The following is a 144179-nucleotide window of genomic DNA, read 5'->3' as shown; positions in this document are numbered from 1 at the left end:
CCAAGATGACCATTATTATTCCAAAAAATCTAGGGTCAAGGTCCTTTTTGGACCTTGAACACTAAACATAAGTGAAAGTGTCCTTGGAACAGTTTTGTAATTAGATCTAATTAGCATAAATGATGGAGAATAGCCCATTGATGAAAAGCTTGGGAAAAGACATATTTGAGCACAAATGTTTACTTTTATTTTCATGAAATCAATTGACCTAGGCTTTTTAAACAAATATTTTGGGATCAAATTGTGGATGGTTATAGCAAACAATTTTCAGAAGTTCCTTTGTACATCTTGTTAAACCATTAAACTAAGGAATAATTCAGAATTATTTGAATGCTAGTGTGTTTTACATTGGTCAGAGATTGCTAAGAGCTTATTTGTCAGAATACATTTTTGGCAACCTTGAATTTACTATTGGAAAGAAAGAAGAAGAAAAGAAAATAAATTATCAGGTCTGTTATATCTCATTTTACTGAACATAGAAACATGTTTGTTCTACAAAACAGAGAAAAAGCATAGGATGGTCAAGCTTAGATGGGCTGAATTTGCTGTGTATTTATGAATACAACATACAGGAGTATACACACATAGAGATAATATACATAAATATACATATATGTGTGTGTGTTTGTGTGTATCTATATGGACATAGACACACATTTCTGTATATATAAATACAACCATATATATGCATATCTCTAATTATACATCGATCTTTCATTTATCTGTATCTCCTAACCATCAGTCTCCCTTTTTATGTCTTTCCTTCCATGAAAAATCATAAAGATCATTATAATATGCTGAGAGTTCCCAAAAGTGGCTGTATAGTTGGATTTAGAAGAATCAAATTTCTGAGAAACCATGACATATAATTTCAAAGAGTTTACTAAATTCATGGTATACCAGTTGCCCTTTCCGAGTACAGGGATGAAATTCAATTGAAAATGAAGTATGTCATTTTTACGGATGAATAGTTCCTTTCCAGTTCATAGTATATGCTAACAAGTGTATGTGTGTGTGTGTGTGTGTGTGTTTGTTGTGTGTGTCTGTAAGGAGGTGAGCTTCAGTTCAAACTGTCTGAACCACATGACTAAATTCTAGTCTTCACAGTTCTATGAGATGAAGCTGTGATTTTGCAGTATTTCTAAGCCATTTATCATTCTCATGTTCCCTCTTAAAAATTCTTGATACAAAAGTACAAAAATATCAAATGCTAATTCCACATAGGTCCTTTTCTAATCTCCCCCAACTGCTAGTGCCTCCCCTCAGCCTGTAACAAATTATATTTATTCTATATAATTTTTATATATTTTATACATATTATTTCTCCTGATAGAAAGTAAACACCTTGAGGGCAAACAATATTTTACTTTTTTTGTATCTTCAGAGAGAGCATGGGAAAATTTGATTGAGGGAGATAGAAAAGAGACCTGAATAATATTTCCAGAAAACATTGAAATGCTATGTAAATGTGAGAGTTGTTATGACTCTTTTCTGCCTCCTTTTTCTTTTCCTCCTATTCTATTTTTTCTTCTCTCCATCACCATCTACAATCCATCTCTTTCTTCATGATTCAATTTCTTCAAAAAGCACTTTGAAGCCTCCATGTTTCTGTTTATTTGGGTTTTTACCAATCATTTTCTCTTTCCTCTCTTGGCAAATCTGGTTTCCCTTCCCAACATTCAAATGAAACTGTTCTCTCTAATATAGAGCTCCTCATGGACAACCTATTAGTGTTTGCCCTTCTTCACCTCTTTGAAGCATTTAAACAGTATGAATCACCTTTTCCTGGATGCTGTCTATTCTCTTAGCTTTAGTGAAGTATTTTACTTGTTTCTTCCTTTTCTCTTTCATCACCTCTGTCTTCTTCACTAATTCTCCATCCTCTTTCTTACTTCTTCAGTTGGTGGTCCTGAAGGCTCTCTCTTTACTTCTTTTTTCCATTTTCTTTAGCATTTCCTTGACAATCTAATTCTTTCTTATAATCAATTATCTCTCCTTCCCTCTTTAAAATGTTGTTTTTAACTGTGACTATTATCTTTTTTTATTGTAGTAAGTTTATTTTTAATATACATTGCTTTATGAAACATGTTGGGAGAGAAAAATCAAAGCAAAAGGAAAAAAACATGGGAGTGATAAAAAAAAAAAAAAAAACAGAAAAAAATGAACACAGCTTGCATTGACTTACATTCAGTCTCCTTAGTTCTTTTTCTGGGAGCAGATGGCATTTTCTGTCCAAATCCTATTAGGATTGCTTTAGATCACTGAACTGCTTAGAAGAACCAAGCCTTTCATAGTTGATCATCACATAATCTTGCTGTCACTGTGTACGATGTATTCTTAATTCTGTGTGTGTTTCATTCAGCATCAGTTGATGTAAATATTTCCTGGCCTTTCTATAATCAGCTCGTTCTTCATTTTTATAGGAAAAAAACAATATTCTATTATCTTCATATACCACAAATTATTCAGTCATTTCCCAACTGATAGATATCTACTCCTTTTCCAATTATTTGCTACCACAAAAAGAGCTGCTACGAACATTTTCACATGTGGATTGTTTTCCCTCCTTTATGATTTCCTATCTATGACTATTGTCATGTCTAATTACTTCCTGCTTTCTGTTCTGTTGATTCTACTTCTTAATTTCCCAGAGTTTGAAAGGTTATGGTGCTTTTCAGAGTGAATCTTACTCTTCCCTCTTGACTTACCCCATTTTCCCAGTTTTAGCTCTAAGAGACAGATTGCATTGTTTAGTCTGTTGGATATCTCAGTCCTTTAAATTTTACCTTCCCCAACACAGCCCTATGATAGAAACTAAGAATTCCTAATAGATCCTTTCCTATTAGTAAGTATTTTCACTTGGGTTTGAGAAACTCACCACTAACCTAATGCCTATATTCCCTTTCTAAATTTGATTATCATAGTCCTAGGGAAGCATTGTCTAACTTACCAATATGAATGCACAGGGAGCTCTTTGACCAACTTATATTTTAAAATGTCATGCATTGAAAACGATAAGGGTAGTTAAGTGACACACTGGATAGCTTGCTAGATCTGGAATTCAGATTTTCCCTCACATATTTATTATCTTTATAACTCTAAGCAAATCACTTAACCCTATTTATCTCAGTTTCCTCATTTGTAAAATAAGCTGGAGAAAGAAATGACAAACTACTCTAGTTGCCAAGAAAACCCCAAATGGGGTCTCAAGAAGTCTGACATAACTGGAAAAAATAACTGAACAACAGAAACATAGAAGATGAAAGTAAGGACATGGAACAAAAAAATAATAAACTGCTAGAGTAGCACATTGAGGGATTTTATAGCTCTGGTTTGTTATTTTATCGGAGCATTGGACTGGGTTGTGGTATTCTTCTGGACAAGTTGAAGAAACGTGGACAAGAAAATAATCAGTTAGGCCTGAATGAGTGGATATAAAGAAGAATCACTGATATTTCATTATCAACTTGTAAGGAGGCTTCTAGTAGAGACTAGTACTTGATCCTTTGATCTTTTAATGTATTTATCAGTGTCTTAGATAGATAGGCTGCTACAAATAGCAACTGGAGAGCTGATCTTGGAACTAGGGTAATCTGGGTTCCTGGTCTATTTCTGACAAATACTGGCTCTGACCATGAGCAGGTGACTTAACCTCTTGGTGATTCAAAAAAAGCAACTATACAGTACTTGAGGAAGATTTTATTTTTACAAGTTGGTGGCTTGACTGTAACCAAACATGATTTAGAAAATTACTTCCATGTCCATATGTCATTTTATATCTTAAAATAAAACCCATTGAAGTATAAAACTAGTTTAAAAATCTTTACAGCCAGTGTTTCTGATAGACATCACTTCTAAAATAAGTAAAGAATTGTATCAAACTTATAAGAATACAAGTCATTCTCTAATTGATAAACGGTGAAAGGATATAAACAGACAATTTTCAGATGACAAAACTAAAGCCATCTATAGTTTTATGAAAAAAAGCTCTAAATTACTACTTATTAGAGAAATGCAAATTGAAACAACTGAATTACCACCTCACACCTTTCATATTGACTAAAATGACAGGAAAAGATGATAAATGTTGGAGGGAATGTGGGAAAATTGGGACACATACATTATCGGTAGAATTGGGAAATGATCCAACCATTCTGGAGAGCAATCTGGAACTATGCCCAAAGGGCTATCAAACTGTGCATACCCAACGTCATTACTAGGTCTGTATACCAAGGAAATTTTAAAGGAGCAAAAAGGACCCACATGTGCAAAATGTTTGTTTGTAGATGCCCATCAGTTGGGTAATAGCTGAAGAAGTTATGGCATGTGAAGGTAATGGACTATTGTTGTTCTATTAAAAATAATGAACAAGCTGGTTTTAGAAAGTCCTGTAAAGACTTACATCAACTGATGCTGAGCAAGACAAACTGAACCAGAAATACATTGCACAAATAACAGCAAGAATGTGTGATGATCAACTATGAAAGGCATGGTTCTTCTCAGGAGTTCAGTGATCCAAAGCAATTCCTATAGACTTTGTACAGAAAATGACATCTGCATTCAGAAAAAGAATTAAGGAGACAATGTAAGTCAACACAGACTATTTTCACTTCTTTTTTCTGTTTTTTCTTTATACCTCTCCTACAGTTTTTCACTTTTGCTCTGATTTTTTCTCTCCTAACATGATTCATAAAGTAATATGTGTTAAAACTAAATAAATTTACTAGGAAGAAATATCCACAATTATATTTGATGCTTTCCATGTCTAATGACTATCAAATTCTTAATAATTTCTGTTTGAAAAAATTATTAGTGATATATATATATATATATATATATATATATATATATATATATATATTAGACTTTTGTAGTCTATAATCCTTTGGTCTCTCATTTCTAACTGTTGAATAGTATGTTTCAAAATAAAATATATTAATTTTCCTCTCCCTATATTTGCCTTTGATTTGAAGTCAATAGTCATCAGGACATATGATTATTGTATTTAGAGACTTCAATCGGTTTTTCAGCAGAATTTCTCTTCTTTCTCATTTTCTGCAATAAATGTTGGCACATAAGCGGCAATTATTTCCCTTATAATCTTCTTGTAGAGTTTTATTATGAATTCTTCAATATAAGATCATCAGATATTGCATACACAAATACATACACACACATGCACACACACACAATTGTGCTTCTTGTTGCTTTTTCATTTGTGACACAACCAATTCTGCCATCTTCTTTGCTTCTTCAGTGAGAGCCGATGAGCAAACCTTTTATTTATCTTCAACTTTTGTCTTTTTGTTTCATTCATGGTTAAGTTGTTATTCAAGATTGGCAGGATTTAGTTCATCAGAAAGTATGTCCACTTGGTCTTAGACAAGAATGTTGCATTTAAACTGCCAACAATTAAGTTAACATTAATATACCCAAAATGTCTTTGATTTTTAGCATTTTCCTATTTTATTTTATTCTGCCCCTATCTCTCTTATTTCCATCAGCAGTTTTAATTAATTTTGATTCTCCTACCACTATCATCATCACCTACTCTTCCTTTCCCATCCCAAAAGTAAAAGGATTAGCAAAAATTCATTCTAGCTGAGATTAATCATTTTTGGTACTGACTCATCAGTTTCTTCTGGTTCTGGATTGGAGAGTAAAGCAAAAACTCCTCTGATGCCCTCCCTTTTTTTAAAGGTTGTCAATATCCCAGATATCATTTCATTTGCCAATAGTTCCTATGCTTGGTTCCAACTCTATCATCATCTTCATTGCACCAGTTACCATTTGGTGATATGAACCCTATCCTTTTAATTTTTCTTATGTATATTTTTCTCCCATTGGACTGTAAGTTATTGAAGACAGGGAATGTTTTCTTTTACATTTTTATATCTTCAGCACTTATCACAATGCCTGGCACATAGCTTAATAAATGTTTATTATATGTGATTGAAAGTGAAGTTGTACTAGGATGAGAACAAAGAAAAATTATTTTATTTTGCTGAGTGTGTTGTCATGGTGAGAGAATTCATCCCTAAAAAGCTAGCCTTCATAGCTATACTTGTCCTTAGGGAAAAAAAAATTGTCACAGTTTAAGGAGTCTTTGATCAGAGCCTTTTTAAAATGGTAGGACTTAATTACAACTTGTGTTTCAATGGCATAACCCTCAAGAACATTGGGTCATTCACATTCCACTCAATGATGAGACATCATAGAAAGAGTTTGAAATATGAAATATTTTAATGTAAAAGTCATTTTTCTTGATATATACACATATATGCACATAGATTGCATACATATAAGAGAAAGATTATTTGACTTACATAGAAATTTACTCTTAAAGAAAGAATTTATTGAGAATTAAAAGTAAGATAAGTGAGATTATTTGACATTGTTTTACAATTTAAAAATCCCTTAAAATTTATTTCTATTTTGTCTCTTTTCATAATGTTATTATTATTCTAAAAATATTTCCTGGTTTTGCTCATTTCATTTTTTATCCGATTTTTGTCTTTAAACTTCATTGTTTTTATTTGACATATTAGTTTATTATCTTCTCTCATGAAGTGAGTATTATCATTTCCTGTTTTGTAATGAGCTTAGGCAATTTCTCCCCAAGGGTCTAGCATCTCTACTAGGCATGTCATTCTGATGGTCTCCCTGGATCTTTTACTCTCCACAACCCCACTCCACAGCCAGGGTGAATGCTCTCTTGAATGACAAAGCTAAATACTGGTCCTTTCATCAATTAGTTTACTCTCTTAGCAAACACCTTAGCTAGTGGAAGGTGTATTGCTTCATATAGAAATAGCAAAGTGTGGATTTATTTTTCATTTATTTTAAGACCTCCTTTAATTACTGACTTGTTACTTGAACATTACTTTCTGTACTTTTATGAACTAAATAGGGAGAGAAAATCAATTGATCAGAGGAGTGCTGCTCATTTCTCTTTCTCCAAAATTCCAGTACTAGAAAATGATTTAAAAAATACAAACAATGCATAATTTAATATTTCCACTAATTCAGATCATTTTCCTTGTTATTTTGAATTACTGTGTGTGATAGAATGTGAAAAATGAACGATTTAATAATATGTGAATCATTCTTAGAATTCAGTTACTTTGCTCTATAGTAATGCTTCATCTTATAGTATATCTTCCTATGAATGTTTCTATTACTAGTACATAACCTGCAGTCTCATAATATTTAAAAGCATCAATCCACAGCAACCTATTAGGACATAGTGCCTTTTAAAAATGGCCTGTGGCATCCCAACTCATTTATATTGTATTAGCTACTTATTCAATAATATGCTTTTTTAGGTTGTAATACTAATTTGAGCAGTGGCTTTAAAGTAACCTGATAATATCACCTAAGTATCAGATGTAGTTTAACTCCTCATTGCTCTCCCTCCTTCCAGCCCACTTCCTTCAGACTGTCTAAATGATACCATTGTTATATTAACTTTATTAAAGCATAATTTTGATCATAATATTCAAAAGTAAAAAACATCCAATGGTTTCCCATTACATATTTAACATATGTAAAATATAACCCAAACTTCTTTACCAGGCAATAAACACACTTTGTTCCATCATACATGATCAAAAAAGGAATAGTCACAGGGATGATGTCATCAGCCCAAAGCTTAGGGAAAACTGGTTCTAACAAGGGACTAGGTCCTTTCTTACCTGGATATCATGGACTAGATCTTAGGCTAAAACCTGCTTCTCCTTGAGTACAGATAGATCAAAATCTGCTGAGGAGAAAACAAAATCCTCCCCAAAAAGCACAATCCCCCCCCAAAAAAACCCAACAATTTAAGAATAAGTCCCACTACTGAGAAGGAGATTAAATTGGATACAAGATTCAGGCAGATAAGAACAACAAAATCACAACTATCAAGATGGGAATTGGATTGATTCACATTCAATCCAGCAACAGTGGCTTTTTTTAAATGGCTATATTTTAAATTTGTGTTATTAAAAGTGGTTCTTTTCTCTTACTGTTTAATGGTCTTTAGCTCTGCTAATAAACCAGCATAAGTGTCCTTCCTGACTTGATCTCAATCAACTCTCCTAGCTTTATTGCCTACTGATATTGTATAAAAGCAATTCAATTCAATTGCTCGGTGACTATATGGCTGGATGACAGAGGATAATACAAGAGTATTAGACTTGGAGTCAAGTTCAAATCTTGTATTATAAACTTAGCCATATGATTCTGGGCAAGTCACTTTACATTTATCTTTGTCTCAATTTCCTCATTTGTCAAATAGAGATGACAAAAGCATTATTTTACAGAGTTTTTTTTAAAGTTCAAATGGGATTTAGATGTAGCACTTTGTAAATCTTGAAGTACTGTATAAATGTTGACTATTATGGTCACAGAAAGATATCCTTAAAGTGATTACAATGTGTTTTAATAGATCCAATGTAATCCATATAAGATCCAAAAGATTTTATATAATTGAATACAGAATAAATTGTGAGTCATAATTTTGAATAGTAGCATTGCTTTTCTCTGCATATTCTATAATCCTGGCACACTAAACTACTCACTGTTTTTCAGATGTGGTTCTTGATTATCCAGCTGCTGGGAACTATGTGTTATTCCTTGAAAACAACACTCTTTCTCCCATCTTCATGTCCACTCCTCGATTCCTGAATCTCTATCTCCCTTAGTGCCATTTCTTACTTTTTGTGACTTCCTTCAAGATTTCTGTAGGATGTCTTTCCTTGTCTCCTACAGTAGCTTATGCCTTATGTTACCTTCCATCTCTATTAATTGTGTATGTACTTAGTCATTTACATGTTGTCTCCTCCATTATGTTAGCTTCTTGCTGGCGAGGACTGTTTTTGCCTCTCTTTTTATCCCCATCTCATAGCACAGGGCCTGACAAACGGGTATTTAATAAATACTTGTTAATTGATTAGCTTTCCCATCTCCAAACCAGTATTTATGCTTTTCTTTTTTATTTGATGTTTTCCCTAGTTTTCCTTTGCCTTTCAAAATAATTACTGCATAATTTTCAAGTTTCAATTCAAATACCACTTTCTTCATTAAGAATTGACTAATCCTATCCAGTAGCATGCATTTTTTAACCTTCTCCAAACTTGTCTTGTAAATTGGGTGTACTCTCTTCTAAATAGCATAAATATACTATTTACCAATTCAAAGAACTATGAAAAGCAGGCAGCCCTGGAAAAAACCAGGAATCTCCGGGTGCTCATTATCTATAAGTTAATGAGTTCTTGATAGACTAGCAAGAACAGAACTTGATGATTTGTTTTGTAACCCTTGCCTCCTGTCAACTAGATTGCTTCATTTCAGCTAGGTTCTGAATCTTTTCTCCTTAATTCTGCTTGAGGTAAGCCAGAGTTTCAATTCACTCTGATTCTTGGGTTCACTATCTTATTTCTAATGCTTTATACTGACTTCCTACCATTGGATTTTTACCATTTACCTTTCTGCTTTCTCCCTCTGTCCTCCACTATTTAAGTTGAATCTAGAAGGAAGGCAGAGAAAATGAGGTGCAGTAGGAAGTGGAAGTAGGAAGGACAATAAGTGTCTAGAACTTTGTATTATTCTCCTTCCTTCTTGTTGAGAAATTGAGGTCCTGATTTTTCTATTATGCTGGGCATATAGTAAGTAGTAAACAAATGTTTTCTGATTCTCTTTCATTTAGTTTGTATTTTTTACTATTCCTGAACAATGACTTACCTTCCTTATAAAACTGGAAGTTTCTTGAAAGAAAATCCTTGTCCTTTTAATCTTTGTGTTCTCCATTGTGCCTGATATATAATTTTTAATTTTTAATAAATATATGCTGAATAAATGAACAAAGGAATCACAGAAATTTAGACAAGTCCAAATGTTAGTGTTGCAGGGGTGAAAGTTCAATATTATACTGGGACTTTCTGTCTATAAATTGGAGTGCTGTTAGCTTTGGAAGAATAGCTGATGTACTGAATTTGGAGACAGAGATGCTGATTTTGAATCTCCGCTTTGCCACTTATAACCTGTGTGACCTCAGGCAATTCACCTCTTGGAACATGAATTTTTTTTTCTTTTACAAAATGAGGGAATTTAATTGGAATACCTCATGGGTCTCTTTTAGTTTTAAATCTATAATCTAGGATGTGGTTGTCTAGCAAAGGAGTCAGTCTAAAGTTGCTGAGAGAGAGCAGACCAAAGTTCTGGAGTCTAGAAAGCATGGGGAGACTTGGTAACAGGTCATGAGAGAATAATTTAAGAGCCTGAAACAGCTGTGGGACTGTTAGCTCAGCATCTTTCTACAAACTATCTATTTTTAAGATCACCCAACTCTACAGGATTGTTGTACTCTATTAACAGTGCCTGGTTTGGACAGAGGTATTGAAAAGACCAACTTTCAAATATCTGTAATGCACCTTGATAAAAGGTATATTAGATACTATTATCTTACAGTTAAACTCATATGGAAGCTGTAACTAATACTTTGACAGTAGTGGAATGAATTCAATCTGTAGATGATTTTACTGTGATTCTTAATCAATATATAAATCACTCTTTAATAACAAATAGCGAATGGGTGTTGACCAACTTACCAGACTACATGGAGACTTTGTATTGATAACAAAGTCTCAGGGGTAAATAAATGGACGTGTACTTTGAAGCCAGTTCAAAAAGCAATTTTTCCTAATACGCAAAGAGAAATGTGGGTTGAAATTGTAATGGAAGAGCCTTTAGAAAATCAGGGTCATCCATTGTCATAATTTGTTTTTTACTTTCCACTACAAAAGGTAACCAACCCATCTTAACAGCTCATCATATTTTTAGCCTTCCTTCAGATTTGTGCAGGTCTGCACGATGTGAGTTCCCTTACCAAGAAAAGCATTTATTGATTTTAACCTGAATAGCCAATTACTTGGAGGCTCTTGGCTCTATCAACAAGACTGAAATATATACGGAAAAGATTAACCCTCAATGAATTTGTGGTGGCTTCTAGCATAGTACTCTTATTAAAGATAGAAGGTAAATAGACTCAAATATTTGAAGGATCTTTGATTCCATCAGCTATGGAAATTTTCAGGGTAGGACCTGCCTCTCTCAACTCTCAACACAAATGGGAGCTAATGTGTGAGATAGTAACTGTTTTAAGTTGCCAATTTACAGAGATTTAGTGATCAATTAATAGTTGTCTATTTAGTAATTTTCTGAGATGAGAAATGAACCCAATTGAGATCTTTCTGATTCAAAGAACAACAGTCTATTCATTATTTTAAAATCATAATTATGAAGACATGGGAGTGATTGCACAACTTTTCTGAGATGTAATTGCTGATACTAGGAATTATATCATGTGCACATGGACTTTAAAAATGTATATTTCCTCTTTTGATTAGCTCTACATACCTACTACTTCATTAACTAAATTTCTAAATCTATTCTTGATTCCTAATTATGTTTTCTATCATTTATAATATAAAAGTTTCTATGACTATATATTCTTGTTATTTACTCTTTAATGTTTTCTTTATTGTGAATAATATATGTAGATAAATATGCATGTATACACATATATGTTTGAACATGTATGTGTACACACACACACACACACACACATATATATATATATATATATATATATATATATATATAATTTTTATTTTTTCCTAACATGGAAGATGATCTAGAAAGACCAGAATTCAAGTCATTGCCTCCGAAAAATATTAATTGTGTAACCCTGAGTGCCCAGAAAACTCTCAAAGAATATAGATTTCAGAGCAGGAATCAGTCTGCACTGGTAGATTTCCTCTCAGAAATCTCTCTTCAATAATGAAACCAGAAATATAATAAATAAAAAAATCGTGTCCTGTTCAGGTAATTTTAAACTCAAAATATTTTTGGTAAAGATATTTTGAAAGATTCTGCTGGCACAACCATTCAGAAATACAATTTTTTTTTTACTAGTCAAGGAAATATGTATGTATGTGAATGTGTGTGTGAAGATTTAAGAGAGGTCTCCTCCTAGTTAACTATGTTGACTGTACATGAATTTAAATGCTTATTTCAAGAAATACTGGACTAATACCAAATAAAAAGATAATGAACAATTTTGGTTGGACTTTATCTCAAAAGACTTTGGAAAATGGATTCTTTGATTAATATATTTTATGCACGCAAATATTCAGGTAGGTTCACAAAAACTTTCTTGAAAACATTCATTTGAAGTCTTCTCTCCTTTCTCCCTTGAACATGAACATTTTTCTTTTTCTTTTTTTTTTTCTTTTGTTGTTGAGTGTTTTAAGAAAGGCACAGCAGATAAAGAACTAACCTTAAAGTCAATAAGATTTAAATTTAAGTCCTATCCCCACAGGAGTTGGTTGAATGACCCAGAGCAAATCAGTTAACTTCTTATAGCTCTAGACATCTTTAAGTCTGAAAAAGGCATAGGAGGTACTAACTGAATTGGTAAAGCTATTTCTTATCTGGAAGTTCCTACTATTGAAATCTTAGGTCTAAACTTCCTTTGAGTATTTCCTGTTGTTTTCATCTCTAGGGTAGTTGGGCAATGGTGGCTATTGTGAGAAATCTCCAGTGGTTTTGCCGATTATTTATTTATTTATGGTTTTCTTTTCTGGAGAAAAAGCTGGTTTTAATAACCTTCCAATGTAGTTATCTCCTCCTCCCTACTATTCCCCTCCATACACCCCCTCCTCCCTTTCCCTGCTCCTCTGATTCTGGCATTTTCAAGGCTAGGTCAAAATGCATAAAATCAGGTACTTTACATTAAACTAGAAAAGCTTCCAGTACAAATCCCATGGAAGGAATGTCTTATGTCTGTTTCCTATGGAGCATATTAGTGAGGCTTAGAACCAGAGAATTGATCTTCAAATGACTTTTTTTTTTTCCTTTGCTACTACAGCTCACAAAGTTTATCTACCAAAATGCCTTGTACTTTAGGAAAAACTAAAAAGAAGTATCCAGAATATTTCTGCAATGAAAAAGTTGTGCCTTAAGTGATTTTTTTTAATTTTTAAAGCTTTTTTTTATTTCAAAACATATGCACAGATAATTTGACAACATGACCCTTGCATAGCCTTGTGCTTCAGATTTTCTCCTTCTTCCTTCCATCCCCTCCCCTAGATGGCAAGCAATCTGATATATGTTAAACATGTTAAAATATATGTAAAGTCCAATATGTGTAAATATATTCATACTATTTTCTTACTGCACAAGAGAAATCAGATAAAAAGGAAAGTAAATGAGTAAGAAAACAAAATGCAAGTGAACAACAAGAAGAGTGAGAATGCTATGTTGTGAACCACACTCAGTTCCCACAGTCCTCTCTCTGGGTGTAGATGGCTCTTTTCATCACAAGATCACTGAAACTACCCTGAATCATCTCATTGTTGAAAAGAGCCACATCTATCAGAATTAATCATCACATAATCTTCTTGTTGCCATGTACAGTGACCTCCTGGTTCTGCTCATTTCACTTAGCATCAGTTCATATAAGTGTCTACAGGCCTCTCTAAAATCATCCCCCTGATCATTTCTTATAGAACAATAATAGTCTATAACATTCATATATCATAATTAAGCAATTTTAGGTGCACCAATAACAATACATTTTAAAGTAAAGCATTTTGAATTTTGTGTTGGTATATGAGGCAGCTAAATGACACAATGAATAGAGCACCAATTCTGGAATAAGAAGGAACTGAATTCAAATTCAACACGATATTCACTAGCTATATGACCATAGCAAGTTATTTAACCCCAATTACCTCACAAAATTAATAATAAAAATAACAATAATGATAATTATTATAATTAAACACACAAAACTTTGTGTTTTCAGATATTTTGATATCTTGAACTTTAAAAAATAAAAACAAAAACTCTTAGTATCTATTGTAGAATATCCCCTTTTCAGTATTTGATGGCAAAATGAACAGGACAATAACTTCTTTCACTTTTCTTTATAACACAGTAGTGAAATAATCAGGAACAGGCCACCTGTTTCCAGCCAACTGCCACCAGCTAAGAGTAAACTTACTTTTCACTTTCAGACAGGTTATACAGCTCTATGTCTAGCTTATATTCTATGATCAATAAGAATTTGAGTACATATACAAAAAAGAAATTGACAACAACAATCATAACTATTACAGATTTGTATGATACCTCAAGGGCTTAGATGTTTTAATAATGTTTCTATTCTCAGTATATAATTTTGTTTGCCATTTCTTGTGTATTTAAAGCCAGAAATCAGGAATAGGAATAATAAAGTGCTGCTCCATTTTGACACCATAGCATAGTGATATGCTATGCATTTTAAAGTATTGTGTAGAAAGGGGAATCATACAGCCCAGTTCCAATAATCTTGTGGTGATGAGAACTGCCAACACCCAGAGAGAGAGAGATCTGTGAGAACTGATTGTGGATCACAACATAGCATTTACAATTCTTTTGTTATTGTTTACTTGAATTTTATTTTCTTTCTCATTTTTTCCTTTTTGATCTTTTTCTTGTGCAGTAAGATAATTGTATAAGTATGTTTGCCTATATTGGATTTACATATATTTTTTACTGTGTTTAACATATATTGGATCACTTGTCATCTAGGGAAAGGGATGGGGAAAAGGGGAGAATTGGAGCACAAGGTTTTGCAAGGAGCAAGGGTAAAAAATTATCCTTGCATATGTTTTGAAAATAAAAAAGCTTCAATTTAAAAAAAGGAAAAAAAAAGGAAATCATAGAGCAATGGAACCAATTGCCTGATGGTTTCATAGAAATTATAATTTCCTTCCATTTTATAGAATTGAAGACCTGAAAGATTAAGCAACTTTTCAATTCCATGCATATTTATTTATTTTTCCTGCTTGGTCCTAGATTTGTGATCTTTTAATTTTTTTTAAATTATAACTTTTTATTGACAGTACATATGCATGGGTAACTTTTTACAACTTTATCCCTTGTACTCACTTCTGTTCCAACTTTTCCCTTCCCTTCCTCCATCCCCTCCCCTAGGTGGCAGGCAGTTTTATATTTGTTAAATATGTTATAGTATATCCTAGATACAATACATGTGTGCAGAACCGAACAGTTCTCTTGTTGCACAGGAAGAATTGGATTCAGAAGGTAAAAATAACCTGAGAAGAAAAACAAAAAATGCTAACAGTTTACACTCATTTCCCAGTGTTCCTTCTCTGGGTGTAGCTGATTCTGTCCATCATTGATCAATTGGAACTGAATTAGATCTTCTCTTTGTTGAAAATATCCACTTCCATCAGCATACATCCTCATACAGTATTGTTGTTGAAGTCTATAATGATCCCCTAGTTCTGCTCATTTCACTCAGCATCGCCTCATATAAGTCTCTCCAAGCCTCTCTGAATTCATCCTGCTGGTCATTTCTTACAGAACAGTAATATTCCATAACCTTCGTATACCATAATTTACCCAATCATTCTCCAATTGATGGGCATCCATTCATCTTCCAGTTTCTAGCCACTACAAAAAGGGCTGCCACAAACATTTTGGCACATACAGGTCTTTTTCCCTTCTTTAGTATCTCTTTGGGATATAAGGACAGCAGTAACACTTCCATGTATATTTATTTATTAAAGTTTGATAATTAATTTTTGTTAATGGCTGGATAATTTTAACACTGAATATTAATAATCTTTTAATCTCTAATTATATTGAACTCTATTACAAACATACTGTACACATAAATTTTATGTAGCTATGTAGTTTTCTCTCAGAGCTAGCAGGGTGGCTCAGTGGATAGAACACTATCTGGAGTGATGACCTGAATTCAAATGTGCCCTACACACTTACTAACTGTGTGAACTCTGGGCAAGTCATTTGAATTATTTCTGCCTTACTTTTATCCATTGTAAAAGGGGGATAATAATTCACCTACTTCCTAGAGATATGAGGATTGAATGAAATAATATTTGTAAAGCACTTCACACAGGCTTGAGACAAAATAGGTGCTTAATAAATCTCCCCCCCCATCTCCTCTCTAGAGAATAGAAAGAATAATCATATCAATTGTATTTATTAAACTTGATATAACATTAATGAATGCACTTCTAAGGTTTTACCTCTCTGTGTTCATATTCCATCTCTATATATTTTACATGTTTATCCAGGCATATGAATAATGCTAATCACTGACCCCTAAAGGTGTTTATTCCCTCCCATTCCCTTCCCTCTTAGCCAGCAGTACTTTGGGAATGTTTATCTTAATCTATTGGATGTTTTTATTTTGTTCTGTTTTTCTTTCAAAGTCAAATATCTTTACAGTATCAGGTACTAACATCCCCACAAAACTAGTTTGGAGAGAAGAAATGAAATTAAACTTTAATGCAACCATTTTATCACACTGGCCTCTATTCCTTAGTTGTTTTTCTTGTTTGTTAGTTTGCTATTTTCCCTCTTTCACTCCCATTTTCTTACATTTTCTAGATCATAAGGAAGATGCTTGCTTGGTTCATTGATTATGATTCCCCCAGGGAAGGGGCGTGAGCCTTCTTGCCCTGAATCTGGGGTCCAGAATTCTTCATGAGGTACTGCAATTTAACAGAAAGAATATAGGGTTAGAAGTAATTAAACCTGAATGTTAGATTCTATTACTGAGTACCTGTAGGACTTAAGTCAATTTAGTTTATCTTTCCTTTTCCTATCCATGAAGAGAGGGTGTAGGACTGATTAGGTGATGGGATGTTAAGCATCCCTTCCTATTGTGATTTGGCTCCTATTAGGATATATAAATGGTCTGGAATTGACAAAAGTCTATGCCAGGTTTGACAAGAGAGGAGAAAAGAAGTCATTTCTAAGTCAAAGACACAGTTGGAAAGAACCACAGCTGCTATCTACAAAAAAAGAAAGAAAAAACCCCAGAAATCCCTTACTGTAACTTACCTAATAAGCAATTTTCTAGCTTCTGAACAATCTCTAGAAAGGGAAAACATACATATTTAGAGATAAAGTATCTTACTTTTGGACTATTTTAATTGGTAGGGAGGTTTTTGTTTTTGTTTTTCCTTCCTGACATCAAGCTTAAATTTGTCTCCTTGCAACATGACCTTTTTCTGTTGATTCTGCCTTCTGGGGCCAAAATAGTTAGTCAAAACTGTCTTTCAAATAATTGGATGCACTTATTATCCCCTAGCTCTTCCATGAGACATCCTTTCTCCAAGCATGGTTTCTTACCTGAATTGTTTCTTAGAGTCCATATCATGACTTCATGGCTTTACATTGGGCATTTTTTTTTAATGTTTTTCCTCTTTATCTATACTTCTTGCAATCTCTGGCTTCAACATAAACTCAAATCCTACCTTTTGCAAAAGTTCTTTCTCAGTCTACCAGTTCATCCTGCCTCAGTAAGCACCATCAGTGACTTCCATCTGAGATAAAAATCTTCCTTTTATAATATATAAATATAAATATATATATATATATATATGTATATATATATATCTTTTATGTAGGCAGTTATTTGTATATTATCTTATTTATTTCATTTGAATGAGACTTCAAAAGCAGGTGTCAAGTATGATATAAAATTTAGAATGAGGAGAACTTTTTCAAGGAAAATTTCATTGGAGAGAATGGGACATGTAGAAAATGGCTTTAAGTAAAAATGATGTGGATCACTGATCCATCGACTCAGGCCAAAACAGAAATACAGAAGTGGAAATTTTACCAAGGATCAAATATTGAAGATTCTGGTTCGTTACTAATATACATCGTAATTAATGATTTTGTCTCTCCCTGACTAACTCTCTGTTATCATACTAGTTTAACTTTCATTAGTCATTACAGAATTGGGATTATAACCTGAAGATTTCAAATGGTAGGAAACTCAGAAATTCTTAAAGTTTTGAATAACTTGAATTTAAATGAATTAATTTAATTAAATTAAGATTTGGATAACTTTAATTATTAAGTAGTTTTTGCTCATAGCAAGTTAAACTTTTTCTTCTTTTTTGGAAAATCCCGCCATCTGCTTAACTTTTTGCCCTCTTTAGCCAAATTGTTATTTTAATATTCCTTAAACATAATAGCCCTTTACAAACTTAGAGATGGCAAGCTTATCTACTCTGAAATTTTTCTTGCTAAGGCTATATGTTTTATATATACACATACATATATATATATATGTATATAGCTATGTATGTACCACATATACACATATATACTATGTGTGTATAATATACACACACATATATTCTTAAGGGTATATATATATCTATATATATAGATAGATATATATATATGGTATGCATATATACATACGTACATAAGGCTATACAACTCTTCAGTGTGGCAGTGCCACTTGGTTTTTTCCTTACTTAAAACTAATAATTTTAAATTTAAATTAATTTTAAACTTTTTATTACTTATTTACATTTTATGGATGTTGCTCATAGTTTTTATAGTTTGTGAAAATCCACATTTAAAAAAAGAAGAATAAGAATTAGATTGAGTTGTTGCCTGGGGGTTCACAGTAGGATATATAATTTCAAGTTGTTTCTTGGAAATTAATATTAACATTCATTTTAAAAAATATAGCAAATTCACTCCAAGCATCCTAGAAAAATATGTTCTCTTTTAGATATCAGTTATAAGGGAAAGTAATTATAGATATGTAAATACACATATATGTATACATATATGTTAAGAACCATGCCTAAGTGAAGGGGCAGGTCAATTTGAGAGCCTCCACTGCTGTGAATCATAAACTTGAAGGAGTTGTGAAGCAGCCTTTGCAGATATTACTTGTGGATTGGGAATGCAATAAATTGGAGGCAAGAGAGAAGAGGAGAGAGGTCAAAGAACAGCAACTGCCTCTCAGTTTCTTTGTATCATCATCTTCTTCTCATATGAAGAGATGCATTCTACAGGCTGCCAGCAGCCACAGGCAGGTGGCTCCTGTATCATGATATATATACAAACATACATATCTTATAGCCTGAGAATTTAAAATTTTGGATTATATTTCCTCTTAATTGAGAAAATCATTTCAGTTCTTTCTAATCTCATAATGGTGTTGTCAGGATGGATGAAAAAGTAGAAAGAAAATTATTTTAATTCCTAAGAAAAATGGTAATAAAATAAAGATATTATTTAACTTGTTTCTTTCAACCTCAAGTGAGAAGGAAATCCTTACTGTGTTTTTATGCATTTTTTCTGCAAAAATTTTTGAGTGCCTATTGTTATTTGCCCATTGCATTATTTTTAATTGTGATCAAGAGTTACAAATAGAAGCAGAGATTCTTGGAAGGAATCTTAAAGGTCACCTATTCTAATTTCCCACCTATGTAGGCATCTCTATTACAATCTCCTTGACAGATGGCTATCCCATCCCCACTTCAGATTTTAGGTAAAACTTTTACTACCTGAAATGTGAATGAAATGATAGATCCAAGATTCTGTCAATGGAGACTAATATGTGAGAGGGAGAAGGCTTAAGGTAAAATTACTCTTGTGGTGAGAACACTGATGATTTGTAGATATCCCTGCAGTAGGTGAAGTAGTTGAACAGAAACACAGTCCATATGATGAGTAGGGTCTTCTGACTTGACTAAGTTTAAGACTACAGACATACTAGGAAACAAAAAAAATTCTAAGATTCCTTTCTTCTCTTAAGACTTTTCTGAAATTCTTCAGGAGTTTGTTTTCAAAATCCAAGTTGCCCAAATGATATTGTTGCTGCTAATGTTTTAAGTTGTTTTTTTGTTTGTTTGCAGAAACTGATTGTGATTCACATTTGTTAATACATGCAGAATTTTTTATTAGAAACATCTGCAGCCACTCAGGCATTGCTATAAATTGTTAATAATTTCCTTTATATACTTGGAGCAAGTGACCATCCTTGATTGCTTTAATCAGTTAAATTGTTTAAAGTCTTAATCTTATATATGTTATACTACTTCTATTTATACTGAATTATTTATTTATATATTCATATATTTATTTATATTATATTATTTATTTAGTTACAGTGTTCATGACTTATTACTTATACCTCAATATTTTGGTGGATTTATTAACTCATTGCTATTATTATCTCCCCTCCCATTGATACAGATTATAACCTCTCCATATCTTCTTATCCTGTGCTATTCTTTTGTCTATTTCTTTCTGTAAATCTTCTAAAAAGGATCTTGGCTGTATAGGTCATTTAAAGTCTATTTACCTTATATCTTAGTGTCTGGCTATATTATTTCCTATATTGCTTCAAAGGAGAACTTTCAAGCCTTTGTTATAGGGAAATCCATAAGTAAATTTTCACTTTTCAAAGATGCTCTTTATCTTTCATCTTTTCATTATTCATGCATTGTACATATTGATCATAGGTTCTGCCAATTAAGTTGATGATTTTTCTTTTGTTACTCTTGTTCTTAAATAAAGTATTTCAATAATACAATTAAATTTTATTGTTCATTAACTCTTTTGAGTCTCTTTTGATCATTTCTGTTCCAAATTAGAATTTTTAAGTCCATTTCAAGAAAGATATGATAGTATTTCATGAGGGTGCTTATGGGGTGGGGAAAAGAAATGCGTTTGAAATTCAATTTTTTATCATTTTCTTTTTATTTCTAACCTCTGAAGAGGAGAGAATAAGTGAAGGGACTCTATAGTTATTCTTAGCATGTGAGATCCTGATATTTTTAGAATTTTATTGCTTTTGAAAGGAAATACATTCATTCTTTCCTTGTTTGTCTTCTTGTACTCTAATTAAATTATTATACTTTAAACACATGTAGCAGTGCCCTAAATCTAAACGCCATCAATTAACACTGCTACCTTTTTCAGTCAGTTCTATTTTCCAATTAATATCCAATTCTTTAAATGTTTTATTTCCATTTGTTGCTTCCATTATGCCCATCCATCAGCTCTCTCCATGACTATTTTTATAATTTGGTTTATCTCCTCACCACTCTAATTGCTTAAAACTGGACTTAAGTGGATCTGTACTTTTCTTTATCTTTCTCCTGTTATCTTTGTACTATTTTATTAATCTCGTTCTGTTATAACGTTTGATTTTACTATTACTACTACTTCTTCTACTATCTAGCATTTATATAGTACTTTAAGACTTGCAAAATACTTCTCATTTTATCCTCACAACAACAAAAATTTCTCCACTTTTCAATGAAGAAATGGAAGCAGAAACAGGTTAAATGAGTTACCTAGGGGTCTTCTAGCTAGAAAGTATCAGGCTGAGTTTTAACTCAGTTCTTTCTGATTTCATGTCCAGTGCTCCATCTACTATTCTTCCTAGCCGCCTACATTTCTAAAATTTTGGAAGATTTACAAACTCCTTATCTCCTATTTCCTAAATTTGAAACATTTAGAAAGGAAAGGTAGTAGAACTCAGATTGACTAATTTTATTATTGAATTATCTTTTTCTTATAAAATTTGAAGGCAAAGGTGAATGACACTTTAGACTCAGATGAAAATTAGTGATGATTATTTGATCTTGTTAATCCTTTAAAGTATAATTGACCCCTTCCCAACATCATGTATAATCTCAACTTACAATATTTAAGAGGTATTAAGTAGAATCCTTTTATTCATGTTATATATGAGTTTCATTGAATCTAATTTACTTCTCTTTTGTCTGTAAGACAAAATAATTGACAGTCTGAAAGCATTCTCTGATAGATATTGATGAAAAAATTTCCAATGCGTGCTTTAACGCATTTTTGTTTCTTGTTGTTCTACTGCTCTAAATTCACAACTGGTATAATATTCTGTCTTTGAATTTCCAAATTAGTATAGACAAAGAAATGGAAAATAAAGCCCTTAAAAATCAACTAAAAATGTTCTAATGTATTTGATAATCTTTGACTCTGCTGATTTGTAAGATTTAAGTTTGGTCAAAAACTACCCAAGAAGGCATGAGAATTTGTGGAGGAAAAATTAATAAACTGAAATGTTGGATGCTTTTATTTGTCTTTTTAAAAGAGCAAAGTAACTTTGTGTTTAGTTTTCTCTATAAATATTTCTACTTCCAAAGTACACTTGCTTTGGAAAAACTATATAATTGAATGTTAATTTAAATCTAGACACCAAGTCTTGCTTAAATTGCTTGTATAGAACCTAGTCTATTATTTTAATGCAGTTTGGCTTTCAGCAAAGGAACTATCTTAATTTTGAAAGCAGGAAGATGAACATCATTACATTATAATGGTTCCTGCTGCCTTGGGCACAGGAGAATCTGAACTTTGAAGGAGAATTCTACAGTTGAGTATCTTCCCTCTTCAATCTATTAATCTTTATGCTTTATCAAGGGACCTACAAAGAGTAATGGAATACTCATACTCAAGTATTTCCTTTAGAGGCTGGTTATAGCTGAATGAGGAACACTTAAATATGAGCATCAGTGGAAGCTTATAACTCTCAAATTCTGTTTGTAAATTCATAGCTTTAGTGGTAGAAAAGATCTTGGAAGCCAGTCTCCTTACTGGTTAAATGAGCAGCTCATGCCTTACAGGTGAGATTTGGAATTTAAGTGTAGGTCCTTTACTTCCAGAATCCTTAATCTTTCTAACCTTGCCATGCTACCTTCCCCTTTAGTGGTATGACTATAATACTTTAGAGTTTGGAAGGATTTAAAAAGCTATCTTCTCTAATCTCTGCCTGGTAGAGATGAAGAAACAGTGCTATTAAGGGATAGAATCTGTTCAATTCTCTCAGTCTTGATCCTAACACTATTACCATAAGGTAGTTAAGTCAAGTTAAGTCAAGGTCTCTAAACTTATCATCATGCTGCTAATTCAGACTTTGACTAATACCACTTTCCTCAACCTCTTCGCCCTTATGACTGGAGAAATGGAGTACCAAACTCCTAATAATGACTTCCTTTATAGTGGGTAGAAACTGGACTTTCCAGCCCACCCCACTTTGTAACTCCTGCTCTACCTGGTTTCAATTCCATGGAACAAGATGCCCCTGCTCTGGATATCCCTTAGTCTCCCCCATTGTTTCCTGTGTCCTTTTGAATGTTGCCTCCCCTCAAATTACTTGGGTGAAGGGACTTGTATCTTTTTATTAATAATATTTATTATCAATACTTATTATCAATAATAATATTATTAAATATTATTAATTAATAACACTATTATTAATATTATTAAATAATATTATTATTGATATTATTAAATAATAATATTGTTATTAATACTTACTATTATTATTAATAATATTTCCAGTACTCACCACAATAATAGGCACTTAATAAATGTTTATTGGATTAAATCAGAAATTAATTTCTCTTTAAGATACATAATGCAGATAGTAAAAGAAAAATAAGTTTTTTGTAGGTTCTATTTTTCTCCTCTTATGAATCAAATTGTTTTTATAACATAAAAAGGGATATTTCATATTCTTCTCTTGAACGTTTTTTTTTTTTTTTTTTTTTGGTGCACCATGGAACTTTAAACCATTTTATGTCTGTACTATGTCAATCCAAAGATGTGAAGAACAAAAAGTGACCTATGCCAGAGGGAAAGAGAAATACCAAAAAAATGAATTTAATTAGTTAGTAGATTTTTGAATTCCATTTTTTAAAAAGCCTGCTTCAAAAAAGAAATCACCAAAAGAATCCAGGGAGGGGCATTTTGTCAAAGGTTTTATGTGGATATGGATTTTTTTACATATATCTTAAAGATATGCTAATTTTCTTAGAATAGCAGAGGAAAGTTATCAAATTTGATTTTTGTTTAAACTCTAAAGAAAATTTTATATGTTTTTGAAATTGATAAAATAATATAAAGACTCAAATTGCATGTATATATGTATATAAAATTTGAACTGCCACATTTTGCCATGTTAAATTGTAGAGGGTGGAACTTAGAAATATACTTGAAAGAAGTATACTTGAAACAAGGTGTTAACTCAGTGGAATTGATGAGACAATGGTTATCTAGTTTACATATACTTAGTACTTAGCATGGTGATGTAATAGTTCTACAATTGATGTAATTGTAATAGGGTATTTAAACCCCATTTAAAGGGTTTAAAGGAAAAAGTCAGCCACAGAGATTCAATCTTTGATCAGCTTCCTGGTGGCTCTCCTGCCTCCTGCACTAAGATTAAGGCTGGGCCAGAATAAAGAATCTAGACTCTATTCTTGACCATTCTCATGGTGATTATTCTGCTGAGACCAAAGCTGATCCCAAGGCCCTCCAGAAAGCTGACATTATTTTATTAAATGGTATTAACAGTGAATTATCACTTTAAAAAAAAAACAAAAAACCACAATAAATCCTCAAATTCAGCAGGAAGTTATTAGGAGCATGTATTATTCCTTTTTATAAATAAGTAAACTAATATTTATAAATAAGTTTTAATATAAGATGACAAATGACAATGACGTGATAGGAAAAAAATTAGTTTTATCTAGATCCAAAATTACATCAGATTCTAGAAATGAAAATCAGATTTTGTCTATAACTGAGATTTCTCATGTGAATTCTTTTCCCTTTGCTTTTAAACCAACATAGCCAAAGCTGTCCCTTTTATCAGACTTGAAATCATGAATTTTATTATTTTATTTAATGTTCACTTTAGTCTACCTTATTATTTCTCAGTGGATTTTGGTCTGGGTTAGTAGCTGAACAAGATTTTTATAGTACAACAAATAAAAGAGATGTTCATGGAACAGCACTAGGTGATTTAAAGTATATGCCTATTTCTGAAAGAACTATTTGGCACCCATCCATAATCTTAGGATGAGGCAGCTACTAAATAAATTTAAATTTAGCTCCACAGAGAAATTAATTAATGTCAGATGGCCATTTCACTTGTTAATTGTATCAGAAAGAAAAAAAAAAATATTTTCTTTAGCATATTCCTCATTACCAAAAGAATAATTCAAAACTGGGCAAAAGTGAATCATTCAATTGGTTTTGTCTGGTTATGGTTATGCTATTAAAAATAATTTGGAAACATTTATTTATATATGATTCTGGTTCTTAAAGATGTATTTCTAAATATATTGAATATATTCATGTCCCAAAGTTCTATAGAACATCATTCCAGAACATTCTTATGCTTTTGAATAGATTCTTAAAATGTCCACTTAACCTGACTACCATCATCAGCATGCTTTTGCGGATTGAAGAAGATTAAGGCCATGGATTCATATGTATCTACTTTGAGCCTAAAATCTTCATCCATTCAGTTGTTAACTGAATTTTGCTTTCTGAACCACATGCTTTCTCATTCTAAGATATAAAATGAAAGTATTAGAATATAGAATGTGAATTCTTTCCACTTCTAAAATTCTGTGATTTCAAAATTGTATAATTGAGAAAAAAGCATAACCTTTTTTTAAAAATGAGTATTATTCTGCAGCAGAAGTCAGCAAACTATAGGATTCCATCTGTTTATGTAAGGCCTTTGAACTAGGAATTTGTTTTTAACATTTTAAAATATTTAAAAATCTAAAAACAGTTTTTAGTTCAGGCAGATGGGATTTGGCCTTTGGACACTTGTTTTTCTGACTTCTATTCTACAGGCTAATTGCAAAGTATTGCACTAATTGGACGAAAAGTAGTATTTCCCAGTCTGTAGGACTAAAAGCATGAAGTTAATACGGGAGATTTTTAAATCAATCAGTAAATTAATAAAGACATATATTTATAAACTAAAAATATGCATAAATAAATAATATAATTAGCAAAATATTAATTCATAGATGATTTTTCTGAGTATTTTATCTCAATCAAGGGATATTCATGGATAAATCTATATTCACAGCAGGAAGATGATATTAAAGAGAGACCTTTGGAACAGAAAGATTGGGAACCAGATAAGTAGATAAATTTAACTGGATTAACTACAATAGGGAGTAAAACTTTCCTTATGTGATTATGAGATGCAGACTTGACAGTGGGGTTATTATATCTGCTTACTTGACTTTTGACTTTTGATATCAGAATGTCATAGGAATGAAATTTAACATAAAGAACAATTTGGCATACTAAGAAACAGATTGTTTTTCCTTATAAACTATAAAGTGTTATTTTTTACCTCCAAAAACTGTTTTTTTCCTAGAATTTTACAGAAGATAGAAGGCAAAAAAGATATTCATAATAATATAAGAAGCAGTAAGGAAAAGAATATTATAAATATATAGTATATATTTATGTAAATAAAAAGAATAATAATAAAAGATCAGATTAAAATTTTGAAATAATTTTACATTTCATAAATTCAGTAAATACAAGTAAATATTGAATAAATCTCTAAATACATCCTTAATTTATAACTACTTACATTTTAATTTTAAAATGATTTGAATTTGTTAAATAAATCAATATTTACAATTTCCCCTTCCAAATATGTTGCTGCAAATATATAAAATAGAAATGTTTTATGTTTTCTGTTATTATAATTGATGTTTATGTATTTTGTCTTATGACATATGTATATATTTGGGTGCTTGTCTTTGTGTTTTCTCCCAAGTCCTATTGGGGTACCTCCAGGGATGCAGGTGATCATGATTTCCCTCAAGATATACCAGTAAGAATGTAAACTCTGTAGTCTTACTAAACTAGAAACATAATGTTGGACTGTATCTAAAGACTTAAGACTGTGAAGATTATCACAAAGTGGGATAAATATGATATTGTCATCAACATCATTTTCAAAGTTATCATCATCATCATTAACTCAAGAGATTCTTAGAGACTTTATCAATTTGTAGAGTAGTTCTGATCAGCATTGGACAGCCTATTCATAGAGAAAAAATTGCAGATCTTTGGAGTATTGAGGTACCTGGAGGTACCTGGAGATACCATCTATAAATCACTTTTCAAATATATTTTTCATGTTTAAAAAATGATCAAGGAACAATAAGGCATATTTTCAGGTACTCTCTCAGACTAGGAGAGGATCATGAAAAACAGATAAACCTAGGAATTAGTCAAAGGCATAATTAGGATGAAATAGCAGAGGTTTTGCCCATGGCAACATGTTTAGAGAGATGGCAGTTTAGCAGTTCCTTCTTGGTATAGAAATAGCAGAGATTAGCACCGAGTTAGCAAGAAAAAATACTTAAAATAAAAAATCTTCCAGATGATAGGCAGGGGGGAACTTTTCTCCAGCCCAATCCAAATTCCAATTTAACGAATTCCCTCGCAGAGACCTTGTGTGTTTTAGACTTTGTTTCTCTTCATTGGGGTGGTATCTCCCTTCAGCTCAACTGTGTCTATACTTCGTGTTTCTTGCCCCAGGCAGGGTCCTCAATCCCTGCCTTAGGCCCAAATATTCCTACCTATGGAATCAGCGATTAAAAATGTTATTATTAATTTCAATCAAAAGTTGAGTTTCCTTTTTTTTCTGTACAAAAACCAAAGTGATATTAATATGAAATCCTAAAAATGAATCAATAGATTATAACAGTAAACATCTAATCCTCTTCAAATTAAAGGGAAATCTTTTGTGGCTATTATCTGTGAAGAGGAAAACTATCACTCAATAGTTTTATCTTCAAATTAGAATGCAGCATTTGGATTAATATAGTAGTGAGTAGTTGCTTTTGATAGTGCCATTCTTATTATATAGTTATGATAGGGCCAAGAAGTTCTCATTGATGGGACAATTCTTCCAATGTTAAAATTAGAACAGCATTTCAGAAAGCTGTTCTGATTTATCTGGCACCCGAAAACAAGTCATAAGTTAAACTCATTATTATTAAGAACAAAATATTTGTAGTGTATTATAATGACAAAACAACAAAAATATTAACAACATTTTGTACTGTCCTTTTTATTTCAATCAGTCAAATCTAGGTCTTATTATGGGTCAGATATTGTGCCTAGCACTGAGATACAAAAAATAAAATGATTTTACCATCAAGGAGCTGGCATTCTAGTTGAGAAGACTACATTTAAATAAAGAGAAGATAAATACATATGTAGAATAATATAAATAAATAAATACATAGGAGATTCATAGAGAATAAATGGAACATGTCATGGCCTTAAGAAGGCACTAGGTTCTGGGACAAACCAATAAAGGCCTCTTTTAAAAAGTGAGATTTGAGTTAAATTTTGAAGGAAGGGACATTGAGTGGCAGAGTTGAAGTGGAAGAACGTTCAGGACTTGAGAGGAGAGTCAGTGAAAGTCAATAAAATTAGAACCAGCATGTTGGTTGTAAAAAAAAAAAAAAACAAACAAAAAACAAATGTCTAGTACTTCATTATTTTTGGATAATAGATTATGTAGAAGGGAATAATATGTAAAAAGACTAGAAAGGTGATGAAGAGCCTTAAATGCCAGAATGCTTTTTATTTGATTATTTAGTTAAGTGGAAGACACCAGAGAGTATTGGGTAAAATCTGAAGATCTATATTTTGGGAAAATTAATTTGGCAACTATATGGAAGATGGATTGGAACAGGGAAAAACTTAGAAAAGTAAACAAATTTGAAAGCTCTTGAAAGAATTCAGTCAAAAGATGATGAACTGCCGGAGTAATAGTATGAATGGAAAGAATATATTGGAGATTTTTGCAGTCAAAAATATCAAAAAAGTTATTTTTACATAAAAGGAAAGGGAGGAAAGAAGAGAGAAAGACAGGCAAAGAGAAGAAGGGGGAATGAGAGAGAGAGACAGAGACAGAGACAGAGAGACAGACAGAGACTAGACAGAGATAGGCAGAGAGGAATAGAGATAGAGAGACAAAGACATGCAAAAAGAGACAGGTAGAAACAGAGAGACAAGGAAGCTATTTTAACAGAATAGGAAAGGAAGGAAGGGCATGGGGGGGAGAGTGAGAAAGAGAAAAGGAGATAGAAACAAAGACAGAAAAATAAAGATAGAAGAGAGATGCAGAAAAAAAGAAATAGGGTCAGAGACAGAGAGAGCATTGAATTAAGTTTATAGCAATGTGAATGGAAAGAAGGGGTTAGAAGTAAAATCTATTGTGTAAGATTTGGTCATGGATTAAATATGTGGGATAAGGGAGGAAAAGTTGAGGATAATGTAAAATTTACAAACCTAAAAGAAATTTTTTTTCTGAACTAATGAATTGTTTTGGTCATATCCAGTCTTAGTGTTCATGGATAGTGTTCAGGGATAGTCAATCCATGAAGTTCTCTTGGCAAGGATACTAGAGGGGTTTGCCATTTCATTCACCAATGTGCCCCCATTTTACAGTTGGCTGACTGAGGCAAAAAGGAGTTAAATAGCTTAGCCAAAGTGACACAGTTAATAACTATCTGATGTCAGATTTCAACTCAAATCTTTTTGACTCCAGGTTCTGTGCTTTATCGCACCACATAGCTGCCTCTTACTACTTGCCAAAAAGATTCAAAAGACATCCCTGATGCTTAGTATCTTGCAAGTCAGTGGCATAAATAGGAAGTAAGTAAAAGAGGGACGGCAGTAGGATTGAGAAAAGTTGGGGAAGATTTCCTATAGCAGATGGGATCTTAGTTGTGACTTGAGGGAACACAGGGAAAAAGAGTAGGCAGAGATTAGGAGAGAGAGCATTCCAGGCATGACAGGAAAGGAACAGTGAAAGGAATAAAGATGGGAAATGAGATACTATGTATGAAGAACATTATGTAGCACATTTTAGCTAAATTTTATTGTATTGGGAAGGGAGGAAAGTATAAGAATACTGGAAAGATATAAAAGAACTACATTAAGAAGAGCTTTAAATTAAAAACTATTTTATTGTAAAGGTAACTAAGTTGTTGGAATTTAATAAATGAGGTGACATGCGCTAACTATGTTTCAGAATATTTACATTGGTAGCTGTATCAGTAGAGAAATACTTGAAACAGGAAGATCAACCAGAAGGCTATTGTTATAGTCCAAGAAATAAATGAAGAAGCTCTGAAAAAGCTATACCTAAAATGATAGCTTTTTGAGTTGAAAGAAAGGGATATGTGTGTGTGTGTATGTGTATGTGTGTATATGTATATATATGTAAGTACATACATACATATACATATATACTAGATGTTGGGAAGAAAAAAAGAACAAGATTTGTCAATGAGTGACAACTAGGAGTCTGAGATAATACTGAGGTTGGGAGACAAGATCATTGGGCACTTTCTACAGAGAGAGAATATTATTTTTCTCATGAATATTGCTATATGTTCCTCTATGTCTTTGAATTCTTTTTATTTATCATCTTTGCTACTGAAAATGCGCTATTCTACTCATAATACACAAAACTCTAATGTAGCATTGTAAACTCTAGTTTATAAAACTACAGTTTTTTGGTCTTCCCTGACTGATGTACATCTTGTTTGCTTTCAATTCTTTTCTACTACCAGAAGGGCTGCTAAAAATATTGGGGGTATATATCTTTTCATAAGATCTCTGGGTCAAAAAGGAATAGACATTTCAGTATTTAGATCAACAACAACAGCATCAAACAACACAATTCCAAGTTAATCCTCATAGTTTTATATATACTGTGTATATATTGTATATATACATATCTATCTATCTATCTATCTATATGATAGAACTGGGGGAAAAATAGATATATATATATTTCCCCCACTTCTACCATTACTGTATTCATGTGCCTGCTTTTTGGCAGAACTTCCAGCATTGACTATTTCCATCTTTTCCAACTTACTATTTCTGCTTTATTTTAAAATCCCTTCTAAAGCTATAAAAAAGCAGGGATAATTGCAACCTTCTATTATTTTTAATTAAATCACAGAGTTAATGATACAAATTTTATTGACTTGATCAATATTTAGGCCATTCTGTCTGATAGATTAAAACTCTTGATATTCTAGATCAGTTGTATTATACATATCCTGATTCTACAGATCATTTGAGAGACTCTGGGTAAATCAGGGCAAACCCATTGTAGCTATTATTGGAAAAACAATTTAAATTGACTACTTGGGAGAATTCTGTGAAGGTAGTGGAAATAGGTCAGAAAATCCCAAGCTCTCTACATTTCCTCAATAAACAAGATAAAATAGTGTCTCAAGGTGAAATAGAGTTGTAAAAACAGCTAAGAGTTGGGGCAAAACAGTAGTCCTCCAGGGACAATCTAAAACTTTGAATAAAGAAATCAAGATAGTAGTTTGACTTGTGTGAAGTGTAAACACCTCTAGATTAGCTCCACTGCCCAAGCCACAAGAATTATCACCTCCTGGACTTGTGGGGCATTGGGTGTCTGAGTAGAGGAATATTGAGGGAATCTCTGCTGATAATGGATGTCAGCCCCACCTGTGCTACTGAGATTTGGCCCTAGATAGGAAGAAACAAACATACTCGTGATGAATGGGGCAGGGATACTGAGTATGGGAACTTATAGGATAGCAAACTTCTTGCTTTCAGATCCAGGTTAAAAGGAAAACTGAAGAGTAGCTAAGGCCAGAGACACCATCCCTTATAACTTAGGACTAGAGGTGATAACTTAAAGAAAAAATAAGCAGGCAAAAAGAGAAAGAATCCAACCATACAATGCCACAATACCACAGAAAAGACTGAAGTTCATCTTCAGAGGATACTAAAAGAAGAAAAGAAAAACAAAAAGAAACAAACCAAACCAAACCAAACCAAAACAAAACAAAAAACCTTTAAAAATCAAATGAGAGATTGAGGATTTTTTTTTTTTTTTAATAAAGACAACCCAACGAGAACAAGATTATAGGGGGGAAAAGTCCACCAACTGGAAAAGAAGATCCAGAATCTTAATGAAGAAAATAATTCATAGACAAATTCCAAAACTCCTAGCTCAAACAGACAATAGTATGAGCAACAAGGAAAAAATTAATAAAAAACCAATTCAAATATGGTATAGCCATTATTAAAATTACACAAGACCTACCAGCATCTATATTAAAAGACCACAGGCCTTGAAATACTATATTAGACAGCAAAAGAATTGGGGTTTAGACTGAAAATATCATATCCAACAAAGTTAAAATTAATCTTCTGTGAAAAAATGGATATTTCAATGAATTTCCAGACTGTCAGTATTTTGTTGCAAAAATTTAATAGAAAATTTGATGTAAAAGATCTAAGATGCCTATAAGGTAAATATCAAAAACTAATTATTAAGATTGCAATAACAACAAACGTTTATTAACATGTGGAAAATGTTTAAAGTATATCTAAGATTGTCATTAGTGATTCTGTAGTTCTGAAGAAAGATCTGAGGAGAACTGAGTATTATGTGATTCTAAAATTCAAAACTTTAAGAAAAGGTAAAATAAGAGTCAATAGCTTATACAAATGAGATGCAAGAGGAAACACTGACAAAGACCTGTCTTGGTCTGATCAGCCATAGTTAGATACTCTGTACCTTGATTCTAGACTAGTGATGTCATTTTGGTCCTATTTGAGAATAAAGGACAACAATCAAAAAGCAGAAAAAAAGATGGCTCTCCTCTTCAAGGATCTGTCTCAGAATCCCTAACTTCCTTCCAAGCTCAGATCAAGAGCTGCCTCTTAAAGGAGGTCTAATCTGTTTGACTAGTTGATTATAAATTATTTTGCATTTTTTTTTAATTTTGCCTCTTTTAAAAATTTTCCCCATTTACTTCTTCCTCCTCTCTGAATAGAAATACAAATTCTTTGGTGGCAGGGACTATTAAATTTTCCCCTTTATATATCTAGTTCCTTGCCTCAATAAGTGCTTATTGAGTGAATCAATGAATAAATGTAGAAGAACAGCACTCTTGCGACTCTCCATGGTCTCCAAAATATTTTCACAGCAAATGGACAATGATTCAGCATATTTATTAAATTAGCATTTTGTGAAACTTCTGAGTAGGTGCTAGCATAAGGCTAATTATTATGAAAAATAAAATAAAAGTGAGCTGTTCCCCAATCTCAATAAATTTATTATCTCCTAAAAGAGAAAATGTATAAATAAACATTCTGAAAGATAAGAGGAGACAAGCATTTATCAAGCACCTACTATGTATCAGGTACTCTATGAAACACTCTGGTTTTATTTGACCCTCATGGCATTTTATTTGATCTTCAAACAACTCTGGAATATAGATACTCTCATTACATCTATTTTACAGTTGAAGAAACTGAGGTAAACAGAGGTTTAGTTACTTGTTCAGCGTCACAGAGATTTGAACTCCAAGCCAGTGAGTGTTTGTGTGTGTGTATTTATATATATGAAATATATATGTTTAGATTTTTACTGAACTGCCTTTCCTTTTCCAGAAACAATCATTTTTAGGAGTCAGGAGTTAAGGGAGGTGATACTGGGCTTTGTGATAATAATACTTTCGAAAGAGTACCAGATAATTTGTGTTCAGTTGCTAGGATAACTCCCTTCCCATCTTGTCTATATTCAACATGGACCTTGGTAAACTTGTGCAGTACTGCTACTTTTTTTTTTTTTTTCCTTAAAAGATTTCATCTCCTTTAACCCTTCCCTATTTATTGGGAGCTGTCAATCTTAAACTTTTCTAGAATGCTACATTTCAGTTAACCTTCTCTTAAAAGGTTAGCATTTCCTTTTCTCTCAAAAAGACAAATAAAGATGCAGACACTCATCTGATAATTCTGCTTCTTTTTACAAGGATAAAGAAACTAAAAGTGCTCCAGATGCTTTAAGCGTAATTTTCATTTGACAGTAAATTTTCTTCAGAGTGCTTGCTTCAAATAAGGTCAGGGCATTAGTGCTCATTAAAGACTATATACATGCAGAGCTTGAAAATTCATCTGAAAAACCAATCAGTTGTCTAAACTCAAAGAAAGCTTGGGAAAGAAGTGCTAACTGATTTTTTCCCCTCTAACTTAGTAACCTACTGTCACCTTTCCTTCACATAAGATAAGAAAAGCCTGGGTTGCAGTGTTGGAGAAAGAGTGCTAAATTTGGAATCCAGGGACCTGACTTGGAATGCTGGCTATATAGACCATATATTTCTTGGGAACATCCTAAGGTCTCCAGCTTCTGATATTTCATATAAAATTGGAAGACTGGACTAAATCACCTATAAAGCACTTTATAGCTCTGGGGAAGAAGGAAGAAGAAAAAATTATTCAGTCTGCCAAATCTCGACTAAGGGAGAATTTTGGTGCATGCTCTAAAAGCAATTTTAAAGTATGTGTGAGTGTGTGTGTGTGTGTGTGTGTGTGTGTGTGTGTAAAACCATTTTTAATTCTTATTTAGGTTGGCTGGCTTTACAATGAAGAAAAATTATAGTTAAGTAGTATTAAAATAATTGAATGACCCCATATTTCATTACAAATGATCCCATATAGTATAGGAATGCCTTCCATACTGTACATTGGTGTAATTTCTTTTTTTAAAACTGAGTATGCTTAGATGGTTTCATATATTCCTCAAGTGAATATCTTAAACTCCTTTAAGATGGGAAATGAAAAATTTTACATAAGGCTATGAGACAAAGGGAAATAAAATAGAAAAATACAAGCATGCTTATTGTGTTAATAATATTCTTTCAGTCTTATGACTGGGCACGTGACTTTGTAAAGCTCAGTAATTATGTATATATATATATATATATATATATATATATATATATATATATATATAATTCTGTATTTAATGTGGTACTTCTGGTGGGTGGAAAATTTTGTGAAAGGTAGAGAATAATAACTGGCTGAATTTTTAACTGTATAATTGAAGAATTTTACTGTACTCACATGTACTTAGTCCTCATCTCAAAAATCTTTTTTGATTCTTAATTGTAATTTGTGTTTCCAATTAAAATAAAGATAGTTTTCAATATTTGTTTTTGTAAGATTTTGAGTTTCAAATTTTTCTACTTCTCCCTTTATCTCTCCCCTCTTTAATAAAGCAAGTAGTCTAAGTTTATACACATACAACCATTTTAGATATATTTCCATATTTGTCATGTTGTTGTGAAAGAAAAATCAGAACAAAAGAGAAAAACCACAAAAAAGAAAAAAAAAAGATAAAAATAGTATGTTTTGATCTGTATTCAATCTTTATAGTTCTCCCTCTGAATGTGGATGATACTGGTTCTGCTCATTTCACTCACCATTGGTTCACATAGGTCTTTGCAGGCTTTTCTGAAAGTAGTTTCCTGATCATTTCTTATAGAATGATAATATTCCATCACATTCACATACCATAACTTATTCAGTCTTTCCTCAACTGATAAGTATCCACTCAATTTTTAGTTCCTTACACTACAAAAAATAAATGCTACAAGCATTTTTGTATATATGGATCCTTTTCCTTCTTTTAAGATATCTTTGGGATACAGACTCAGTAATGGCACTGCTGGATCAAAGGATATGCATAGTTTTATAGATCTTTGGGCATAGTTCTTCATTGCTTTCCAGAATGGCTGCATCAGTTCACAACTCTACCAACAATGTATTAGTGTCCCAGTTTTCCCATATGCCCTCCAACATTTATCGCTATCTTTTCCTTAGTCATCTTAGTCAATCTGCTAGGTACAAGGTGATACTTCAGAACTGTTGTAATTTGCTTTTATTAATCACTAGTGAAAATCATTAATTTCTTCATTCTCTCTCTTATTCCTCACCCCATTCTGTAGCCCAGTGTTGTTTTTTTTTCCCTTCTTTATCATAACACTTAGTATGTGCAGATAAATGTTTAGCTTTCAAAAAAAGTGTTTAAGAAATAAACACTTTGAAGATTGATTTGCATTATTAATATTTTCTTCATACTTAAATTTAGACAATCAATAAAGCAATGATTGCTGATTTCCAAGGGATAAGAACTCACACTGAAAATTAATCTCTGGTTGGTTGGAGCTGGCTCCAGGACATCCTTGTCTTAGAATCGTCTCTCTTCTCTATGTTTATTCTTTAATATTAGGTTTCCAGTCAGTGGTTCTATTTAGCTATACAAAGTTGTTAAGGACTTTTTCTGCAAATAATAAGGAAAATGGGAAATTTTTTTCTCCTTATGAATTCAGACTCTTCCTTCTGAATTCCTTTTTCCCCTTTTCCCATGATGCTTTATCCATTGAAGTACCCATGGTTCTCAGCTCTCTCCAAGATTGTTATGTAAGTTTTTTTCTTAGATTTCCCCCCTTCAAACTACAGTATAAAAGGTTAATAATTGAAAGTATTACATCATCTATTGCTATTTACATTTAAAATTTTAAAAAGTTATTTAATTTTAATTTATGAAATAAAACAAGCATTTCTATAATGTAATGAAAAGATGATTGCAAATAAAAGTGCAAATAAAATATTGAATTTTCTATTGGTATTTGAATTTTAGCAATATGATTTGATCTAAAGAAAAAAAAAAGCAAAATTTTAGGCATTAGCTATTGGATTGAGATTTGAAAGACATTTCCAATTCTCTTGCAACAATTACTTCAGAAGTGATCAACTTGACTTTTTATAAGAATGTCTCCTATAATATACTTGTTACATGTGGCAAAAACCCATGGACAGGAAGTTCAAGTTGTTTCTCAATCAATAGTGTCAATCAGTACAATTGGACTTTTGTGTATGTCTCATTCCTTTAAATCAACTTGAATGAGATGAGGTGAGATCTCTCAAGACAGTTGCGAAAATCGAGTAAGGCTTCATCTACTTCAGAGTTCCAGTAGGCCTGAAGGACTCTGAAGTGCGAGCAAAGGACATTGCCTTCCCCTTCTATGATATCATCTCTCTATTTCATCCAAATATGGGCAACTATGTACTTATTGGTCAAGTTCAATTTCATGGGTAGATCTGGAGTTTAGAATGTAAGACTCTCAGCCAATGAGGATGAGAGTCAGTGGTGGGAGGGGGCGTTTTGCGTTAGGGATTAAAGGTGCTGTCCTGCCCACAGGAGGTGCTTCCTCTCTTAGATGTCTACTGGAGGAGTGGGATGCCCAATTCTCTCGATGACGTACAATAAACTTTGCTTTTCTTTAGAGCTCTCTCCAGCTTTTTTTTTTTTTTTTATTATATGGTGATCCCTCACCATTTCCGTACCACACAAACTTAATAAAAATGTTTATCATTTTTACTAATTTTTATATAGACTATAACTGTGATTTCTATGTTTGATTTCTTTCTTACTTTTAAATGAACATTTTTTTTCCTTCTCTTGATTCCTCCCCCATTTTTTAAAAATGGAAAAACAAAGTCATTCTATAACATTTTCAATATATATATATATATATATATATATATATATATATATACACCTTATTTTCAATATATAGAAGAAAGTATCAAAGGAAAAAGGTAAGAGCATGATTGAAATTATGGTCAAATTACTTTAAAAAAAAAAACCTGCCTGATTATAAATGCAATAAATACAACACAAACTTTTTAATATATACATAAGAGCAAAAAATGTTTACATGAGAAACTATTTCTTTTGTGTAGTTTATAAATATATACATATATATGTTTGTGTTTACATATATATATTTGTCTCTGGATGAATATACTTCTATCTGTGTGTTTCTGTATATTATATTTAAAATGTGTGATGAAATTGCTGTACTTATATCTTTCTATGCTTTTTTGTGTTCTTTTGTCTGCTTTTAATGTTATGCTGCTATTCTTTATAGGGTTTTTTTCATTCCTCTCTCACATTAACTGCTCCCACACCTGTTCCCAAATATAGTTCTTCTTTGGAACAGATATTTATAATCAAGCAACAACGAACAAACACATTGGTTTTGTCTTAAAATGGAAGTATTCATTCTATATCTTTCTGAGAGATGTTTGTAGAGTCACAAATCATTGCTGCTTTGATGAGAGTTCTGGTCTTTCAAAGTTGCTTTCATTTATGTTACTTTATTTCCCATCTACTTTTACAATAATACTAGAGTGAACTTTATACTCTGAGGATGGGTAAAATAAGTCATATTATCTCTTTGAATATCATATGTAAAAATAAGGAGATTGGATTAATGGAACTCTGAGATTTTATCAGTCTCTAAATTTTATGATCTAATGATTCCAAATAATGGTTCAGTGAAAGGAACAGTGAGGTTTTCCCCAAGACAGATACTAACCACCCTTCAATGAAATTAAATTGGATAGTTTCATAATGAATTTACCATCTGTATACTGACAAATTAATCTAGCTTTCATTATATTATACTGAATAAAGAAATAAGGATTTATTGGATAATTAGAAAAAAATCTTACTAAGTTTTTAGAAGGGAAAAAAAGTCCAACTTTACATATAATACAAATTATTAGCTGTTTTGATGCTTTGATACAGTTACCATTTCCCAGTTGTGACTGCTAATTCTTTAGATGGATGGAGATCATGGCTCACTCATCTCTGAGTGAGAGCCTCGTCTTCTCACAGAATTAGAATTAGACAGGAATTTGTTGAATGCTACTCTTACTGACAATCTTGCCAACACTGATGCCATCAGCTGACTAAATTCTTCTTGGAATGCAACTGAAAAATGACCTAGTGGCCCTGAATGCTCCTTGTTACCATAGAGACTAGACTTTCTCATGTTAATAAGTATCCCCAGGGTCAACCTTTTGTAACAGTGATGTCACTTAGTTGGTAGCAGAAGTGTTCCTGACTGTGGAAGAGAGCCATAAAACAAAACTACAGTTATGTGAACAAAGAATAACACCCACCCTCGATTCTCCTAATAAGGTTTGCTATTGTCCCAATCTCCTTGCACTGATGATTTTGTAGAATAAAAAAAATATATATGAAGGAAGGTGGAGAGGAGAGGGGGGTGAGTGCGCTAATATTAGCAGTGTACAAATGGTAAATTACTTGGGTCTTCATTTATTCAAAATCCAGGGGAATTAAGGCTTAGCAGTCATATGGAAATGCATGGGAATTTGTTGAAGTTTGGTCATTGTCAAACACTTTCATGTTCTTAACTCTGATTCAAAATAAATGAGGTGTCCTCTTTCAAGATTTGGTGGGCAGCTTGTCAGGATCAGTTAGAATCAGAGATACAGAGGAAAGAGGGAGAACAAGTGAACTGTTTTTCTTTTTTTTTTTTTTTTTTTCCTCTCCTGACATCGTTTTACTTTTTGATTTATAGTTAGCAGGCTTGGTTGCCAGTTACTATGCTGGATAAAAACACATTTAAAAATATGACAGATTCCTGAGAAGTAAAACCTATGGGTTTTAATTAAACATTTTTAAAAATGAGGTATATGTTTTTTGTAATTAAAAGTGCATAATTCCGACTGTTTAGTTATTAACCACTGAAAGATACTTAAGTAATATCTTACATATTAAGGGCTGACGTAATGAATTCAGAAGGCTTCTGTTCAATGCTTCCTCCACCTGATGGTACTTTAGGCAAGTAATTTCTTCTCTCTGAATGTCCTCTTCCTCAAATGTAATGGAAGGATGGAACTTCCATTACCTACCTCAGAGAGAAGAGTCATAGAAAGCAGAGCTATTTTTATTAAGTCCTGAATGAACATTTGTTAAATTGAATTAAGACAGAAACCAAAAGTGACTGTCTTTTATAACATGTCAGTTTTAGCCCAAGGAAGAAAAAAGATGTCTGAAAACTGACAGAATATGATTTTTTCCAATACTGACATATTTTAGCTGAATTTGGTTTACAGAGCTTTGTTTTCCATCAAAGTCCACAATGGGTTGAAGAATTATATATTCTCAATTGCAAAGGAGCTGAACCTCTTACTTGAACAGCAATCTCTCCATATTACCAACAAGTTTCCTTTTATAGAAACTTGTCTAGCTTGTTATCTCCTGAGGTGGCCCATTTCACTTTGGAATAGATATGATTTGGAGGAATTTGAGAAAAAAACCCTGATATCGAGTGGGAATCAGTATTTCTCAGCTTCTACCTATTACTCCTATAGCCGACCTTTGAGGCCAGATAGAATGAGTATCATCCCTCTACCACCAGACAATTTTTTATACACTTGAACACAGTTATCACATTCCCTATCTTTCAAATATTCTGTTATTCAGACTAAACTCCTCAATTTCTTCAAATGATCCTTATATGGCTTGATTTCCAGTTACCTCACCATCATGATTGTTCTGGAAAGATTAGCTGTTCTATATCCTCCTCAAAATATGGCATACAGAAATAATTCAATATGAAGAATTCAGTCTGATCAAAGCAGGATATGGTAGGATCAATGATCTCCATTTTTCTGGTAAATATTCTTTAATTAATGAAACTCAGGAAAATATTCAGAGACTGGGGGGTAAAAGTGCATTTTACCATGACAAACTGTCAACTCACTGAGCTGTCAAGCCCACTAAAACCTCCACAAGGATATTAAAGGCATATGATAAGGAAAAATCCATCAACTCATTTCAGAGATAGTCTCAGCTAAAGATAAACTAGATAATTTGCCTAGATAGTATGATTTTTCTTATTTTCTGTATTGTTTCCCATCCAAAATACCACCCCTCCTTTTACATTTGACATTTAATGTGTCTTCCCTTCTATACATTTGCAGATGATTTTTTTTTCCTTCTAATCAAAATAGAGAACTTTAACTTTCTATAATATTTCAAGTTTAATTCTACCCTGTAAATTCTGTGTAGATTAATGAAAGAGATTTCAGTACAGGATAGAACAAGCCCATTACTCTATGGATTCCATGGAGGATATTTAAGAAATGGTGGGTCAAGACGTTTTCTAAGAAACAGAAATTTGAATCAGAAATTACTACTAGCTGGCACACAGATGTGCTTAAAAGCAATAGAACTATATAATCTTTGAGTATAACAAATTTAATTCATGCTCTTTATCTAGCTTGACACTTCCTTTATCTTCCTCAACCGTCTTCCTTTCATACTTTTTATTTTATGATAGTTAAAATTTAGGTTAAATAGACCTTATACATACATATATATATACATATATACTATATGCACACATATATACATACATATATATGATATGGTATATGGTATGAGATGTGGGCTTAAATCTATTTTTTGCCAATCTGCTTTCTTGATTCCCCATAATTATTGTTGAATGGTAGTAATTTGTATTGAATTATCAAGCACTACCTCCTACCATATGTTCAAATAGTTTGGGGTCTTGCTTACCTAGCCTTTTCTATTGACCAACTTTTCTACTTAAAAATATAATAATCAATTTTTAATTATTTCTGCTTTATAATATAGTTTGAGACTCAGGAGAACTTCCATTTCCTACTATTTTCCATTTTTTTTCTTTGATATCCTTATTAGTTCATTCTTTTGGCTGATATTTGCTATTGTTTTCTCAAAATCTGTAAGTAACTTTTGATAGTTTGATAGGTATGACATTAAATCTATAAATTAAGTTAGACAGCACTGTCATTTTTATTATGTTGACAGAAACTAAGCAAAAAAATGATTCATCTCTTTCTAATTCTTTCTGACTTCCTTTATTTCTTATAAAGAATAAAGGATACAATTTATTCACTGAAAAATTGAGCAGGTCATAAAGCTTTCAGAAGACTTAGAGTTAATAGGAACCTTGTAAATCAAAGATTTTGAGCTGGAAGGCATCTTAGAGACCATTAAGTACAATCCTGTATAGGATTTTAGAGGAAGAAATTAGATCACAGCAACAATAACTGACTTGCCCACTCAACAACCAGTAAATTTCCGAAATGGTAATTTAACCTATATCTTCTCTAAGTCTGGGGTCTATCCATTATGCTGCTTCATCATACTTTCTCTCCCTACCCCATCGTCCTTTCTTCTAAATTTCTAGATTTCTCTTACCTTTACTACTATTTTCCAGTCATCTAATCTCATAAACTAGGTATTGTTACTTCCACTGATCCCATCTAGGTAATATGTTGCCAACTCTTGTGATTTCTATTTTTACAAATTCTGTAATATGTCTTCTCTGCTTCCACATGGATGACATCCTTGTTTAAGTCCTCCTCCCCTCATTGTGTTAACCTTCTGATTGGTCACTCTGCCTGAAATTTTTCTCCATTCCATTCCATCATTTACTCAGCTGCCAAAAGAATCTTCCCTAAGGACAGATCTGACCATCTCATTCCCCTCAATAAACTCTAGGAGCTTTCTATTGCTTCTAGGCTAAAATAGAAAATACTCTGGCTTTCAATGCTATTTACAGAATGGCCATTTCCTACCTTACCAGATTTCCTATATTTTATTTCCCTTAATATACTATTATGGTCCAGAGACACTGGTCTGCCAAGTTCCACCTCCCCCCTTGCATCTAGCATCCACTTCTATCCCTTTTCCTGATTTATGTCCACCTGACCTTTCCTTGTTGGCTTTTCTGGCTTCATTCAAGACTCAGTTCAAATCCCACCTTTTACAAATGCTTTCCCTGCTCTCTTTTGACAATCTTTCTCTTTTCTCCCACTGCTAGTGCCTTGGATAATAAATCACCTTTCATTTATACTCTATATGTCTTGTATATACATAGGTGTTTGCATGTTGCCTCCTCCATTAATAGAAAACTCAAGGAAAATAGGGACTATATTTTTGCCTTTCTTTAGAATACCTGGTGCTTAGCATTGGTGTAAAGATTTAATAAATACTTAGTGGCCAGATATCTTTTCCAAGGTCTGACAAGGAGTTTTAGTGAAGGCATAAGATCTGTATCCAAATCCTAAGAAACCACATGATACACAAAATAAGAAGAAAGAGAGAGAAAAGTAGAGGAAGAGGGGGAGGGAAGAGGAGAGGGAGAAGAAAGAAAGAGAGGGAGAAGAAAGAAAGAGAGGGAGAAGGAGAGGAAGAGAGAAAAAGGACAAGGATAATTGATTTGGATTCAGAAAACCTTGATAAACCCTTACTCTGTCAATTAACCTTTTTATTCCTCAGTATTCTCTTCTATAAAATGAGCATGTTAGGCTAAATCAGTGCTTTTAAAACTTTTTTCCACTCATGACCCTTCTTAGTTCAAGATATTTTTATGTGACCCTGGATATATAGTAATATAAAATAGTTATACAAATCAAACATTTAACTGATAATAAATCATAATTTCATGACCCTCATATTTAGTTATGAGATGCCATATGGGGGTGACAAAGCTGGGGACTAAATGGATTTTCCATAGTGGCTCCAAATCTATGATCTTGCATTCTTTTCATTTAGAATCCATTCTTTTGTCAAACCTCCATAGTCAACACCTATCTGTTTGCTGAACTTTATGTCACTATCTATTAACTTGATTATCTTGACCTTGCTCCTATAGCTTGACAGTTGTTTACTTCAATTCCATTTGATGATAACCTTTTACAACTTCCTTTATATTGAGGTCCAGAATGCTATATTGGATTGAGAAAAAGGAAAGAATTGATACCTGAGGCAATCAGGGAGAAGGCCCAGATAAGATCAGTTTAGCTTCAAGGTCTCACCCTTTGGGGAGGTCATCCAATCAGAAATCCAAGTAATGTCAAATGTCAAATCCCTGACAGCCACCCTCTATAAGGGACTTGAGTAGTCTCACTTTGCCCAGTCATATACCCAAGTTTAAATTTTTCCTATAAAATCTACTTGGGCCATGGCTTGGAGGTTGCTCTCCTCAGTCTGCCACAATACTGCCCCCTGATTCTTTCTCCTTACCTCTCCTGTACCATGTGGTATCTCCCCTAGCTCCACTATTCTTCTCAACACCATTTCTCCTTTTTACGGTTTTTAGGGTCCTAAGTTCCTTTCAGGATTTCCCTGCCACCTAAGGACATGGGATGATCCTCATGGATGACCTTATGGGATGATCCCTTTTTACTTAGTAATTGTGAATACCATCTAGGAACTTCTTTCATATGTTTTCTCACTTTATTTCATATTTGCCATTCCTGGTGTCTATCATATCCCTTCATTTTGTCTGTACTCGATTCCCCTAAATCAATCTACCTTTTGCCAAAGAGAATGGCCATTGTGAATTCTTCACATGATCAGACCCCGATTTTTGGTATCTATCATGATCATCATCCACATCATTTATAACCTTTATTTCTCAAGCCCATGTCTCACACAGGTCTTTCTGACTCAAAGATAATGCTGGCCAATTCTCTGTTCACCATTCCTGGCTCTTTCCCTGGTGGTAGACTAATGACCAGAAATCTTGTGTTATGTTTATGTTATTCCAGTTATGCCTCTATACAGGCAAGTCTTGTTGCTCAATTTGATCAGAAATCTGAAAGAGTTAATATCACAGTGAATTAATTTCCTTTTGAAATGTATGATTAGATCTGTTGAGGTATAAATACATCATAAATCCAATCTGAACCATAAAAGCAAAGGCATAAAATGTCTGTCTGTTCAATATTATGTACTGTACAAAATGTCTATATTAAATTTTGGTCTCATCATAGAGAGAAACAGTGAAATCTTGGGATCCAATTGTTCTTTTCAAAGTGTCCAAAGGAGTCTATATTTTACTGGCATCTTCCAGACTAGATTGAACATTTTTATCTCTGACCACATTAATTGCGACTCATTTCTCCAGCAGCAGGAAATGAGGTTATATCTTCTAAAAGCTAAAGTTCATTGAGATAAGTAGGGCTTAACTATTTTAAATAGATTTTAAACTTGTCTCCTCCCTCTTCCCAATAAGAAGACAATTTCCAGTCTTGGGAGGAGCTGTGAAGATGGTGATTTGGGAAGATTACTGTGTCAAAAGATACTATAAAATGTTTAATGACTATACCAATGTAAATGAAAAGTCACTAAAACACAAACTGAACAAGTGAAAAACCAATAATAGGTGGAGGGAGAAAAGGATATAGCTCCTTATCAGTGGTGAGATGAGAGACTATGGGGACAAAAGATTGTATTCCCTGTTTGGTGTAACCGCTAGAATAGTTGCTTTTACTTTGTCACAAGAAAGTTCAATGGGGGTTTGCAGGAAACAAAAAGTTAAATGGGGTGGGGAAGGGTGAAGAATGAATTATAGAGAACACCCCAAATTGATTGTGGTTAAAAGCAAAAATCACAAATCAAACTATTTTCTTTAAAAATATATTATTTTTATCACATTAATTTTGAGATATATCTTTCTGTCTTTGCCTAGCTAAAAAAATATTACATATAAGAAAATATAAACTAAAAATGGGGGGGATGTGATGCTACAAACTAACCAAGTCAATCTCTGATAGCATAGACCACTTTCTACATGTATCAAAAACAACCACCACCATCCCTTCCCCAATCCCCTCTCCCAAGAAAGGAGAATGAACAGATCTATTTATTCTTTGAGGAAAACTTACTGGCTATAATTAGGGAGCTCTAAAGCATACTGGATAGAGTTCTGAAACTGGAGTTAGGAATTGAATTCAAATTTAGCCCCAGATACTGAGAAGCCATGTGATCCTGGAAATGTCAGTTAAGTTTTGTGTGCCTCTGTTTTATCACCTGGGAAAAATAACAAACTTACTTCACATGGTTGTAAGAATCAAATGAGATAATGTTTTCAAATGGCTTAGTAGAGTGCCACACATAGTAACTATAAATACATATTGCCTTGCCTCTCCTCTCCTCTCCTCCTCTATATTTCCTACTTCTTACTTTCTTTTTCCCTCTCTTCCTTTTCCTTCCCTTCCCTTCTCTCTTCCCTTCCTTCTCTTTCTTTCCCTTCCCTTCCTTTCCTTTTCCTTCTCTTTCTTCTGTTTCCCATTTCATAAGCATAGCTGTAGAGCTCTAAGGGAAGCTAAGAGACATCTTGTTCAACCTCCTCACCTTCAATGTACAGTTGAAGAAACTCAGCAGATGAATTGACTCACCTCAGACTAAACATGTAGTACCTTGTAGAACAAAATTTGAATCTGGTCCAGATTCTGTGCAGTCTCTGCTCTACCCAGCTTCCATCTTTGTAAAGTGGAGCCCAGTGCATCCTTCTTTATTGTATTCTTATAGTACATTTTGATAAATGTTTCTTCAATGTGGAGCAAACCACAACTAACAATATTTAGCCTTGATCATTGCTTCATTTTTTAGCATTTAATTTGAAAAGTGTGCCTTTAAAACAGTTCAAACACTAAAGTGCCAGCCCCAAAAATATAATACAAAATTGGATTGACAAATCCATGGGGGGGGGAGGGGAGCAGCTAGGTGGCATAGTGGATAGAGCACCAGCCTTGAATTCAGGAGGACCCGAGTTCAAATATGGTCTCAGACAATTAATACTTCCTAGCTGTGTGACCCTGGGCAAGTCACTTAACCCCAGCCTCAGAAAAAAAAAAAAAAAAAAAGAAAGAAAGACAAATCCATGGGATCCCAAGGAGACTTCACAATTTGGGACCTGTTTCTCTAAATTGCTGGGTCATTATTTTCTCAACAGATCAGAAGTGAAGTAATTAGGTTTTGTTTTTTTTTTTTTTTGAGAAATCCATTGAGAATAATTCAGTTGGATGACTAATAAGTTGCAGAATATTATTAGTAAATTCATTTCTAAACTCACTCTGTTAAAATTGTTTTTTGCTAATCAACTTCTCTTCAGATATCAGCAGAACAGTAGTTGAGAATATACATCAGCTCCCCCATACCTGCCAAGGTTTCTTGGCCTCTTGAACATTTGTTTCTGTATTTAGATTTTAGTTCTGATCAAAATATATTGAAATTAGCTCTTCATAAATCTAGTTCAAAGTTTATAAACACAGAACAGATGAACAGTGAATCATTCATAAGCCCTGGGGAAGAGAACTTTTTGTTATGAGACTGGGAGCATAGAGCAGAGGTTAGGGGTGAGGAACTTGGCAATGGAAAAATACAAATGAACTTAAATTAGTTAATGACAATGCATAATGTGTTAGATGGTAGAGTTTATGTCTTTTAGAACTGATTAATTTTATGGATGATGTCCTGGGAAGGAAAAAAGGGACTTTATTTTAAAATAAGATACAAAGAAGGTGCAATTATGTTCTTTGAATATTTTATCATAGATTTAGACTTTTGAGAGAACTCTTTGAGGTTATTTAGTTCAACATTTATTTTCAGAGGAGGAAACTGAGTTCCAGAAGACTGACTTGTTCAAGGTCACATGGACATTACATGATAAAGCTAGGATTTAAGCCAAGGTCCTGTAGCTACAAAACCTTTACCTCTTTTTACTCTGCCAAATTAACTGGCTTATTAAGACTCCAGTCAATTCACAAGTATTTGCTCAACAACTACAATGGGTTGGGTGCTGCAAAGATAAATGTGCTCACTTGAAGGTTTACACATAGTAAGCAGATCTTTGTCACCAAATAAACTCATCAATTCTGTCAAACAAGTTAGTAACTGGTTAGTAATTGATTAGTGATGAGTGATGTGTGTGTTCATACAAACACTGTTAGCATTGCTATATTGATATAAAATACCATATTTACTTATTTTCTCATTCTCCCTAGCATTTACTCCACCATTTTATGATGACATATAACTTTATTAAATAGAATATCCCTTAATCATACTACCAATTTTAATACAAGAATCCTGAAGGAAAAGCAACTAATGAGAGTTTCTTGAAAATGAAGATTTTTATTACTTAACTGTAATAAATTTTGACATTATATATATATATATATATATATATATATATATATATATATATATATATATATATATATATATATATATATATATATATATATAAAAATTCCAGGATTACACACACACACACACACACACACACACACACACACACACACACACACACAAACACACACACACACACACACACACACACACATCTTCCTTAGGAATTGTTTTATTTTTCCTTCCCTTTTATTATCACTTATCAGAGTCATTGACACAATCATTGGAAGGCAATGGAAACACTTTGGATTTGCAACCATGGGATTTGGGTTTGAGTCTAGATTCTTTTACTATCCTCCTGTGTGAATTTGGGCACATAATTTTATCTCATTAGGTTTCAGTTTCCACATTTGTAAAACAACTGATTTGGACAAGGTGAATTCAAAAGTCCCAGTTTATAATCCATGATCCTATGACCACCTTTCTTCAAAAATTCAATTTCAAAGGAATTTAATGTTTCTTTTAGGCTTTGTGTTGTCCTGGAGACAATAGCACAATATTGCATACATAGTTTTCGCTCTGTTTAAATAAGCAATAAAATATCTGAAAATAAAGGAGATGTAAGAAAATTAGGCAGTTTTGTTACTCATTCAGAAAAAAAATATACATAATATATATGAAAAGTAGAACTTAGTTTTTTAACTTTCAAAATAGTAGATCTGAATAACATCTGGAATTATACTGTGAAATGTGACATTTGATAGTATGCTTTCATGGATTTAATATTGGGACAGTCTTTTTAATTCTTTATTTCAAAAAAGAAGAAAGTGATTTCAGCTTAATGACAGAACAGATTGATCCCTGCCAATGCTAGGAAAGCTAAAATCCTTTCAGTGCTGTTGACAGGATTACTGATGTCTATTGGTAATGCTACATACCCATAAATTAGCATTGATGTAAACTAATTTGTTGTATCTCTGCAGATTCCCTCAGCTAAATAGACAGTTTACCCACAACTATGTGAATAGAAAAATTTTATTTAATATCCTTGTTTGTAATCATAACATATCAATTGATTTGAAGCTTACTTAGTTCTTATTATTTTCAGGTGACTTCACTTTTGTTTCTATTTTCATCTCCAAATATTTCTTTATTACTGAATTTATATTCAGGGAAGTTTTATAATCATTCATTATATTTCTGGGGAAAAAAAAAAAAAAAAACAGAGCCTTTTAAGAGGGAGTTCTCTCTTTTATTGCTACTCATCTCTCACCAGTCACAAATCTTCAATTACTCTCTTCTGGGTCTTATAAAGAAGTTATCCTTTTCATTGGGACAAACCCCTCTATATATTATTTCCTCTATACTATCAACTCCCAATAGCATTTCAGGATTCAGCTCAAATCCTTCTTTTTGCTGGAGGTTTTTCTGGTTCATGCTGCTGTCAGTATCTTTCCTTTGACCTTATTTCTAGTCTGTATAGATCTTGAATATTTATAATTATTTGCATATGGGCTTCTCCCTCATTGTGAGTATCTTAAGGGCAAGGATTGTGTTTTATCTTCCTTAATGCAGGACTTGACATATAATAATTGCTTCAAAAATGCTTGTTAATTGATTGATTTCAAAGTACATTGAGTTGTGCAATATAAGAATTTTAGGGATTATACTCATTAAACTGGTCCCTGCTTGTTGAGATTTGATGGAATGACAAATATTCATCTATTCTATTCATAAAATACTGCATACATATCTATGTATATGAATACATGTTTGCATCAGTATGGATGTTTCTTTCTACAGCCCAATTTATAATCCCAATAAATCTCACAATTAGACCATATGCTTCAATATGTTAAAACAACAACAACAACAACAACAACAACAATAACAACAAAAAACAGATGTTTAACTTGATTGAAGGGATTACTACTGATCATGGTAAGCAACAATATTAAATATTGATATATTTTTGTCATTAAGTTTTTTTATTTTATTTTTATCTTTTGTTCTAAAATACTTCATTTATGAATGTCAGTCCTTTCTTGCACACAACCATTATTATTAATGAAGAATTAAAAAAAAAAAAACAATTCAGCAAAAGCAGCTAATATATCAACTGAATCTGACAGCATAAGGAATATATCAAATTGATAGTACCCCTATCACTTCAAAGAAGAGAGGAAGGTACATTTTTTTATTTCTTTATAATTACAAAGTATTCAGGTACAATTTTTTTCTTTCCATTTTTCATTGCTCTATATTGTGTTTTTTTGTTTCTGCTTAATTCCCACTAAGTTCATATGTGTCTTCTCACATTTCTTTCAATTGTTCATGTTTGTCATTTTTTTTAGTTATAATTATATTCCATTATATTCAAGTAGCATAATTTGTACAGCCATTCTTTAATTCAAAAGCATATTCTTTGCTCCTGGTTTTTTATTGTTACAAAATTATAAATAAGTGCTGCTAGGAGTATTTTAATATAGGGGAGACTTTTTGGGGGGAGGCTAATGTGTGTGTATGTGTGTGTGTGTGTGTGTGTGTATGTGTGTGTGTGTGTGAGTGAGTATTTATGGCCTCCTTAGTGTATAGTTAATAGTGAGTACTCTGGGTCAAAAGATATCAGCATTTCTTTTTAAAGCATAATTCCAAATTATTTTCCAGAATGGAGGGAATAATTCAGAATTGAACCAATATCACATTGATGCTTGTATTTTTCAATGTTCTTTAACCTCAACTACTTTCATTTTTTGGTCATCTTTGTGGTTTTCTTATTCTGTCTAAACTGAAACAAGGAGAATTCTAATTCTGAGTGATTTCTTCCACAACTGTTAAATGAATGTTCAGAACATATCATAAACTATTTGGAATTATACAGTATACATTTCTGATTCAAACATGGTGTTAAATATGGCAGATTTTTGGCATGGTGCTCATCTAGTCTTTTTGATTCAATAGATTTTTGACATTTTAGTCACTTAAAGCATAATTCCAATTTACTTATGAGAATTTGGGGGCTAACTCATACATAGCTCCATCAAGAGTGTTCTTGTCTTTTTTGTAGCTGCTCCAAACTTGGCTTTTCTATCTTTTGTAACTTTTGTCAATTTGAATGGAGTAAGATAAAGTGTGAAGGTGACTTTTTCTTATTATTAGTAATCTGGAGCAATCTTTTATATGGGCATCAGTGATTCTTGTGAACACTGTTGTTTAATATCCTTTGATCCCTTTTCATTGGAGAATAGCTTTTGGTCTTATGATTTTATGTTAATTGCTATATGTTACATTATGAATCTTATCAGAGATATATAATATAAGCTTTTCCCAATTAATGTTTTCCATTTTTATTCATACTGAATTATCTTTGTTTGTTGAAAAGTTTTTCATAAAAGGATATATGTTACTTGGTTTAGTAATCTTATCAGTTCCCATGGATTTGTTGACATCTCTATGTTGATAATGCTCAAATCAGTCTTTCCTGCCTCAATCTGTTTGCTAACCTCTAGTTTCACAACTCTTTAACTGCCTTTCAGATATCTCAGACTGGCTATATAATAGACATCTTAGACTTAATATGTCCAAATAGAATTCATCCCCTTTCCCCTAAAATATCCATAAAACCAAAAACCATCTTCCCTATTTTTTTTTAATATGGCTTTTTATTTACCAGATATGTGCATGGGTAATTTTACAGCATTGACAATTGCCAAACCTTTTGTTCCAATTTTTTCCCTCCTTCCCCCCACCCCCTCCCTCAGATGGCAGGTTGACCAATATGTGTTAAATATGTGTATTATTGTAAAGCACAACACAGTCCCTCAGGCATCCTCTTGTGTTACTATGTCTCGCCCCCCAAAACTAAACTGTTGCCAAAGCCTGTCGATTTCATCTTTGCTGCATCCTATATTCTCTCTTCTCTCCTCTGACTTTGTTACTGTTCTAGTGAAAGCCCTTATCCACTAGATCTTGATTACAGGAGTACGATTGTTTGTTGGCAGGTCTGCGTGCCTCAAGTCTCTCCCCATTCCAAATAATCCTCCTGTCAGCCATCCAAGTTATTTTCCTAAAACCTAGGTCAGATTATGTTACTTTCTCTACTAAATAAACTCCAGTGGCTTTCTCTTGCTTAAGGGACCAAATCCAAAAATCCCCTTTGGTGATTAAAACCTAATCCCTTCCTGCCTTTTCCAGTCTTTCAATATCTTGCTATCCAGTGCTCCTATAGATATATGGTATATGTGAGTGTGTGTATGAGAGAAAGAGTGAGAGAAAGAGAGAGAGAGAGAGAGAGAGAGAGAGAGAGAGAGAGAGAGAGAGAGAGAGAGAGAGAGAGAGAGAGAGAGAGAGAGAGAGAGAAAGAGATTGGTAGAGAGACAAAGAGAGAGAGAAAATTAATCTTTACCTCTTGTTTGGAAAAGTTTTCCCACAACCCATATCTGTGAAAGGTACCTGGTTTAGCACTTGACGGGATCAAGAAAGGTTTCATACAGAATACAGCAGCTAGATTATCTACAGTAATTGCTTACCTTAATTTATAATGTCTTAATAAGGAAGATAGTGAAAAATTGCCAGCCAGGTTGATTCATAAAACAGTGAGATGCAACAGAGAGAAGAACATTTTTATCAAATCCTTGAAAAAGGGTACCTACCTAAAATTTTTTTTGAAAGTAATTTGTGATAATATTGAAAGATATCCAAACATTTTTAATATATATATATACATCATTATTATTGTTACTACTACTGAACCTTTGAGGTTTAGAATTTAACATTTAAAGCACTTTATACTTTTCTTTCTCCCTTTTGAGTCTTCTTTCAATTCCTTGCTCATTTTATGCATTATTTCCACACAAATATTATGATTTGTACTTTTTACCTTCATATTGTCTCTCCTCCTTTCCTCCCTCCCCATTAGAATATGAGATCCTTGAAGACAGGAATCTTGTTTTTGCCTTTGTATTTCCAGTTCTTATTTAGTACAGTACCTGGCACTAAAGCAGTAGTAAATTAATAGTTATTGACTGATTAAATACTATCCATTCCTGTAAGTGCTATATCAGGAAGCTGAAAAGATAGTGGAGTAAATAAAGTCAGAAAGAATATGTGGACAAGACAATTAATTATGCACAGAGGAGGTCTGTCACGTAGAAGAAATATTTTGAGAACATTGTGAAGAATATGAGAAGATAGCAAAATTCTTAGAATTAATCTTACTGAATTTCCAAAAATGAGGTGACCAAGATCATATTAATAATTACTCATCCATATGCGTACTATTCTACCTCTATGAAAATATTTGAGACCCCAGTGTGTTAGGATTCTTACAAGATGCTAAGTCGCTAGTGGGAAAGATTTGGATTCAGAGGTTTTAGGTTTTAATGTTCCCCAACCCCTCCTTTCACTTCTACTTTTTGATTTGGATAAGTCATATAACTCCTGCCTCAATTACTTCCTCTATAATAGGATATTGAATTAGATGATCCCTAAAGGATTTTCTGGATTTAATCATATTATTTTATGAATCTATTCATTAGCAAATCTTTGACAAAATAGGAAAAGGGAACAGGGATGCATTTGCAAATGGCATAGTATATCAAAGAGCATCTTGACAGTTTTCCAGTTGACTTGATCTCACTGTGCCCATCATCTGTTGACTAAAAAAATGTATATAATTTGATAAAATACACTATGATTTTTGGTTAGGTAAATACAATATAAATGATTGTGCATCTCCTTGACATTTTTTTAATCGTGAGTTTCCTGAGGGGAACATTTTTGTTTCTGAATCTTCAGTGAGTAATTCTGGGCCTTCTGCATTATACACACTTAATAAATTTGTGTTGCTTTGAATCCAGCAAAACAAAGTAAGTGAACAAACTACACCCAAGTGTTTGCCACCTGAGGTTGTCTTGTCCAAAAGTCCAAATAGAAAGTTTTTCTAAGTAGAAAAATGAGGAGGTCTTCCAAATGCTGTTATTTGCAGATGATAGTGTGGTGATTGCAACAAGCCTCAGAATGCTGCAGAGCCTCCTAAATGAGAAATAAAATCATCCTAAGTAATTCATGCCATTATTTATTCAGTGAAAAACAAGTGGAATAATAATAATTATTTAAAATCTATAATATACATTTGGAGGGATAATAATAAATTTGCTCCACCAGCTCACATATATTGGACAGGTACTAAACAGTGAACCTGGCCTAGAATTGATCAGGAGAGAGAAGAAGGGAGGATTGCCTTTGGGTAAACATGCAATCATTTTTAACCTTCTACCTGAAAGTTAGAGCTATTTTTTGAACTATAGCATTCTTCTAGAGATTTTTAATTGTGAGTTTCCTGAAAATTGTAGCTGAAAGTTACTTAAATGATAATGTAGATTTATATCGTAAACGTGAATAAGCTACAACTTGGTACCAAGGAATACCTGCAAAAATAAGCAGTATAAAAATGTTTTCAAGTGAGCTATGACTAAAATATGAGGACTAATCATATGGCAAGAGGGAGGAATAAGTGGTTGATAACCTGTGTGTATTCCACTAATATTCTTGGAATAACAAGATCATTGGAAGGCCTCCAAATGTTGAGTGAACTTTCTATGAAGGATTCATGGGAGGATATATTGAAAATAGTGACATAGGGTAGAATGACATGGAAAGATGGTAATCTGCACCATTGGAGGGAGTGCTTATTTTAGTGAAATTATAGATATATCAAAAATATCAAGTATAAGATTGCAACCCCTTCACATTTTAAACGCATAGTATACAAGATTGCTTAAAAGAAATCAAAATATTTAGCCTTTGATCTTCATGTAAAAGAACAATGACAATAACAGAAAAAAAGTCCCTAAACCCACCAAATAACCAAACTACCTTGTTAAGAGAAATAGGAAGTCTCTTTGGAAGCCTTGAAGCAGATCCCTTGATGATCACTTGCCATGTAGATGAGTGTTTAGGTATGGCTGAACACTACAGAGCCTCTGAGATTCCCTCCAATCCCCAAAGATTGTGATAACATCTTATGTGCTTCTGCCCCATGCCCTCCCTTACATCCTTCAGAAAATCTCCACTTAATGTGTTGATGACTTCCTCTAAGTCTTACAGCTTCCTCTTGGTACCACATAAGCACTTGACAGATATAAACCCAGTACTGGTATTGCTGGGTCAGAGAATATGCACAGCTTTATAGCCCTTTAGGCATAATTCCAAATTGTTGAGATAATATTTGTAAAGAGCTTAGTACAGAGCCTGCAATATAGCAGAGACTAAATAATTGTTTGTTCTCTTCCTGCATGTAAATAATTTCCATAGTAATAACTTTGAATTGTCTCAAAGACAAGTTATTAAAGTTTAGTGCATTTTTAGACAGCCACATACTGTCTTACAAATCATAAAGAGGTGATGTTAAAAGTTTCTGTAGCCTTCATTTTCCCTTCTCTGATACTGGAGACCAGTCAATAGCACAGCCACATTTTTCCTTTTTTGGAAAAATCTTGACCCAATTTTTGACATATTTAAGATAACATTACCATAAGTTATTTTCCATTGTAGCTTAAAGACACTACTATTAAGAAAACAGCTTAAGTCAGTGATTGCTTGTTAGATAGTTACTCTGTACTTTTACTAGGCCTTGATTCACACAAAGATGTATAAATTATGGTTCCTGTCATCACAGAATTTAAGCATAATACTAAAATAAAATATACATATAAATAATTATAAGAAAATGTAAGTACATTAGAGAATTAAATAATGCAGGCGATTTTATAGCCCTTTAAGATTTGTGAAGCATCATTTTACCACTTAATCCTCACAATAATCCTGTGAGGTAGATGCTTTAGGAACTTTCCCCATTTTAGAGTTGAGAAAACCAAAACTCAGGAAAGTGAATTGATTTGTAGTCACAGGCTAAATAAATGTTGGAGGCTGGATTTGAACACAGGAGTTGACTTTAAGTCCATTAAACTTTATTTTTAATACAATGAAATATTGAGGAAAGGAAAGGAAAAAAATGACAACTGGGCGGGGGGGTGGGACTCAAGGAAACTGGATGAAGAAAATAGTAGTGTATCTACACAGCACAAAATGTGGACAATGCCCTATGCCATACTGGAGTGACCACTCTTTGTGGTTTCTGCCACCATTCGCAATCCTGATTCTGCTACAGAATGTTTTCCCTTAAGAACAACCACTAACTCTATACTTGAAAAGAGCAAAATTGACTTGACCTTGTTTTTTTCCCTGAATTTCACTTTTCTGCTTCACTGCCTGGAATTGTCAGTACAATGAATATTTTTATGTATTTATTTAATATCATTAGACAAAGCTAAGGAAGGCACTTTAAACACAGTGAGTATGAGAAGAAATATGAAGTTAATCTCCCCAATAATCAAAATTCAAATGGCTATAGTGTTTAAGGTTTACAAAGTGTTGTCAGAACAACTCAGTGAAGTAGTAGAACCAAGTTAACTCTATTATGGATGGGGAAACTTTTAAATTGCTGTCAGCTGAGTGCTGCTAAAACCTATTATTACTGAAATGGCTCCTTCCACTTCACTTTTCCTTTAGTTCTAGCTCTCTCAGAATCCTCAGAACAGCAGGTGCTGGTCAATAGGAAGACCTGCCATCACTGGATATGCTCTCTCCTCTTGTCTTCCTGCTCACAGGGATGAATGAGATGGGTTTCAATGACCCTATTCCTTCTGATAAGATGGAACACTACAGGTTTACCATCTGCCCTGCTGTTCCCTTGACATTGTCATATGACTTATATGTCTTTAAAGGCTGCTGTGCTTTGCCATTTGTCTCACTACTGAATCTTTAGGTCTTCTGGGCTTTTCCATCTGCTCTGCAGCTGAACTTTATTATATATATTGTGTTCTTTTCTCTTGCTCTCCTCACCTCTCAATACAATTTCAGTTTTTCCAATAGTAGGTACTGTCTCAATGTTTCTATTCACATGCATGGAAGAGTTTCTCTTTTCCTCTATGATGAAGGACCTTTCTTACTTTACTTCCCTAGCTAAAATCCCACCTCTTACTTGAAACCTTCCCCAATGCCTTTTAATTGTAGCACCTTTTCTCTGTTAATTCATTCTTATTTATCCTGTACATAATTTGTTTTGTATATATATTTTTGCCTTTTGTCTTCTACCTCAGATTGTAAGTTCCTTGAGGACAGATACTACTTTTTGCCCCTTTTTATATCCCCATCACTTAGCATTGGCACAGTGGGAGCACTTAATAAAGATTTATTGATTAATTTTAGATCTAGTGATTAGCACAGATAGTTGGCATAAAGACAATAAATGTTGATTAATTAATTCAGTATGATCTGAGAATGCTGAGGCAAATTTTTCTCTAATTATAATTATTTGCTTCATTCTTTCAATTCTCAGCTTGTAATCTGTAAACTATAATGGCAGAGTTTTATATAAGACTGTTGATTGTACAATTTAAAAGGTCTCTATAAAAATTTGCTCAAGATAATGAAAAAAAGTCTGATGTAGTGGGAGGTGTCTGTGATTTTTTTTTTTTTGGCAAGGGAAAAAAAGATTTCTATAAATTTTTTTTAAAAATACTATTTGAAGGCATTAGAACTATTTTTGGAAATAAACCAGAGGAATTTGGCTAAGAACATTCTAATTTTGAATGAGTCATTTTGACAGCCCTTGTCTTCTTTCAGAGGAAAATCCTTTCCATCTTGGAGGAGATTTTAAGATCAAATATTTGACCTTTTGAATGCTTAGCTGTTCTTTAAATCTGATAAGAATCTGGCTTTTCTTAAGTCATAAATTTGGAAATCCATGAATTCCCCTAATAGCAAAGAAAATGTCCATGTTTGGCTTTATGAGAATTTCTTTCTACTCTTATCATTTGTTTTGCTTTGTGGGTACAAAATAATTTCCAAACTATCTTTTTATTCCAATATTTGGGTGCAAGTCTTTTAGCCAATTTCTCATGACCTCTATGAAATAATTTCATTTTAAAAAATTCATGATTTCAACATTGTCTTATATGGTATTCCATTCACAATGTATAGTTACACAAATATACACAAGCAAATCATAGGGTAAATTGGGTAAAAGAATATTGGCCAATACAAACAAAATGGGATGACTATAAAAAACACATATCTCATTTTCCCCCTTCACAACATCCATGGCAGGAAAATGCTTTTATCATCTTTATTTTAAGAAGAGGAAGCTGAGATAGAAAATTCATGACATGTTGTTGTGAATCATATAGCTCAGGCAGGATTTGAAACCAGGTCTTTGAGGCTTTAGGTGGCACAGTGTAGAGAATAGTAGGCTTGGAATCAGGAAGACTCATCTTCCTGAGTTTAAATCCAACCTCAAATATTTACTAGTTATGATCTTGGATATACCCTTTAATTCTATTCACCTCCGTTTCCCCATCTGTAAAATGAACTGGAAAAAGAAATGACAAACCACTCCAGTATCCCTGCCAAAGTAAGGTAACAAATTAGAATTAAGGAAAGAAATGAAGAGAAAAGAGGTTTTAGTAGTAGCTCTTGGCAACATTTTCCTCTCTAGCTCTGGTATTTTACCACTTCACTCCCTGCTGCCCTATTTAAAAAAAAAAAAAAAAAAAAAAAAAGATTATTTACAGTCTACAGTATTAAAAAGGAAGGAAAGGGGAAAGTAACAAGCATTTATTAAGCTTTACTTTGTGTTAAGTTTTATTTAGTGTGCTAAGATCTTTAGGAATATTATTTTATTTGATGCTCAAAACAACTCTGCAAAATAGATGTTAGTTGTATCTTCCTTTGATATTTGAAGGAAATGACTCAGACAGAGGTTAAGTAACTTTCCCTGGGAATTTGAGCTCAAGTCTTCCTGATTCAAGGATTCTGTCTTCTGATACATGCACACTGGGAGCACATTGCATCGCAAGTAAATAGGAAGTCTGGAGGAAAATAAATTAATAGATGAGACAAAGCAGGGAATTGTGGGTCTTAGAAGTCCTTTTGTTGGGAGCACTTTGTTTTATTCTTTCATGGGACTCTCATGATTTTCTCTTTGGGTGTAATATAGTTTTCTTTGGGGCCCTTCTGAAGCTGCATGTCATTGGGGCATCTGGCTTGTGTTCTACATTTGATGTAGAAATGGTCATTAGCTGTTTCAGGGACATATCTGAGATGCCTATGGGAAACCCTCCTTTGACTTCAGTATTCACAAGATCCTCCTCTAGCCAAGGTTATATAAACCTCTTCTTCTCATGCTCTTCTTCAAATAATTCCTTCTCAGAGGCTAGAATGGATTGTTTTCTTTTCTAGATTAGCATAGTTCCTTGCATAATAGAAGCTAAAGTGACTGGCTTTTTTCATATAAGCCTCAATCAACCCTATAATACTCGCTGGGTCACATCCTTGCCAATAGCTCTAAGTACTCTCCTCCATGCTAACTTGATCAATTTTTAAAATTTCTTTGATTAATTAATTCAGGGAAAATGTTCTCACCAGATTAAGAGAAAAGTGCTGTGATTGTCAAATTGATCCCACATTTACACTAACAAGTGGGAAAAATTGAATTTAAAAATCATTTTTTATTTAAAAGCATACTTCAATGAAATCAAAATGATTTGGGATAACATATGAGAACATAAAATATTTGAAAAATTAAAAAATATTTTAAAAAAGCAATCATTACCACATAAGCTATTTCTGAATTATATTTTTAAAATTTAGCAGTGAGTGAAAGAGGAAGAAAAACTCATTAGTTTCAGGAGGAGGTAGGGACTAGATTTGTGATTTCATGAGTAAAAGAAGTAACTTCTCAGAGGAAACCCTCTCAGTGCTTCAAAGAAGTAACTTGCTTTATCAATGAAGGGTATTAGTGCTTCTACAACTTGTAGTCTAAAAGAGTTTCTGAGAACAGAGAGAAATTTAATAATTTGCCCAGAATTATACATTAAGTATGAATTGAGTTCAAGACTTTGTTGAAAAACTATATTTGCTATATCATGCTGCTTATACTTAGTTTTAGTAATCCTATGGAAATCCTAGATTGAAATCCAAAGGAATCAAATGTTTAAAAAATATATTTTAAAAGGAAATCAAAGATCATTTTAATAACACTTTAAGGTAGTATGAAAAGTGGGTTTTGATAATGATGAACAGCAAATATATATGTACATCAAAGACAATGACAGTTTATAAAGATTTTAAAATCCTACTATGTCCAAGGTTTTGTGTTTGGTAGTGAAGGAGAAACAAGAATGAATAAGAAACAGTCTGAAAAGTTTATAATGTACTTTAATAAAGAAGCCATTACCAAATAACTGTAGTACCCCCAAAGCCCATTACAGTATGTAACGAATTATATTCCAAAGGTTTAGCAAGCAGAAGGGATCTTAAAAAGCCTTCGGTTGAACATCTCATTTATAGATGATGAATGCAAGGCTTAGAAAAGATTACATGGTTTGCACTTATTGACAGAACGAGACCTTCTGACTCAATTAAGTGTGCTCTTCTTTAATTTATTTTTACACAGTGACCCCATAAACTCAGGAAAAGAGCAAAGGTATTCAATTAAATTTAATAAAAATATATTGGGTACCTACCACATGAAAGGTAGTGTGCTAGGCACTGAGGGATATTAAAATGAATAACATAATTCCAACCTTCAAACAACTCAGTCAAGTGATAGAAAGATTTACACAATTCCAATGCAAGATAAGCCAACCAAGGTAAATGACAAGAGAAAGAAGCAATTCTCTAAATTCTAAGAGAGTGAGATTACAGAAGAGGTGAATCTGGTCTCAAGTCCCATGTCTGACACGTACTAGATGTGTGATACTGGTAAATTCTCCACTTCTCATTTTTCTTGGCAATAATATAAGATTATAAATTACAGAGATGGTGTTAACCAAAATGCATCAGTAAAGTTTCTTCACCTTGAAGTTCCCTATACAATGAAATGACAGGAGAAATCTAATTTGACTTAGGTAGGATTTAAACAAACAGGGATTAAAAAAGGACATTTGTATTGGCAAAGGTGGAATGATTAAATATTTAATAACTCACTGCTGAAACCAAGTGTACGCAGGACATGCTTTTTAATCTAATCTCCATTATTAACATTTCTCCATCATTCTCTTAAATTTAGACAATCAATAAAACACAAATCAATACTTGTTTCACAGATTGTCAATATCTGTTGTAAATGATCACACTGAAAATTTAACAATCAGCTCCAATTGGCTTTAGCATGTTCTGCAAAAGGGTACAACATTAGAAAAATCATGGAAAAAAGGAAAGGATGAGACACATTGGGGGAGCATTTTAAACAATTTTGTGTTTATTAGTAATATAGGATTGAGAGCCAACAAGTAAGAACTGAAGGTAGATTAGATTGAGATCTTTGCTGAGCAACAACCAAGAGAGGGTTCTCAATCCAAGAGAAGAACTTTTAGTTAGAGTTAATTGGTATTCAAAGAAAGTTTTTTTTTTTTTTTTTTTTGGGGGGGGTGATCGAAATTCTTCAAATCCCAATCGTTAAATAGTCGCCAAAATAAACCAGTTGTCTGTTGGAGATATACTTTTGTGAAAATTGATGATTGTACTTGCCTCCAATTAATAGACATGACTTTTCCAGACAGACAAGACTATTTGTAACTTACACAGAACCAGAATTCACTTAGTGAAGAAAAATGTCAGGTTGATACACATTTTATCCAAAATATTATGGATACTTGAACATAAAACATACAGATGCAATTTATTTCTCTTGCACAGAGAAGTATTAGTTTGAATTATACATCACCAGATTTCTAATATCAGATTGCAGAGTTAGATATATAGAGAGGTTCAGGTCTATCTGCCTGACGCCTCTAATGGCTTTGGCCAGATTCACCACCCTTTTAGACTCACAGGATATATCTAGTTGACAATTCAGAATTTGTAAGCTCAAAAACTACAGCCTCATTTGTATTCAGTTTCATCCTGATTAACTTTCCCTTCTAATAGGAACATTTGAGGTCTTTCTTTCCTTCCTTGCTTCCTTGCTTTCTTCCTTCCTTCCTTTCTTACCATTTCACCAATAGCTATATGATCAAGAACAAATCATATAATCTCTCTGATTTCAGTGATGTCACCTTTAAAACAGGGACAAAAAACATTACTAGTTTTGTTGTGAGGAATGCATTTTAATACCTTAAAGAGCTTAAAAAATACAAATTATGTTTAGATATGTAAAATATAATTATAATTGTAGATAGAAATAGACCAAATATGCAAAAACAAATACATACATGCATGTACATATAAATATATATAAGGGAAGAAGAAAGAGATTTTACAATCATTGTCATTTCCTCAATAGTTGAGAAGGGCAATTTTCAGTAATCTTGCTCTATATCTTGCCCCTGGATTCAGATGGGGAAAGAAAGGCAAGTGACCTTGCATAGCCCTCCCTCACTTAAATCCAACTCACTTTCATGCTATGGCAGATCCTTCCTGATGGTGTGATCCCTTGGAAAATTGAATAACAACAGTTGAGAAGAGTATTTAGTCTTGCTTGAATTGCTCATCTAGTCAAGAGCATGGAATGACTAGACATGCATGAGCTGTTAGGATATGTGAGACCCTCAGGGCCAGAGTTTCCATGGCTCCTGAAAAAAATGACATACTCATTGAACAAGGCATTTATTTTTTCACCAACATTTATCCCATTCTTATTGCATATAGTATGTTTTCTGATGCCCTGGGTGATGGCAGAGTTTGAGGGAATTTTCCATTTCTTTTGTTTTCAATGTATGGTCCATAACTCTTGAAAAACTTTTTACTTTATGCCAAAATTTCTTAGAACTCATTTTAGTTACTGTTTTTAGAACATCGTGAGGATCTCAGTGTTTTCCACTTGGATGACTCAAAGGAAGAAACACATTCATAACTGATTTTAAAAGCACTATATTTTAGGATATGTATCCAGATTGGGGCAAGGTATAGAAGAGAGAGAAAAAAATTGAGGGATAAGACCTTTGAAAATTTGAAAAAAAATTAGAATGTTCATTTTCTAAGGTGGTTTAATTCAATATTATATATAATGTATTTAGGCATGTTAGATTATTACATTTTAATGTTTGTTCATATAATTCAATTAACATAGTTTTTATAATTTTTAAAGATTTTTCTTTAATAATCCTAATCCATGTGAGGATTTGACCTGAATTATCCAGAATACATGCACATGTACACATATATTTTATTTATATTAATTTGGCATCTATTCAACAATTTAATTTCCTTAAATAGACAGTTATTAAGCATCTATTAATACATAAGGTCTTCTATTAGATGCTTGGATAGCAAGGATTAAAATATAACTATTTCCTGCCCTCAAGAAATTTGAAGTACAATTGAGGAACATTAGACAAGGATTCTAATTAGGATGCCAATTTGAATGTGATCACAGCAAAATAAAGATTAAGACAAAGAAAAAAGTTGCAAAGGTGTAAATAAGTTTCAATTTGAGGAGAAATCAAGAAAAGGTTCCCATAAAAGATAACCTGAATAGGGCTTTACAAGAAGGAAATCAGAACCTATGTTGTGACTTAAACTCCGATGGCACCCTCCACTTCTCTAAGGAACTCTTGTTCTGGACTCAACTAGCCCAGGTTACTACAAGGAGTGAGTTCTGAATCTGAGCAAAGAATCAAGAGTCTTTTGAATTTTGATTGATTGCTCCCATACAGATAGAGTTCCAGAAAAAAGCTCTTCAAAGACTCTAATCATGGTCTTGTTCTGGAAGAATGCATAGAGAAAAGAGAGTGAAGGACATCATTTTGGAACAGCACAAATAAAAGTATATAAATTAATTGATGTGGTTGGCAGCTTGAATAATGGAAATTTCTAAGTATTGGGAGTTAGAACTTATATTCTAAACCTGAATTGACCTTATGTGAACTTCAGACAAATTATTTAACATCTCTAAGTTTCTATTATTTCATTTACAAAATCATGATACTATACACCCATTAAGCATATATGCTTTGCTCTCCTTCCTTCTCTCTGTCTCTCTCTCTGACTCTTTGTGTCTCTGTCTCTCTTTCTCTCTCTCTGTCTTTCTGTATTTCTGTGTCCCTTTCTCTCTTTTGAGTTTTCTCTCGATTTCTCTCTCTTGCTTTTTCTTTCTCTCTTTCTCCCTGTTTCTGTCTCTATCTCTGTCTCTCTGTGTGTATGTCTCTATCTCTCACTATCATTGCAGAATGGCAAAGATCATACAAGATAATGAGTTATACAATAGTTTGCAAACTGTAAAGTACACAACAAATTGAAACGATAACCATCAGATAACTAATATAACTTTTCTACTCCTGTTTGAATGTGGAAATCCAAAGCCAGAAGCAGCTTTTTTTTTTTTTGGGGGGGGGTGGAAGACATCATGCATGTAAAATTCCCAAGAAAGAATCCAGAATACATATAGAAAAAGAAAATGAATCAGTTAATAAATTAATTTAAAGCTTTGTTAGTGATGATATGGAAATGAGTATGTAAAAGCATCTAACTATAATAAATCCCAAAGTGAATTGCCAAACTCAACTAATGCTGATATAACCAGGGATGTGATGTATATAATTATTTGATAGGCTCATTTCTGAATATCATTAAAGTGGAATATTTATCAGAAAGTGAAGATGCACATCAAATACAAATTTGCTGTCATTTTAAGATAACTACCTACCTAATTTCCTAGAGAAAAAAAATCCAGTAATTGAACCCTGTAGCTATGGATGTACTGTTAAATACAAAATGCCTTAAAGACTTGAACATGTAACTACTGTTGCGAATCTCACAGCAAATGAGAGTGAACAACTAAAATTGGCAGAATCATGTTTACTGTTTGGTACATGTGTCATCTGCATCACTGTAACCTACTCTTCATTCATAGTGATAGCTGTCATAGTATTTGGCAAGGAAAAAAGCACCAAAAAACCCAAAACAAAACAAAAAAAAAAAACCTTCCTCAACATGGAACAAACAACAACAACAAAACAGCCCCTTTGCATCTGTTGTTGTGAAACTATGATAGTGTTTATTAGATTTTATTGTAGCTTCTTCAGAAGCTAAAGAATAAACAACCAGTCAATGAGACTTTCACTTATAATTATTTCTAATTTAGATCTAATTTAGGGTACCTAAGCTTCCTGCTTCTAAAACAAATATTAATTTATAGATTATAAATTTAATATAAATTTTGAAAATAATATTGATAAATTATCTAGTCCATATTATAAATATCCCAGACAATTGAAATTACATCCTTCTTTGAAAAGCTTCTAGAAAGTATTTTAATTCCCCTTGATAATATGGTATAATGATAAATAAACTTTCATTATCAGAAATTCCCTCATACTTAAGCTAAATATTTTATGCTATTGCTTAAGATTATATCTTTTTGTTTGTTGGACACTCAATAGAGAGAGAATGCCTCTAGTCTTCATCTCCTTTTTAATCTTTCATATAATGAAAAAAAAATGTTTCCCCCCTTAGATTTACCCTGAGCTACCATCTATTATTTCAGCAATGTTTTGGGCTCAGATATTTTGTACCTTGGTCAAAATTATGAACAAGAAAATGTGTATTAGTAAATCCACACTTAAAGAAAGAAAAAAATCTAGGGATTGTTAAAATCTTCTCTTATTTTTACTTTCCTTGGTTAAAATATTTCAATCCCTTTTTTTGCTAACCCTTTAATTCTCCTCCCCCCCACTTCTTCTTAAACTGTTCCTGGTTTCTCTACATCCTTCTTAAATTATGGAGCTCAAAATTGAACATTACTTACTCTTTAAGTGTCTGAGCAGGGTTGAATTAATGGGAGAATTACTGCAGGTGGAGCAGATGATAAGGAAAGAGTACTTTATCCTTGCAGATTCTTTGAATATTTCTGACAGTAGTTTAAATAAACTCTCCCTTTTGCTTTCCAAGGTGAATTTAAGCAATTCAAAAATTGTTCCACATTTCAAACTAAAATTTAGGGTTAGTAAGAGATCTCAGAAGAATATTCTATGCAATGCTGAGATGAAAGGATCCTAGTTTTTATCCATTGCTCTCATCAGGCATAATTTTAATAGGAAAAATAAAAACTGATTTATGTCAGGCATCCTACAATTGAATATACAAGAGAATTTTATATTTATTGATATAGTATGGGTTTTATTGCTCAAAGTTTGGGATCCCAGTTTTGATTAGTTTCTCTTTATGTCATCTGTCTTGAATACCAACTTGGGAGACATTTTCACTGTCTTGTGTATTAGTTAAGTTTTATTAAAGGAGTGTGACTATTCAAGTGTATTAACCTTAACGAAACCCATAATGTAACATTTATGCTATATTCTACTCTCAGTTCAAAGCTGGGGATAGTAATAGAACTGACCTAGAAGGAAAGGAAACTCACAGATTACAAAATCCCCAACTTTATTTAAAACAATAACTTAATTTTCTCTAGCTATTTTGACAGAATTCCTTGTTGCTTTTCTATCTTCTCCATTTCAAATGGAGCTCTTAAGAGCAATGAAATGACAAAATTGATGCAATTGACAGAGATGGAAAGTCATGAATAACCAAAAATCAGTAACCTTTAGTGAAAATGCACCTTTTTTTCCCTTTCACAGTATCATACTATGAGAGTAAGTGCTCACATTAACAGATCATCTTCTAGTTGAAAAACATTTTATGAAAATTCAAGTAACCTGCCCCAAACTAATAAATGGTGGAATGTGGACTTTAACCTAGTTTTCCTGACTTTGGGATTCTCTGTCTTGGGTTAAGTTTGGTAATGATGAGATATCAGGAAGATTCTTTTAAAAAGAGACTATTAACATAATGTTAATTTAAATTATATGTATATATATATATATATATATATATATATATATATACATACAATACACAACATATACATATGTGTTTATATATGTATATTTATACATATATACATATACATGTGTGTTTATATATGTATATATACACATATACATATATATATATACATCCATATGCATTTTGTGTGTGTATGAATAATACTATTAATTTAAAGGAAGATGATTTTCATCAAAAGAACATTAATTTAAAATAAAAAAAATTTAATTTGAGGTCATTCTGACAGTAAAGCAGTATATATTAGGATCACTTTACATTAATTATTTCTAAAATATTAGTGAGAAACATTTTTGACAGTAAATAGATGCACTGAAATAATTTTGAAGGGGAAAGATAAAATCTAAAATATGGGCCTTATCTCTCTATTTGTGAGTTTGGAGATAAAATAAACAACTTCACAGGGTGTTCTTTAAATTACTTTTAAGTTATATTTTTCTTCATTTGAGGTAGTAGAAAAAGGTTGGATAGTCAGTCTAGAAATAAGGAAAATCCAGTTTCTAATACAGGCTCTGACATATATTGACTAAGTGACCCTGGGCAAAGCACTTAATCCCTTAGTTCCTCAGGCAACCTTAAAGTATAAGGAGCAGAGGAGTTATTTAATGTCCTTGGCTGAGAAAGTTTGTTTGCTAGGAATTCTTTAGAACAATAAAATCATAAAAATCAAAATGAAGATGATATGACAAAGTAGTGTCTAGAGCTATATGTATAAAGTACTTAAGTATGATACAGTAAAACTTAAATCACACTATAAATTCATGCTCTAGAAACAATTTGAATAGATCTATTTTTTGTACTTATAAAGGAACATAGTATAAATTCAAGAATAAGCTTTTATAGAAGATAAATTATTTTAACATATCAAAAATTATCTTAAGGATTTCAAAATAAGGAATATTATCTCTAATGAATATAGATTCAAATATTTAAAATAAAATTCTAACTGACTACATTGTCAAGGCTCTTTAGTTTTAAATAAATTGTAAGAATGAAATCATTTATAAGGGGACAGAGTAGTGAAATCTTTAAGGTAAGAAGGAAACTTTATCATATTAGAGTTATTACAAATAAAATTAAATATATAATTTCATTGAAAAGAAAATGGTTTAACAAAAATGGAAACAAATAATCACTATTCTATAATTAGAGTAAATAGGAAGGTAGGGAATGAATATGAGAGGGCTTAGTTATGACTTTATCTTTTTTTGATGAAAAATTATTTAACTCAGTATAATATACTTAAAATGTACTGGCAATATTATCCCATTTGACAAGATTTCTGACCCTGGGGGGAAAAAAAACACATATAACTAAACAATTTCTTCCTTGCTATAGCCAAATGGGAGTCCCCTAAGGTATACAGAGCCATATTGGCAATGTCAGGACTAATTGGCCATTTCCACGTTGTTTACCTTGAACACTACAACATATTTATATCCCTTAGTTTGTCTTTTTTTTTTTTTTTTTTCATTGCCAATTTGACTTCTGTAACGTGCTCTCCTGGCAGTTACAATTACTAGTCTGTCCTAGACCCACCAGAGTACCTTTGACCACTGTGCTTAGCAGTGTGAACTCTACCCGGCTCGCCTCCTCTGAGGCCTTCAAAGGTCTCTGGTCAAAATCTCTTGAATCTATAGCTTTATAACCGGTAGCGCACTCAAGAACAGCCATGTGTAATCTTAAAATCCTTTATTATACCTACTCACATAATGCCCTGACTGATGCCCTGACTTGTTGGTTCCCGAGTGAACACCTGGTCAGAAGACCCACGTGTTCACTACCAAACTCCTTACCTCTTTTGGCTATCCATTTTGGCTTGGCCACCCAGGCTAGGGAGCCAAGGTGAAGAGTGCCAGGTTAAAGAGAGCGCCTGCTGCCTGCAGTGGGCTTACATAGGGCCTGTGAGGTCACACACACAGCCAATCAGCGAGAGAGTCACCCATTACGAAGCTATCTCAACATGGACAGGATCCCACCTACAAGGCAGTCCTAATATCCACAGAAATTACTTCCGGGCCTCAATGATGCGCTGTGGCGCAGACCATTTAAAGGGCCCTTACAGACTTCATCTTCTGATTCAAATTCAACAAATGCTTCCACACTTGGTCTGTCTTCTCAGATACTGGATGACTGGACCTGTTTGACAAGCTCATGTTCTCCATCATTCACCATAAGCAACACGGGTTGCATCTGCTATAGAATTTAAGAAGATGTCTTTTGACATAACTGTCCCGACATCTTCATGAGCAGCAAATTCAGTATCTGTTTCTCCAGTCACTCTGCCATCAGATCTAATTTCAGTGTGCACTCAAACAGGGTTGAGTGGTGAGAAGAAAGTTTAATATCATTTTCTGTAGCTCTGTAAGGTAATCCCTCTCTTGTGCATACAATTGCCTCTTGTATTCTGGAAAGTGGATTCACTATCTCCATATGTATGATCAGATATTCCTGAAAAATAGTGACTGAAATCTCTTCCAAATGTGTCCAACCCAAAGCCATGTCCATCATTATATCTGTAATCTTTAGAGACTCTGTCCACTATAGACATCTCATTTTATTCTTTCAAATCTCCCTTCTCAATGCTATTATAACCTCTGTTAGCCCCATGTCTGTCTTAAGCATCTGGTCACTGCACAGCCATTAGCTCTTGAACTATTGAGTATAAACTTCTGCTTGGTTGCTCTTGAAGATTTCAACATACTTCTACCCTTTTCTTTACTTCTCTTTCTTTAGAGCCTTTTCAGCTATTTCCCACAGAGCAAACTGCATGAAGACCTCCCCTTCTCTGGAAATGTACTGGCAATATTATCCCATTTGACAAGATTTCTGACTCTGGGGGGAAAAAAAAACACACATAACTAAACAATTTCTTCCTTGCTATAGCCAAATGGGAGTCCCCTAAGGTGCACAGAGCCATATTGGCAATGTCAGGACTAATTGGCCATTTCCATGTTGTTTACCTTGAACACTACAACATATTTATATCCCTTAGTTTGTCTTTTTTTTTCATTGTCAATTTGACTTCATCTTCTGATTCAAATTCAACAAATGCTTCCACACTTGGTCTGTCTTCTCAGATACTGATGGAACAAATGTCTGACGCCTCATTTTGAATTTTGCACTTCAAGAAGAAACATTGGACTTTATCAGCTGAATAGGATTGGGGCAAATCCTGGACTTTCACCATGAAGCCTTCTCTACCTTTGATCATCAGTATTACTTCTGCAGCCAGTGATGGTGGCTTGATCCTTGACTTCAGTGTGGCTGCAAAGAAATAATAGTTATCACTTTAAATGAACATATTCAAGTTAAAAGTTAATGCAGAATGAGTTAATGTTCATAAAAGCATTGAAGATAATAGGAAAAAGCATTTACAAAGATAGTATACCCAAGGGAAAGATCCTAAAGAGAAAAGACTCTGGTAAAGAATGAGGAAGAGAAAAAAATTAATGATGATGTTAAATTGGCACAGATATCGAGCTTATTATTTAAGTGAATTTTTCCATTAAATAATTGTAGATAATGAAGAAATAATGAAGACCTTGAAAAACTGACTGTTGACAGAAAGCAGATAAGGAAGTATAGTAATTGGAAAATTTTCCATATATGCAAATCAGTAGATCCAAATGACACCCCTCCTTTTATTTTTTTTTTATCATTATGTTAGAAAATTATCTTTTGTACCTAACTTTTTTTGTCATCAAGAAATTTGTATTGTCTCATGTGTGAACTGTGTCATTCAGCATTGGTAGTTGGCTGAAAATACATAGAAATAGAAAAAGGAATCCTTTTACTTGGAGGAAACTTCTCTGGTTCCAGAGGTTTGGTGTTAGACTCAGTCTTGTTTAGAATCCTTATTAATAATATGTAAAGGTTACTAAATAGGAAGGTACTTTAAATTCTGTTGTTGTGGTAGAAATATTAGAAGACTGCAGCTATCTTTGATTAATTACTTAGGTTGGTTGTTTAGCAGGTGCTAAATCTAAGCCATTTCATCAGGAATTGGAATCTCTAATTTTATTATATGCCAATTGCTTCAATTTTGAATGTTTCTTTTTTATTTTAAAATCATATGTTTGGGTGTATATATGTGTGTGTATAAGAGGAAAGGAAAATAAAACAAATCAAAATGTAAGGAAAGAATGAGTAGGAAAAGGACAAAATCAAGTAAGAAGGCATGATTTCTATTTGGTTGCATGTAATACAAAGCATCGCTATTTGATTATACTTAATATATCAATTATTCCCCCATTACATCTTCCTCTCAAGAGAAAAAAAAAAGACATCATAAAACCCTAGGTAGAAAAAACATTCATTAAGGAAGGGTTTATTATGTATCAGGCATTGTGATAAATGCCAGGACATCAATAAAGACCACTCCTATTTTCAAGGAGTTTAAATTATAATGTGAATAGATAGTATAACAAAAAAAAAAAAAAAAAAAAAGACAGTTGGAAAGGGAAAACAGGGAAACAGCCTGACATAGGAAGATTTAGGTTCAAGACCAATCTTTGACAGATATCATCTGTGAGATACTGAGCATATAGGTCATTTAAACTCTTAGTGCCCCCTGCAGACCAGAGACATATCTCCATTTAAAAAATTAGGTTTTTATTTTTCAAAATGGATATAAAATTGTGCTTGCTTCAGCAGTACATATACTAAAATTGGAATGATACAGAGAAGATTAGGACGGTCCCTGTGCAAGGATGACATGCAAAGTTGTGAAGCGTTACATATATATATGTGAAATTAGTTTCCAACATTCACCTTTGCAAAACTTTGTTTTTCAAATTTTCCCCTCCTTTCCCCTAGTCCCTCCCCTAAATGATAAATAATCCAATTTATATTAAACATGTGCAATTCATATATATATCCACAATTATGCTGCACAAGAAAAGTCAGATCAAAAAGGGAGAAAAATGTGTCTCCATTGTTGAAGTTAGTTTTTCACTCAGAGCTCCTTATTCTGATGAAATCATAGATCTTATTTTTAAATATATATGTGTATGTATCTGTCTTTCTACCTACACACACACACACACACATACATATATATATATTTGTATACCATATTTTATATATTGTTCTCTTCCTTTTATATATAGATGTTTTATATATATATATATATATATATATATATATATATATAATAGGTAAAAATGTAGGAAACATGTCTATAAGTTTCTTTAGAACAGGAACTACATTGTGTGTATATTTGTGTTTTGTGTATAAAATATTTTCTAATCTGCTTTTTGTAAATAATCACTTTTTCAAGGTCTTCATTATTTCTTCATTATCTACACATACACACATGATCTCTGCTCTTAGAGACATACTTACCTTCGTAGATCAATTAAAGAAAAGTATGTCAGTTTATGATCAGTAATAAACTGAATAGACTATAAGTCAACAAGGAGTTCAGGATTTAAATGGAAAAATGAAAACCTTCCTAAGAAAATTCAGCAATTATGAGTATGGAGTTATAAACCATATTGATAACTATTTATATGATTCTTTACATGTAATACATCATTTGATGCTCATTATATACTAGTAGGGAGGTGTTATTATTACTTTTCTCACATTGCTAAAGAGAAAACTGACTCAAGAATGTAATGGGATTTATCTAGTGTCATAAACCTAGTAAGTATGTGAGTTGGGATTTAAAGCAAAATTCTTTCCAACTCCAGATCCACTCTGTCTACTATGTCATTTAGCCTCTCAAGCAATATTGATAACAAGGATCTAATAATAATATTAATTCCCAATGATAGATTTTTGAGAAATAAAATCCTATGGGCTTTCCAAGGTTGTGTTCTATTTTTTCTAAGACTCCTCTAAGAATGTCTCAGAATCTTAAAAATAATCAAATGATTCATGTCAAAATTTGTCTCTCATTTCTTACACAATTAAGCCAAAACAGTGATATATATTATTAAACATGAGTGAACAATGAAAACTCCCATTCAAACATATATAACAATGCCAAAATTTCATTATACTTAACTGGAGACATAAAAGGGGACACAGAAATATTCAATATAACCAGCTGGTATATGTGGGAGGGTGAGAGAGAGAGAGAGAGAGAGAGAGGTGCTTCTCAGTTAATACAAAAAAAATATTTCCCAATCCTTATCTATCAATGGAATGAATTTATCAATTTAGTGAACTTATTATTCATATTTTAAAAGTTTCTCTGTCTGTCTGCCTGTCTCTTTTTCTTCCTCCTCATTTCCCTCCCTTCTTCCCCTTCTCTATGCATCTGTTGCTCTCTCTGTGTCTCCCTCCCTCCCTCCCTTTCTCCATCCCTACCTCCTTTTCTCTTTCTCTCTCTAACTCTTCTTTCTCTCTCTCTTTCTCTCTCTGTCTGTCTCTCCTCCTCTTCTCCCTCCCTGTCCACAATCTAAAAGCAGAATAGAAATGACTGACCGTGGACTGAGAAAGCTAGAGCTATCATGAGTCTTGGGAGCAACTACTTGAGATAAAATTATGCCTCAGAAAACTTCCTAATAGACAAGACTATACACAATTCTAAACAACACTTTAACCCCTCTCAGCCTCTGTTTCCTCATTTGTAAAATATTGATAATAATAGTACTTAGCTTGTGGAACTATGCTGTTGTCAAGCTCAAAAAAGAAAAAATATAAAACACTTTGTAAATTTAAAAGTACTAAACCAATTTTGGATATTATTATTGATTTTTGGGTTTTTTTTGCTACTGCTAAAAAACACTATGCTCACAGAATACATGCTTAGGCAGGCATTGCCAGACTGAAAGGATTTTGAATATAAACTATATATACATATAGTTGTATACATACATACATACATATTTATATATAACATAAATTCAAGCATACTGTATGTGCATTTACTCTTTTATGCAAATATATACTAAACATGACAGTTTACATGCACAGAGAAAAATATGCTGAATGCAAATTTCCCTTTTCTATTTTAAATATACTCAAACATATTTCCTATTAGAAATAACATGGCAGCATTTATTTATTTAGATTGATTGCAGAAATCTACACATAATTTCAATAGATTCCAGAAAATATAAGTCAAAAGTTATACTCATTTAAACAATGCACTTTGGATCTGCTATCCTGCCTGCTCTCAACTCCATTGAACAAGATGCTCTTCTCCAGATGTGTTTCTCACTTCTATACTTAGCACCAAACTACTAATTTAATACCTGATGAAATTTGATTCCTTGTTATGGAATATTATTATTCTGTTAGAAATGATCAGTAGGATGATTTCAGAGAGGCTGGAGAGAATTACATGAACTTATGCTGAGTGAAATGAGCAGAACAAGGAGATCATTATACAGGGCAACAGCATGAATACTTGATCAATTGTGATGGACTTGGTTCTCTTTAACAATGAGAAGGTTCAAACAAGTTCCAATGCACTTGTAATGAAGAGAGCCATCTATCCCCAGACAGAGGACTGTGGGAACTGAGTGTGGCTCACAAGTTTGTTTGCACTTTATTTTCTTTTTCATTTATTTCTGGTTTAATTTGATTTTTCTTGTTCAGCAAGATAATTGTATAAATATGTATGCATATATTGGATTTAACATATATTTCTACCAAGTTTAACTTAGAATGGACTACTTGTCATCTAGGGGAGGGGTGGGGGAAGAGGGGAGGATTGGAACACAAGGCTTTGCGAGGATTAATGTTGAAGAAATTTTAAAAAACATTTTAAAAAAGAAACCACATGAGAAGTTAAGCAAACTATTTCCATTAAAAAATAAATTTGATTCCTTCAAACTCTCCTTTTCTCTTTGTTTGGAGGACAAAGTATCAAACTCCTTCCAATGTCTTCTTTTATAGAAGGCAGATATTAAACACACATCATTCCACAGGGATTTTACTGCCCTATCTGGTTTCTGCTCTATGGAAAGAGATACCATTCTGTATCCCTACTCATGCATTTTTACCCTTCTTTCCTCTTTTCATATGTTCTATTCTCCTTTAGATTGCAGATTCCTTGAAGTGCAAGGACCAGTTTTCTTTTTATTAATGGTATTCTCATTGCTTTGCATAATTCTTGACAAATAGTAGGAGCCTAAATTTTTTTTATTGGATTGTGTTAGCATGCTTGATTTAAAAAAAAAAAAAAATTGTTCTTCACTTACAAGAACAGTCTCTCAAGTAAATTTCTGAGATGCTTACTAAAAGTTCCTAATATAATTTTATTAAATAACTCTGTTATCTTAACCAATAATGGTCACTGTCAAATATTGTGACTACATCAATGAATTCTGATGTGAAAGCCTCATTTGCTCACCTTGAGCAAAATTGACTTTTTGAGAAAGCTTTGCCTTATTTTCCTTTCCAGGTTGAAACACTAGCTAACAAACACTTCTTTATTGCCCCGAAGGTAGTTTTTGTATCTCCATTTCCATTTATTGACTTTTATTTCTGTTCTTACCTTCCTCTGTTTTCTAATGCCTTTTCATTTGACAAAAGTCAGATTCTAATAGGATAATCTCCTTTTTCTATAGTATTTTAATGAAGAAACAGTACATGGAAGTTTTTTCACCATCAACCACAACTGAATCTTTTCAAATTCACATCATTTAATACTGTTTTGGAAATGTGTGAAATGTAGCCTCTTACTGGAGAGATTCCTTTCTCCTGAGGGTGTAGAAAATTCCATTAGTACTTTGTGCCCAAAGTAACATCAAAAATATCGTTAAACTACCTGATTACTATATAGTTAATGCCCTCTATTATTCACTTGCTAACAATGTTTGTTATTTATAAGTGTGGAAAGACTGCCACTGATTTATTAATGTTCCTCCTATTTTTATTACTCTTTCCTTCGTCACAAGGCTTTGCATTAAGGTTGGGTTTGCATAATACTAAATAACTAGTCAATTTGAAATATTTGCATAAAGTAGGTAATTAAAATGATTATTTACATTTGTTAATATCAGAAACAGATACAGAAAAGACAAAATTATTTGCTCACTATTTCCCAACTAGTAACTATCAAAACCCAAAATGAGGCATTTTAACTATATTCTTTGTTAATTTTTTGTTTTTGTTTTTGTTTTGTTATTTATTTATTTATTTTTTGGAAAATCACATTTAATTTAATAATACTAAATAACTAATGGAAAATGGAGAAAAAAATGGAGCAATAAAGAAAAACATTAAATGATTTTTTGTAAACTACCATGCTGTAATGAGGAGATATAGACAGGTACTATCTATCTATCTATGTATCTATCTATTCATCATCTGCCATCTATCATCTGTCTGTCATTTATCTATGTCATCTATCTATCTATTCATCTATCTCTCTATCTATTTAACTTTTATTCACATATAGCAAGGTTCCTGAACTCCAGTTTAACATCTACATGGGAAAAATGTTTCTATCCATATTCAAATATTTACAAATATATAATTTTTTACATTTTGTAGAACTGATCAAAAGCTTTGGTGTCCTGTAGACTTGTCCTAAGGAAAAACAAGGCTTGTTCTCTTATTGATAACATAGTTAACCTTTCTTTTGACACTTCAATTCATGAGCAAGTCAAGATATCATCAGCCTTGTGATGTCATTGGTTCTCTTTGAGAATGAAGGACAGTTTTACTAAAGAATTTAATATTTCTTAAATTACAAAACACTTGCCACAAAAATAAAGTCAGATTTAAATAATTGGAAAGACATTCAGTGCTCTTGGATAGGCCGAGCGAATATAATAAAGATGACAATACTCCCCAAATTAATCTATTTATTTAGTGCTATACCAATCAGACTCCCAAGAAACTATTTTAATGACCTAGAAAAAATAACAACAAAATTCATATGGAAGAATAAAAGGTCGAGAATTGCAAGGGAACTAATGAAAAAAAAGTCAGAGGAAGGTGGTCTAAGTGTACCTGATCTAAAGCTGTATTATATAGCAGCAGTCACCAAAACCATTTGGTACTGGCTAAGAAATAGAACGGTAGATCAGTGGAACAGATTAGATACAAAGGACAAAAAAGGGTACATCTATAGCAATCTAATCTTTGACAAACCCAAAGATACCAACATTAGGGACAAAAATTCATTATTCGGAAGAAACTGTTGGGAAAACTGGAAATTAGTATGGCAGAAATTAGATATGGACCCACACTTAACACCATATACCAAGATAAGATCAAAATGGGTCCATGATTTAGGCATAAAGAATGAGATCATAAATAGATTAGAGGAACAGAGAATAGTCTACCTCTCAGACCTGTGGAGGAGGAAGGAATTTATAACCAGAGGAGAACTAGAGATCATTATTGATCACAAAATAGAAGATTTTGATTACATCAAACTAAAAAGTTTCTGTACAAACAGTAGTAATGCAAACAAGATTAGAAGGGAAGTAACAAATTGGGAAAATATTTTTAAAAGGAAAGGTTCTGACAAAGGTCTCATTTCCAAAATATATAGAGAACTGACTCTGATTTATAAGAAATCAAACCATTCTCCAATTGATAAATGGTCAAGGGATATGAACAGACAATTCTCAGATGATGAAATTGAAACTATTTCCACTCATATGAAAGAGTGTTCCAAATCACTACTGATCAGAGAAATGCAAATTAAGACCACTCTGAGATACCACTATACGCCTGTCAGATTGGCTAAGATGACAGGAACAAATAATGATGAATGTTGGAGGGGATGTGGGAAAACTGGGACACTGATATATTGTTGGTGGAGTTGTGAAAGAATACAGCCATTCTGGAGAGCAATTTGGAACTATGCCCAAAAAATTGTCAAACTGTGCATACCCTTTGACCCAGCATTGCTGTTATTGGAATTATATCCCAAAGAAATACTAAAGAGTGGAAAGGGACCTGTATGTGCCAAAATGTTTGTGGCAGCCCTTTTTGTTGTAGCTAGAAACTGGAAGTTGAATGGATGTCCATCAATTGGAGAATGGTTGGGTAAATTGTGGTATATGAAGGTTATGGAATATTATTGCTCTGTAAGAAATGACCAGCAGGAGGAATACAGAAAGGCCTGGAGAGACTTACATCAACTGATGCTGAGTGAAATGAGCAGAACCAGAAGATCGCTGTACACTTCAACAACAATACTGTATGAGGATGTATTCTGATGGAAGTGGAAATCTTCAACATAAAGAAGATCCAACTCACTTCCAGTTGATCAATGATGGACAGAAATAACTACACCCAGAGAAGAAACACTGGGAAGTGAATGTAAATTGTTAGCACTACTGTCTATCTACCCAGGTTACTTATACCTTCGGAAGCTAATAATTAATGTACAACAAGAAAATGGTATTTACACACATATATTGTATCTAGGTTATATTGTAACACATGTAAAATATATGGGATTACCTGCCATGGAGGGAGGGAGTGGAGGGGGGAGGGGATAATTTGGAAAAATGAATTTAAAAAAAAAAGAATTTAATATTTCTTACTTGTAAAACTGCTTAGAGATTATAAAATTATTTTTTTAACAAAATGCATAAATAGGTAATTGAAAATGATTACTTACATTTGTTAATATCAGGAACAGATACAGAAAAAACAAAATTATTTGCTCACTATCTCCCAACTAGTAATTATCAAAACAGGGACCCAAACCAAGGCATTTTAACTGTATTCTTTTTTTTTTCTTCAGAAAAAACACATTTAATTTAAACTTTGTTATCTATCTCTATAATTTCTCAGTCTTCCCTCCCAGAAAACAAAACAAAACAAAACAAAATCTACAAAAAATGTTCATTAAAAGGAAATTTGTCCTGATCATTAAGCACAAAGTATGCTTTTGAAATGGTTAGATATTTTTACATTTTAATAACCTTAAGAAAGATCTTTAAAAGAAATGTGAGATTGTTAGTTAAATACTTGACTATTTAAATCTATAAACTATTTACTCCCCTATTTAAATACAGGCATCCATTTAAAAAAAATAACAATAAAACTTCTACTATATATAAGACATTTGATATATGAAGGTCAAAATAATGGAGGTTTGATTCAATGAGCTTACATTCTACTGGGAATAAAATTAATATATGTGCATAGGTAAGTAGCCCACAAGTTAAGGAATAAAGGAGACAGAAAAAAAAAAAAAAAACAAGAATATTTAAATAGGGAGAGAACAATTTTAGTTGAGTAAATTAGAATAGGATCCTTGGGCCAGGGATTAAGTTAACTGAACTTTGAAGAAAGTTAAGGATAGTGAAATGTAGAAATGAAGAAGGAGTGCATTATGGGTTCCAAGGAGGTATAAAGACAGGAAATAATTTGTTGAATTTGAGCAAAGGAAACCAGCAAGAAGGAAAAGTAATTTGAAAGGGGAAAATTTTTGAAATACAGTAGACTGGTGTCAGATTTTATTTTTAATTTAAAATTTTTTAAAATTCTAAAATTTTAAATTTTAAAATGAGTCATTAAAAATTCTTGAGCAGGAGAGTTACATGATCAAAATTATGTTTTTTGTTTGTTTGTTTGTTTGTTTGTTTTTGGTGATGTTGAGTTTTTTCGGTCATATCCAAATCTCTATGATCTCATTTGGGGTTTTATTGAAAAAGTTACCAGAGGAAAAGATACTGGAGTAGTTTGCCACTTTTTTTCTCCAGGATTAAATGACTTCCCCAAGTCATATAGTTAAGTAAGTGTTTGAGGAACAGTTTGAATTCAGGTCCTCTTGGCCCAACAGCTGGCTCCCTGTTCATTGCATCAGATAGAAGGGCATAAATTATGATTCAGAAAGATTATTTTGGCAATTTGTGGGTTTAATTTGAGAGGGGAAAAGACTAAGGGAAAAACCAGTTGGGAGGTGTTATAACAGCAAATATCAAAACTAGTCTTTGATAGTATGAGTGGAAAGGAAGGCATAAAAAATATTGTGAACATAACAATCAACAAGACTTGTCAACTTAATGGAAGTGGTAGATAAGAGACAGTGAGAGTCAGAGATGTTTCCTAAATTTTACTCCTGGTTGATTGGGAAGATACTGATATCCTTAACAGCTCAAGGGAAATTTAAAGGAAAAATAAGTTTAGAAGTGAAGAAGATAAATGATTACTGAATTAGATATTTTGTGGCTAGAAAAAAATGATGCCATCCTGACAGTATGCCATCCTTGTGTTGACAATCACTTTTCAACTCTGATATTGACAGTTCTGCTAATGTATCTTTGTGGAAAATGATAAATATTCCAGAAAATCTGCTGTGTATATAATTTTTTTTCTTTAAGGTATATTTTGAAGGATAAGAATATTTTTCAAAATTTTAATGCGCTTCATTATGTAACAAGAAAATGGTAATTTCATCACATCTCAAGAGAATATTTCTGTAAAAATCTCCAATATCTCTCTATTTCTCTCTCTCTTTTACTCTTTCTCTCTTCTCTCTCTTTCTTCTCTCTCTCTCTCTCTCTCTCTCTCTCTCTCTCTCTCTCTCTCTCTCTCTCTCTCTCTCTGTCTCTCTCTGTCTCTCTGTCTTTTTCTCTGTCTCTGTCTCTCTCTCTCTCTCTCTCTCTCTCTCTCTCTCTCTCTCTCTCACTCTCTCTCTCTCCCTCTCTCTCTTTCTTCCTCTTTCTCAACATTTCTCTCTGTTTATCTCTGTCTCTTCCTTTCTGTCTCTGTGTGTTTGTGTATGGAGATCAATTTGCATTGATATGTATATGGAGAGCAATAAAGTGCATCTGGTCCCAAAACCTTGGGAAACTAATGAATCTTGTCAAAAACTTTTCCCAAATCCATTTACATTTTAAATTAGTTTTTAACTGGAATGGAATCTCATCTTCATCACTTACTACTTTTATAGCCTTTGTTAAGTGAATAATCTCTCTGGATTCCTGTTTCTTCATTTGTAAAATGAGGTAGTTGAGTTCAATGATGTCTTCCCACAAGTTAGTATAGTGTCTGGCTCATATTAAATATTTTACAAAAGCTTGTTAATTTACTGACTGTTCTAAATCTATAACTCCTCCACCCTCTCCACCTCTCCATGAAATCTCAGGACAATTCATGTCAAACTTATTTTATAATCCTATTGAGAGAATAAAAATATAAAACAACAAAAAAGACCTCTAGCACTTTCAGGTTTCTAAAAGTTAAGAAAAGTGTTAACAATTCATTTCTTTTCACAATGAGGAATAGACTTTTTGTTGAAATGCAAACTAAAAGCTATTTTATGTTTCTACCCATAAAAAGGCTACTGAAGATCCATGTCCTTGGTTTTATTTTGTTTAAGGTTTATTATAAATGAATTTGAAAAAGCCATAGATAGTTTGCTTATAAAACCTGTATGTGTCACAAAACTGGAAAGAATATGTAGCTAATGTGTTTTAGGAAATAAGGTTCAAATATATTTTGACAGGCTAAAATAATGGACTGAATATTTTCACATATGGTTGAAAAAATAGCAATAAACTCAGAGAGAGGTATCATATTATGTTAGATTCTTACTAAGTGCTAATGAGATATTAGGTTCTTACTAAGTACTAAGTCTGTACTTAACAATTCTCTAGGTCAGGCCTTTAAGGGGAGTTTTAGCCCTTTGAACTTCTGGGGAGGAGCTTAATGTTTAAAAGGAGCAAGTTTATTGGTAGAAGTAATTTTCCCACAGCCCTTGTGTTATTCCACGCCCATTCTCTGGGAGGATAGAAGAGGGTGGCACTCCGGGGTAGGAGGAGTCTCTATTCTAGGTCAGAGTTGGGATGGCTCTCTACAGGAAGAAGAATCTGGCAGAGAGATTGAGTTGAGACAGCAGATCTCCCAGAGAGCAATCGGCAGTTTTGGGAGACAACAGAACATTACAATATTATAGTGGATTAAGTGCTAGACCTGGATTCAGAAAGACAGACCTAGATTCAAATCCTAACTCTGACATTATCTATGAGATCCTTAGCAAATCACTTAAAGGTTCTCAAACTCATTTTCATCTACAAAATAGGAGATTTCTGTTAGATAGTCCCTTTCAGCTCTAAATCTTCAATCCTAAAAATACAAAATGAGAGAGGAAAAAAGGATCACCTGAATAATATTTTCAGGTTTTAATAAACTGGGTATTCAATTTAATACAACAGTCTGTTAGACAAAAAAAAAAAAAAAAGTTACAACAAAGTTTGATGAATCAATAGAAACATGATTTCAAGCACAGAACAGAAGAAGGAAGAAAACACCAAAAGTATATGCAATTGTGGGCATCACAGTTTAAGGACATCAACAAATTGGAGCAACTTTAGAGAAGAGAAAACAAAATGGTGGAAGAGCTGGAAACCATATTATATGTGAATTTTTAAAACTGGTTTTGTGGGGTGGGGCAAAGAAAATATGGCTAGGGAGGCAACATATCTTTCTATAATAACAGCATGAGAATAAATATCTCATGGTCTTTCATTTGAAAGATACATCAGTTGTGTTGCAATTCAGAAGCTCGAAGTAGACACAAAGGTGAAAGCTGCAGATACAATTTTAATAATTACTGTGCCCCAAATGAAATAGATTGTTTCAACTTTGTCTTCAAATGGAGATTTGTTAAGCTTCTACTGGCTACATATTAAAGAGGATTTCTATTCAGATCTATATTCTAAAAACTTGGAAATGCATTTCAAATACTAGAGTCTTTGGTTCTTTAAATTACTTAAAATCACTATTTTAATTTCACATTTTCATGAACTTCTCTGTATGTAAAGATTATGTATCCAGATGTGCAATAAATTGTGTGTACATATTTCTGAAGAAATTAATCTTTGTGTGTTTATATATTGTGCTGCTTTCTAGGATCTAAAATTGTTTCAATAAGTATTCATTGAATCCCTATTATGTAATGAGTATTTTGCTAGTTAAGAGCATTTTCTAGTTTTAAGTTGATTATTTGCCTCCTTATGTCTAGAACAACAATATATATTTATCCAGTGCTTTAAGATTTACAAAGCACTTTAGGTACATTATCTTATTTAATCTTTATAAAATCATGGTGAGATGAGCAGCCTTGGTATTATTATCCCTATTTAAAATATTAAGACCCTGAAACTCAGATCAGTTACTTTACTGCCCCAGGTTCACACAGCTAATTATTTCAAGAGAAGATATTCAAACTCATATCTCTCCCAATTCCAACTCCAGTGCTTTTTGCATGGTACAAAATTCTGCTAATCCTACGAAGAACTCTGAGTATCTTTTAAAAATCATAATTATTCTTAGATGGTCTGTACATAGAACAAAGGTGAATTGGGTGGGCTATCTGCTTTCATAAGAGAGAACAATGTTATTTTAATGAAAAAATATATTTTGTTACCCAAATAATTCATTGATATTAGATCTTACAAAATAGCCACAACAGTATGGCCTGAATATTAATTAGTTTTATCATTAGACACTGTAAGAAAAGTGGGTCATACACATTTTACGTGTCTCTATAAAGTATAAATCAAAACAGTTAAAAGGATAAAGATGTATGACATTAAAATTGATAAAATTTATATGAAAACAAATGATTTAATATTAAAAATCAACTCATATAATAAGAAAAAAAATCGACTACAATAGGTTGTGATGAATATTTCTGACAATGTTCTGCTATCTAAGATCAAGAGCCAACTATCAGAAATATACAACCAAATACCATTCCCTTATAGAGGCATTGTCAAATAAATCATAAGAATGAATCAGTTTTAATAATTATATGAAAGAATACTCCAAACCTGAAATAATAAGAGGATTGCAAGGCAAAATGATCCTCAGATTTTGCCTCACATTCAGATAGTTTGAGAAAATAAGAAAAAATGAGAATAATCAATTTTGGAAGGGTTAGAATAATAAGCACACTAATGCATTTCATGAGGAACTGTGAATTTTACCAAACAATCTAGAAACTATTTTGGAATTGCAAAGAGAGATGGATTAATTCATCCATATGTATGTATGTATATATATATATATATCTACCTATATATATATATATATATATATATATATATATATATATATATATATATGTTTGTATATATGCAATATATATGTAATTGTATATCTTTATATACATAGATCTGTGTATATATATTAAAGGCAAATACCCTCATATACACCCCCCCCAACATAAAGGAAGTTGTCATTGACTTTTTCTGTTTGTTAAAACAGAGAAACATTATATCTATCAAAATATTTATGGAAGTACTTTTTATGATTCTATATGCATAATGACTATGATGACTTCAATGGAAACAATACAAAAATTATTAAAATTAAATGCTAATAAATGATAATGATAGAGATTGAGACAAAAAAAGAGATATGATGGTATCCTCCCCCTGCTTCTTTGTACAGATGGAAGACTTCTAACATCAGATTTTTCTGTTATAAGAATTATCTCTTTGGGGTGGATATAATGAGTGGGAAATATGAGAGAGAGATATAAAAATAAAAGTATGATCAAAACTTTATTTAGAGAAAGCATTGAAGAATATGAATGAAAAGCATAGACATGTTGTAGCTTGAATCATTGGAAAGTGTCTCACCCAATGAGATCACAGATTCACTGAGTTGTTGAAGTATAAAATGAATAAAAATTAAAGTGATATGTTCTGAATACACAGTAGGTATTCCAAAAATAGGGACTAAATGAGAGGCAGTTTGTATTCAAAGGAAAATTTGTAGTTATAATTTATTTTTATTTAAACAAAGCATTCAAAGAGGTCAAACATATGACATAATATGAAGCCCCCCCTTTTCTTGATTCTGGCACACAGGGATTTGTGCCGAAGGTTTTCGTTGTTCTCAGAACTTTAGACAAAGGAGATTGATTTTTGAACATTATGGCCTTCAATGTTTTGTGTTCTTAAGAACACTGCTTTCAGTCAAGAAAGCTGGAGCCATTTAATAATGCAACAAAATATGGCAAGCAGAACTCATGCAAGTAAATTAAATAAGAATGCCACAGAGATTGGTTAGTACAGTGCCTTCAGTGGTTAAACTAAGGGATTCTTCAATGACCTTGAGTTGTTTCTGTCTGTTTTCTTCCCTCTGGGGAGAAAGACCTAGACTGCTTCACTGTGACTTAGTTTGCATTTTAAGATGTTAAGACTTGGGGATGGGAATATCAATGACCTACTCACCCCATATGAATATATTGCTAAATTGCTTGGTGTCACTCCAATTTACCCTGGCTTGATTAGCCCTTGGATTTGACTAATATTATATCTGCATATCTAAACAACAGTTTGTAAATGGAAGCTTAATTATTATTATTATTGTTAATATAAAGTAGAAGGTGTCAAGTAGATGTTAAGCTAAATAGAAGACCTCAAGGGAGGTAAAGGAGGAAGGAACAAAGAAGGAAAGAGACAAAAGAGCTATGCAACCATTAGTTTGACAGCATTTTCATTAAATTCAATTTTTTAAAAATTGAACTGAAACATTTTCATCTGACATTTCTTTAACATTTTAAGTTTGCAAGGATCTTTTTGTACATTATTTTGATTGATCTGAATTTTTCTTCTATAACTGGTTATTTTGGTATTGCCTAGATTCAATGCATGTAAAGTGTATCAAGGGGTTTCAGAAAATAACAAGAACAATTTCTCCAATATTTATTCATTTGTGGAAGACATAGGCCACTTAACAGTTTCAATAAGCATTCCATTCCATGCAATTGCCATGAAAAAGGGATGTAGCTATCATTCTGTAAAGAACAAATCCTATCGCTCTTAAGCATCAGCACTTAACCAACCTTAAAATAATTTAATTTTTTATCATGATTTCCATATTAGTTGTCTTGTTAAAATGCTAAATAGAAGCAATAAGGCACACATTGTATTTAATGTTAAGATATCTTCGATTAATTTTGAATTGAGAATTGTTCTGTCTTCTTTCTCCCAGGGCAAAAATTACATTGTCCTTCTTCCATTTCTTAAAATTTGCTGGTGTTTGTGTTCGCTATACACACATATAATTTTCTTCACAATATAAACTCAATGTACTTGTGCTTTTTGGTTTAGTGCTAAAGTACTTTGTTCTACTGAGTACAATATGGAAAGAAGAATGACAAAGGAAGCAAGAGATATAGGGTTAAGACCCAGTTCTATCATTATGCTGGTAGATAAACTTCTGTTAATCTAAGAGTCTTTGTCCCTCAGTTTTCTCATATGTAAAATGAAAACATTGGAGTCTTTTTCACTTTTCAAATGCTTTTAAAACACTCCAAAGCTCTGAGGTCTCAGTAAATATTCCCTTTCCTATAAAGCTATAGCTCATTCATATCTTCTTATAAAGTACAGCTCTTTCCCTTGGCCTTCCATAATTTTGCCACAAAGGCTGGACCCAGTATTCTGGAGACTTCATTTACTTTTTTGTTGCATTGTGAAAGTAACAGTATAATACACAGACTACATCTATTCTTCTTTGACTGATCCTCAATTTAATTCTTGAGAGACTGTAGTGTTTTATAACTTACAGACATATAAAAACACCAGAAAGATGCTGATAGTTTTTAAATGTGTTTTTGTTTTGTTACAATTTTGCCTAGGGTCAAGTCTTTCCAGAAAGCCACTGCTGACTTGCACTAGTGTCATTTTGGCTAGTCAGTCTCTCTGGGCTTCAATTTCTGCATCTGTCAAGTGAAAGGTTTGGAGTAGAATACTCTTACAATCCTGTCCACTCTTAAAGCCACAATCCTGCAAACCCATAAGACATAGCTTGGCTGTAATTCTCCCTTATGAGTTGGTATATATATATATATATATATATATATATATATATATATATATATATATATATATATATATATATATATATATATGTATGTATATATATATACATATATATGTGTATATATATACATATATATGTCAAATATATTTTAATATATATTACATTATATATAATATATATAATGTTTATATATATATATATATATATACCAAATTTAATATAATAATACCAAATATATTTTCATTTTTGAGGGCGATAACTTGAATTAAACATTTTCCTATTCATACTCAAAGTCCAAAAGGAAATACATCCATAAAATTTATTTGTTTTACTATCTATACACACTGTTATTGACTGTATGACTTTGGACAAGTCGCTTAACCCTATTTGCTTCAGTTTTTCATCTGTAAAATGAGAAGAAAATGATATATCTTTTTCTAAGAAAACTACAAATGGGGACAGGAAGAGTTGGACAAGACTGAAGATGTTTTGCTACATATATTTGTATAAGCAGGTTTGTTTTACTACACATGTGTGTGTATATTTGCATATTTGTATGTATAATTACTTATTAGGTTTGGTTAGTATATATACATATATACATACACACACATAAATATATATAAATGCTTAACTCGTCCACATCTTGGAAACAGATATAATTTTACCTAATTTGAGGAATGAAAGATAGAAAGTATTTTCTAAAAAATATTTTATATATGTTTTGTCTATATCTATAGATCTATAGAAAAAGATACATATATATGTATATTATATATACATATACACACACACATATATATAGATAGATATAGATAGTCTTGTCTGGCTTAAATATTTAGATCAATCATTTAATTTAAATGGAATCTGATAAAAATAAATTGACCAAGGAATGGAATGCTTATTGAAACTGTTAATAATAGATACTGTACCTATAATTTAATTAGTATAGAAAACACCTGGAAAAGAAAAGTTGCTTCAGCAATCCATGTCAGTATAGAGTATTCTGAGGTAAAGTATTTTGTCCTGCATGCAAAGCCAGTATTTATCCACACCTGGGATTGGAGTACAGGTCTTTTAGAACCAAAGGCAAATTCTATGACCACTATGTCATACATAATGATTCTGTTACTGTGTCTCTCTGTCCCTGTTTCTGTCTTTTTTCTGTCTCTTTCTATCTGTCTCACTCTCTGTCAATGTTTCTCTCTGGCTTTCTCTGTCTCTCTATATGTGTTTCTGTCTCTCTCTTCTCTGTTTTTCCTGTCTCTGTCTTTCTCTGACTCTTCCTCTCTTTTTCTCTCTGTCTCTGTTTCTCTCAATTTATATCTATCTTTCTCTATCTCTGTTTCTCTCGGTCTCTTCTGTGTCTCTCTCTGTACCTTTTCAGTCTCTCTCTCTGTGTGTCTTTATTTTTCTCTGTCTCTTTCTTTCTCTTGTCTCTCTGACTCTCTTTCTCTTTCTCTCTGTGTCTCTGTTTCTTTTTGTCTCTGTCTCTGTTTCTTTCTATCTCAGTCTCTCTGTTTCTGTTTCTGTCTCTCTCTGTTTCTATCTTGGTCTCTCTGTCTCTGTCTTTATCTCTCTCTGTCTCTAGCTTTGTCTCTCTCTGAATATCTCTGTCTCTGTTCTCTTTTTGTTTTTCTCTGTGCCTCTGTCTTTCTCTGTCTCTGGCTCTTGCTCTTTCCTTATGTCTCTGTCTTTATTTTTCTCTCTCTCCCCTCCCTATCTCTCTCCCTCTTTCTCCACTAGGTGACAATATAGAGATCATTTGGTACCTCAGATAGGGATACTTGAACCTTAAATATAATTTGTGCTCTACCAATTTTAGATCAATTTTTGGCCCTTATTATGATCAAGTTTACCCATTATTTAAAGAAAAAAATTCATGATGAGTTTGTTTTACCTATTTTAACCAGTGTCCAAATTATGCCTAATAAATTATTTTGCTTCAGATTTAGAAATTGGCATTTATCTCAAAGTCTAAATTAAAAAATGATAATCTGTAGTTTCTCTCCACTTGGACCAGGTGTCATTTATAATTACTCTGCTTAGCATTCCCCTATTTAGTTTATATCTGATAATTTTCTCTAATGGTCAAAACCTACTCAGTGGGCTTATAATTGAATATAATGATTTTATTTAATTTTAACTTGCTGATGTGCATATCTAATCCATTTAAGCTTCTTCACTGAAGTTAGAGATGTTCCTGTTTCCAGATGACATCATAAGAATTTCACTGAACTCTGTGTTTAGCCAAAGGAAGAAGAGAAGCTTATTTTCTTGTTATCATCAGTATTTTTCATTGTTGGGAGGCTCATTTTCTTTATATTTCTGAGTAGCTTGAGAACATTTTTTCTTGGCTTGTCTTTCTTTGTCTAATAAGTCATTTATTTTTTAATGTTTTGATATCCTTCCTGTATTCCTTCCTTTCTGCTTTAGCTGGCTTCTTTAGAGCAAGGCTTCTTAAAATCTTTCCACTCACAACCCTTTCCCATCCAAGGAATTTTTACACAGGTAAATAGGTGTATAGAATAGGCATACAAATAAAACATTTACTGATCATAAATAACAATTTTGTGACCCCCCCAGATTTAATTAGGTGACCTCATATGGGATCAGGAGCCACAGTTTAAGAAGCTTTGCTCTAGACCACCGTTCCCTTATCTCATCAGAATTCTGAAAACACATACTCCATATATTCCAGATTGGAAACTTAAAGCTTCTTAGCTGATTGCTTTTCCATCCCCGGTTATAGAGGAGCCAATTAGACCCTCCTAGGCAGAACTTCTTCTTTACTTTTCAAATACTTTTTTGCACTGATCCTAAGATAATCATAATACTTTAGTTGGTTCAAAAATTGCCCAGATACTTATGGTGTCTGAATTGCCTGGGCCATTTTAAAGCTTGAACCTTGAAGTCCTAAACCTTTATGGATTTCTTCTTCCTCCTAAAATACTGAAGGTATTTTCTGATATCCCTGATTTTATCCCTTCTAAACTCCTCACCAGTTCTATTTTAGGGGCATTATTCTCTCCTACAGTGTGAGGGATTTGGTGGACTACCTTAGTTTGAAGATGTTGGTCCTGAATTCAATACAATTCATTGGCCTGCCCAGGTAACCTTTGGGTGGTTCTGTTTTTTATCCCTTTGTCTGTCTCCAGTTTATAAGATGGGTGGCCTTGTTTCCTGTCATGCCCTTTAAGTCCCAGTAATATATTCTGACAAACCCCATAAAATAATCATCCTTTAGGGCTAGCAATACTGGGATTGAGTTCCTCAGATATGTTTTATTGGACTTTGAATGATTGTATTTACCATTTGCAAAGGTTACCCCAGTGTCTCATATCTTAAGTAATTTACTTCGAGGTTGCAAAAGCTTCAAATCTGTGGCCCATTCCTACTGTATAAATAGTTCACCCTTTCACAACTTGACGGTTCTTTATGGTAGAGATGTCAAATCTTGCTATCTATAGGCTGCAAACTTTAGCCAAACTAATGCTGCTTAAACCAGATGAAAATGTAATTGGGAAATGCTTAATAAATTATATAAAAATCAAACAAAAATAATGGCTATTTGTGCTTTCTAAGTCAATATGTAACCACAGTGGCTGAATTCTATTTGATTTTAACATCACTTCTGGCTTTCAAAATACTCTCTTTGATTTTGAAAGCCTTTTATAACCTCATTCTCTCCTAGATTTCTAGTCTTTTTACACTTACTCCCTTCCTCATAGAGTGACACTGATCCCTTTGCTGTTTCTCACATAAAACACTATCTTGTGACTATACCTTTTCTGTCTGTCCCCTATTCCAGAAATATTCTCTCTCCTCATGTCTACCTTTTTGCTTCTCTGTGTTCTGTCAAGTATCAAAGTCCCATGTCCGACCAAACAAAACAAAACAACACACTAGAGCTTTCCTTCTGTTGTCTCCAATTTTTAGTGTATATTTTTGGTATGGTCATAATTGTTTGCATGTTGTCTCCCTATTAACTGGGAGCTCCTTACCTACCCTCCCCAGTACCTTTTTTATGGCCTGATCACTTTAGTATCTGACCATGATAGGTGGTTAAAATACTTATTGATTTGACTTTTAAGAAAAGTTTCATTCTAGCTAGTAGAGAAAAGAATGCCTTATCAAAAAAATTCAGGTCTTAAGAAAGAAATGTCCCTTACTTTTACCCTATATCCCTTCTATAGTGGGAAAGATGAGGAAGACATTTCTTTTTTCCTATGTTCTCCTTTAACAATGATGTGTTATAGTGGAGGAATTTGCCTTCTAAGGTCAACACAGTCTATATGTATATTAACTTAAATAAAGAAATAAGCTTAGGGATCCTGGCACAGATGCTGTATCCAAAGGAAGCAGCCTCCTAAGGATACTTTGGAAAGTGAAAGTCACGAGAGGGTAATGCTTAAAAATGTAAGTTGTTTTAGTCAGGTATCTTTGACCTGTGTATTCATTTCTATTTGCAAATACTAAATATGAACCCACTTGTCCAATACTTTATATGTGTGGGAAAACAAATATAATGTTTATGGTGGGGATGTTTTATGTTCTTTCTGTATCATGTAAATGTATTTTTCCTTGAACTGTTTCCTGTAGTTTGCTTGACTAAAGGTAAACCCTTTGGATGTGGTTTTATTTTAGGAGAAGGGATTCATGTAAGACTTTGAATCTGTGGTAGTTGTTCCTTAGGGAATCCAGTCTAAGAGTGTGAAAGGTGTGGGAATAGCTTAAAGCGCAGAGTGATTGTTGCTGAATATTAAAGAAAAAAAAAAAAGCCCTACATTATTTTAAAATAATAAATAATGTAGCATAGCAGATAGAAAGCTGGGCTTGGAATCAAGAAGATTTTATTTATACCAGCAGCTTTATCAGGGTCAATTTACTCAGACTCTCAATGTCCGAACCTTTTTTTTTTTCTTTTTTTAAGATTACTATTTACAGATGAGTTTCAAATTTGTGCCAGTGGAGGGAATTAAGAGATTGAGAATTATCCTATTGTTGAAATCACAGTTCCAAAGCTGTGTCCCAAACATATAATTGGCTACATACATGCTCCAATTCTAATTATTCAGAGATATTTTCTTTCTAGGTTTATATTAAGTCTTGGTATTATTTTACTAGGGGTCTGGTTTGTTGTTATTCAGCTTTTTTCAGATGTGTTTGACTTTCTTCAATCCAATTTGAGGTTTTCTTGGCAAAGACACTTGAGTGATTTGACATTTCCTTTTCCAGCTCCTTTTACAGATGAGGAAACTGAACTAAATAGGGTTAAGTTGTTTGATTAGAGTCACATGGTTAGTAAGTAAATCTGGCCAGATTTGAACTCAGGAAGATGAGCTTGGTACTCTTTTGTGCCACATAGCTGCTTGGTAGCTTGACACATTTAAAAGTGTTTTGGCCAAGGAATCAGAGGAACTGTATTTAAATCTTAATTCTAATATTTGCTACTTGTGGATTTTGGAGCAAATCACTTAATTTCCCTCCTTGTTTTTTTTTTTTTTTAATTTTTTTTTTTCATTTGTAAAATGAAGGGCCTGAACCCAATGTTTTCTGACATCCTTACAAAATCTAGATTTATGATTCTTGTAATAGTTATTTTAAAAAATAAAACAATAATCCTTTATATTTTCTATTTGTTGTTTAAGAAGGCCTTCTTGTCTATTAGTTGAGTTTCATTTTACTGGTCTCCTTATTCTTTTTTACTCTGTGATGTAGTCACTTATTTGTCAAAGTTCTTTACCCACCTCTGTGTTTATTTTACTAGCATCAGATTGGGAGCTGCATCCTGGGGAAATAAGTAAAATGGATTTGACACAATAGGGAACTTAATATATCATTTTGCTATCTCCCAAATTCTGGGTTTTTGACTATTCATGGGCAGTATTTGGATGGTTGTTATGAATTGCTTGTACATATTTTGATCAGTTTTATCGCATTTGTGATTTGTTATATAGCTCCTCTGTTTTGGGGTGATTAGGATTGAACCATCATGTGGCTGTGACATAACATATCAGAATTTAAAGCATTGGTTCAAATGGAGGAGGTATGAATTAAAGAGGTGACAGGATCTTTAGCAAGACAAATGATACAATTTCACATCTAATTTAATCAGTTCTAGACACTAAAAAAGTTTTGAACTGTATGTTTTAATCTGACTCACCAGAAAATGGAATTGGAAATGTGTATGCATACTCCTCTTAAGTAATATGGCCCCTAACCAGGACAATCATTCTACTTAGCTGAACCTCTTGACAATGAGTTCAGAGATATTTTCTAGTTCTCTTTCTTTTTTTAATTTCGTTCTCTCTCTTATTTAATTTCTCTCTCTATCTTTTTATCTCTATCTCTGTCTCTCTGTCTTTGTCCCTCTCTCTGTCTCATTAATCTCTAGTAGTCTTGGTGTTAGGGGCTTTAGAAATAGAAATTTATTTAATCTTATTTGGATAGTGTGAAGGACACTTACTTGATAATTACTCGACTGATTTTTATGTCAAAATAAAGGAAACATGAAGAAAAATGAGAATCATTAAAGTTAAGAGCTGATTATCCTCCAGACAGTATAACAAGGCCCTCAATATGACGAATCATGTTTTAAATAGAACTTCATGCTAATCAATTGAACAAATCTAATTAGAACATATAGAAAATATATCAGAAGAGGAGTAAAAAAATAAGAAAAATGAAACATGACTTAGTGAGTTAAATAAGAGGAGTCATACTGTGCTTTTATGTAATGCTAATAGATTCTTGTTAGATGTTGAAATACCTGTTTAGTTCACTTTTAAAATGATATTTTAAGTATCTGAGAAGGCTGTTCTGTTGGATTTCAGGCTGAAGTATTCTGCTTTCCTGTCTCCAGAAGAGTCATTAAGTTCATCAGTCCATAAATTTGTGCTCTGAGGAATCAAATCTATCTACTTGAGGATAGAATACCTTTGACAATACACAAGGGCATTGACATCTTGATTAGACAATTTTCTAGAGACCTGACCATATTTCTTGAAACTAAAAATACAAAAGAGATCATTCTCAATGCAAATCTAGTAGTGTTTCCAAACAACTATATTTATAGTTATTATTACTATGTTTTTGTGAACTGATGGAAAGATAAAATCTCAAATTTATACTGTCAGTTGTGTAGTTATGAACATCAATGAGTGGCAATAAACATGTTCTTAGGAAAAAATGACAATTAAGTATGTTATAAAAACTGATAAGGAGATCACAACTACCAAAAGAAATTTAATAAAAGAAGTAGCCTTGGTTTCTTTGTTAAAATTCACAAATCTAAAAATATCTTCTCTTGAATGAAGTATATTTTAAACAGTGAAAAAGAATGCACATCTGCTATCTGAAGCTCCATATTTAGACCATTAGTCTCCATCCACTGAAATGAACTAATATAATTATCTGAATTAAGGATTATTGTCTTTAAGATTCATTTTTTCTCCTTCTATATTAAGTTTCTCTCTTAGTTTACCTCAGAAGTCTTTGAGAAATTGAAATAACATTAACTTGTGTTGTCAGGAAATTAGATATTTCAATAAAAGATGCTAGACCTAATGACTTTATTAGGAATGAAAATGATAGCACAAGATTTTGGCAAAAGTAAAAGTATATTTTTAGTTTTGCAATGATAAAGAACTATTTTAAAACTACTTTTGCATCACACTTTATCATCTATTGTTTGACCTTGGAGCCTAGAAAACTAGAGGAATACTAGCAATGATGATGATAGCTGGCATTTATATAGTACTTTCAGGTTTACAAAGCACTTTACACATGTTATCTTGTTTCAACCTTACAATATCCTTATCATGTATGTACTATTCTTCTCATTTTACAAATGAAGAGACTGAGGCAGAAAAACTCAACTGAAGCTTACACACTCATTGAGTGTATGAGACATGGTAAAGTCTTTTTGTTTCCAAGTCCAAAATTCTATTTTCTGTGCCAATACATTTGAAGGCTTTGAATGCATGCCTGAGGATAGAAACTTGACAGGAGGAGCCTTTTCACTTTATGATTTTAAGGTGATTTTTCTTTTTCTCTTTTTTTTTGGCAACAGAAACTCTTAATGGCAATTCAGGAAGGGGGATTTATAGTCTGCATCAGTGAAGGGAGAGTACCTGTATCAATGGAATTATATATCACTGAAGTAGTGAAATAATTATGAAGAAATGAAATTACATAACAAGTGAAAGTTTGTTGGATGATCTTCCTTTGGAAGCTAGATTTCTAATTTAAGGCTTTTCAAGTATCCTTCAATGGAATAGACTGGATTTTGCTTATTTAACTGTAGTTAGCAAAAGTAGATTTTGCTTCACATCTTTTATCAATAGAAAATCTTCTTAAAGAGACATTATGCTAGTAATCCTATCTTATTTTGATAATAAATTGAGCTTATATGTTTGTACTTTTGGATTTTCCTTGTTGTGATAATTGCAAGGATGCTAATTACCAAATTGTATATCCATTAACTACCTCAGTTTATTTTGATTTTTTTTTAAGCATAGCAACAAATAGTATAATATTTGAAATGCAGGCATCCTAAGACTATAAAAAGTAACAAAAATGTGAACAAACCATGGTAGTTGAAAAATGTCCTTTTTTATTCTTTATTTCTCTCAGTGATGCTACTATTCATTCTTTCTTCCATATTTTACCTATCACTTTATCTTTGACTCTATTTCACATCTTTCATATTCATTCAGATAACAATCTTTCAAATTTATATCTCCAAAATAAATCACATATTTCTTTCTCTCTTTTCTCATTGTACCCACTTTATTATACACCTTCACTGTTATCTACTTAGACTAGAGCAATAGCTATTGTTTTGCTTTCCTTCTCTCTTCTAGGTCTGGCCTTCATCTCACTTACAAAATAATGTTCTTTATGTACAGCTCAATTTATGTGACTTCTCTAATCTCTGATCTCTTCTCTAGTTTTCCATAGTCAACTAAAAGAAGCTTTTAAATAAAATGATATTGTGATAAAATGATAATGATAAAGTGATAAAATACCATCACCATGTACCATTATTATAATTTAATTTTTCCAAAATTATTTGACATTGATGCCTTACATCAGTTCTGTATTCCAGACTACTGGACTATTCTTTGTTCTCCTTACCTTCATTGCCCCTCCACCAAATAGGGTATTGAATTCTTATTTCTACTATCTTATAATCTTGTTTTGTCAAGAATGCTTTCCTTCTTCAACCCCCTTTATTTTTAAAATTCCTATTTATTCCTTTCCCATCATGCCAATTTTATTCATGATCAAGTTAATTTAGGATGTTAAAAAATACCTTCCTCAGAACCAGGAGATCATTATATACTTCAATAACAATACTATATGATGATCAATTCTGATGGATGTGACCCTCTTCAACAATGAGATGAACCAAATCAGTTCCAATAGAGCAGTAATGAACTGAACCAGCTACACCCAGGGAAAGACCTCTGGGAGATGATTATGATCCACTACATAGAATTCCCAATCCTTCTGTTTTTGTCTGCCTGCATTTTTTATTTCCTTCACAGGATAATTTTACACTATTTCAAAGTCTGATTTTTTTTGTACAGCAAAACAACTGTTTGGACATGTATACATATGTTGTATTTAATTTATACTTTAACATATTTGACATGTATTAGTCAACCTGCCTTCTGGAGGAAGGGAGGGGGGAAGGAGGGGAAAAAGTGGAACAAAAGGCTTGGCAATTGTCAATGCTGTAAAATTACCCATGTATATATCTTGTAAATAAAAAGCTATAATAAAAAAATTACCTGCCTCATACCACCTGTTCCAAAATATGTGTATGTATAATACATATATATAATATCTTATAACATATTATATGTTATTGTTGATTATATTGCATATAAACTGTAAAAGTTTTAGGAGGTCTTTATTTAAAATATGGAGGAAAGAATTCTAACATAAAATTGTGTACTTAAAACCCCCCACAACAACAAATATGTGCCATTATATACAATTTGTCTCCATTGTGATTTTTACAAATTTTATTTTGTACACTGAAAAATATTAAAGTTGAGTTTTTCTGCTTCATCCACAATTCCCAATCATCTCACTTCCCTATTTAGCTTTTCCCCAAAGAACTCATTCACTTCCAATGGGATTATAGAGATCAGGATTATAGCATTGCAGGATCTAAAGCTAAAAGCTATAACTCATTGGCTTTCTTTTGCAAATCAGGGAATTGATGCACAGAAAGGTAAAATGATCTAGCAAGGTCCTATAGGCAGAAAGTGACTAGGATAAGATTTGAATAAAATCCTCTAATTCCAAAACCAGGGTTCTTTCCATTATAAAATGTTGCTTTTGAATATAGGTTAAGTTTCATTTACTGAATTGAAAGAGAACTTAAAAAAAAATCCAGCAAATTTAAAGTGATAGAAAATGTCCAGCTTTGATAAAAGAGCAATATCTGATCCTTTCACCTCCTCGTGTATGATACTTCTTCATTCTTATAGAGTACAGGGGAAGCTGGTGAAACTGAAAGTCTTTATACAGAAATACCTTTGAATATTGCAGAGAGCCAAGTCACAGGGACAAAGTCATGGGAAGTTATCTCACCATACTTCAAATAAGCCTGGATTGCTTCTCATGTAGAAATTATAATCAACTATCAGATGGTGAATCAAGGAATCTGCTTCTTCATAGTCAACTTTCTTCTCCAAATTTCCAAAGGATATGTGTCCCATATTGGCAATGGCCAAATTCCATTCCCTTCCTTATTCAGTTGTAAGTCTATAACTTCATTTGATGTTAGTCACTGAAAATAGTGATGGTGATGATGCTATAAATGATTATAGCTAATACATATTTTTTAATATTTGTAAGGATACTTTATAAATGTTATCTAATTTGATCTTCCAGAAGAACACCAATCACACTGAAATATGCAGGTACTCAATGGCTAAACACAAGGAAGCATGAGGAAAAGGAGAAAATTCCAAGAGATGCAAAATACTTCACGTCTCTTTTTAAATATTGTGTGAGAGAATGTTACCAAGACCTTTAACAGCAGACATTTATGAACCTTCCCCCAGCCCCTTCCACCTTTCAGCACTACACTATTATCTATCTTTGGTACTTGAGAATATAGAAATACAAGGAGGTGTGTGTGTGTGTGTGTGTGTGTGTGTGTGTGTGTGTGTGTGTGTGTGTAGAAAGTTACTCGCCAAGTGACACTTTTTATGTGCTTTATTGTGACTTTTTCTTTTTGGAATTTTCAAAGGAAATGAGTATCCATTAGCAATGAAATGATGCATGCAGTAAAAAGAAACTTACAGTTTATCTGTGCTAAAACCATGTCTACATAATACCGTAACACCTGGCTGAAAGATGAAAAAAAATATCAGATTCTTCATTTGGCACCATTTCAGAAAACATTCTCCCATTAAAAAAAATCAAATCCAGCTTATAGAAAAAGACAGAATTAAACTAAATTAGTTTATATGTTGATACAAAGTCTCCCTGCCTTTCTTCCTTCCATTCCTATTTTTTCACTATCTTGTCCTTTCCTTTTTACCTCATTCCCTTTCCTTCTCACCCTTTTTTCCCTTCTTCCCCCATCTCCTTTGGGTATACCTAGACTTTCAAAAATTGATAGACATGAAAAATCTCAGGTAATACAGACAATAAGATCTTGCATTATTTTTCTTGCTTTAATATCTCTTAATTAAAAGAAAAATATGTGGACTGCTATTGGTCTCTCTTTGTAAGCTTAACATACTTCTTAATTTTGAGGTTTGGAAATAACTTGCTATTGGATTTGCTGGGAAGGAAAAATTTTGTCTCCAGTCACACATTCTAATAGCATAGCATAAAATAATGCATACAAATAAAAGAAAGGGTATTGGCAGCTTGTCAACTGCATCATATGCCAATCCCTTCGTCTGCAGGAAACCCTTCTTTAGTAAATGTGCTGCTCTGTTGCTATTGGAAGTTGATTTGTGATAGATGAAACCCCCTGATCTCCTCTTGCCAAACAATTTCCTGAAAAAGAAGGAAATCTTTTCACACAATAGACATACAATAAAACCTGATGATATGAACTAAGATGTTTGACTCATGGATACAGGTATAAATGCCACACAGGTAGCTTCTGAACCACAAGAGTCCAGCAAAGAAATACGAAAAGTATTTCTCTCCATTCTTTTCCCTTTAGTCAACCAAGGTTAGGGCAGTGGGCAAAGGGTATTTTACAGTTCTGAAGTCATCAATGACACCCAAGAGAGATTTTTGCTGAAAGTTGTTATTTCTTATGATTCATTTCAAGAGAACCAACTCAAGAGGAAAGGTTTTAGATTATTTTACTCCCTCTTCTAGCCCCAGCTTAATGGCTCTTTCAGATTTTCCCACTTGGATTCTTATAGAATCACAAAATAGGGGGAAAACCCATTAATAGTCATCAAATCCAGACATTTCCGATGGAAACTGAAGGTTTAGCAGGTAAAGGAAACATGAATGATGGTAGCATGGTATATAAGAGTGCTAGGCTTGGAATCAGGAAATTCTGAGTTTAAATTTTTCCTCATGGCATTTACTAGCTTGAGAAATTCTCAGTCTTTGCCTGCCTTAGTTTCTTTGTGTATAAAGTGGAGATAATAGTAGCATCTGCATGTAAGAATTGATATAAAGAAAAAAAGAAACATTTGCAAAGTTCTTTTGCAAACCTGAAAGTACTATATAAAGAGTGTCAATAGTTGATATTGGAGTACCATCATTTACCTCAATGAAGGAAATCTGGGCAGGCTGATCAATCATTTATTAAGTGATAACTATCCGTCAGACATTATGTAAAACAAAGGGAAACAAATTCTCAAGGAGAGATTTACTACTAGTAATAATTGACTGAGATTTCAAAGCCAAAAGAGCTATTTATGTGTGAATTACTTTGCTTCTCTTCTTTCAGACTCATTATCTTTCAAAATAAGTAAACAGCAACCTAAAGTTTAAGACTAATTTCAGAGTGTTAGGAACTTTAGAGGCCCTAGTTTTAAACTGTAATTGAATAGAAATTCACTCAATGTTCCACCTAACATTAGTTATCTAGACTTTGATAGAAGAATAAGACTCTGTTGCCTTATTTTCCCATGCCCAGTTAAATTTTAGTCCCTTATAATAAATCAATCACATAACAAACATTTATTATCTACTATGTGTCAGCAATAATACTAATATCCAGAATCTTAGAAATCTCTTTTGTAAATCATTTACAAGTTGTATAGCCAGAGTCTAGAGCTTTTGATAGTAATATACCTGACTTCTTATTCTGTGTCATTTTAAGGAAAGTAGTAAGGAGCAGAGCCAGGATTTGAAGAAAAGTGTTCCAGTATTTATAGAGTATTTTCTATGGGAATAGTCCCAAATACTCTGCTGTTACCCAGAGAATGTTAAAAAACAAACAAACAAAAAACACCCAACAACAACAAACACTAGAAAAGGCTTCTATCATATTAGCTGCATATTCTATGAAGGATTTATGAGAATACTGAAAAGGAGAACAAGTGGAGAAGTTGTGAGCTGAATGTGAGTGAAGTAACTGCATGGATAAAAATATAAATTTTGAGCATATAGGGATCTCTCTAGAGATTGGACTACATGGCCTACAAGATTATCATCTACTCTAGAAATCTGACATTTCATGGAAAACACCAATTTTGTTCTTTAATTTTTTAATTCTTGTTCAATATTTAACATTTATTCAAGTTGATACTTTCTTCTTTGTAAGGGTTGGTGAACACTAATACAATCTTGCTAAAGACATTATTATCTTGTTAATAGTATGTATGATCTTGATAATACACACTTCTTAACAGAGTCCAAATGACCTGGAAAAACAACTTTTTTGCTTTTGATCTTTAAAAATACCCTCTTCCCTGGGCACATTTTTTTTGGAAATACTAATTTCCATTGAGCATATACGAGAAAAAATTATTTTCAAAATATGGCAGACAAATGGATAATCCAAGTTTATTGATGCTTTTACATTATCAGTGGTTTTTATCTCTCTATTGTGATATAAAGTATCTTTTGCCTTCAACACAGTAGGGCCCTGCTTAGTGAATTGACACAATCTCTTCATTACCATGGTTTTGCAAAGCATGATATCAACTGCTTACAACAGATATGCAGCCATCTTTTGAGATGAAAGATTATTTTTTATAAAAAAATATACAATATCTATCTTTTTTTCAGCCTTCAAGCATTAAATGATGTGAGGCATTATATATCTAAAGTTCCTTATTCATGACATGCAAGAAAATGATTGGTAAAGAGAAGCAGCTAAATGCCAATTCAATTTTTTCCCCCTCTTAATTTCCCCAAAGGAGAAAACCAGAAAGGCATTTGATATAGTTTTACTTTAAAAAGGATAAGGTAAAGAAATATGTAAAAGAATTCTGATTCTTCTTTGTTAAAAGCACATTCTGAACATTTTGTTTAATTACCTTCAATTTTCCTACATTTTGGTGTAAATTGCTGTAGTTGATATAAATAGTAATGCTGAATTATTGTAACTTGTGTTGTTATTCTCAATTTAGTATCATTCATTCAACTATGGATATTCCTATACATACTAATGCTTTTTAAAAGAGATGATGCTTTCACTGACACTATATGGGAACCATATGGGCATCTGCTGCAGTTGCAATGCTAGATTATGTTAACAGCTGTTGCCACAGAATACAGATATTAATAAAAATGAAAATCTTGTTTGAATAGTTTGAATATGGGATAATAATGACATGAGATTAATGCTGGGTGAGCAACTAAAGAACCATTCTCAACTTTTTGGATTTTCATCAGGTCAAATTTCACGATGTATCCTATCCTTATTGCTATTGGTCATGTTTCATTATTATTTTAAAATGATTATATTTATATGGGGAGGGGGAGGACATGCAGTATAGTGGAAAACATGCTAGATTGACAGCAAGTAGACCTTAGTCCAAAACCTGCCTTTAACATTTACCAATTTTGTGACATTTTGATATATTATACTTCTATGTGCCTCGGGAAGCTCACTACATTTCTTTTGAATCTCAGATGGATTGTAATCTATTTTTGAAGTTGTATGGCTGCCAAACCAGAGATTCATACTTCTATGAAATGAAGAATCTTTCTGTACTTGTATGAAATTAGAGTAAAAGTCAAAGGGTTTCTCTTGTTCTAGAGTTATTTACCAGAAAGAACAAAACATGCACCCCTAGTGGTCTTCTGAAGGGCCCAACATACCCAATTCCTTTTGATATATCACCTTGGTTTCAAGTTTTTGCTAAAGCAGGGCAAAGGTCTTGTTTTATATAGATATATATCTGTGGCACCTTATTGTTAGAAATTTTATTTGTTAGACTGTCTTTTCATTTAAGGATAAGATTTGTAATATCCATGCTATATCAAAAAAGAAAGACAGGCTACAACTTTCATGAAAGATGGAAGGAAGTTATTATAAAATCTTTCCAGATAAGAGAACACCTAGCATTCCTTGGTAGCTTTAAATGTTTTTACCTGGACCAATGGTTAGCAAAAATTCCCTATCTGCTTCTTTGTAATTGCTATACTTTATTTCTGTTCTCTGAGTCCAGCAAAAGCAAGTTTAACCTTTCCCTCATGACAGTCTTTTAAACATTTGAAGACAAATATCACATTTCATAAATATTTTCTCTAAGCTAAACAAATATTATCTAATTCTCACAAAGCATGTTTTTTATTCCCAAGATTCTTAACCCCATATGAGGTTTCATAACTGAATGTGGGGTCATGAAATTATGATTTACTATCAGTAATTGGTTGATTTGTATTCCTCTTTTATATAACTATTTCCAAAGTCATGTAAAATTTTCTTGTGTGAAAAGGAGTTGTGAGTGAAAAAAAAAATTAAGTCCTGATTTATTACATTCGACACCCTAATTTACTTTCTCTGATAATTGCCTACCTTATCAATGCTCTTTCTAGGATGCAAACCATGAAAAAAGGTTTGTTCTACCTAGTTGTATTAGAGAAGTATTCTAATCTTTTTCATTACTGACTATGTCTCTGTTAATATAGCTTGTAAACATATTAACATTTACTTTCCATATTATTAAAAGGCATTTTTGGTAGTGTAATAACTCTTCCTGATTTTTAAAAATATGAATCATTGACTAGCTATGCTTTCCCCATTTTATGGTGATAAGTCAGATTAAAAAAAAAAAAAAAAAAAAAAAAACAAGTGTAGAACTTATTTGTTTCCATAAAACTTTATTTTACTATATTCAGATCATCATTTTACCCTGTTAAGATTTTTAGGTGGTCCTTTGTATATTAAAATGCTAAGAAAATAATTTTTTAGAATAGCAAAGAACTGAAAAGAAGTATATGCTTACTGATGGGGAAATGTCTAAACATATTGTGGCATATGAATGTGATTTAATATTATTGCTGTAAGAAAGATGAATATGGAGAAACCTGGGGAGTTTTATATGATCCAATGCTAAATGAAGTGAATAGAATCAGCAAAACAACATAACCAATGCCTACAACAATATAAATGGAAGAAATAATGAGAGCCAAAAGATAAGAAGCTAAATGCTTCAATAACAAAACATTTGATCCCAAAGAAGAGCTGTGAGAAGGTACCTTCCTGTCTGGTAGTTATAGACTACTGAACTTTTTTGATATACTGGTAATTTTACTGAATTTTTTTCCTTCTTAAAAATAGTTATTTTAAGGCATAAAACTCTCTTGTAAGGCGAAAGTAAGGACTGAATTGGGAAATGTAGAAGATAAAAAAACAAAACATAAAAAATTAAAAATCGTAGGTATAGTCAAGTTCCCTTTCACTCTTTTTTTGGTTGTTGTTGTTTTTTGCTGAGGCAATTGAGGTTAAGTGACTTGCCCAGGGTTACACAGCTAGGAAGTGTTAAGTGTCTGAGGTCAGATTTGAACTGAGGTTCTCCTGATTTCAGGGCTGGTGCTCTATCCACTGAGCCACCTATCTGTCCTTCCCTTTCACTCTTATGAAAGATTATAGGGAATATTGCACATTTTTGAATCCTTAAGAAAAATAGAATTTAAAATTACTGATTTTAATAAGAGGAAAAATGTAAATTGGAAAGTTTTTTTTAAAAGTACCTTAAGCCTAATACCCAATTTAATTTTAATAGTATAACTTATATATATATTTTCTATTTGATCTCCTCTTTGTTATGTATCTTTATCTCAGTTTATCTACCTATCAATACGGCTTTTTATCAAACAGTACTTTGCTTAAGAATTGTGAGAGGGAAATTTCCAAATGCAAAAGTAATATTTTAGCTGGGTATTTCAAATTGATCCTTTGAAAGAGGGTGGTAAAGTATGGTTGTAAAAAAAATTATTATAAAAGTCCTTGCTTTTGAAATTATTTTGCAAGTTTGATGCTTCTGACCTACCAGAAGATGATGTTTTTTGGAGAGGTGTCCTTGGTTACAGCTATAGCCTTCAGCAATGGCATCCATGTTATGAATGAATTCATTGTTATTAAATGTGTATTCATGAATGAATCCATTAGTTTTTTTTTTTTTTTTCTGTTATTTCCCAGCTTTTATTCTCATGTATCTCTGCTATAGATTTCACAGAGCTGAGTTTTGCTTTCTGTCAGCAATGTCCCAGAAGCCTGCAGCATTTTGGCCTCTGTCCTCTAATAACTCTTCACACTTTCCACATTGTTTCCTGTTATTCCACATTTTTTCTTGGGTTCATTTCTTTGCTGTGGAAGCTAAAGTAACTCACCTGAGTCATTAGGTTGTGACTGCAGGCATCTCCCCTGTAGTTCTCTGTTGGTAAAAAAATCCTCAATAATGTAGTCCAGGAAAGTTCAGCTTCACCCTCTCCTCTTTTATGGGTTTTCTTTATTTTCTTCATCTAATCCTTTCACTAAGTACCTTAACTTTTTGTTGACAAACATTGATATTCAACAAGACAATTTATTCTAAGATATGCTTTGTGAACTGAAGCTAGTGTGTCAACTTTTTTTGGAATGGGAATAAAATATAAATTTGTTCTTTCCTTTTTTTAAACCATTAGTATGCCTTTAAAATAATAGATTTAAAATAATCATTCTAAGAGAAGTATTTGTGATTAAATCTTGAAGATAATTATAAAAATACACAAAATATGAGTAAGAAGTCAGATGACTTAGAAAGTCTAATTCAAGGAAATAAATTTGACATTATAGATAGCACTGAAACTTTGTTAACTAATACTTATGATGGAAACATCTTTTTTTCTGGATCAAATATGTGAGATGATTCACCCTAAGAAGTAGGGTCACACTTTTGTCTCACTTCCTTCATCTATAAAATAAACTAGAGAAAGAAATGGTAAACTACTCTAATTTCTTTTCCAAGAAAACCTCAAGTGGGTCACAGAGTTGGACACAACTAAAGTGACTGAATAACAATTATTGAATTTGTAACATTTTTTGGTCTTCATTTTTCTTCTTACTGAGCTTCAACAGAATTAATATCTCACTTTTTTATGTGATCTTTTAGTGAAAAGGATGGGTATCACTGATGGAAACCTTGGTACTAATTAGTAGACTGGTCTAGTAATACTCTTGTATTTTCCCCAAAATATAGAATGCTAATTGTTGAAGAAATACATTTCATTCTCACCTCTGCAGATTTTAAAAATCAAAACAAAAACAAACAAATGCATTGTTTATAGTGTTTTTAGCTCATTTGCTTTGGTTAAAACTTTTTTGTTTTTATCTCTCTTGTGGATGCACTGATAGACTGCATTTCATCTTTTTTGGCCTTTCATTTTTCAAGAAAAATCAATTCTCATTTAGCTTCAGAGATCTTTAACATGCTCTACCTTTGAGCGGTTATATGGGCCACAAAAAGGAGATATTTCCTTAGATATTCAATGATATTTCAAGTAATGTGTCAAAATCATCCCATAAATAAGCTAACATGCTAATATTAACTTACATTAAATAATTGGGCTTCTTGCCAAAGTTAATCCTGTAAGGAGAATAAAGAAGCAAATCATTTATTTTTTTTGCAAAACATGGTATTTTAATTTTAAAATTTGCTACTGGGAACTTAATACTCTTAAGTTAATAAATAAGGCAAAAATGTCTAATCATGTTGGTTCTTTTTATCTGCCACAGTACCTAGCTCAATTCTAGCTTTATAATTCTAAAAATCTACTAGATTCATAATCTCATCAGTGTGGCTTCATCATCCTGTGGTGATGAAGATTGCATTCACTTGTGTCTATCCTTTGTATTGCCGGTTCATGTCCTATCATAAATTCAGCAGAGTGGTTCTAGCCCACTTGGTTGGGATCCTTCTTTATGTCCTCTCCTGTACTTCATGGGAAGTATCTTTATGATACAATTGATATGCAGTGATATCACTGGGATAATGTCTTATGCATAGAATTAATATGCAACAAATACAACTAACACATACAATGTATTTATACAAAATCAACAAGTGGAATAATTAAATAAAAATGCAATGCTGTGTGATTTGAAGATATTTGCATGAATAGCATAGGGAAAATATTGTATGCTAGGAGATAGAAATTGGTATGGGTTAGACTCATTCTATAAAATTTACCAAAGGAAATGGGATTTCAGTTAGGATTTAAATGGCATATTAGATATATTATAGGTCCCTATCACTATTTTCCTTAACATATAATTTTATAAATGAGTATTTAGATTCAGTAATATTAAAAATAAATTTAAAGACTTTATATATATGATCTGACATTTCGCTATAAAATAGTGGAAGGGATTTCAAATAACCTTTAGAGTTAGACTTCTGTCTTGAGAAAATTTGAAACATGTGAAGAAAATGTAGATAAAATATTTTGAAATATATCTGAAAAACACAGACTATGATGAAGAATTGTATCTCAGATATTACATTTCACATCCATGTATGAGTTAATGTGGTATAGAGGAAAGAATACTGACTTTGAGTTCAAAAATGATAGACCTGAGTATATATCTTTTTAGATGTCTGACTCTGGACAATTTCTTTAAATTGTCTGAATCATAGTTTCCTAAACCTCAAAGCAAAACTACTAATGCCTTCTTCAGGAGACTATTAGGAGGATACAATGACATTTTGTATGTAAATACATCCAATGAAGATGAAACTTCAAGTGAAAGTTCAAAAAAGTTCTCTGGAGAGGGTTGAGAATTGAGTTTGAGAAAGAACAAGGTGTCAGGTCAGCAGTGAAAGAGGTGGAAGACTCTTCCCAGGAAGCAGTGAAGCCCTGTGGTGTCTTGGAACCTTTTTCTTTTCTTGACTTTCAGCTAATTCAAAAGAAATCAGCAGGGAGCCACTAAAATGTGGCTTTTGGAAAGAAAAAAAAATACTAATAATGGTGAATCTTCACTACTCTTTGTTTTTCAATCTTGTCTTATTGTTGAAAGGAATGGTTGGCAAGGTTAATCAGAATGGGTTACTTTAATATTTAAACAGTTTGGGCTACTAATTACCTACTTTTAAAATAATAATAATTTGATAAAGATAAGATAACGTCATACAAATCCCAAGTTTGTATATTTTTTCTACAGAAAATGAGAGAAAAGGAAGGATTATTTGTGGCTACTTGTTTGCATTAAATTCAACTACCTGAGATATCATCCCAGTTTGGCAATCTATATATTGCCTTTGACTCCAGGGTATTTTTATGATTTATATTAACAATTTACATTTTAAAGTAGGATTAGCTATGCAGGGAAAGGAAGTCTTATGGAACTGCAACCTTCACATTCCACTAAAACCCTTCTGAACTAATCTCATTATTTCCAAGAAGACTGCTTGTACTAGAAGCATTTATCTTCCCCTCACCCCTCACTAGAATGTGGGGAGTTTAGATCTCAAGAGGTCACAACTTGATTCGACTGCAGTAACTTCTTGTGAGAAATCATTGTTTATTTTAAATACCTGAAATGAAAGAGTGACTAGAAATTATTTGAGAGATCACTGGAAATAGCTGAGTAGTTTTAGAAGCTGTCTGGCAAAACTTCTCAAAGATTTGAGCAGGTTTAAGTTAATGTTTGCACTGGGGACAAATAAAGGCACTGGCAGGAACCTGAACATCCCTGGTTATTCATTTATGGTGAAAAAAGTATTAAGCATGGGTCTGATTATGGCATCCTATTAGTTCAGGCTGATTTTAGGATAAAATGAGACACTGATAAGTCATGAACAGTTAACAAAAAGAGGTTTACTTAGCCCTAAAATAGTTAAAGGGAAACATTCAGGTGTGTCTTTAGGCCCTAATGAAATAATGGATATAAAGCACTTTGTAAATCTTAAAGCACTATATAAATGCCAGTTTTTTTCTTCAACATCAATCATCATTATCATCAATCATCATCATCATCATTTTATGTGCCAGTGATTAAACCTCCAATATCGTCTGACTTTGTGCCCTTAGCCTTCTATAATCCTGCTGAGCTTAAGCACTGTTTATAGAACAAAAACAGTCTATTTTAATAAATGTTTAAATAGTAGGACTCTGGGGAAAATTACATATGTTTATATATATATATATATATATATATATATATATATATATATATGCATATATATATATATATATATATATATATATATATATAATATGTGTGTGTCCACATACATACATAGCTATATTTTTATGTTTAATCCCCATTAATACAATACATCAGACCCTGGTTTGTAGCTTGCCAATCTCTTATGTGTAAATATCAAATTGAAAATTTGGAAATCTTCCCCTGCAAGCTAGTCAGTGAAGACCTGAACACACAGCTGGTACCATTGGTATTTAGATTCCATAGATGACTCTTTTAATCTACATATAAAAATGTGTCCTCAGACATTCACCATTTGGATTGGTTCTGACTCTATGTGGATTGATTATTTTATGCATTAGATAATTAGGGTTCACCAACAGATACAGTAGTAGCCAATTAGGTTCTGGAAATAAAACTTATCCTGTTGGACAAAAGGACAATGGAAACTTGATAGACACTGGTAATCTTACAGTGGAAGAATTAATAATTCTGGAGAAGCTTATGGATACCTTTAAAAGCAGATCTGGGATCCTAGAGGCAGGGCATGAGTGTAACAACTATGACATTTAGTAAAATCACCAGAGAAAGCATAATAACAAATATAAACAAACAACCCACTCCAGAAGATCCCAATATTAAATTAGAAAATAAAGGAATTGTTCTAGAGGACTAACATATGCATGCTTATCCCTGCAAGTTGTTATTCAGTCATGTATGATTTTTCATAATCCCCAGTTAGAGTTTTCTTGGTAAAAATATTGGAGTGGTTTATCATTTCCTTCTCCACTTCATTTTACAGAAGGGGAAACATCATCAACTGGAGTGACTTGACCAGAGTCACACAGCTAATATATGTTTTAGGCCATATTTGAATTTGGGTCTTCCTGACTTCAAGCTTAGTGTTTTATTCATTGAACTATCTAGCTGCCTCTATGCCTGCAAGAGGAAAAGATAAAAAGGCTTGGGAGTTATTATTATTTCTTTAAATTGAGAAAAATAGAATCATTAAATAACCATAATATGAGACTAAGGCCTGTGCCAAATTAGTCAAGTTTATATGCTACAAACGATTTCCAATATAAATTATTATTTTTTCCATTTGAAAAGCAGACAAATACAGCCATTCTGGAGAGCAATCTGGAATTATGCCCAAAAAGTTATCAAACTGTGCATACCCTTTGACCCAGCAGCGCTACTACTGGGATTATATCCCAAAGAAATACTAAAGAGCGGAAAGAGACATATATGTGCCAAAATGTTTGTGGCAGCTCTTTTTGTTGTAGCTAGAAACTGGAAGATGAATGGATGTCCATCAGTTGGAGAATGGTTGGGTAAATTGTGGTATATGAAGGTTATGGAATATTATTGCTCAGTAAGAAATGACCAGCAGGAGGAATACAGAGAGGGTTGGAGAGACTTAAATCAACTGATGCTGAGTGAAATGAGCAGAACCAGAAGATCACTGTATACTTCAACAACGATACTGTATGAGGATGTATTCTGATGGAAGTGGAAATCTTCAACATAAAGAAGATCCAACTCACTTCCAGTTGATCAATGATGGACAGAGGTAGATACACCCAGAGAAGAAACACTGGGAGGGGAATGTGAGTTGTTAGAACTAATATCTGTCTGCCCAGGTTGCATGTACCTTCGGATTCTGATGTTTGTTGTGCAACAAGAGGATGATATTCACACACATGTATTGTACTTAGACTATATTGTAACACATGTAAAATGTATGGTATTGCCTGTCGTCGGGGGGAGGGAATAAGGGAGGGGGGGTAATTTGGAAAAATGAATACAAGGGATAATATTATAAAATATATATATATATAATAAAAAAAAAATTAAAAAAAAAAAAAAAAAAAAAAAAGAAAAGCAGACAAATATGAATTCATTAAGGTGAACTTTTTTCTCCCCTTCTACCTAATTTTATTTTATACAATGACCAGGAATGCAAACATGGTTGGCTAGCATTCATTGACAATAAGAGGATAAATTAGGTTAAAATACTCATTCAGCAAGAAGCCACTGTGGATGTAGCACATGCTTTTTCATAAAGATTTTGCTTTTCAGTATTACCATTTATATTACCATGTTCAGAAATTAATTTATTTTGTTAATTTAATGATAAAATATGTAATTGTATTTACAGGCCAATAGGTTTCAATTGAATCAGTGGGGAAATAATCAGTTGACAAAATAAAGCTAAACATAGAAATAAAGACCAGGCATTAAAATTATTGAATTGTATCTGTCCCATGCCCCTGTTTCTATTTATAAAACATTTTCTTCACCTAGTATTGAAATTATTGCCTAAACTAAAGGTAGAATGCAAAACAATGGAATTATGGTGGCCTATGCACATCTTGAAACAACAGATTTTGCTTTGAGTACTTTATATCCAGCTGTTATGTAGGAATACAATTGAGCATAGACTCTTACAGAGCCAAATCCATGCATAGATGACCTCTGGGTTTCTACAGCAGAAGGGCACAAGCAAATTTACAATAGATGCTTGTTCACAGCATTTCTGGAGGGAGTTCTATTGGTACTCTTTAAATACCATGCTTGAACAAAGAGCTATTTTCACTCAGGTGATGAACTTACAAGAGGCTTTCTGAGCTTGCATTTTCTGCAAAGTTCTGAGACTACATTAATTAATATACTACATTTCTTTTTGCTCAATGGATAGAGAGGTTTTTGGCTACTAAGATTTCTTGGTCTAAACTTTTTTTTTGCCAAAAGTGCTCTATTTTTGTGTATCTCTTTTACTTTGTTTCTCTGTCTCTTTATTTGTCTCTGCTTTTGTCTCTGTTTCACTTTCTTTCTGTGTCATTCTGTCTCTCTCTCTGTGTCTCTGTCACTCTTTCTCTCTCTGTCTCTTTCTAAATCCTTGTCTCTCTGTCTCTGTCTCTCTTTTTCTGTAGCTTTGAGAAGGTATGCTAAAGGGCAATCCTGAAAATGAGCCTCTATAATAGACTTTTACAATTATTTGTTAGGGGTACAAAACAGCAGAGCTTCAGGTAAAATACTGTATTTCAAATTGAAATCTATTACCAGGGAATGAATACCTCTATTATATAACCTGAGTTATAGAATCATAGACCTAGAACAGTAAACAACCTCAGAACCCATCTATTTCAAATTTCCATTTTACAAATAAGGAGCCCTGGGAAAATTGAAATTAAAATTACCTAAGATCACAAAGGTGGGATTAGAACCCATTCTGTTGCATGAGTCTTATTTTTCTTCTATAATATATTATTGCCTCTCTTTCTGGGAGGAGGGAGACAAGACAATAATGATTTGGTTCTTTCTTACCTCTTTGGTCTACTATTATCAGATTCTTCTCTTTATGTGATTCTATCTTTGTACAGAATACAATATTTTCCTGCCCCTTTGTCTCTGTCTATACTACTCCCTCTGCCTGGAAAAAGTATCCTTCCACCCTTTGAAATTCTATCTGTCCTTCAACATGTGGTTAAAATTTTACATTTTTCAAGATGTCTTCTTTGGATTCTCAGTTTATCCAGATGATAGTGATTATCACTTTCACTGACCCCACTTTTAACTTTCTGGCTTTTTTTATTATATTTCTTATAATGTTACATTATGGAAAGCAATGCTGTCTAATGAATGGAACGACAACCTTGGAGTCTACAAGATTTGAGACTGAATTCTCAGGTATCTGACTAAGGCAAAGTCACAACATCTCTTGTTCTCATTTTTCTCAATGCTGATCTCAACAACTTGTCCTATGGACTTGTTACAGTTAATCTGTGGCTTAGGCTGTGTATGTCTGGTATTTGAATTTCTTTATTTTGCTATGACCCATGAGGGCAGAGACCATGCACTGATTTGCTTTGCACCTCATCCAGTGCCTAACAAAAATTAGAGCTAAAGGGCTAAATAAATGGTTTAATTTAGTTCTACTTATTTCCCTGAACATAGTATGCTCTCTTTCTTTCTTTTAAAATTTTCAATAATATTTTATTTTTTATACTTGTAGAGAAAGTTTTCAATATTGATTTTTATAGAACTTTGTGCTCCAAATTTTTCTCCCTTGCTTTATTATCTCTGCCCTCCCCAAGACAGCAAGCTGACATGGATTAAACATAGGCAATTCTTTTAAACATATTGCCAAATTTATCAGGACATAATTTCAAATATTTATTTGGTTTTGGCCCCTGCCACCATTGTCATCCTTTTCTCTTATAGTTAAGAAACCATTTAAAATATATAGTGCACCTCACAATTATTTTTATTCCTTTACTTAGAGGAAAGAAATAAGTTCAGTCTAGATTGACTTTTTTTTTTTGGAAAGAATTCCACCAGTTTAATTAGTAGGTATGGTAAATTATGGTGAATGTTTTGCAGAAAGGCAAATGTGGAATAACATGCTGGTGATAAAAAGGCCATAAACTATAACATTGTGTTTAAATACCCAAATTACAAAGTTCTAACTTGCTTATTACTGGTTTATTACTACCATGTCTTTGTTATTACTTATTATCATTATTTCCATACAGCCTACTTTCATTTTAAAACAAAAGAGAATTCTAATCATGTTATTATATGGCAATGCCAGCTATCTTTCTATTATTCTATTGTAAGGGGTGAAAGCCATTCTCAATTCACACTGAGCTTGACCAATTGCATGGATGCATATTAGAACTGTGAAAGGGGAAAGAGGCATGTCACTAGGTATTTTTTGTTGACTACAAAATGACAAATGTTTAATTCACAGTCACCAAATTGTAGAATTTACCACTAGAAAGGACTTCTTCACAAAGAAGGCAAAGTAGTGAAGTGCCCAGGTTGTAATAAATAGTAAGTATATTAAGCATAAGACAGAATTAAGTCTTCCTGACTCCAGGTCTAAAAAACCATCACTTGTGATACCTATCAAGTTTCATGAAATCTTTACATCAACCAACACACAGATGTGTGTCTGTGTATTATATGAACATATACTATAAATATATATATATATATATATATACATATTTCCATACATATGTATATGTGTGAATGTATATTTAATATAAAAAATTCAGCCCCCTTCCAAAATATAGAATTGAATGGAAACAGAGTTAGATAGTACACATATTCTAGCTATTTTATCTGACATAGACATGAAGAAATGTATTGCTATTTACTTTATCTAGCCTATCACACTGTTAAAAAATTCTATTTTATTTTCACTTCTAAATTCTCTCTCTCCCTTCTATCCTCTACCACCCATTGAGAAGACAAGAAAAACAAAAATCTATCAAGCATTTCTATGATCAAACTTTGATGCATACATTTTTAAGGAGGAAAAAAATAATTTGGGTTATGTTTATTTTTAGCCTTGGGCAGAAATATCAATTTACCACACCAGGTTGCCTTTAGGGACAGCTAGCCTTATTGAGGTGCTTCTGACTTGATATAAAAAAATATTTGAAAATGAAAAGTAGAAAGGGATAGGATTCTTGAAAAAAATGATCAGAAATAAAAATTATAGTGTATTTAATATTCAAGTTGTATATAGATCTTTATAATGCCTAAAGATATTGCATTTCTTTTAGTTAATGTTGAAGATATTTTCAATATTTTATATTATATCAAAATATATATATATATATGTATACAGGTATAATTCTATATAAGTTAATTAATAAAAAAAAATAAAGAGATTTATCATCAGAGATTCTCACACTTATTTCTATTGACTTGGCTTTCAAAGAATTACAGAATTCAGTTAAGGTCTGAGAGAGTAGTGGGAAGTGTATCCCTTACTGTCATAACAGGAACAAAGGCACTAAGGCAGAAACAAATATTGTGTGTGTGTGTGTGTGTGTGTGTGTGTGTGTGTGTATACATTTCTTTTTTGGCTAGATAATTGGAGTTAAGTGACTTGCCTGGGACCACACAGCTAGGAAGTATTAAGTGTCTGAAGTTAGATTTGAACTTGTCCTCCTGACTCCAGTGTTCTATCCACTATGCCCATCCAGCTGCCCCAGATACTAACTAATTGAAGCAAAGGACTTGTGATTCAAAATTCTGAGAAGTTTATATCAGTAATGGAAGAGCTCTGTAAAAAGGAATAAATTTTTATACTTTGGTTCTTTAGGCAGGTGACTCTATCTATTACAACATTGCTTTGTACATGTTGCTATTGGTTTGATGAATATTCTACATTAGTTAATTTTCAGTTTGTTTCTTTTGGTCTTTTGAGAGATGCCCTAATCTCTTGGTCATTATTTGCATAAGAATACTGTTCTCATGAACAACTCAGTCACAAAAGCTTCTTTTAGATACCATATTTTTGTTGTTGATTCTTATAATCTTAGTTCCAGAGGGTGATATTAAATGACTTTATTAATATTTAAAGGATCTCTGAGGTCTGTAGACTCCTATTCTTGGACTGTACTCTGCAGAGCTGTAGTAGTTGAACTTATAAATATGGATCAATTCTTTTTCAGAGTGAGTACAAAGGAGAAGAGGGAATAGTTTTCTTCTCTTTCTTCCTGGAATAATTAATGGCTAATGGGTAGAAAATTTAGAAAATAGATTTAGGCATATTGTAAGAAAAATAACAAGAACAACCACCTATTCTAACAATTAGAGCTGCCTCCAAATGCATTTTCCTTTACTGTCCACATTCAAAAAAAGTTTAAATAAACAATTGCTGCTCAGATGGTAGTTGCACTGCATAGCCTCTGAGGTCTGTTGTAACTCAGAGATCCTGCAAAAGGAGAATTTGTTTTGCTTTGTTTTGTTTCATGAGGAGCGGAGGTACCAAAGTCCTTTACCAAATAGAGGAGATGTATATATTTGAAGTAAAAGAGAATAAGCCAGTAAAGAGTGAAAGACTGAAAATGCTGAAAGGCTAAAATATTTAATCATGGAGGTAAGATCCTTCTCATCTCTAGAAATTTGCAGCTTTCTTATTTCAAACTGAATTGAACCAAGCTTCAGAATTACCTGTAACATAGTTGAGTTTATCACATATTAATTGAAATGGGATTTAATATTAGCTATGTAAATTTTTTAATATATAATCTGCAGGATAATTGACTGAGAAAGCACTTCTGAGAGATCACTGATCAACTAGGCCAATGCATTCATTTTTTCCAGAAACACTCCAAAGCTAAGACTATGCTTATACATACAAAACAACCAGATGAAAGCTTAAAAATTAAATCCAAAAGCTAGATGCCTTCTAGCTTTTGAAGATTTGACATATAAAGGGAAAAGTACACTTTTTGTGTGTGTGCATGAACACATTTAGAGAAACCCCATCTCCACTTAAATGTTCAATGCCTCAAATAAGTCCCTACATTTTTATAACGTTAATTGATTTACATACATACATACATATATATGTACATATATATATACATATATATATATATATAACTTAAATTGATACTTTAAAAAATCTATCATCTTATTTCGTATTCTTGGGTAATTTGTGTTTAAATAAAAAGAATATTTCCTATATTATATACCCATGAAATCATTTTCCCCCAACCACTAAATCAAAAGAAATTCCCTTATTTATCACATGTATATGATTTGTGCCCATTTGTATCTACATTCAATTCCTCCTTCCCATTACTCCCCACATACATTGGTGGATTGGTTTCCCAAAGGGAAGCTACCCACTTCTACCCTCAGGGTTTAGGGGGATTGAGTTTCACAATACTATTGCTCACAACTGTTTTCTCTCTATATATTTGGGTAACCAGATTTAATTAGTTGTTAGGAAGTGGTATTTATTGAGATGATATAGTAAGAGCTATTGGTACAAAAATGCAAAAAAAAAAAAAGTTGAAAAATGAAAATAAAACTGGAAAATAAAATGAACTGGTGGGATATTTAGAAAGTATTAGGTGCTACATTATTATGTCTTAGGAAGTTTTATTTCACTCCTGCTCTAAATTTTCTGGATCATTTTTTATACATTTTTAATAATCATGCCCTTTCTAAAATGATATCCTTTGCATCTCCTAAGCCTGTGCTCAACTTGCAGAACCTTGTCCTCTTTTCATTTTCCCCATTCCCTTCCCTTGAATTGAACATGGATTTTTCTATTAGCAAGTTAACAGACTACATATATAATAAGAGGCCTCCTAGGCAGTATTACCTCAATTGTCACATCATTTTCATTCCTTTGTTCACTGAGCATCATCTTGTATACATAAAATGTGCTTGTGTATGTCTACAGGTTGGCTGGCACACCAAATCTTTACATGAACTCAGAAAGATCATCATGGTTTGAACAAGTGCTTTTTGTTAATCTAATCAGAGTAAATGCATTTCACTGGCTTCTCCAAAGATCTTACATTTTAAAAGTTCCACATTCAGATGTTTTCCATTCTGTTATTGGAAACTGCTTTCCCTTTGTGTATCAGGTGGGGCCTATAATATTAATGCAAGTCTTTCTTATAGCAAACTTGTGAAAAATTTCTTATTCTTAGGGATTTCATTGGATGAAAATCTAACAATATGCAAAGGGGAAAATGGGTTGTAAAAGACCCTGATGAAATCCTGTAAGCACTAAAATATATCATTGGCCTGGAATTTCTTATAATTTATATTCTCTCTCATTTAAAATAGCAATATTAAAAGGGACCCATATGTACAAAAATGTTTGTGGCAGCCCTTTTCATAGTGGCAAGAAACTGGAAACTGAATGGATGCCCATCAGTTGGAGAATGACTGAATAAGTTATGGTATATGGAAGTTATGGAATATTATTGTTCTGTAAGAAATGATCAGCAGCATGATTTCAGAAAGGCCTGGAGAGACTTACAGGAAATGATGCTGAGTGAAATGAGCAGGACCAGGAGATCGTTATACATAGCAACAACAACACTATACGATGATCAATTCTGTTGAACGTGGCTCTCTTAAACAATGAATTGATTTGAACCAGTTCCAATTGTCTGGTAATGAAGAGAGCCATCTACACCCAAAGAGAGGTCTATGGGAACTTAGTTTGGACCACAACATGGCATTTTCACTCTTTCTATTATTGGTTGCTTGCATTTTTGTTTTCCTTCTCAGTTTTTTTTTTTCTTTCTAGATCCGATTTTTCTTGTGCAGCAAGATAACTCTGTGTGTGTGTGTGTGTGTGTGTGTGTGTGTGTGTGTGTATGATTTAACATATAATTTAACATATTTTGCATGTATTGGACTGCCTGCCATCTAAAGGAGGGGGTAGGGGGAAGAAGGGGGAAATTTGGAACAGAAGGTTTTGCAAGGGTCAATGTTGAAAAATTACCCATGCATATGTTTTGTAAAAAAAAAAAAAAGATATAATAATAAAAAAATAAAATAGCAACATTAGCTTTGATTCTTTTATCATTTTGGTACTACCAGTATTCTTCCATATGCTTTGACAAAAGCAGCTGAAAAATCTTAAAATGATTTTTGTGGAACTCAAAAAGGTATCTCCTCTTGTTTGTATTCCTGTTGTCAGTATACTTTGAAGTCTGCCGCAAATGACTGTTTTGTTGTCCTTCAGTAATCATGATTTGATCATATCATAAGCCATATTTATGTGACTTCTGTTTCTGAAGGAATTCCATGATGAAATCTTCTGTTATTTGTCAATTTCCTTTTAGTGGTAGCTTAGTGCTACCTCCTATATCACTTTGACAATATTCATATTAGTTTGTTTCTTTTATTATTTTATATTTAATATATTGTGTGCTCCACATTCTAAATCTTTTCCCCCTAATTAAACTTTTTGCTAATTTCTTCTATACATGAGAATACATTTGTTCTCTAAAGATTATGGATTTATTCTTTTCCTTTTAGAGCTTTCATTATATATCATTTAATGTAATGTCATAAAAATGTGAGACTTTGTAGACTTTAATTTATTGAAGCCCTGTTATAGTCAGATAAGGGCAATAAGGTCTCCAGAGGTGTGGTTCCATAAGGTCACCTATTAATTGTCATAGCTAGAATGTGAGCATCTTTTCTACCAGTCCAATGCATGTCTCATCACTTTTTGAGATCCTGACAGTAGAACAATATTTCCCTTTTCTTTGATCATAGTTTTTACCTTAGTTTAATTTCTTTCTCTTCTAACAGGGATTTGCATTTTCTTTAAACCTCTCAAATTTTCCTTGATTGTAAGACATAATCACAGCATGATCAAAAAAAAGATGGTATCTTTTGAATTACACATGACCTTATATTTACAACATAAATTGTTGCCAATTCTATGGGCTGTTGAGTTTTATTTTTGTATTGTTACCATCAATCCAAATAAATAGCATTTAATGCTATATTTTTACAATCCAGTTCTAAAACTCTGGCTTCATGAATTATATTTTCTTTGACTCAATTTCCAAATCGTTTTTTGGACATTAATGTTTCCATTGTGTTGGCAATACCCAATCAGTGGAGATTTTTGAGATGAAGTAGTTAGATTTCTATCCCCATAGGGAAGAACCCTATTCATTCTCCAAAGATGATAGCATGTGGCAAAACCCCATTTAACTTATGCTAATTATGACTCTATCTCTACTGATTTGGGCTCTGAGTAACTTATAGAACTAAAAGAGGAAAATGGGGAGAGGTCTATATGAGCAACATCTTCACATAACTACCCCATTTCCTTAGAAAAGAACTATTCAAGAGAAATAGATAAGCCTACTAACCAATGATAACTACTAGCTAATCAGAAAGTATTTGTTAATCCCCAAAGTCTGGAGAAGATGGGAACAATGACTCTGGTTTGGGTGACCAAACAGTTGAAAAATGCTGCAATTTGTCAAGACTGAAATCATATTTTGAACGGTATTGCCACAAAATTGTCAACACCATAATTTTTCTCACTTTCCAGACAATTTTCAGTTGCTATTTTGTGACATGGCCTGTCATACTCCTAAAAGCCAGAAGAAGCTTAGCCTAAGTATGAAGAATTACTAAGCTAATGATTGGGAAGGGAGCAGAGTAGTTGGAGACATTTTCTATTTCTTACCACAGAATAGGGGTCATTTTTTGGATTCACTGTCCATGTAGAATTGTCTATCATCCACTCACCACTGAGGTGATGACTAAATAGTATTTCATAAGAGTGTTATGGAAGACTGAGATTACCCAGGAGAGATCCCCTCCTTTTGGCTACTATAATTATGCTCAAAGCCAAGTTTACACCAATTATAGGGGAGCATATGTGATTACTACTCTTCTCTCTGTCTTGGTTTTATTTGAACAAAGCAAACATCTGGTCTGAACATTATAGGAATAATCTAGATTTCTAGCCTGGCCTAAGCCCTGTTGCCTCATGGTTTCAAGTATGTTAAAATCTAATGAAGAGATTTCATTTAAAAATAATATCTGGCATGTGGATTAACTTGTATAATACCTTGATATTCATTGTTTCATTACAATATCCTCATGAGAGAAAACAGGTATAACCTCAATTTTACAAATGGGATAATTGCAGCCCAGGGTCAAATAGTTTATGAGCAACATAGCTAAGCCTTCCAGAGCCTCTTCCAGACACTTTATGTTATAAATATTCAAATTATTCAATTTAAGAAACATTTTCAAACCACCTATTGTATACATGGTACTGTGGCATTTTTTTTTTCCATAATGGAGAAAGTGAAAAAGAGCAGAGAAATTGGAAAGCTTACAACATATCCATGAGATACAAGAGTAATTAGTGTTTACTTTAAAGGACATCACTTTGTCTTATGTGATGCACAAATAAAAAACAAACAAACAAACAAAAAATAATGAAGAAGCACTTTCTCTTAAGGCAGCCAAAGCTCAAATGAGCTTTTTTGGTCTCTGCATCATGCTGTTAACTAATTGACATATAGTTGTTTTAGAAGAATTCAAGGGATAACTAGGTAGCATAGTGGATAGAGCACCAGCCCTGAAACCAAGGGGTCCTGAGTTCAAATCTCAGACACTTAATTCTTTCTACTTATATGACCATGAGCAACTCACTTAATCCCAATTGCCTCAGGGGGAAAAACATTTTCAGAATAATTGTAATATATCCATGCTTTCGTGTCTCATATTTGTAAAGTTTGATTTTTGCACCCAAGTGTGAAATTTTACTTTTGTCCTTTCTGCAACCCTAAACGCTGATTTGTAAATATATTTTTTGAAATATGATTCAGTTATTCAGTGTCTTAGCTATCCTTGAAAGCTTTGTACTTATTTCTGCAGCTTTGATAAACATACCATTTAGAGCTTCATCTAAGTCATTGCTAAAAACATTAAACAGCATTAGACCAATCATTGAATGGGGAGAAAAGCATTTATTAATGCTCAATATGTACAAAGTACTAGGCTAAACACTGAGGATCATAATGTTAATAGCTAGCATTAATGTTTGCAAAGCATTGTTCCTATTTTATCTTATATTGTCCTCTAATAACCCTGTGAGTAAGATGTTTTTGTAATAATACACATTCATTTTACATATAAGAAAACAAAGTTTAGTTTAGACAGATAATTTAGGTAACTTTTTCAGGTTACTTAATGCAGATAGGAAGCATATAAACCATAATTCCAAATTAGAACTTCCTTTAAGTCACTTTACCATAAAATCTCATAAAATCTCATTTGAACCTCATAAGTTCCCTTGGCGGCAGATAAGATCATTATCCCCATTTTATAGGTGTGGTGATATTAAATTACTTACCTGCAGTCGCACAACTCATAAATATCTGAGGAATCATCGTTGTGATTCTACAACAAATACTTTATCCTAGCGCATTAAAAAAAAATTAATTCCTGATCTTAAGAACACACATTCTAATTGGGAGTTTGGAGTGGAGGGAGGAAGAAAGGGAAATCTATAGGTTTCAACAGCAAGTCAGAGGAAAAATCCCAATGATGCTGATGATAAAGCAGCAAAGCAGATGGGAAAACATCTCCTTTAATATTATTTTCACTGATAAAATCATATTAGTTTTTAATGTTGAACCTTTTAAAATGCCAAGGACTTTGATGATAAGAGCTTTATTTTCTGTGTTGTTAGTGGCTGTGACTGCAGCATCAGGAGAAGCAGTTACCAGGCTCCTAGGGAAAGACTGGAGGGAATACTGATGTTCTTTGGGATGCTGCTCAATTTGAGACTCTTCACTCTCTGGGGAATCATGGGAACAGGTGTGAAAACTAGGCAAGATGCTCAAGCAAAATTTGTAGAATAGGAGACTAGGTGAGATGATCAAGGAAGGCTTCCTGGCAGAGGTGCTTGAGAGGTGAGATCTGTACAGAGGATGTTCCTGATATATTAGCTGGGCTTCTGTCATAGTGTGACTAATAAAAATGGAGTTTTAGAAATAACTAGTAATCCATTTTTGCCAGAATGTAGAAAATGAAAAGGAGTAGGGAGATTGGAAAGCTTATGACATACTTATGAAATAATAAATTAGGACATGTGAAGGAAATGACATTTTATCCTATACATAATAGGAAACAACTAAAGGAATGACACAGACATACTTATAGCTTAGAAAGATTATTTTGACAGCTATATGAAGGATATATTAGAGAGCATGAGAGGATTGGAGGCTTTAGGAAAATCAGTCTATTCAAAGCGTGAAGGTGAGATATGATTAGCCCCTGAAATGGGCATATCACAGAGGACAGTAAGATAAGAAATGGAAATTAGAGGGTGGGGTAAGACATGTTGGCAATGTAGTAGAGCATTAGATTTGGAGTTAGGACGATATAATTTGGAATATACTTTAGATAGTTACTATCTGGGGGCTGCTAGAGGTGCAGTGGATATAGCAGCAACCCTGGAATCAGGAACACCTGGGTTCAAATGTGACCTCAGAAACTTAACACTTATTAGCTGTGTGATCTGGCAACTCAACCAACACCAATTGCTTTACCAAAAGAAAAAAAGAAAACATATTTCCTATCTGCCTTAGATTAGTAACTAATCTTAGACAAGTCACCTAAACCTGAGCTTCTTAAACTTTTTCCACTCAACCCCCTTTTTGCCCAAAAAATTGTTATGCTTCCTTAGGTATATAGATATTTAAAATAGGTATATAAATCAAACATTTACTGATAATAAATCATAAAGAAATTTATTTTAAAACAATTATTTGGCATCCATACCATTTATTAAAGGTGAAAGCAAATTTGCATACTAATGAGATGTATGTGCTTCTTTATTTTTACATAAAGAATTAAAGCTTAGAGGAAAATTTGATATTTTTTATTGTTGCCAAGTTTTGCTTGAGCTCCTCACATAAAGTTACATGACCCCACATAGGGTTGTGACCCATAGTTTAAGAAGCATTGACATAACTGTTTTTGACTTCGTTTCCTCATATGTGAAATATGCTTAATAATAATAACACCTCACTCATTGGGTTATTGTGAGGATCAAATAAGTTATTGTAGGTACAGTGTGTTGCGAAAGTAAAAAAAAAAAATATTCTATAAATGGGATCTTTTAAGTAACAACTTATTGAGGAGCTTTATTTTCTTTTTGTATAAAGTGGAGGAGTTAATCTAGACAGTCTCAAATTTTTTTTCTATCTCTAATATCTTACATTCTATATTTTCCCAAGGCTATAAGCTTGTTTACCACACCAAAAGCCAAAAAGCAGAATATATAATAATAGAATTTTTGGGGTCTTTATTTTTGCTGTTATTGTGAATTTAAAAATCAACAAACACAGATATTTCAAAACCCAAAATAGAACAGGGGGAAAGATACACACACATATAAAACAGAAATTTATATTTTCATATATATATATATATGTGTGTGTGTGTGTGTGTGTGTGTGTGTGTGTATACATGTTAAATTTTAAAAGGTAGTGACACAATTGTTTTTTCTGTTTTTCCTTCTGCATTTCTTTTATATGTATTTTAAAAAAATATGAGTGTTCTTTTTTCATGTTTATCACTAGCACTAATTCATTTTAGTACATGAAGCTATTTTTAATATGTACAATGATACCAAACAAATCAATATCTTGTCCATTTCTGAAAATATGTTTCATTTCTTATTTCTAGTCTATTACCACTCTGTCAAGAAATAGCATTTCAAGTCATGAATGTTTGCTGCTTTGGTCAGAGTTCTAAGGACTTTTTGTGTTGATTTTCCTTGCATTATTGTTGTGGATAGTGAATCAATTATTCTCTAGGTTTTGTTCATTTCATTCTGCAGCACAAGTCTTCCCCAATTTCTTTGAATCATGTATATACACCATTACTTATGGAACTACAATATTACATTATATTTGTATACGAACATTTTTAGCTCTTCCTCATTTATTTTGTTTCCAGTTCTTTATTACAACATAATAACTTATGCTCGTACTATGAATATGCTTGCACATTTTGGTTAAGAAAAAGTATTTTCCTCAAGTTTGTAAAATCTTTTTAAAAATCTTGTAATTGTTCCATTTGATATATAACTTAATTAGTTTGAGAAAACTGTCATCATTTCTTACCATTTAAAACTTGTTTAAACTCTTTGGATGTATAAATTTTGCCTATTTCTTCAGTGCCTAATCTATTACTGATGTTATTAATTAAGAGAAGGTATATAAAAATTTAATTTACATAAAGCTCACATCACACAAGAGAAATCCCATCAAAAGTTAAATTCACACATTTTTTCCCTATTTTGAATTTGTTTTGAGATAAATATTTTGGTTTAACATAGAAGTCTGTAAAAAAATGCAAAATCTTGGGTCTGTGGATTTTCTTTTTCTTTGCTTTTTTTCTCCTTTTTTGGCTGTTGACTTTTAAGGCTTGTGATTCCACAAAAGTCTTTATTAGAAACAAATAACATTCCTGCTGCAACACATATCAAGATCTTGCTGAGAATGTCTACAGATACCTATATTCTTGTCCACAGCTAACCAATTTTGAAAGCTGCTACCCACACTCTTTCTTGCTTTGGTAGAATATCTACTAATCATGAGCCATAAAAGGTAGTATTTCAAAATATTCTGGCTGGATTATAAAATTCTATTGACCAGTCTTTTCATAGATGTTGATGCATTTATATAGCTCTTAATTGTTACTCTGAAAACTGTAGATTATTTTGCAGACCAGTCATTATATGAAAGCAGATTAAAAAATTCTGTAACCTTCTAAGAATGAATAAATGTTTCTATATATAGGTCCCTCACTGAAAGAGTTGTTTTGTATTTGTTCAATAGTTTCAAAGTGCACTTCTTGGCAATAGTGTTGACAATATTAGTATTATCTAATGCTGTATATCTAAAATATTCCAAATACTTCAAAATAGCAAGTGTCATTAAAATGATACTTTAAAGACAAATATATTAAAAATTTATTACTTTTAGATTATTATGATGACAAAATTACTAACATTTAATGTCATATATATATATATAATATTTCAAATGCTTCAAAATAGCAAGTCATAAATTAAAATGACACTTTAAAGGCAAATCAAAAATTGCTTATTTTTAGATTATGATGATAGATTCAATCATATTGCTTCTCTGTATTATTTTTTCCCTCTGTCTTATTGTATGTAACTATTATTCTCTGAATATGTCTGTTCTTTAGAGGAGGAAATCTATACATTAAATCTATACATTATACTAAGTGAAAATATGTAGGACAGAACTCTGCCTCTAGATAGATGAGTCATTTAACTTCTCCTGAGTCTTCTTTAATTGGTAAAATGGAAACATTAACACTTGCACTCCCTATCTTATAGAATTATCGTTAAAAAACCACTTTGCCAACTGGAAAGTACCATAGGACCATAAAGCTGCTTTAGGAAGATCATCAGGCAATGAAATTATACATTGTCATTCTCTGTCCTTTATCATAATTTTCCAAATTTCATAAGGAGTCTCTTTTGAGCTCTGGAATTAATAGGCCTTTGTACTATCGTGCCCTGTGGAGATTATATATAAACTATAAGAAAGAGTAAGAAGGAAGAGAAGAGAGTTAGTTAGTTGTAGTTGTAGTCTTCCTAGCTTTGAGTTTACTTTCTACATTGTTTTCATGCCTTTTCAAAAGAGGCCAGAGTAAAACATATAATGAGGTAAGTACTAGAAATCTGTATGAATTATTTTCAGCCTGGGACCCACCCAAACCAGTTCCCTAAAAGCACTGTCCTATAAGGCAATGGTGACCAACTCAAATAAAAATAGAGACCTCTACTCTGTATATAATAACATAAGTGTAGAACCGTGACTTATACATGTTAATTTAGTTTATTTATTTATTTTTTTAAGAATTAATTTTTTTTTTATTATATATATATATATATATATATTTTATAATATTATCCCTTGTATTCATTTTTCCAATTTACCCCCCCTCCCTCTATTCCCTCCCCCCGACGACAGGCAATACCATACATTTTACATGTGTTACAATATAGTCTAGGTACAATACATGTGTGCGAATATCACTTTCTTGTTGCACAATAAACATTAGAATCCGAAGGTATATGCAACCTGGGCAGACAGATATTAGTGCTAACAATTTTCATTCCCCTCCCAGTGTTTCTTCTCTGGGTGCAGCTACCTCTGTCCATCATTGATCAACTGGAAGTGAGTTGGATCTTCTTTATGTTGAAGATTTCCACTTCCATCAGAATACATCCTCATACAGCATTGTTGTTGAAGTGTACAGTGATCTTCTGGTTCTGCTCATTTCACTCAGCATCAGTTGATGTAAGTCTCTCCAGGCCTCTCTATATTCCTCCTGCTGGTCATTTCTTACCGAGCAATAATATTCCATAACCTTCATATACCATAATTTACCCAACCATTCTCCAACTGATGGACATCCATTCATCCTCCAGTTTCTAGCTACAACAAAAAGAGCTGCCACAAACATTTTGGCACATATATGTCTCTTTCCGCTCTTTAGTATTTCTTTGGGATATAATCCCAGTAGTAGCGCTGCTGGGTCAAAGGGTATGCACAGTTTGATAACTTTTTGGGCATAATTCCAGATTGCTCTCCAGAATGGCTGGATTCTTTCACAACTCCACCAGCAATGTATTAGTGTCCCAGTTTCCCCACATCCCCTCCAACATTTGTCATTATTTGTTCCTGTCATCTTAGCCAATCTGACAGGTGTGTAGTGGTATCTCAGAGTGGTCTTAATTTGCATTTCTCTGATCAGTAGTGATTTGGAACACTCTTTCATGTGAGTGGATATAGTTTCAATTTCTTCCTCTGAGAATTGTCTGTTCATATCCTTTGACCATTTATCAATTGGAGAATGGTTCGGTTTCTTATAAATTTGGGTCAGTTCTCTATATATTTTGGAAATGAGACCTTTGTCAGAACCTTTGTTTTTAAAAATATTTTCCCAATTTGTTACTTCCCTTCTAATCTTGTTTGCATTAGTATTATTTGTACAGAAACTTTTTAGTTTGATGTAATCAAAATCTTCTATTTTGTGATCAATAATGATCTCTAGTTCTCCTCTGGTCATAAATTCCTTCCTCCTCCACAAGTCTGAGAGGTAGATTATCCTCTGTTCCTCTAATCTATTTATTATCTCCCTCTTTATGCCTAAATCATGGACCCATTTTGATCTTATCTTGGTATATGGTGTTAAGTGTGGATCCATATCTAATTTCTGCCATACTAATTTCCAGTTTTCCCAACAGTTTTTTCCGAATAATGAATTTTTATCCCTAATGTTGGAATCTTTGGGTTTGTCAAAGATTAGATTGCTATAGATGTACCCTTTTTTGTCCTTTGTATCTAATCTGTTCCACTGATCTACCGGTCTATTTCGTAGCCAATACCAAATGGTTTTGGTGACTGCTGCTATATAATATAGCTTTAGATCAGGTACACTTAGACCACCTTCCTCTGAGTTTTTTTTCATTAGTTCCCTTGCAATTCTTGACCTTTTATTCTTCCATATGAATTTTGTTGTTATTTTTTCTAGGTCATTAAAATAGTTTCTTGGGAGTCTGATTGGTATAGCACTAAATAAATAGATTAGTTTGGGGAGTATTGTCATCTTTATTATATTCGCTCGGCCTATCCAAGAGCACTGAATGTCTTTCCAATTATTTAAATCTGATTTTATTTTTGTGGCAAGTGTTTTGTAATTTTGCTCATATAATTCCTGACTTTTCTTTGGTAGATGGATTCCCAAATATTTTATACTCTCAACATTTGTTTGGAATGGAATTTCTCTTTGTATCTCTTGCTGTTGCATTTTGTTAGTGATATATAAAAATGCCGAGGATTTATGTGGATTTATTTTGTATCCTGCCACTTTGCTGAAATTTTGAATTATTTCTAGTAGTTTTTTAGCAGAGTCTTTGGGGTTCTCTAAGTATACCATCATGTCATCTGCAAAAAGTGATAGTTTGATTTCCTCATTTCCTACTCTAATTCCTTGAATCTCTTTCTCGGCTCTTATTGCCGAGGCTAGCGTTTCTAGTTGTTAATTTAGTTTAAAAGGAAATTTTATTTATGTTTTATTGTATTTTTATTTATTTTGTTAAATATTTCCTAATTTCATTAGAATTGGGCTCAGACTCCACTTGAGAGTATTGTGGGCTTGTCAGCAGTCTGCATGTTTAACACTTCTGTCATTGTTCAAATTAAAATTTCTGGGTCTCTATTTTCAATGAATTTCCCTGGACTAAGCTGTGTAAAACAGGAATTCAATACAAAGGATGTTTAATTAAGTGGAATAGCAAGATATTATACATATACATAACAAAAAAATATTCTCCTGCTTCCCAAGCAAAAAGAACCCAATGAACTGCTGATTCTCATGCTATTAGTAAAAAGGGATAATTTCTCAGACAATTCATAGGTTTAGGGTTATGGATCACTTAGAACACCTCTTATGGTTCCATTAGTTCTATCTCTGGACAAACTACTGTGCCTCACTGATGCCCAGTGGACACCTACATCCTTTCTAGTGTCCAATGCCTTCTTTGTGTTGTTGTTTTCTTGTAGCTGTTGTCCTCTGCCTCTAGGCTTTTTTTCCACTGAATTGTTACTGCCATCTGATGGAGAATATCTTCTTTAATTCTTGGAACTTCTTCTTGCTTGAAGAATGCAATTTCCAATTTAGAGGGACTATTCACGTATAGGCCTATTTTAGCTTTTTTTAAAACATGAGTTCCAGGGCGGAGCCAAGATGGCAGAGAAGATACACATGAATTTGTAAGCTCCCTTCTTCCCTCAATACCAATTAGTTAAATCAGCCTCAAAAATCCACAAGGATTAGAAGCACAACTTACCATCTGAAGAGAATGTGGAATTTCAACAGAAAAGGTCGGTTCCAAGGGGAGGGAAAAAAAAAAAAAAGACCAGCACAGACAGAGTTAGATGCTAGCACACTGTGCCGATAGGACTGGGGAGAACTCTGGGATCAGAGAGGCCACTGAGATAGAGGAGTCTGGCATAGGCTGTTAGCTTTTCTCTGCTTATAAAATAGCAGATCAGAAGAGAAATCAAGCCACTTTAAAATATAAAGCCAGATCCTAAATCCACCCCAATCTGGAAGTGACCTAATAGATCTCGGCAGGGCTGTGCAGCCACCTTCTGCTGCCCGGGGCTTCTCCTTGGGGTAGTTGAGAGCCTGAATAGTGGGGACACAACCTGGGGCAGCCTCTAATCCACATAATGTGGGGCTCAGCCTGGGGCAGTGGAATTCTAGCAGAAGCAGAATTCCCAGGAAAGCAGAACTCCCAGAGAAGCAGAACCTTTAAAGTAGGGACTGCGGTTTCCAGGCAGACACTTCCGGTTTGAGCACAGGGGCTTTTCACTTCAGCTGCTAATATCCACAGCCCCACGGGAGGCATTGGCTGGGGTTCATGACATTTTCACTGTTCAGCCTTAAACCTCAGGGCAGTCACTAGGGCACACAGCGGGGTCCTTCACTGGGTACTCCTCGAAGCTGCAGAGATGCTAACCACCTCTGAGGCATTTCTGGGGAGGGGTGAGGGGGACTCTCTCCCAGAGCTCTCTCTTAGCTCAGGCACAGGACTTGCTGTATCTATCCACTCTGGGAGGAAGCTGGTAAATAAATAAACTTCTTACCCCAAGGGCAAATGCCAATAGATTTTTAACAATGAGTAGGAATCTGAAGAGAACGATTGACACCTTCTACACAGAGAAAGAGCGGGTATCCAACCCCCAGGAAGCTAACAGCAGACAGTCACCAGATAATACCCTAAAGGGGAATGATACCTGTCCCCCATCACATAACTCTCTCCTAGAAGACACTATTAAAAAGTTAAGAGAGTTTGAAGAAAAATAGGGAAAGGAAAGAGAAGCTATGATAGAGAATAACAACGTTCTGAAATTTGAGTTGGAAAAAATAAAGAATTCACAGGAGGTTCAGGGAAACAAAATTTGTGAATTAGAAAAGGTTAAAAAAAACACAGAAAAGTAGGATTTCTGAATTGGAAAAAGAAAATAACTCACTAAAAAAATAGTGAAATGGAAAAAAATTCAACAGAGCAAAATAATTCATTTAAAAACTCAATTGGGCATATACAAAAAGAACTAAAAAAAGGTGAATGAAGAAAATAACTCATTAAAAATCAGGACTGAGCAAAATAGAAATGAATGAGTCATTGAGAAACCAAGAATCAGTCAAACAAAAAAAAAAATGAAAAGCTGGAGAATAACATCAAATACTTACTGGGAAAATCTATAGACCTGGAAAATAGATCTAGGAGAGATAATCTGAGGATCATTGGACTTCCCGAAAACTATGATCAAAAAAAGAGCCTAGATTCTATTTTACAGGAAATCATTAAAGAGAACTGTCCAGATATAACAGAAGCAGAAGGGAAAATAGGCATTGAAAGAATTCATCGAACACCTTCTGAAAAAGATCCTAAAAAAAGAACTCCATGGAACATTGTGGCTAAGCTTCAGAACTACCAAACAAAGGGGAAAAAATATGATAACCAGCTAGGAAAAAAACAATTGAAATATCAAGGTGCCACAATAAGAGTCACGCAAGATCTAGCTGTCTCCACATTAAAGGATCAAAGTACCTGGAACCTGATATTTCGAAAGGCAAAAGAACAAGGCTTGCAATCAAGAATAAATTACCCAGCTAAGTTTAGCATTTTCTTCCATGGAAGAAGATGGTTATTTAATGAAACAGAGGAATTCCATTTGTTTCTAAGAAAAAAACCAGACTTAAACAAAGATCTACATCCACAAGATGAAGAGAAGCAGTAAAAGGTAAAAAGAACTCTTGAAAACTGTATCTCTGTTGTGGATATACAGAAAGTCCACATGGATAATTTGATTTTACTGATATAATATAAAAAAAAAGGGAAGTAGTAAAGGGAAGGGGATAGTATCAGAAACAGGGGAAGGAGAGATAAAAAGAGGGAAACTACATCACAGGAAGAGGCATAGAAAATACTAAAACATATATGCACCAAGTGGTATAGCATCTAACTTCCTAAAAGAAAATGTCTTATTATCTTTACTTTCTAGATCTTCAAGATTTTTAAGAACTGCCTTAAGCATTTCTCTACCACCTTTCCAAAAAAATTGTAGGGAATTGGTGGAGTGAGAGGTATATATAAGATTATTTTCCTTTTATTACACTGAATTGTGGCAAATAAAGTAAAAGAACAAAAGCAAAAAAAGGGGAAGGGAAGGAAATCTTCATGTACAAATCCCCTTAGAAAAGGCAGAGGTGCTAATGGAATGAGCAAGAAAAGAGGAACTTTTAATATAATAAAGAAATATTGAGAGAGAAAAGTATCAGGGGAAATGTTCATATAAAGATAATAAATCTGAAATAACTATAGAATTTTGACTTTTAAAATTAATCATTAATTTAATTTTAACCTAGTAATTAAAGATTGTGATATAAATTACCAATATGTAATTTCAAGAAATGAGGCTAGAAATCTCAACCATTTGTGAGAGCAGTGATCATTGCAACGACTTGAATCAAGATGTTTCATATTTGTGATTCTACTAAAAAGTGTATGACTTTTTGGTATATTCCAAGTATAATCTGATCTCTTTCCTAGAGAGAAAGGGGAAAATGCTCTTCTTGAAGATGGTTCTAAGGAAAGAAGGGAATCACTGCTGGTAAATTTTGGGAAGCTCTTATTCCTGAGCATCTTTGACTCAAAGCCCTGGCTGGTTTTCATTAGTGACCAGAGGTAGAATATTTCACAAATTAGGAAACTGAGACCCAAAGTTACCTGATATCATAAGTACAAATTATAGAAATAGGAATAATGCAAAGATCTTATGATTTCAATCCTAAACACTTTTTACTATTTTATTCTGTCCCCCACTTCCAAATTCAGTTAGTCACAATTTCATTGCCTATTCTTTCAAAAAGCCAGAACTGTCTATCATTTCCTATTTGAATATTCACCCTAATCCAGATGCTCAAGAGTCCAACCATGGATTACTGCAACAATCTTCCAGCTATTGTCTTGAGCTAAGAGTATTAGCTAGGATTACTAGGGTTTTTCCCAGGGCACCAGATTCAAACTGTAGAATAGATTTTCTCTGCATGAAGATCATATTATCATAGATAAATAGCCTTGGTGGGACTTGGACTCTCAGCTTAGGCATGATTAGTAACTCCCTCATTTTATTGCCATTTTGCTGCTCTAAGTGATTAGAAATTTCTGTCTTTATAGTGACTTAGTTTCCTTTGCAAACTTTCCCTACTTAATTAGACATTTAAATGCTATCATCATGATATATATATAACATGTTAATGTCAATATTTAGATTTATACAAAAATGAAAGAGGATAAAAAGAAAAAAAAACTGATAAAGCATTTATTTAAAGGTGAATTGACCAAAAAGTGCATTACATATATTATTTTGGGAAGAATAAATCAAGGAATACATGAATGAATGAAAAAGTAATTTCTTTATACCAAGGACTATGCAAGGATAAAAATCTTGCTGTAAGACTGCTTCCCCAGAATATGTTATAGTTTTTTTTTTTTTTTTTAATATATTGTATTTTGGCTTCAAAGTATTATTTTTCAATCTTCCTATTATCCAAATAATAAATTACAGAAGCAGGGACTAGTGCTTTGGACCATATAATAATGCACTCTTCTGTAGTGCTTCTAAGATCGGAATTTGAACTACTACTCCCACAGACAATCTTGAGACTCCTTTGGAGGGGATATTATCTCCTGGTGAGAATCATTTGTTCTCTCTGTACTTATGCCTTACTTGAACCAATTGGGGTACTGGCTCTGCTTATCTTTGGTCCCTCTAAGACAGAATCTTAAACTGGCAACCTTGCTTTTCAAATTCTCAGTCCTGAATGGAACCTAGGAATGTTGTGATTTTGTTCTAAGAGGCAGGTTTAATACTTAGCTTATATAGATAACTTTTTGAAAGGATCCTGACTTTAATATTACTATTGTAGAAATGGGGACTAAAGAGTCTAAAAGTCCACTCCATGTTTAATTTTCATCTCCCTTTAAAAAATGACATCAGCAAAAAAAGCTTCAAAAGGGAACCCAAGATCAGCTGCAGACATTGCCAGGAGAGCCTCTCTCCTTCTGAGAATCTTTGGGGGAAAATCAAGTTATTTTTCTTTTTCCTTCTGCTCCTCTGATCTGTTATAAATTGTTGGCTGGTTAACCCAACCTGTGACTTTGTTGCTGTGTTTTGAAAAAGTAAAATAATATTAAAAACAAACAAACAAAACCAAAGTTGGCAGTGTCTAGGAATGCTGAGAAAGGCACACCATTTGTGTGGGATGGATCTACTTTTCCTCAAACTATCAATTCCACCCTGAATTTAAAGTAGATTAAGACATTTAACCTATATTGGATTACTTACTGTTTAGAGAAGGGGGGGAGATGAGAAGTAGGTTTTGCAAGGGTAAATGTTGAAAACTATATTTTCATGTATTTTGAAAAAAAAAATTATAAAAAGTAGATTAAGACTAAGTCCAATAAATGGTGTCAAAGTGCCAGGATTGTAGAAGCTAAGTTAGTCTCTGTGTCTGTGAAGTTGTTGTGTGGTGTGAGAATACAAGTTGCAATATAGTAATATTTTAAAATGAAAGCTAATATTCACATAGCAATTTGAATTTTGCAAAGGATTTTATATATGTTATCTCATTTTATCCTGTATAAACTTTAGGAAGTAGATGCTATCATTAAGCCATTTTACATATGAAGAATGAGATTAAGGGACTTGTCCAGCTCACACATCTAGTATCTGAGGATGGCTTTTAATTAAAATCTTCCAGAGTCCACTACTCTATCCCTAGATCAATCCTGCTATTTTTGAATAGTATATGGACAAAAAAGATGAAAGAAGATTTAAGACCTTGAAGTTTCTAAGAATTTATATTTGTGAAGGTGAAGAAACATTTAAGACCTACAGTTTCTATGAATTTATATTTGTGAAATGTGATAGTGGCATATTAGAATTTGGTGTGAGAGAAGTAAGTTTTAGTTTTCTGAATTGTTTTTTCTATGTAAAGTGACTGTTAATGAAGAACACTTAAGTTCTCTCTACTACCAATGTATTTAACTTCAGATAATTCACATCTCTTTACCTACCCAAGAAGGATATAATGTCATATATGGGAACCATAAGGATCAATTATATAAACACAAATTTTAGACCTAGCACTGAAAAAAAATGCTCTCAGGTGTCAAGCAAAAGAAAACTTCTTAGAATCATACAACTGCACATAGGGATCATGAAATCATGATTTATTATCAGTAAATGTTTGATTTTTATACTTCTTTCATATATCTACAACATCATCATCATCATCATCAGGATGAGTCTTTCTGACTTCAGGCCTGGCTCTCTGTGCATTGTGGAACCACCTCACTGTATCAACAAAAGAATTATCATGAAATAAATAAGAATATATAAATATATAAATATTCTTTCAGGGTTCACCAATCTGGTAAAAATTTTAACTATAGAGAAAGGAGCTATGACATATGCTAAGTGAGAGTCACCCCAATTGCATTCACAGAGACTCATCACCAGAAAATTGACCACATACAGAAGTTTCTCAAACTTTTGCATTTCATTAAGACTATCTACTCAGGTGAAAGAGTATTGTGACCTCTATAATTAAGGAATGGACACACTCTAATGATAATATAATGTAGATGTTAAAGTTACTAATGATAATGACCAGACAAAAGGGGGAAAGGGCTTTCTATCCAACCCATGAGGGCACGTGTTGACATTAGTGATGAAGATCTGAAAGTATCCTATAGTTTGGTAAATATTATAGAAAAGAAAGGAGAAGGCATTAGAAAGTCAATGGTTTTCCATTAGTTTATAATAAAATACCAATTTCTCAGATTAGCATTCAAGTGTTTATACAATTTGTCTCAAAAATAAATTTTAATGAGACCCATTCCTGCCTCCATGCCATTACCCAAAATATTGCAGCTTCTTGTAATGTCCTTTCTACCATCCTATCTGCTTATCAAAATCCTCACCATTTTTACATAGATATTGATGGTAGCAATGTAACACTGATTTAGGAACTACAATAGAGTATGAACAGTGTGCTGATCCTTCTTTGTCCTGTTCCCTGGAAATTTGGAGATTCAGGAAAATAAAAGACTTTCCAGAATAGTACTATCAAGCCAGGATTCAACTGAGCTTAAGAGGGGTGGTGGGAGTTGAGTTTTGGTAGTAAAGTTGAAGAATGTAGGGGAGTTAGCAGAACTTCCAAGTCAAGCCATAGACATTTTCTGAATGTTTATACACTTTGCTAGGTGCCAGTGATACAAAGACAAAAATTAAAGTCTCTGCACAGACATGGTACTGATACCTAAACCAGGTCGATCGAAAACTGAGAAAGAAAATTATAGACCAATTTCTTTAATGAATATTGATGCTAAAATCTTAAATAAGATATTAGCAAAAAGACTTCAGAAAATCATCCCAGGATAATACACTATGATCAAGTAGGAGTTATACCAGGAATGCAGGGCTGGTTTAATATTAGGAAAACTATTACTATAATTGACCATATTAATAATCAAATTAATAAAAACCATATGATCATCTCAATAGATGCAGAAAAAGCATTTGATAAAATCCAACATCCATTCCTACTAAAAACTCTTGAGAGTATAGGAATAAATGGACTATTCCTTAGAATAATCAGGAGCATATATTTAAGACCGTCAGTAAGCATAATATGCAATAGAAATAAACTGCAATCTTTCCAAGTAAGATCAGGAGTGAAACAATGTTGCCCCCTATCACCGTTACTATTCAATATAGTACTAGAAACGCTAGCCTCGGCAATAAGAGCTGAGAAAAAGATTCAAGGAATTAGAGTAGGAAATGAGGAAATCAAACTATCACTCTTTGCAGATGACATGATCATATACTTAGAGAACTCTGCCAAAGACTCTGCTAAAAAGCTATTAGAAATAATTCAGAATTTTAGCAAAGTTGCAGGATACAAAATAAATCCACATAAATCCTCAGCATTTTTATATATCACCAACAAAATGCAACAGCAAGAGATACAAAGAGAAATTCCATTCAAAACAAATGTTGAGAGTATAAAGTATTTGGGAATCCATCTACCAAAGAATAGTCAGGAATTATATGAGCAAAATTACAAAACACTTGCCACAAAAATAAAGTCAGATTTAAATAATTGGAAAGACATTCAGTGCTCTTGGATAGGCCGAGCGAATATAATAAAGATGACAATACTCCCCAAACTAATGTATTTATTTAGTGCTATACCAATCAGACTCCCAAGAAACTATTTTAATGACCTAGAAAAAAATAACAACAAAATTCATATGGAAGAATAAAAGCTCAAGAATTGCAAGGGAACTAATGAAAAAAAAAAAAAAGTCAGATGAAGGTGGTCTAGGTATACCTGATCTAAAACTATATTATATAGCAGCAGTCACCAAAACCATTTGGTATTGGCTAAAAAATAGACTGGTCAATCAGTGGAACAGCTTAGATACAAAGGACAAAAAAGGGTACATCTATAGTAATCTAATCTTTGACAAACCCAAAGATACCAACATTAGGGATAAAAATTCATTATTTGGAAAAAAACTGTTGGGAAAGCTGGAAATTAGTATGGCAGAAATTAGATATGGATCCACACTTAACACCATATACCAAGATAAGATCAAAATGGGTCCATGATTTAGGCATAAAGAATGAGATAATAAATAGATTAGAGAAACAGAAAATAGTCTACCTCTCAGACCTGTGGAGGAGGAAGGAATTTATGACCAGAGGAGAACTAGAGATCATTATTGATCACAAAATAGAAGATTTTGATTACATCAAATTAAAAGGTTTCTGTACAAACAATACTAATGCAAACAAGATTAGAAGGGAAGTAACAAATTGGGAAAATATTTTTAAAGTTAAAGGTTCTGACAAAGGTCTCATTTCCAAAATATATAGAGAACTGACCCTAATTTATAAGAAATCAAACCATTCTCCAATTGATAAATGGTCAAAGAATGTGAACAGACAATTCTCAGATGATGAAATTGAAACTATATCCACTCATATGAAAGAGTGTTCCAAATCACTACTGATCAGAGAAATGCAAATTAAGACAACTCTGAGATACCACTACACACCTGTCAGATTGGCTAAGATGACAGGAACAAATAATGATGAATTTTAGAGGGGTTGTGGGAAAACTGGGACACTGATACATTGTTGGTGGAGTTGTGAAAGAATCCAGCCATTCTGGAGGGCAATTTGGAACTATGCCCAAAAAGTTGTCAAACTGTGCATACCCTTTGACCCAGCATTGCTGTTATTGGTCTTATATCCCAAAGAAATACTAAAGAGCGGAAAGGGACCTGTATGTGCCAAAATGTTTGTGGCAGCTCTTTTTGTAGTAGCTAGAAACTGGTAGATGAATGGATGTCCATCAATTGGAGAATGGTTGGGTAAATTGTGGTATATGAAGGTTATGGAATATTACTGCTCTGTAAGAAATGACCAGCAGGAGGAATACAGAGAGGCTTGGAGAGACTTACATCAACTGATGCTGAGTGAAATGAATAGAACCAGAAGATCACTGTACACTTCAATGCTGTATGAAGATGTATTCTGATGGAAGTGGATATCTTCAACATAAAGAAGATCCAACTCACTTCCAGTTGATCAATGATGGACAGAAATAACTACACCCAGAGAAGGATCACTGGGAAGTGAATGTAAATTGTTAGCACTACTGTCTATCTACCCAGGTTACTTATACCTTTGGAATCTAATACTTAATGTGCAACAAGAAAATGGTATTTACACACATATATTGTTATCTAGGTTATATTGTAACACATGTAAAATGTATGGGATTGCCTGTCATGGGGGGGAGGGAGTTGAGAGAGGGGGGAATAATTTGGAAAAATGAATACAAGGGATAATGGTATAAAAAAATTGCTCATGCATATATACTGTGGGAAAAAAAATTCTAAAAAAAAAAATAAAAGTCTCTGATCTCAAGCAACTTATATTCCAAGGGGGAAATAATATGTACAATATAGATACAGATAAAAACATTCTTAATAGACACAAAAATTTAAGAGCACAGTGGAAAATGCTGATGCAGGGATATGCAGAATCTGTATCAAATGCTACTGCCAAAGGTCTATTAATTATATTTTGATATTTTTGACATTTGTTTTTAAATGTTGTTTTTCATTTTCTGCCCCAGACACACACTATGGTAACTACATTAAAAATTTTTTGTTCCAGTATGAGATAGGAATTTCATCTTAAGTGATAAAATTGCAAAAACAAAGTGTTTGGAATTTTAGGTGTGAGTTGGAAAGGAACAAGAATAAAGTAGATAAATAGAATAGAGTAGGTAGATCATAGGTTATTCTGTCAAGGTAGATAGAATTGGATAGAGTATATTGTATATTTCACTATTTTTTTCAAGCATATCCTATGTCTTATTCAGAAGACAAAAAGTGAGTGTATTTATCCATTCGATTCCATTAAAATTCAGTTGAAATCTGCATGTTAACGCCTACCTTTAAGTATCTTTGTAATAAAGGCACATCTGACTTGCATATCACTAGTATGCAGATATTAGTTTTTACATTTAATGTTGATTCTGTCTTTTGGTTTTGGGGGCAACTGAAAAGAAGGTACATAAAGTTCCTCATTTGTAAAATAAGTGGGTTGACCTTATTGACTTCCAAGATCCCTTTCTTCTTAAAATTTATAATACTGTGATAACTAAAATTAGCAATAGCAGTATTCATCTGACAAAGAATGACTAAGTAAGCTATTGGCAAAGCCTGCTGTTATATTTGAGGGTCTCAGAGAAACTTCCCTTTCCTTTGGTGGGAGCAGATATGTTACTAATGTGGAGATTCAGGAGTAAAAAAATGTGTGGGGAAAGATCACTATGAAATGATTTATTTAAAATATTAAAAATGATGCAATTTGCAGACTTTCAGCACTCCTGAATAATTTAACAGTTAATTTAATTTGAATTTTATTGTAGAAAAATTGAGAAACTGAGGAGAAAATGGATAAATAATAAGAAAAAGTCAGGGGGTATTTTCATTAGTGTCCATTCGTGATGGTTCCCATCAAAGACAATTCAAATAAGTTTTCTTTTCTTTCTTTCTTTTTTTTTTTTTTTAATGGACAAGACTATCAAAATTCTGACTACCACGATCTCCTCATGTTTCCTTTCTCTTGTTCTTTCAAATATTCTACATTTTATATTTTAACCTTTCAAAATTAAAAATATATATACTTTCTCTACTGTACTATGAGTTGACCACTCCCATTCATTACCTGACAGACCTCTGTTTTATACTTTTCCCCACTTAAGCAAGTACTAATGGGAGATGATTCCCTATTTCCTCAAGGAAATAGACAAAGGCTAGGGGGAAAATCTGTTCTCTGAAATCAACTCCCATTAATTGTAACTTAAACTGAAAAGGTGAAGGAGAATTTACTGCCTGATGAACTATATATGTTGAAACAGACAGGTGTCAGAATGGCAGTGATGGGTAATAGTAGGGACAGTAACCTTTAGGCTAATTAGAGTGTGATTATAATTTTAGATCACCTGCTCTATTTTTTTTTCTTTCAGTTCAGTATGCTTAAAATGCTTCTATTAGTGATATACCAAAATCATTCTTAAAATCAATGAAGAAGACTTTATTGCGTGTCTATTTAAGATTACAAAGGCTAATAGAAATAGCCCTTGTCCTCAAGTTGATTTTATTTTGGCGCAGAAGACAATATTCTCATATATGATTATCATTTTTCAGAAGATGCATTTTTCTAAAGGACTTCAATTGAGGTTTTCTTGGTAAGGATACTGAAGTGCCATTTCCTTCTTTAGCTCATTTTTTCAGTTGAGAAACTGAAGCAAAGAGGGTTAATCAGCTTGTTTAGGATCTCACAACTGATATCTGAAGCTCTTATTTGAACGCACGAAGAGGAGTCTTTCTAATTCTGGGCCCAGTGTGCCATCCATTCTACCACCTAGCTACCCATTCTTATACTTATAAACACACATGTACATATACATACACATAACTATACACAAAACACAAAAAATAGAAGGCAACTTTTTAGGAGTGTGAATATTTGTTGGGACATCTACAGGTTTGGATTTCTGGCTTCCTGTCCTAGATGATTGTCTTTAAAAGAAAACTTCCAAGGTCATTCTTATTTAATTTGGATAGCCCAGTCTGTCTCTTTCCCTTCCCCTGTCTTTCTCAAATCAGTATCCCCTCACAGCAGCCTATTTAGCTGGGAGAACCAAGTGCCACAGTGAAATAGCATATTTGTTCTTCATTGTCTATAATTCTACCTGACATAGAGGATTGGGGACTGTCCTGACACCACATGGATACCTACTTTCTTCTACTATTCCTTTCATCCTGATCCCCTTATTAGGCTCTCCACAGAAACAAGCATGATGAATTTATTCTCTCTGGCTTCCGTCCCAGCATTTCTGGGAAGTGGGTAGTCAGGCTGGGGTTTAGAAAAACGTTCCCATAGTGTTGGATCAGTCTTGAATATTGACAATTTTAGTCCTGTGGATAGTTTAGGAAAAAAAAACAACAAAACAAAACTGATTTCTACCCTAAAGGACAATGTAAGAATGTAATTCTCTTTCTTTTATTTTCTCCTTCCTTCCTTCCTTCCTTCCTTCCTTCCTTCCTTCCTTCCTTCCTTCCTTCCTTCCTTCCTTCCTTCCTTCCTTCCTTCCTTCCTTCCTTCCTTCCTTCCTTCCTTCCTTCCTTCCTTCCTTCTTTTCTCCCTCCCTCCCTCCCTTCTTTTCTTTCTTTCTTTTTTTTTTAAGTAGACAAATTTCCAACTGGAATTTATGAACACTAAAGTACATTCACATCAAGTATTATATTTTTAAGAATCAAAGAACAAGAATCATTAACATATTTACAAGATCTAAAAAAGAGTGAAGGATGTATCTTTTATATCCCCACAAGAAATCCATGAACATTCTTTATCCGAAGTTTATAATGCAACTATCTTTCTTGTTTCCTGATTACTGGCTTCACAGTAGGAGCAATTAGAAATATTTTTTTTGAATATATATTTTGCTGATCAGTATTGTTAGATGTTTGGGGATCCCTGGACCTGTACACATTCTGCTTGTGTTTGTATCATGCTTTATAGGGTGCTACATTGGTAGAAATAAACACCATTTAAAATAGTTGCATTGGTAAAATAGCTGCATTAGAAGAGACTTTAGGAACCCAGTTATTCAAATGCTCCCCTTTTTTTGACAGGTAAAATATCTTTTCCATTTTGTGGAGAAGTAACTAATGTCCTGAGCAGTTAATCACAGTGACTTTCATATAAACAGAAACCTGCTAATTGTGTGGATATACCTTCCTTTGTTTTTCCTCTTAAGCTAAATGTTCTTGATGCCTTATATTTATATATAATTGTCACTTCCAAGCATGATCCCTCAACCACTTCGAACTCTTATCTCACAACTAAGAAAAATGGAAACAAATGACTCAGGGATTATGTTTGACAATGTAAGCATCATTTTCCTGCCTCTCTGGTGAAAAGGTATGTCTCCTTATTTGTTTTGTTGCTATTTTGGGCAGAAATCCTGAGTGTCTTCCCCTCCCAGATTATGTGTTTGTTATTTCTTCTTCATGTTCTTCTTCTTCTTTCTTTCTTCTTCTTTCTTTTTCTTCTTCTTCCTCTTTGTTTTCCTCCTCTTCCTCCTCCTCCTCCTTCTTCTTTTCTTCTTTTGTTCTTTCTCCTCCTCTTCCTCCTCATTCTAATAAGAAGAAACTCAGAAGTTAAAAAAAAAGTCTCTTAGAAAGTTTACATGTATTATGAAAGAACAAGACATTTGATAATTTTGAAAAGAATCAGGAAAGACAATAAATTTAGTAGAGAAATGAAGCTCTGTTTGAGAGGGCAGCATAGTTTCCTAACAAAGTCCCATGGTTCTTGTAAATGTTCTGTATAGGCAACAACTTTGCATGTCTGTGGGGAAGCAGAACAGCAGGGACTATAGACTGACTTTCATTGGGTCTGCTCCCCAGTTTATTTTAGGACAACTTAAGCTATTTTTTCAAACTGGTTCCTTAGATTTTAGGTTGTTGTTTAGCGGAACAATACAATAGAGTAGGAACACTGAACTGAAAGGCATAAGCTCATAGGAATCATAAACTTTTGATCTGGAAGAGACTTTGGACGCTATTGTGTCCACCTTCCTCACTTTATAAATGAGCAATTGAGACTTAGGAAGAGTAAACTATTTGCTAAACATCACACTGATAACAATTGACCAAACTGTCCTTGGAACCCAGATTCTTTGTCTAAGAATCTGGTATTCTATCATTATAAGGGAAAAGGAGTAAATAATTTCAATTGTTTATATTTATAAGAGGTAAATTTAGACTTGATAGGGGGGGATAAATAATGCTAAAAGTTAGAGTTGTTCAAAAATGGAGTGGGTCATTTTAAAAGATTAAAAGTTTTCTTTTATAGGTATTTGAGCAGATGGGATAATCACTTATCAGATATATTAAAGATCCCTTTTGACATGAGTTTGCATATGGTAGCTAACATTTTCCAACATGCAAGTCCTGTGATTTTTTTTCTGACACATGTAATGGTATTGACAGTGTCTTAGAGTGGACCATGGTCTCAAATTAAATGATTGAAAGGATCCCAGGCAGCCAAACATTGACTTAAAAGCTACAAATTAGCATTATTTGTATTGTATGTAGTTTTATGTATTTTGTTCATTGTTCCCAATTGCAGTCTAATCTGTTTTAGGCCACAATCCAAGGTTTTTTCTGGCTTTTTGAGGCCTGTAAAGTGGAGTAGGTAATCTTCAGATAGATTCTAGCTCTAAGTGTTTGATACTAGGACTGAAAGCTTTCCATTCTCTCCTTTCTCTGCAAAGACAACAAATAAAAAAAATTCCCACTTGGCTTGAAGTTCAATTTAATACATATTTACCTATCTTCTTTTCTAAATTAGCCCATTTTTCAAATTTCTCTATTCTGTTGAGAGAACTACCTACTTTGTTTATAACTTTGGAGTCATTCTTGGATTGTTTTCCTCCTTTCCTACTCCCCCTTCACCATCCAATCATTCTTATAAATTCTACCTCCACAATATCTCCCCTATCTATTCCTTTCTCTTTTCTCTCATGACCCCTCTCCTAATATATTTCCTTATTATTTTTCTCTTGTATTATTGCAACAATCTCTTAGTTGTACTCCCAGATTTCAGGCTCTTTAGTCTGACTCTTTGTGACACATTTGTGGTTTTCTTGCCAATGATCTTGGACTAGTTTGCCATTTTTTTCTCCAACTCATTTTATGGATGAGGAAACAGGCAAACAGAGTTACGTGACTTGGCCAGACTTATACCTTTAGTAAGTATCTGAGGTCAGATTTGAACTCAGGAAGATGAGCCTTCCTGACTCCAATTCTGGCCCTCTATCTACTTGGCCATGTAACTGCCTTACATACAGTGGTAAAATTATCCTCCTAATTATGTTTCTCTCCTGCTCAAAATTCTTAAGTATATCAAATCAGTCATTTGCCTAATGTAACTTTATTATGATGAACTCTTGTAAGAGATCCTGAAATATAGGGTAACATGTCCTCCTCACTCTTCAGTATGAATTAATATTTCTTTTCTGTGACTTTGAATGATTCACACAGCCTTGTGTTTCTTGTGAGACATACACAAATCCCCGAGCCATTGCATTGCAGTGGCTTTTGTCTAGATAGTCTCCAGAGGAAAGTTTTCTCACTTTGCTTACCACCAGTTGTGCATCTTTAGTGCTTTCTTAAAGCTGGAGCTTATTCTTCTTCTGTTTCCCAAAGCCAGCTGAGTTGCCAAATCATCTGATCAATCAATCAGGAGGTGTTACCTCCTTGATCCCCCAAGCTGAAAACCTTTTCTCCTCCATCATTTTTCCTATAACATTTCATTTTCATCACCCTCTACATTGTATTCGACTTATTTTGTCCCCGTTGTATCCTTACTAATAGTCTGAAAACTCCCTGAAAATAGTGATAGTGTCTTTATTCCATCTTTCTCTCCTCACCATCTAACATAAAAGCTTGCATATATCTTATTTGTTTCTCTCCCTCTTATTTTCAACATTCTTAATGCTTTGTATTTTTTTTTTGACAAAGCTGAAAGTGTAGCTGAGTTGTGGGGCAAGGCTATGGTAACAACACATCTGAGCTGATTTATCTCCTGTCCTTTAGTAATACTTGTGTAATGTTTGCTTCGCACAGAGCCATCTATCTCAATTTCTCTGACCTTCTATTTGGCTTTCATCAGAAATCAAAGGTACCACATTCTTTTCTTGCATAGAAAGTATTTAATTATTAGAAAAAAAGCAGAGCTTTTGGTTTATCTGCTCAAGCTGACATCAGTTATTATTTTCTCTGTGAATTAAAAATAACTCTATTCTCTGAATTGCTTTCTTTCATAACTGCTAGGAAGGTTATGTTTCTCCAAGTAGATGAGTGGGCTCAAGAACTTGTTTTCTGCAAGTTATTTTATCCTATCAGTGGGAAACCACTTACAAAAACCATGTCTACTGAAAGAGAAGCGAGTGATGAAGCACCTGCTTAGATTTACCTTGCTTTGCATTTATTTACCTTCTGTGTTTACTTGAGACATAGATTCTGTTATAAAATGCCAGTAACATTATCATTTAACATTAAAATGAAATAACCTGCAGTTAAGTGTAATTGTATCAAATCCTGCATCCTCAAAGACAGCAAATATGTTTAATGAATTAAAAGCAGGTGCTAACTGTTCCAGAGAATAACAGTTTGGCAACAGGTTGTCTGCCATCCTGGCAAATTGGCAAATAGTAAGAAGTCAAGTAATTGGTCCAAATTAACTCTTCCTTCCCTATAGCATTAGACCTTCCATGACAGCCTGAACTAAGGTCTTTGAATGAGTTCATTTTTCATGTGTTCCTTACAGTAGCAACATGAGATAGCTTTACAGATAAGCAAATGGAAGTTGAGAGGTTAAGTATCTTACCCAAGTTCACACAACTCATACATTTTCTGATGCAGAATTGAACTCAGATATTCCTTACTACCTGTTCAGGGTTTTATCTACCAGGCCA

At 33.0% G+C, this 144179-nt stretch overlaps 1 non-coding gene and 1 pseudogene across 1 annotated transcript; one reads left to right on the top strand and one right to left on the bottom strand.

Annotated features, from left to right (window-relative positions):
- Positions 1-68441: 68441 nt before the first annotated feature.
- On the bottom strand, positions 68442-120298 carry LOC141547258 (heterogeneous nuclear ribonucleoprotein H-like; annotated as a pseudogene).
- On the top strand, positions 70918-71024 carry LOC141548130 (U6 spliceosomal RNA). Its single transcript, XR_012483819.1, has one exon. It is a non-coding gene; the product is annotated as a U6 spliceosomal RNA (small nuclear RNA).
- Positions 120299-144179: the final 23881 nt, after the last annotated feature.

This window comes from Sminthopsis crassicaudata, chromosome 6, assembly GCF_048593235.1.
Source record: "Sminthopsis crassicaudata isolate SCR6 chromosome 6, ASM4859323v1, whole genome shotgun sequence".
Taxonomy (NCBI): Eukaryota; Metazoa; Chordata; class Mammalia; order Dasyuromorphia; family Dasyuridae; genus Sminthopsis; species Sminthopsis crassicaudata.
This window is presented reverse-complemented; position numbering and strand designations above follow the sequence as displayed.